This window comes from Haliotis rufescens, unplaced genomic scaffold (assembly GCF_023055435.1).
Source record: "Haliotis rufescens isolate VD_foot unplaced genomic scaffold, xgHalRufe1.0.p SCAF_9, whole genome shotgun sequence".
Lineage (NCBI taxonomy): Eukaryota > Metazoa > Mollusca > Gastropoda > Lepetellida > Haliotidae > Haliotis > Haliotis rufescens.
The window spans coordinates 48,030,152-48,153,708 of NW_025964383.1; the positions used below are offsets into that span (position 1 = coordinate 48,030,152).

The 123,557-nt window shown below is 41.2% G+C and overlaps 3 protein-coding genes and 1 long non-coding RNA gene across 4 annotated transcripts in view; all 4 read right to left on the minus strand.

Annotated features, from left to right (window-relative positions):
• Positions 1-3,567: 3,567 nt before the first annotated feature.
• LOC125377389 (dentin sialophosphoprotein-like) lies at positions 3,568-35,516 on the minus strand. Its single transcript, XM_048390457.1, has 14 exons — positions 35,210-35,516; positions 33,346-33,492; positions 31,315-31,428; positions 31,084-31,218; positions 23,821-23,934; positions 23,392-23,640; positions 22,659-22,886; positions 22,376-22,489; positions 21,107-21,355; positions 20,374-20,601; positions 17,269-17,517; positions 15,559-15,693; positions 14,698-14,937; positions 3,568-3,641 (listed from the first exon to the last, which is right to left on the minus strand). The coding sequence occupies exons 1-14, from the start codon at positions 35,514-35,516 to the stop codon at positions 3,568-3,570; spliced, it is 2,583 nt and encodes an 860-aa protein (XP_048246414.1).
• A 273-nt stretch (positions 35,517-35,789) lies between these two features.
• On the minus strand, positions 35,790-64,014 carry LOC124117523 (cell death abnormality protein 1-like). Its single transcript, XM_046479452.2, has 5 exons — positions 63,980-64,014; positions 63,783-63,841; positions 60,800-61,789; positions 57,693-57,819; positions 35,790-36,614 (listed from the first exon to the last, which is right to left on the minus strand). Exons 2-5 carry the CDS (start codon positions 63,832-63,834, stop codon positions 36,053-36,055), a joined length of 1,731 nt encoding a protein of 576 aa, XP_046335408.2. The 5' UTR covers positions 63,835-63,841; positions 63,980-64,014; the 3' UTR covers positions 35,790-36,052.
• A 12,878-nt stretch (positions 64,015-76,892) lies between these two features.
• LOC124122610 (ankyrin repeat domain-containing protein 50-like) lies at positions 76,893-112,519 on the minus strand. The gene is made up of 6 exons (XM_048390541.1): positions 112,479-112,519; positions 110,470-111,078; positions 110,005-110,113; positions 109,613-109,668; positions 98,446-98,490; positions 76,893-81,655 (listed from the first exon to the last, which is right to left on the minus strand). The coding sequence occupies exons 1-6, from the start codon at positions 112,513-112,515 to the stop codon at positions 80,625-80,627; spliced, it is 1,887 nt and encodes a 628-aa protein (XP_048246498.1). The 5' UTR covers positions 112,516-112,519; the 3' UTR covers positions 76,893-80,624.
• A 2,215-nt stretch (positions 112,520-114,734) lies between these two features.
• Positions 114,735-123,557, minus strand: part of LOC125377409 — a 42,128-nt gene continuing 33,305 nt past the window's right edge. Inside the window, exons 2-3 of the long non-coding RNA XR_007219565.1 lie at positions 115,205-115,280; positions 114,735-114,952 (exon numbers count right to left, since the gene is read on the minus strand). This is a non-coding gene — a long non-coding RNA (uncharacterized LOC125377409). The remainder of the gene's footprint in view (positions 114,953-115,204; positions 115,281-123,557) is intronic.

Below are 123,557 nucleotides of genomic sequence, written 5' to 3' on the forward strand. Positions count from 1 at the left end.
TAATCGATCCCAACACCCTCGATCTTCCCTCAATCGCTTATATTTACCAATGATGATTGGAGGGCGTGGACTGATAAATGTGGAGGCTCTTCATGATAGAATTGTTTTGTGCACTTTTGCACACATTTATTTGTCTGATGATCCTCTTGTGAAGCATGTCAATATTTATGATGAAAACAAGGCATTCCACAGTTTTCTATAACGAGCCAATTATTTGGGACAATCTCAATGTCAGTGTTGATGGTTCTGTACGGATGGACGGTACAGAAACGAATGTCAACCAAGCGAAGTGCCTTATCAAATCGGTCCAAGGAGAGGCTATCTGAACGACCTCTTTCCTTTGCGCTGGATGAGGTCGGCTGGCCTGAAAAGTGGAACAGAAGGCTTTCTGTTTGCTGCTCAGGACCAGTCCCTTCCCACTCGCCAATGTGTGATTTTACATCAAAATGTAAATATGAAATGTAGATTATGTAATGAATCTAATGAGACTGTCCAACACATTGTCAGTGAATGCCAAGCTTTGGCACAGACACAGTATCTTAAGCGACATGATGGAGTGGCTCGATCATTTTATTACCGTCTTCATCATGCTTGTGGTTTTGACACAGCGGTCCATCCATGATACGACCTGGAATATTTAGAGGGCGTCATGGAAAATGATGAAAACAAAATTCTTTGGAATAGGCTCATTTACAGCCTCAGACGTATTCAGGCCAACAAACCTGATCTTGTCCATTTTTTGATAAAGCAAATGAAATCATTTATATACTCAACAACAAAAGTCCCTGTGACAGCAATATTTTAGTGTATTTTTCAAACAAGTAGAATTTGGTTTTCAATATTGTAGTGTATGAATGGAATCAAGTCACAAAAACGCAACTGCTACAAAAAAGTATGCATTCCATGCAAAAGTTGACTTTTATGCAAGCCCCATGCATTTCACTACCCAAGAATGGGTATAAAAACATGTGCGTTAACGGGATTCCATATCCATTGTTTACCATGGTGCTGACAACAACCACTCAGAAAACCAACAAAATTACGCAATTATTCAACATTACGAAATGCCACGCCTGTCCGAAAATGAGCGTCTGCGAGCCATTGATATGCTTGAAGCAGGATCGAGTCAACGTGATGTTGCAAGACAATTTAACGTCCACAGAAACACCATTTGATGTTTATGGCGACGTTGGCAACATACGAATGCAGTCAGAGACCATTCTCGGAGTGGCAGGCCACGCGTAACCAATAATCGACAAGACAACTGGATTCGAACAACACACCTACGAAATCGATTCCAGCCAGCAAGTGACTGCAAGAAGCATCCCTGGCCTTTGACGAATATCTTCATAAACCGTACGTCGCCGCCTCAGATGTGCAGGAGTTGTCGCCAGAAGACCCGCCAGACGTCCCATTTTTACATGAAACCACCGTCAAGCACGTCTACAGTGGTGCAAGCAGCGTCTACGCTGGACGGCCATGCAGTGGGGACAAGTTCTACTCACTGACGAGTCTCGTTTTCACCTCAGCCACAGCGATGGATGGATTCGAGTGTACCGACGTCGAGGTGAACGTTACGTCAATCATTGTGTCATGGAAGATCCGTTCGGGGGCGGCAGCGTTATGGTATGGGGTGGGATTACAGCAAGACAGAGGACCCGTTTGATAGTGGTAGAGGGAAATCTCAATGGACAGCGCTACCGCGACGAGATCTTCGGCCCTGTTGTTCTACCGTTTTTGCGTCGTCATGGCCCAGGCATTACCTTTCATGATGACAACGCACGGCCTCCTATTGCTCGACTTGTTTAGGAATCTCTTCAACAAAACAACGTGAATGTCATCCCCTGGCCGACACGCTCCCCTGATCTCTCACCAATCGAGCACATGTGGGATGAGATGGATCCGCGCCTTCGACGTCAACCACGTGTTCCACAGACACTCCAGGAGCTCGGAAACATGCTCCAGAAGATATGGACAAATATCCCACAGGACTTTGTGCAACGCCTGGTCCATTACATAAGACGAAGATGTGTTGCTTGCATCGCAACCAGAGGTGGACACACACGCTATTGATTTGTAAATTGACATTTTGGCATGTTCATGTTATGTTTTGAAGTCAGTATGGCAAATTAAACCATTTGAACACTTACAGGAGTCTTTTATCTGTTGCAAACCGACAATGTTTCAGATTTAGTAAAGAACATAACTTTGAATTAAGTCTTATTCAATGTCACAGGAACTTTTGTTGTTCAGTATATTATTTGAATTTCAGTATTATATTATTTCTGTCCCCTTTGACACTGTTGTGATTGACAAGATTCAGGAAAAACATGGCAAATATGCTGACCTCGCTTTCGAAATGTCACGCTTGCATCCCAAGTACCAAGTTGTCCGACTCACCATTGTTTCTTGGTGCCTTAGGTTTGGTACCTCCTAATCAGTTGACTCACAATGGGAGAGTACCCAGGTTTGCTACCAGGAATACAGCCCTTTTGACAATCTGGGTAATGCAGAAGGCTGCACTGTTGGGGATTCTTCACATTCTCCGAAAGGTTCTGGGAGGGTTTGACTAAGCATAGCTTCCTGAGAGAAGTCCCATTCGCGGTACATTTGTTTTTCGAGTGGATGCTCATGGCGCTACATAGTTAAGTCATCATATAATGAACACAATCCTAGTGAGGCCGCAGTAGTTATGGAACAGGTGTGTTTTATGTTCAGTCTTGAAAGATGGAAGGGTGGGTGACAGTCTCCTGTTCAATTGGCATGTAGCTCCACAGGGTAGCAGACTTGTGAAGACCTGTAGAATAGGTTGGGCAGCTGCTGATTTCTTGTAAGTCCTCCTACCAAACGATTTCAGTCTGGTTGCAGGGATTTTAAACAGAAGTTTGTTGTCAACGGAGGGATTTGACAGATGCATGTTTGTCTAAGAGCTCAGAGTGATAATCAGGTGCTGTAGCCGTATGGCACTGGTAAGTGAGAGAGATAAGTTTGTACTCTATTTAGCTGTATTTTGCACAGACTGAAGTTTACTGAGGAGATCTTTTAAGATGTTGACATAAAGGAGGCTATTTCCTTAATGAAGTCTTGATATTAAGAAAGATTTCACAAGGAGAATGGGTTGCTTCTGCAGTCAGCAGATGTCTGATATTGACAATATCAGGAAGGTTGTACCTGCGTATTTTGCTAATTCTGTATAGTAAATTCCAGCTCAAGGTAAACAAGTAATTTCGCCAACATTACTCTTGTCTTGCATGATGGCCGTACCTAGCCCGAGGCTGGCTATCATTAAGTTTTAGCCAATCCTCAGTCATCCATGATTTCCTCTATACGAGAGTTTTCAGCTTTTGTTTCAGATGGCTGGCAACTATCGGCAGCGTAGGAATGATAATTGTATGATTTGTGCTAGACTTCCTAAGTAAACTGTAAGTACCCATCCTTGCGGAACACAACACAATATTTTGTAAATTGCATAAGCAATAACCACGGACTGACGTCTAACAGACAAATACGAAGAAAACCAACTCACAGCAGTGCCATCAATGCCCATCTTAGATGGTAAGCACTTGATTAGTTTTTCATGGTCTGTTGTGTCAAACGCAGCTGATAAATCGAGGACAACAATATGCCAACACTGCCACCATCTACAGCACATAGTTAATCATTGAGAATCCTGAGAAGTGCAGTCTCTGTAGTATGTCAAGTTCGGTAAGCAGATTGGAATTTATCCAAAATCTGATTGGAGTTTAAATGTTGTGCTTAACTGAGTTTTACTCATTTTCAAGTTTTTTTTAGGGGAAGGGTAGACTGGTAACGATAGTTAATGCGATAGTTAGCTACCTTATATCTGTTCAAACCTGCCTTCTTAATCTGAGTTTTAATGACAGCTTATTTGAAGCAGGTAGGAACAGTAACAGTTGAGAGGCTTTGATTGATGATGTAGACAATGGTTTGGGGCAAACTGTCTAAATTTTCAAACATGAGTTTTGTAGGGATCGGATCTATGTTGCAATAACTTAATTTTGAGTCTATTACCACTTCACGAATTTCCTGCTCTGAGAACAATTGAAAATCACTCAACTAACAGGAAATGGTGTGAGACGTATCGGCCAGCGTAGGCCTATGGGTTTCCACATCAACACTTTCATCAAGATCTTGTCTGATTTTCTGAATGATGAAAGTTTTTGTATATGGAATATTGCCCAGTGATTTGGGTAAAAGTGGTCAACATTATTTTTTTCATTTGACTCAGTAGAGTAGAACCTACAAAGTATGTTGCAAACTAATTTCTGGTTTGACGATGTTTTATCTGAACAATCGATGACTGTTGCGAATTCTTCCATGCGGGATGGCACTTTGTGCATAAACTTGCAGCAGTATCACTTTCACTGAAACTTAAAAGAAGGTGCGCTGTCTGATCCAGTGAATGCATGAAAGAGGGCCATGGCTTTGCACGTTAGTGTGCGTAGGTTTGTAGCAATAGTGTTCACAGTGATCATTCTGGTTGTCTTTCCTGTTTTGAAAGAGATCCAGATTTCTGCAGCTGTATTGGGAGCCTTGATTGGATGGAAATTACTCAGAAGAATTACGACAACATAGACCCATTGGCGTCGTCACAGTACGTGAAACATGGCTGACAGTAGGTGAGAAGAGAAAGTGGGAACGCTTGTTTCCAGAGAATGTAAATCTCATTAAGAAGCAAAGTTATCAGCAAAAATGTATTTTGTATGGATTATCGATTTATTTTGATTGGAGTCAAATAGAAAGCTGATCCGCCATAGAGCTAGATAAATGACTTCACTCATAGTTTCATTCACGGTGTGTGTCTCAGAGCTGGATCCAGTATTTGACCAACAGTTGTTGAACAAGGCTCAAGAAAATCGGTCAGTCAATATCAAAGGTTATTGTAGGCAATTTGTCTGTGGCTGACTGGCAATAATATTATTTGATATGTATTCCATTAACATATAGCTTTACCAGATCATGATGTGTGTGTTTTGGCAGTTATACAGTTGCCAAGTTGTGATGGACGACATGTCAGACATCCACAGCGTGTTCACAACGTGCTTAGTTGTGCCTTCCAAGCAGTGTCGGCAAGTGAATTGGATTAGAGGCTAATTTCTAATTAAAACAGGTTTGACGGGATTAGTATTTCAAAATTATGTGTGTTTACATTTGAATCTGTGAGTTAAATCTCGTTTATTTCTTGTTTTTAATAGGAAAACAAGAAGAATAAGCTGCCGTCTTCGACTTGCAACAGTAGCCGTTGTGGCTATGGGCGAGATACAGTTTTCGTTCGTTGACATCTTGTTGAGGTGCCGTATCAGCAATAACCCCCTTTTCATATCAGTCCTATGCCGTGGCACTATCAATATACAATAGGCTCTCGTGAATCGACAACTGTCAACAAACTCCTCACATCGGAGCTCTCTGTACCGGCATAGTAACAACTGAGGGAGGAAACTAATTTAGGAGGGCTTTATTCTGCCGCAACAACCATCAGAACTATACTTACAATGTGTACAATGCGTTATGTTAATGTGCGGTGGTGAGGGGCGGTCGGATAGCCTAGTAGTGAAAGCGTTTGCTCGTCACGTCAAAGACCCGGGTTCGATTCCCGACATGGGTACAATGTATGAAGGCCATTCCTGGTGTCCCCCGCCGTGATGTTGCTGGAATACTTCTAAAAGCGGCGTAAAACCATACTCACTCACTCTTGTGTGGTGTCTCTATTGATTCGTCCACTAACAATTATCTTCAACACGTTACAGCTTGCCTCAAAATATAAACTGGGCAACTATGTAAGAAATAATGCTGGTTAAGCAATGAGTAAGCCACCAGGCTACATTAGAAATACAAATCACTGGATTGTCTGGTCCAGACTCGATTATTTACAGACCGCCGTCATATAGCTGTAATATTGCTGAGTGCGGCATTTAACAACAAACCTACCAACCAATCATAGCCAAAATGAATAGCGAGAACACGTTGATGCGAGACATGTCTTTATTAAAATGGCAAACAAATTTAATTTACAATCAAACAATTTTTAGTACAGACATATTAACAACAACATGAACAATATTGATTTCAATTCATAACCTGTCTGATGTCACTGGCCACGTTTTTGACTTCATTGCAATTACTTGCGAACACCGGTATCGTTACTATTTGACAGTGATGCATAAACACATGCTCTTGATATAGTCGGAAACATAAACACATGCTCTTGATATAGTCGGAAACATAAACACCTGCTCTTGATATAGTCGGAAACATAAACACCTGCTCTTGATATAGTCGGAAACATAAACACATGCTCTTGATATAGTCGGAAACATAAACACATGCTCATCATATAGTCGGAAACATAAACACATGCTCATGATATAGTCGGAAACATAAACACATGCTCTTGATATAGTCGGAAACATAAACACATGCTCTTGATATAGTCGGAAACATAAACACATGCTCATGATATAGTCGGAAACATAAACACATGCTCTTGATATAGTCGGAAACATAAACACATGCTCTTGATATAGTCGGAAACATAAACACATGCTCATGATATAGTCGGAAACATAAACACATGCTCATGATATAGTCGGAAACATAAACACATGCTCATGATATAGTCGGAAAAATAGACACATGCTCTTGATATAGTCGGAAACATAAACACATGCTCTTGATATAGTCGGAATCATAAACACATGCTCATGATATAGTCGGAATCATAAACACATTCTCATGATATAGTCGGAATCATAAACACATGCTCATGATATAGTCGGAATCATAAACACATGCTCATGATATAGTCGGAATCATAAACATATGCTCATCATATAGTCGGAATCATAAACACATGCTCATGATATAGTCGGAATCATAAACACATGCTCATGATGTAGTCGGAAACATAAACACATGCTCATGATATAGTCGGAAACATAAACACATGCTCATGATATAGTCGGAAACATAAACACATGCTCTTGATATAGTCGGAATCATAAACACATGCTCATGATATAGTCGGAATCATAAACACATGCTCATGATATAGTCGGAATCATAAACACATGCTCATGATATAGTCGGAATCATAAACACATGCTCATGATATAGTCGGAATCATAAACACATGCTCATCATATAGTCGGAAACATAAACACATGCTCATGATATAGTCGGAAACATAAACACATGCTCATGATATAGTCGGAAACATAAACACATGCTCATGATATAGTCGGAAACATAAACACATGCTCATGATATAGTCGGAAACATAAACACATGCTCATGATATAGTCGGAAACATCAACACCTGCTCATGATATAGTCGGAATCATAAACACATGCTCATGATATAGTCGGAAACATAAACATATGCTCATGATATAGTCGGAATCATAAACACATGCTCATGATATAGTCGGAAACATAAACATATGCTCATGATATAGTCGGAATCATAAACACATGCTCATGATATAGTCGGAAACATAAACATATGCTCATGATATAGTCGGAATCATAAACACATGCTCATGATATAGTCGGAATCATAAACACATGCTCATGATATAGTCGGAATCATAAACACATGCTCATGATATAGTCGGAATCATAAACACATGCTCATGATATAGTCGGAATCATAAACACATTCTCATGATATAGTCGGAAACATAAACACATGCTCATGATATAGTCGGAATCATAAACACATGCTCATGATATAGTCGGAATCATAAACACATGCTCATGATATAGTCGGAATCATAAACACATGCTCATGATATAGTCGGAATCATAAACACATGCTCATGAAATAGTCGGAATCATAAACACATGCTCATGATATAGTCGGAATCATAAACACATGCTCATGATATAGTCAGAAACATAAACATATGCTCATGATATAGTCGGAATCATAAACACATGCTCATGATATAGTCGGAATCATAAACACATGCTGATGATATAGTCGGAATCATAAACACATGCTCATGATATAGTCGGAATCATAAACACATGCTCATGATATAGTCGGAATCATAAACACATGCTCATGATATAGTCAGAAACATAAACATATGCTCATGATATAGTCGGAATCATAAACACATGCTCATGATATAGTCAGAAACATAAACATATGCTCATGATATAGTCGGAATCATAAACACATGCTCATGATATAGTCAGAAACATAAACATATGCTCATGATATAGTCAGAAACATAAACACATGCTCATGATATAGTCGGAATCATAAACACATGCTCATGATATAGTCGGAATCATAAACATATGCTCATGATATAGTCGGAATCATAAACACATGCTCATGATATAGTCGGAATCATAAACACATGCTCATGATATAGTCGGAATCATAAACATATGCTCATGATATAGTCGGAATCATAAACATATGCTCATGATATAGTCGGAATCATAAACACATGCTCATGATATAGTCGGAATCATAAACACATGCTCATGATATAGTCGGAATCATAAACACATGCTCATGATATAGTCGGAATCATAAACACATGCTCATGATATAGTCGGAATCATAAACACATGCTCATGATATAGTCGGAATCATAAACATATGCTCATGATATAGTCGGAATCATAAACACATGCTCATGATATAGTCGGAATCATAAACACATGCTCATGATATAGTCGGAATCATAAACACATGCTCATGATATAGTCGGAATCATAAACACATTCTCATGATATAGTCGGAAACATAAACACATGCTCATGATATAGTCGGAATCATAAACACATGCTCATGATATAGTCGGAATCATAAACACATGCTCATGATATAGTCGGAATCATAAACACATGCTCATGATATAGTCGGAATCATAAACACATGATCATGATATAGTCGGAATCATAAACACATGCTCATGATATAGTCGGAATCATAAACACATGCTCATGATATAGTCGGAATCATAAACACATGCTCATGATATAGTCAGAAACATAAACACATGCTCATGATATAGTCGGAATCATAAACACATGCTCATGATATAGTCAGAAACATAAACATATGCTCATGATATAGTCGGAATCATAAACACATGCTCATGATATAGTCGGAATAATAAACACATGCTCATGATATAGTCGGAAACATAAACACATGCTCATGATATAGTCGGAATCATAAACACATGCTCATGATATAGTCGGAATCATAAACACATGCTCATGATATAGTCGGAAACATAAACACATGCTCATGATATAGTCGGAATCATAAACGCATGCTCATGATATAGTCGGAAACATAAACATATGCTCATGATATAGTCGGAATCATAAACACATGCTCATGATATAGTCGGAAACATAAACATATGCTCATGATATAGTCGGAATCATAAACGCATGCTCATGATATAGTCGGAAACATAAACACATGCTCATGATATAGTCGGAATCATAAACACATGCTCATGATATAGTCGGAATCATAAACACATGCTCATGATATAGTCGGAATCATAAACACATGCTCATGATATAGTCGGAATCATAAACACATGCTCATCATATAGTCGGAATCATAAACACATGCTCATGATATAGTCGGAATCATAAACACATGCTCATGATATAGTCGGAATCATAAACATATGCTCATCATATAGTCGGAAGCATAAACACATGCTCATGATATAGTCGGAATCATAAACATATGCTCATCATATAGTCGGAATCATAAACACATGCTCATGATATAGTCGGAATCATAAACACATGCTCATGATATAGTCGGAAGCATAAACACATGCTCATCATATAGTCGGAATCGTAAACACATGCTCATCATATAGTCGGAAGCATAAACACATGCTCATGATATAGTCGGAATCATAAACACATGCTCATCATATAGTCGGAATCATAAACACATGCTCATGATATAGTCGGAAGCATAAACACATGCTCATGATATAGTCGGAAGCATAAACACATGCTCATCATATAGTCGGAATCGTAAACACATGCTCATCATATAGTCGGAATCATAAACACATGCTCATCATATAGTCGGAATCATAAACACATGCTCATGATATAGTCGGAAGCATAAACACATGCTCATCATATAGTCGGAATCATAAACACATGCTCATGATATAGTCGGAAGCATAAACACATGCTCATGATATAGTCGGAAGCATAAACACATGCTCATCATATAGTCGGAATCGTAAACACATGCTCATCATATAGTCGGAATCATAAACACATGCTCATCATATAGTCGGAATCATAAACACATGCTCATCATATAGTCGGAATCATAAACACATGCTCATGATATAGTCGGAATCATAAACACATGCTCATCATATAGTCGGAATCATAAACACATGCTCATGATATAGTCGGAAGCATAAACACATGCTCATGATATAGTCGGAAGCATAAGCACATGCTCATCATATAGTCGGAATCGTAAACACATGCTCATCATATAGTCGGAATCATAAACACATGCTCATGATATAGTCGGAATCGTAAACACATGCTCATCATATAGTCGGAATCATAAACACATGCTCATGATATAGTCGGAATCATAAACACATGCTCATCATATAGTCGGAAACATAAACACATGCTCATGATATAGTCGGAAACATAAACACATGCTCATGATATAGTCGGAAACATAAACACATGCTCATGATATAGTCGGAAACATAAACACATGCTCATGATATAGTCGGAAACATAAACACATGCTCATGATATAGTCGGAAACATAAACATATGCTCATGATATAGTCGGAATCATAAACACATGCTCATGATATAGTCGGAAACATAAACATATGCTCATGATATAGTCGGAATCATAAACGCATGCTCATGATATAGTCGGAAACATAAACACATGCTCATGATATAGTCGGAATCATAAACACATGCTCATGATATAGTCGGAATCATAAACACATGCTCATGATATAGTCGGAATCATAAACACATGCTCATGATATAGTCGGAATCATAAACACATGCTCATGATATAGTCGGAATCATAAACAGATGCTCATGATATAGTCGGAATCATAAACACATGCTCATGATATAGTCGGAATCATAAACATATGCTCATCATATAGTCGGAAGCATAAACACATGCTCATGATATAGTCGGAATCATAAACATATGCTCATCATATAGTCGGAATCATAAACACATGCTCATGATATAGTCGGAATCATAAACACATGCTCATGATATAGTCGGAAGCATAAACACATGCTCATCATATAGTCGGAATCGTAAACACATGCTCATCATATAGTCGGAAGCATAAACACATGCTCATGATATAGTCGGAATCATAAACACATGCTCATCATATAGTCGGAATCATAAACACATGCTCATGATATAGTCGGAAGCATAAACACATGCTCATGATATAGTCGGAAGCATAAACACATGCTCATCATATAGTCGGAATCGTAAACACATGCTCATCATATAGTCGGAATCATAAACACATGCTCATCATATAGTCGGAATCATAAACACATGCTCATGATATAGTCGGAAGCATAAACACATGCTCATCATATAGTCGGAATCATAAACACATGCTCATGATATAGTCGGAAGCATAAACACATGCTCATGATATAGTCGGAAGCATAAACACATGCTCATCATATAGTCGGAATCGTAAACACATGCTCATCATATAGTCGGAATCATAAACACATGCTCATCATATAGTCGGAATCATAAACACATGCTCATGATATAGTCGGAATCATAAACACATGCTCATCATATAGTCGGAATCATAAACACATGCTCATGATATAGTCGGAAGCATAAACACATGCTCATGATATAGTCGGAAGCATAAGCACATGCTCATCATATAGTCGGAATCGTAAACACATGCTCATCATATAGTCGGAATCATAAACACATGCTCATGATATAGTCGGAATCGTAAACACATGCTCATCATATAGTCGGAATCATAAACACATGCTCATGATATAGTCGGAATCATAAACACATGCTCATCATATAGTCGGAAACATAAACACATGCTCATGATATAGTCGGAAACATAAACACATGCTCATGATATAGTCGGAAACATAAACACATGCTCATGATATAGTCGGAAACATAAACACATGCTCATGATATAATCGGAAACATAAACACATGCTCATGATATAGTCGGAATCATAAACACATGCTCATCATATAGTCGGAATCATAAACACATGCTCATCATATAGTCGGAATCATAAACACATGCTCATGATATAGTCGGAAGCATAAACACATGCTCATGATATAGTCGGAATCATAAACACATGCTCATCATATAGTCGGAATCGTAAACACATGCTCATCATATAGTCGGAAGCATAAACACATGCTCATGATATAGTCGGAAGCATAAACACATGCTCATCATATAGTCGGAATCATAAACACATGCTCATGATATAGTCGGAATCATAAACACATGCTCATCATATAGTCGGAATCGTAAACACATGCTCATCATATAGTCGGAATCATAAACACATGCTCATGATATAGTCGGAATCGTACAATCGACTCTGCTGGTGGCAGAGATTTCTATTGAATACGGAAAGGCTTTTGTCGCTTTTAAAAACACGGACTTTCTGCAGTAAATAGGCGCAGTTGCAGAATCAGGCTAACTGCTGTGACGAACCGGCACGTATGCACTGTCTCCATCCTATTATTTCGGTAAACGTTCTGACACATAAGTAAGAATAAGAATTTATGGATGAACAACTTCTTTATTATATTTAAGTGCGACGTTTCGGTATAGGTTCTAACACCGTTATCAAGCAAGTGGTATACAGAGTGTGGTTGGCAAGTATATATACAAGTAGGAGGCAATGTTTATACAGTAGAGTAGATATTGTTATACTGGAGTAGAGAAGCCTGCTATGTACACACAAGGGTAGTGATGACAATCATCGGTGAAGTCAGTGACAGAAACAAAGGATGAAACCAGTAAACAACGGGATTATGGCTGATTGGGGTCTTTGATGAGTTGATGGTACGCCGGGGGTATGTAATAGCCTTGGTCACGGTTGATCAAAGAAGTTTCAGACACATGTCAAGCATTTTAGTTTTTAGATAAAGGTAAAACTAAATAACTAAAAACAATGCTATGACAGGCGACTTAGGGGATCGGGTGGTCAGGCTCGCTGACTTGGTTGATGCATGTCATCTATCCCAATTGCGTGGATAGATGCTCATGATGTCAATCACCGGATTGTCTTGTCCAGACTCGATTATTAACAGCTGGATATATAGCTGGAATATTGAGTACGGCGTTAAACATCAATCAAACAAACAAACAATGTTATAATCATGTGCAGAAACAGAAAAAGTCGGCTTACGTTGCGCTTAATAACAATCACTGGCGTGTCTGGTCTAGACTCGATTATGTACAGGTTGCCGTCATATAGCTGCAATGCTGCACAGTACAGCGTGAAACAAGCATACAGTCCACGTGCGACGTTGCGCTTAATAACAATCACTGGCTTGTCTGGTCCAGACTCGATTATCTACAGGCTGCCGTCATATAGCTGCAATGCTGCACAGTACGGCGTTAAACAACAAGCATACAGTCCACGTGCGACGTTGCGCGTAAAAACAGTCACTGGCTTGTCTGGTCCAGACTCGATTATGTACAGGTTGCCGTCATATAGCTGCAATGCTGCACAGTACGGCGTTAAACAACAAGCATATAGTCCACGTGCGACGTTGCGCTTAATAACAATCACTGGCTTGTCTGGTCCAGACTCGATTATGTACAAGTTGCCGTCATATAGCTGTAATGCTTCATAGTCCGGCGTTAAACAACAAACATACAGACAAACAATGTCATAATCATGTACGGCGTTAAAACCGAAAAGGTCGTCTTGGAACGTTGCGCATAATAACATTCACAGGTTGATTATGTACAGGTTGCCGTCATATAGCTGCAATGTTGCATAGTCCGGCGTTAAACAAGAAACATACAGTCCACGTTGCGCTTAATAACAATCACTGGCTTGTGTGGTCCAGGCTCGATTATATACAGGCCGCCGTCATGTAGCTGCAATATTGCGTGCGGCGTTAAACACTGATCATGAACACAAAGTATGAACAGCAAGTATCCAGTGGCGCTCACTTCTATAAGAAATACCCCCCCCCCCCCCCCCCCCCCCCGTCTCGCATGAGGTGTGTGTAGGAGTGGTTGTCTGTGACTGAACTGTCCGATGTTCCATCTACTGCTTCAATGTCACGATCTTTTGCCTCAATGTAATAAATTCTGGTTTCAATTTCCCTAATTTCCACTTGCTTAATGTCACCATCACTATCTTCAATGTCACCATCAGTAGCTTTAATGTCACCATCACTATCTTCAATGTCACCATCACTAGCTTCAATGTCATTAACAGTAGCTTTAATGTCACCATCACTAGCTTCAATGTCACCATCACTATCTTCAATGTCACCATCACAAGCTTTAATGTCACCATCACTAGCTTCAATGTCACCATCACTAGCTTCAATGTCACCATCACTAGCTTCAATGTCACCATCACTAGCTTCAATGTCACCATCAGTGGCTTTAATGTCACCAACACTAGCTTCAATGTCACCATCATTAGCTCTAATGTCACCATCACTAGCTTCAATGTTACCATCAGTAGCTTTAATGTCACCATCACTAGCTTCAATGTCACCATCAGTGGCTTTAATGTCACCAACACTAGCTTCAATGTCACCATCATTAGCTCTAATGTCACCATCACTAGCTTCAATGTTACCATCAGTAGCTTTAATGTCACCATCACTAGCTTCAATGTCACCATCACTAGCTTCAATGTCACCATCAGTAGCTTTAATGTCACCAACACTAGCTTCAATGTCACCATCACTAGCTTCAATGTCACCATCACTAGCTTCAATGTCACCATCACTTGCTTCAATGTCACCATCACTAGCTTTAATGTCACCATCACTAGCTTCAATGTCACCATCACTAGCTTTAATGTCACCAACACTAGCTTCAATGTCACCATCACTAACTTCAATGTCACCATCACTAGATTCAATGTCACCATCACTAGCTTCAATGTTACCATCAGTAGCTTTAATGTCACCAACACTAGCTTCAATGTCACCATCATTAGCTTCAATGTCACCATTACTAGCTTCAATGTCACCATCAGTAGCTTTAATGTCACCATCACTAGCTTCAATGTCACCATCACTAGCTTCAATGTCACCATCAGTAGCTTTAATGTCACCAACACTAGCTTCAATGTCACCATCACTAGCGTCAATGTCACCATCACTAGCTTCAATGTCACCATCAGTAGCTTTTATGTCACCATCACTAGCTTCAATGTCACCATCACAAGCTTCAATGTCACAGTCACTAGCTTCAATGTCACCAACACTAGCTTCAATGTCACCATCACTATCTTCAATGTCACAGTCACTAGCTTCAATGTCACCATCACTTTCTTCAATGTCAACATCACTATCTTCAATGTCACCATCACTAGCTTCAATGTCACCATCACTAACTTCAATATCACCATCACTAGCTTCAATGTCACCATCACAAGCTTCAATGTCACCATCACTAGCTTCAATGTCACCATCACTAGCTTCAATGTCACCATCAGTAGCTTTAATGTCACCAACATTAGCTTTAATGTCACCATCACTAGCTTCAATGTCACCATCACTATCTTCAATGTCACCATCACTAGCTTTAATGTCACCATCAGTAGCTTTAATGTCACCACACTAGTTTTAATGTCACCATCACTAGCTTCAATGTCACCATCACTAGCTTCAATGTCACCATCACTAGCTTCAATGTCACCATCACTAGCTTCAATGTCACCATCAGTGGCTTTAATGTCACCAACACTAGCTTCAATGTCACCATCATTAGCTTCAATGTCACCATCACTAGCTTCAATGTTACCATCAGTAGCTTTAATGTCACCATCACTAGCTTCAATGTCACCATCACTAGCTTCAATGTCACCATCAGTAGCTTTAATGTCACCAACACTAGCTTCAATGTCACCATCACTAGCTTCAATGTCACCATCACTAGCTTCAATGTCACCATCACTAGCTTCAATGTCACCATCACTAGCTTTAATGTCACCATCACTAGCTTCAATGTCACCATCACTAGCTTTAATGTCACCAACACTAGCTTCAATGTCACCATCACTAGCTTCAATGTCACCATCACTAGCTTCAATGTCACCATCACTAGCTTCAATGTCACCATCAGTAGCTTTAATGTCACCAACACTAGCTTCAATGTCACCATCATTAGCTTCAATGTCACCATCACTAGCTTCAATGTCACCATCAGTAGCTTTAATGTCACCATCACTAGCTTCAATGTCACCATCACTAGCTTCAATGTCACCATCAGTAGCTTTAATGTCACCAACACTAGCTTCAATGTCACCATCACTAGCGTCAATGTCACCATCACTAGCTTCAATGTCACCATCAGTAGCTTTAATGTCACCATCACTAGCTTCAATGTCACCATCACAAGCTTCAATGTCACCATCACTAGCTTCAATGTCACCATCACTATCTTCAATGTCACCATCACTATCTTCAATGTCACAGTCACTAGCTTCAATGTCACCATCACTATCTTCAATGTCACCATCACTAGCTTCAATGTCACCATCACAAGCTTCAATGTCACCATCACTAGCTTCAATGTCACCATCACTAGCTTCAATGTCATTATCACTAGCTTCAATGTCACCATCAATATCTTCAATGTCACCATCACTAGCTTTAATGTCACCATCACTAGCTTCAATGTCACCATCACTATCTTCAATGTCACCATCACTAGCTTTAATGTCAACGTCACTAGCTTTAATGTCAACGTCACTAGCTTCAATGTCAGCGTCGGTAGCTTCAAAGTCACCATCACTAGCTTCAATGTCACCATCACTAACTTTAATGTCACATTCACTAGCTTTAATGTCACCATCAAAAGGTTCAATGTCGACGTCACTAGTTTCAATGGCACCAGCACTCTAGCATCAATGTGACCAGCACTTCTATCATTGTCATCATCACTAGCATCAATGTCATCATCACTACATCACTGTCATCATCACTACCATCAATGTCACAAGCACCACCATCAATGTCATAACTAGCTTCAATGTCACCGTCACTAGCTTCTACGTCACAGTCACTAGCTTCTACGTCACAGTCACTAGCTTCAATGTCACCATCACTAGCTTCTACGTCACAGTCACTAGCGTCTACGTTACAGTCACTAGCTTCAATGTCACCGTCACTAGCTTCAATGTCACCGTCACTAGCTTCTACGTCACCGTCACTATCTTCAATGTCACCATCACTAGCTTCAATGTCACCATCACAAGCTTCAATGTCACCATCACTAGCTTCAACGTCACCGTCACTAGCTTCTACGTCACAGTCACTATCTTCAATGTCACCATCACTAGCTTCAATGTCACCATCACAAGCTTCAATGTCACCATCACTAGCTTCAATGTCACCATCACTAGCTTCAATTTCACCATCACTATCTTCAATGTCACAGTCACTAGCTTCAATGTCATTATCACTAGCTTCAATGTCACCATCACTATCTTCAATGTCACCATCACTAGCTTCAATGTCACCAACACTAGCTTCAATGTCACCATCATTAGCTCTAATGTCACCATCACTAGCTTCAATGTTACCATCAGTAGCTTTAATGTCACCATCACTAGCTTCAATGTTACCATCACTAGCTTCAATGTCACCATCAGTAGCTTTAATGTCACCAACACTAGCTTCAATGTCACCATCACTAGCTTCAATGTCACCATCACTAGCTTCAATGTCACCATCACTAGCTTCAATGTCACCATCACTAGCTTTAATGTCACCATCACTAGCTTCAATGTCACCATCACTAGCTTTAATGTCACCAACACTAGCTTCAATGTCAACATCACTAACTTCAATGTCACCATCACTAGATTCAATGTCACCATCACTAGCTTCAATGTTACCATCAGTAGCTTTAATGTCACCAACACTAGCTTCAATGTCACCATCATTAGCTTCAATGTCACCATTACTAGCTTCAATGTCACCATCAGTAGCTTTAATGTCACCATCACTAGCTTCAATGTCACCATCACTAGCTTCAATGTCAACATCAGTAGCTTTAATGTCACCAACACTAGCTTCAATGTCACCATCACTAGCGTCAATGTCACCATCACTAGCTTCAATGTCACCATCAGTAGCTTTTATGTCACCATCACTAGCTTCAATGTCACCATCACAAGCTTCAATGTCACAGTCACTAGCTTCAATGTCACCAACACTAGCTTCAATGTCACCATCACTATCTTCAATGTCACAGTCACTAGCTTCAATGTCACCATCACTTTCTTCAATGTCACCATCACTATCTTCAATGTCACAGTCACTAGCTTCAATGTCACCATCACTAACTTCAATATCACCATCACTAGCTTCAATGTCACCATCACAAGCTTCAATGTCACCATCACTAGCTTCAATGTCACCATCACTAGCTTCAATGTCACCATCACAAGCTTCAATGTCACAGTCACTAGCTTCAATGTCACCAACACTAGCTTCAATGTCACCATCACAAGCTTCAATGTCACCATCACTAACTTCAATATCACCATCACTAGCTTCAATGTCACCATCACAAGCTTCAATGTCACCATCACTAGCTTCAATGTCACCATCACTAGCTTCAATGTCACCATCACTAGCTTTAATGTCACCAACAGTAGCTTTAATGTCACCATCACTAGCTTCAATGTCACCATCACTATCTTCAATGTCACCATCACTAGCTTTAATGTCACCATCAGTAGCTTTAATGTCACCACACTAGTTTCAATGTCACCATCACTAGCTTCAATGTCACCATCACTAACTTCAATGTCACCATCACTAGCTTCAATGTCACCATCACTAGCTTCAATGTCACCATCAGTGGCTTTAATGTCACCAACACTAGCTTCAATGTCACCATCATTAGCTTCAATGTCACCATCACTAGCTTCAATGTTACCATCAGTAGCTTTAATGTCACCATCACTAGCTTCAATGTCACCATCACTAGCTTCAATGTCACCATCAGTAGCTTTAATGTCACCAACACTAGCTTCAATGTCACCATCACTTGCTTCAATGTCACCATCACTAGCTTCAATGTCACCATCACTAGCTTCAATGTCACCATCACTAGCTTTAATGTCACCATCACTAGCTTCAATGTCACCATCACTAGCTTTAATGTCACCAACACTAGCTTCAATGTCACCATCACTAGCTTCAATGTCACCATCACTAGCTTCAATGTCACCATCACTAGCTTCAACGTCACCATCAGTAGCTTTAATGTCACCAACACTAGCTTCAATGTCACCATCATTAGCTTCAATGTCACCATCACTAGCTTCAATGTCACCATCAGTAGCTTTAATGTCACCATCACTAGCTTCAATGTCACCATCACTAGCTTCAATGTCACCATCAGTAGCTTTAATGTCACCAACACTAGCTTCAATGTCACCATCACTAGCGTCAATGTCACCATCACTAGCTTCAATGTCACCATCAGTAGCTTTAATGTCACCATCACTAGCTTCAATGTCACCATCACTATCTTCAATGTCACCATCACTATCTTCAATGTCACAGTCACTAGCTTCAATGTCACCATCACTATCTTCAATGTCACCATCACTAGCTTCAATGTCAGCATCACAAGCTTCAATGTCACCATCACTAGCTTCAATGTCACCATCACTAGCTTCAATGTCATTATCACTAGCTTCAATGTCACCATCAATATCTTCAATGTCACCATCACTAGCTTTAATGTCACCATCACTAGCTTCAATGTCACCATCACTATCTTCAATGTCACCATCACTAGCTTTAATGTCAACGTCACTAGCTTTAATGTCAACGTCACTAGCTTCAATGTCAGCGTCGGTAGCTTCAAAGTCACCATCACTAGCTTCAATGTCACCATCACTAACTTTAATGTCACATTCACTAGCTTTAATGTCACCATCAAAAGGTTCAATGTCGACGTCACTAGTTTCAATGGCACCAGCACTCTAGCATCAATGTGACCAGCACTTCTATCATTGTCATCATCACTAGCATCAATGTCATCATCACTACATCACTGTCATCATCACTACCATCAATGTCACAAGCACCACCATCAATGTCATAACTAGCTTCAATGTCACCGTCACTAGCTTCTACGTCACAGTCACTAGCTTCAATGTCACCATCACTAGCTTCTACGTCACAGTCACTAGCGTCTACGTTACAGTCACTAGCTTCAATGTCACCGTAACTAGCTTCAACGTCACCGTCACTAGCTTCTACGTCACAGTCACTATCTTCAATGTCACCATCACTAGCTTCAATGTCACCATCACAAGCTTCAATGTCACCATCACTAGCTTCAATGTCACCATCACTAGCTTCAATTTCACCATCACTATCTTCAATGTCACAGTCACTAGCTTCAATGTCATTATCACTAGCTTCAATGTCACCATCACTATCTTCAATGTCACCATCACTAGCTTTAATGTCACCATCACTAGCTTCAATGTCACCATCACTATCTTCAATGTCACCATCACTAGCTTTAATGTCAACGTCACTAGCTTTAATGTCAACGTCACTAGCTTCAATGTCAGCGTCGGTAGCTTCAATGTCACCATCACTAGCTTCAATGTCACCATCACTAACTTTAATGTCACATTCACTAGCTTTAATGTCACCATCAAAAGGTTCAATGTCGACGTCACTAGTTTCAATGGCACCAGCACTCTAGCATCAATGTGACCAGCACTTCTATCATTGTGATCATCACTAGCATCAATGTCATCATCACTACATCACTGTCATCATCACTACCATCAATGTCACAAGCACCACCATCAATGTCATAACTAGCTTCAATGTCACCGTCACTAGCTTCTACGTCACAGTCACTAGCTTCAATGTCACCATCACTAGCTTCTACGTCACAGTCACTAGCTTCTACGTTACAGTCACTAGCTTCAATGTCACCGTAACTAGCTTCAACGTCACCATCACTAGCTTCTACGTCACAGTCACTAGCTTCAATGTCACCATCACTAGGTTCTACGTCACAGTCACTAGCTTCAATGTCAACGTCACTAGCTTCAATGTCACCAGCACTAGCTTCTACGTCACAGTCACTAGCTTCTACGTCACAGTCACTAGCTTCAATGTCACCGTCACTAGCTTCAATGTCACCATCACTAGGTTCTACGTCACAGTCACTAGCTTCAATGTCACCATCACTAGCTTCAATGTCACCATCACTAGCTTCAATGTCACCATCACTAGCTTCAATGTCACCATCAGTAGCTTTAATGTCACCAACACTAGCTTCAATGTCACCATCACTTGCTTCAATGTCACCATCACTAGCTTCAATGTCACCATCACTAGCTTCAATGTCACCATCACTAGCTTTAATGTCACCATCACTAGCTTCAATGTCACCATCACTAGCTTTAATGTCACCAACACTAGCTTCAATGTCACCATCACTAGCTTCAATGTCACCATCACTAGCTTCAATGTCACCATCACTAGCTTCAATGTCACCATCAGTAGCTTTAATGTCACCAACACTAGCTTCAATGTCACCATCATTAGCTTCAATGTCACCATCACTAGCTTCAATGTCACCATCAGTAGCTTTAATGTCACCATCACTAGCTTCAATGTCACCATCACTAGCTTCAATGTCACCATCAGTAGCTTTAATGTCACCAACACTAGCTTCAATGTCACCATCACTAGCGTCAATGTCACCATCACTAGCTTCAATGTCACCATCAGTAGCTTTAATGTCACCATCACTAGCTTCAATGTCACCATCACTATCTTCAATGTCACCATCACTATCTTCAATGTCACAGTCACTAGCTTCAATGTCACCATCACTATCTTCAATGTCACCATCACTTGCTTCAATGTCAGCATCACAAGCTTCAATGTCACCATCACTAGCTTCAATGTCACCATCACTAGCTTCAATGTCATTATCACTAGCTTCAATGTCACCATCAATATCTTCAATGTCACCATCACTAGCTTTAATGTCACCATCACTAGCTTCAATGTCACCATCACTATCTTCAATGTCACCATCACTAGCTTTAATGTCAACGTCACTAGCTTTAATGTCAACGTCACTAGCTTCAATGTCAGCGTCGGTAGCTTCAAAGTCACCATCACTAGCTTCAATGTCACCATCACTAACTTTAATGTCACATTCACTAGCTTTAATGTCACCATCAAAAGGTTCAATGTCGACGTCACTAGTTTCAATGGCACCAGCACTCTAGCATCAATGTGACCAGCACTTCTATCATTGTCATCATCACTAGCATCAATGTCATCATCACTACATCACTGTCATCATCACTACCATCAATGTCACAAGCACCACCATCAATGTCATAACTAGCTTCAATGTCACCGTCACTAGCTTCTACGTCACAGTCACTAGCTTCAATGTCACCATCACTAGCTTCTACGTCACAGTCACTAGCGTCTACGTTACAGTCACTAGCTTCAATGTCACCGTAACTAGCTTCAACGTCACCGTCACTAGCTTCTACGTCACAGTCACTATCTTCAATGTCACCATCACTAGCTTCAATGTCACCATCACAAGCTTCAATGTCACCATCACTAGCTTCAATGTCACCATCACTAGCTTCAATTTCACCATCACTATCTTCAATGTCACAGTCACTAGCTTCAATGTCATTATCACTAGCTTCAATGTCACCATCACTATCTTCAATGTCACCATCACTAGCTTTAATGTCACCATCACTAGCTTCAATGTCACCATCACTATCTTCAATGTCACCATCACTAGCTTTAATGTCAACGTCACTAGCTTTAATGTCAACGTCACTAGCTTCAATGTCAGCGTCGGTAGCTTCAATGTCACCATCACTAGCTTCAATGTCACCATCACTAACTTTAATGTCACATTCACTAGCTTTAATGTCACCATCAAAAGGTTCAATGTCGACGTCACTAGTTTCAATGGCACCAGCACTCTAGCATCAATGTGACCAGCACTTCTATCATTGTGATCATCACTAGCATCAATGTCATCATCACTACATCACTGTCATCATCACTACCATCAATGTCACAAGCACCACCATCAATGTCATAACTAGCTTCAATGTCACCGTCACTAGCTTCTACGTCACAGTCACTAGCTTCAATGTCACCATCACTAGCTTCTACGTCACAGTCACTAGCTTCTACGTTACAGTCACTAGCTTCAATGTCACCGTAACTAGCTTCAACGTCACCATCACTAGCTTCTACGTCACAGTCACTAGCTTCAATGTCACCATCACTAGGTTCTACGTCACAGTCACTAGCTTCAATGTCAACGTCACTAGCTTCAATGTCACCAGCACTAGCTTCTACGTCACAGTCACTAGCTTCTACGTCACAGTCACTAGCTTCAATGTCACCGTCACTAGCTTCAATGTCACCATCACTAGGTTCTACGTCACAGTCACTAGCTTCAATGTCACCATCACTAGCTTCAATGTCACCATCACTAGCTTCTACGTCAAAGTCACTAGCTTCTACGTCACAGTCACTAGCTTCAATGTCACCATCACTAGCTTCTACGTCACAGTCACTAGCTTCTACGTCACCGTCACTAGCTTCAATGTCACCGTCACTAGCTTCAATGTCACCGTCACTAGCTTCAATGTCACCGTCACTAGCAACAATGTCACCATCAGTAGCTTCAATGACACCGTCACTAGCTTCAATGTCACCGTCATTTCCATCAATGTCACCGTCACTAGCTTCAATGTCAGCCACAAGCTTCTATTGCACCATCACTAGCTTCAACGTCATTATCACTAGATTCAATGTCACAATCACTAGCTTCAACGTCATTATCACTAGATTTAATGTTATCATCACTAACTTAATGTCACCAATACTCGCTTTTTGTCACCAGAACTGGCTTCAATGTCACCGTAACTAACATCAATATCAAATTCATTAGTTTCAATGTCCCCGTCACTAGCCTCAATGTCAATCACTTCTTTCAATATCACAATCACCAGCATCAATGTCACCTTCACTAACTTTAATGGTACCAATACTAGCTTCAATGTCACCAATAATAGCTTCAGTGTCACCTCCACAAGGTTCAATTTCAGAGTTGCTTGCATCACTGTCACCATCACGGGCATTAAGCAGTAGCATTAATATCACCGAAACTACCATCACTGTCACCAGCACTACCATCAATTTAATCAGCACTACCATAAATGTTACCAGCACTACCATCAATGTCATCATCACTACCATCAATGTCACCAGCACTGCCATCAATGTCACCAGCACTACCATCAATGTCACCAGCACTACCATCAATGTCATCATAACTACCATCAATGTCACCAGCACTACCATCAATGTCACCAGCACTACCATCAATGTCATCATCACTACCATCAATGTCACCAGCACTGCCATCAATGTCACCAGCACTGCCATCAATGTCACCAGCACTACCATCAATGTATTCAGCACTACCATCAATGTTACCAGCACTACCATCAATTTCACCAGTACTACCATCAATGTCATCATCACTAGCATCAATGTCACAGCCACTAGCATCAATGTCACCACCACTACCATCAATGTCACCAGCATTAGCCTTATATCACCGTCACTACCATCAATATCACCAGCACTACCATCAATGTATTCAGCACTACCATAAATGTTACCAACACTACCATCAATGTCACCAGCACTACCATCAATGTCATCATCACTACCATCAATGTCACCAGCACTACCATCAATGTCACCAGCGCTGCCATCAATGTCACCAGCACTACCATCAATGTCTTCAGCACTACCATCAATGTTACCAGCACTACCATCAATTTCACCAGTACTACCATCAATGTCATCATCACTACCATCAATGTCATCATCACCAGCATCAATGTCACCAGTACTACCATCAATGTCATCATCACTACCATCAATGTCACAGCCACTAGCATCAATGTCACCACCACTACCATCAATGTCACCAGCAGTAGCATTAATATCACCGTCACTACCATCAATGTCACCAGCACTACCATCAATGTATTCAGCACTACTATAAATGTCACCAGCACTACCATCAATGTCATCATCACTACCATCAATGTCACCAGCACTACCATCAATGTCATCATCACTACCATCAATGTCATCATCACTAGCATCAATGTCACAGCCACTAGCATCAATGTCACCACCACTACCATCAATGTCACCAGCAGTAGCATTAATATCATCGTCACTACCATCAATGTCACAAGCACTACCATCAATTTCACCAGTACTACCATCAATGTCATCATCACTAGCATCAATGTCACAGCCACTAGCATCAATGTCACCACCACTACCATCAATGTCACCAGCATTAGCCTTATATCACCGTCACTACCATCAATGTCACCAGCACTACCATCAATGTATTCAGCACTACCATAAATGTTACCAGCACTACCATCAATGTCACCAGCACTACCATCAATGTCATCATCACTACCATCAATGTCACCAGCACTACCATCAATGTCACCAGCACTGCCATCAATGTCACCAGCACTACCATCAATGTCTTCAGCACTACCATCAATGTTACCAGCACTACCATCAATTTCACCAGTACTACCATCAATGTCATCATCACTTCCATCAATGTCATCATCACTAGCATCAATGTCACCAGTACTACCATCAATGTCATCATCACTACCATCAATGTCACAGCCACTAGCATCAATGTCACCACCACTACCATCAATGTCACCAGCAGTAGCATCAATGTATTCAGCACTACCATAAATGTTACCAGCACTACCATCAATGTCACCAGCACTACCATCAATGTCATCATCACTACCATCAATGTCACCAGCACTTCCATCAATGTCATCATCACTACCATCAATGTCATCATCACTAGCATCAATGTCACAGCCACTAGCATCAATGTCACCACCACTACCATCAATGTCACCAGCAGTAGCATTAATATCATCGTCACTACCATCAATGTCACCAGCACTACCATCAATGTATTCAGCACTACCATAAATGTTACCAGCACTACCATCAATGTCACCACCACTACCATCAATGTCATCATCACTACCATCAATGTCACCAGCACTGCCATCAATGTCACCAGCACTGCCATCAATGTGACCAGTACTACCATCAATGTCATCATCACTACCATCAATGTCACCAACACTACCATAAATGTGACCAGCACTACCATCAATGTCACCAGCACTACCATCAATGTCACCAGCACTACCATCAATGTCATCATCACTACCATCAATGTCACCAGCACTACCATCAATGTCACCAGCACTACCATCAATGTCATCATCACTACCATCAATGTCACCAGCACTACCATCAATGTCACCAGCACTGCCATCAATGTCACCAGCACTACCATCAATGTCACCAGCACTACCATCAATGTCATCTTCACTACCATCAATGTCACCAGCACTACCATCAATGTCATCAGCACTGCCATCAATGTCACCATCACTACCATCAATGTATTCAGCACTACCATCAATGTTACCAGCACTACCATCAATTTCACCAGTACTACCATCAATGTCATCATCACTACCATCAATGTCATCATCACTAGCATCAATGTCACAGCCACTAGCATCAATGTCACCACCACTACCATCAATGTCACCAGCGGTAGCATTAATATCACCGTCACTACCATCAATGTCACCAGCACTACCATCAATGTATTCAGCACTACCATAAATGTTACCAGCACTACCATCAATGTCACTAGCACTACCATCAATGTCATCACTACCATCAATGTCACCAGCACTACCATCAATGTCACCAGCACTGCCATCAATGTCACCAGTACTACCATCAATGTCATCATCACTACCATCAATGTCACCAACACTACCATAAATGTTACCAGCACTACCATCAATGTCATCATCACTACCATCAATGTCACCAGCACTGCCATAAATGTTACCAGCACTACCATCAATGTCACCAGCACTACCATCAATGTCACCAGCACTACCATCAATGTCACCATCACTACCATCAATGTCACCAGCACTACCATCAATGTCACCAGCACTGCCATCAATGTCACCAGCACTACCATCAATGTATTCAGCACTACCATCAATGTTACCAGCACTACCATCAATTTCACCAGTACTACCATCAATGTCATCATCACTACCATCAATGTCATCATCACTAGCATCAATGTCACCACCACTAGCTTCAATGTCACCATCATTAGCTTTAATGTCACCATCACTAACAATAATGTCACCATCACCAGCTTCAATGTCACCAGCACTACCATCAATGTCATCATCACTACCATCAATGTCACCAGCACTACCATCAATGTTACCAGCACTACCATCAATGTCACCAGCACTACTATCAATGTCACAAGCACTACCATCAATGTCATCATCACTACCATCAATGTCACCAGCACAAACATCAATGTCACCAGCACTACCATCAATTTCACCAGCACCACCATCAATGTCATCATCACTACCATCAATGTCACCAGCACTACCATCAATGTCACCAGCACTACCATCAATGTCATCATCACTACCATCAATGTCACCAGCACTACCATCAATGTCACCAGCACTGCCATCAATGTCACCAGCACTACCATCAATGTATTCAGCACTACCATCAATGTTACCAGCACTACCATCAATTTCACCAGTACTACCATCAATGTCATCATCACTACCATCAATGTCATCATCACTAGCATCAATGTCACCACCACTAGCTTCAATGTCACCATCATTAGCTTTAATGTCACCATCACTTGCGTCAATGTCACCATCACCAGCTTCAATGTCACCAGCACTACCATCAATGTCATCATCACTACCATCAATGTCACCAGCACTACCATCAATGTTACCAGCACTACCATCAATGTCACAAGCACTACCATCAATGTCACAAGCACTACCATCAATGTCATCATCACTACCATCAATGTCACCAGCACAAACATCAATGTCACCAGCACTACCATCAATTTCACCAGCAGTAGCATCAATGTATTCAGCACTACCATAAATGTTACCAGCACTACCATCAATGTCACCAGCACTACCATCAATGTCACCAGCACTACCATCAATGTCATCATCACTACCATCAATGTCACCAGCACTTCCATCAATGTCATCATCACTACCATCAATGTCATCATCACTAGCATCAATGTCACAGCCACTAGCATCAATGTCACCACCACTACCATCAATGTCACCAGCAGTAGCATTAATATCATCGTCACTACCATCAATGTCACCAGCACTACCATCAATGTATTCAGCACTACCATAAATGTTACCAGCACTACCATCAATGTCACCACCACTACCATCAATGTCATCATCACTACCATCAATGTCACCAGCACTGCCATCAATGTCACCAGCACTGCCATCAATGTGACCAGTACTACCATCAATGTCATCATCACTACCATCAATGTCACCAACACTACCATAAATGTGACCAGCACTACCATCAATGTCACCAGCACTACCATCAATGTCACCAGCACTACCATCAATGTCATCATCACTACCATCAATGTCACCAGCACTACCATCAATGTCACCAGCACTACCATCAATGTCATCATCACTACCATCAATGTCACCAGCACTACCATCAATGTCACCAGCACTGCCATCAATGTCACCAGCACTACCATCAATGTCACCAGCACTACCATCAATGTCATCTTCACTACCATCAATGTCACCAGCACTACCATCAATGTCATCAGCACTGCCATCAATGTCACCATCACTACCATCAATGTATTCAGCACTACCATCAATGTTACCAGCACTACCATCAATTTCACCAGTACTACCATCAATGTCATCATCACTACCATCAATGTCATCATCACTAGCATCAATGTCACAGCCACTAGCATCAATGTCACCACCACTACCATCAATGTCACCAGCGGTAGCATTAATATCACCGTCACTACCATCAATGTCACCAGCACTACCATCAATGTATTCAGCACTACCATAAATGTTACCAGCACTACCATCAATGTCACCAGCACTAGCTTCAATGTCACCATCATTAGCTTTAATGTCACCATCACTAACAATAATGTCACCGTCACTTGCTTCAATGTGACAGTAACTAGCATGAATGTCACCATCGCTAGCTTCTATGTCACCGTCACAAGGTTCAATGTCACCGTCACTAGCTTTAATGTCAATCATTGCCTTCCATGTCACCGTCACTTGCGTCAATGTCACCATCAGTAGCTTTAATGTCAACGTCACTAGCTTCAATGTCACCATCGCTAACTTCAATGTCACCATCACTAGCTTTAATGGCACCAGCACTACCATCAATGTCACCAGCACTACCATCACTGTCACCAGCACTACCATCAATGTCATCACTACCATCAATGTCACCAGCACTACCATCAATGTCACCAGCACTGCCATCAATGTCACCAGTACTACCATCAATGTCATCATCACTACCATCAATGTCACCAACACTGCCATAAATGTTACCAGCACTACCATCAATGTCACCAGCACTACCATCAATGTCACCAGCACTACCATCAATGTCACCATCACTACCATCAATGTCACCAGCACTACCATCAATGTCACCAGCACTGCCATCAATGTCACCAGCACTACCATCAATGTATTCAGCACTACCATCAATGTTACCAGCACTACCATCAATTTCACCAGTACTACCATCAATGTCATCATCACTACCATCAATGTCATCATCACTAGCATCAATGTCACCACCACTAGCTTCAATGTCACCATCATTAGCTTTAATGTCACCATCACTAACAATAATGTCACCATCACCAGCTTCAATGTCACCAGCACTACCATCAATGTCATCATCACTACCATCAATGTCACCAGCACTACCATCAATGTTACCAGCACTACCATCAATGTCACCAGCACTACTATCAATGTCACAAGCACTACCATCAATGTCATCATCACTACCATCAATGTCACCAGCACAAACATCAATGTCACCAGCACTACCATCAATTTCACCAGCACCACCATCAATGTCATCATCACTACCATCAATGTCACCAGCACTACCATCAATGTCACCAGCACTACCATCAATGTCATCATCACTACCATCAATGTCACCAGCACTACCATCAATGTCACCAGCACTGCCATCAATGTCACCAGCACTACCATCAATGTATTCAGCACTACCATCAATGTTACCAGCACTACCATCAATTTCACCAGTACTACCATCAATGTCATCATCACTACCATCAATGTCATCATCACTAGCATCAATGTCACCACCACTAGCTTCAATGTCACCATCATTAGCTTTAATGTCACCATCACTTGCGTCAATGTCACCATCACCAGCTTCAATGTCACCAGCACTACCATCAATGTCATCATCACTACCATCAATGTCACCAGCACTACCATCAATGTTACCAGCACTACCATCAATGTCACAAGCACTACCATCAATGTCACAAGCACTACCATCAATGTCATCATCACTACCATCAATGTCACCAGCACAAACATCAATGTCACCAGCACTACCATCAATTTCACCAGCACCACCATCAATGTCACCAGAACTAGCATCAATGTCACCAGCACTACCATCAATGTCACCAGCACTACCATCAATGTCACAGTCACTAGCGTCAATGTCACCACCACTAGCTTCAATGTCACCAGCACTACCATCAATGTCACCAGCACTAGCTTCTACGTCACAGTCACTAGCTTCTACGTCACAGTCACTAGCTTCAATGTCACCGTCACTAGCTTCAATGTCACCATCACTAGGTTCTACGTCACAGTCACTAGCTTCAATGTCACCATCACTAGCTTCAATGTCACCATCACTAGCTTCTACGTCAAAGTCACTAGCTTCTACGTCACAGTCACTAGCTTCAATGTCACCATCACTAGCTTCTACGTCACAGTCACTAGCTTCTACGTCACCGTCACTAGCTTCAATGTCACCGTCACTAGCTTCAATGTCACCGTCACTAGCTTCAATGTCACCGTCACTAGCAACAATGTCACCATCAGTAGCTTCAATGACACCGTCACTAGCTTCAATGTCACCGTCATTTCCATCAATGTCACCGTCACTAGCTTCAATGTCAGCCACAAGCTTCTATTGCACCATCACTAGCTTCAACGTCATTATCACTAGATTCAATGTCACAATCACTAGCTTCAACGTCATTATCACTAGATTTAATGTTATCATCACTAACTTAATGTCACCAATACTCGCTTTTTGTCACCAGAACTGGCTTCAATGTCACCGTAACTAACATCAATATCAAATTCATTAGTTTCAATGTCCCCGTCACTAGCCTCAATGTCAATCACTTCTTTCAATATCACAATCACCAGCATCAATGTCACCTTCACTAACTTTAATGGTACCAATACTAGCTTCAATGTCACCAATAATAGCTTCAGTGTCACCTCCACAAGGTTCAATTTCAGAGTTGCTTGCATCACTGTCACCATCACGGGCATTAAGCAGTAGCATTAATATCACCGAAACTACCATCACTGTCACCAGCACTACCATCAATTTAATCAGCACTACCATAAATGTTACCAGCACTACCATCAATGTCATCATCACTACCATCAATGTCACCAGCACTGCCATCAATGTCACCAGCACTACCATCAATGTCACCAGCACTACCATCAATGTCATCATAACTACCATCAATGTCACCAGCACTACCATCAATGTCACCAGCACTACCATCAATGTCATCATCACTACCATCAATGTCACCAGCACTGCCATCAATGTCACCAGCACTGCCATCAATGTCACCAGCACTACCATCAATGTATTCAGCACTACCATCAATGTTACCAGCACTACCATCAATTTCACCAGTACTACCATCAATGTCATCATCACTAGCATCAATGTCACAGCCACTAGCATCAATGTCACCACCACTACCATCAATGTCACCAGCATTAGCCTTATATCACCGTCACTACCATCAATGTCACCAGCACTACCATCAATGTATTCAGCACTACCATAAATGTTACCAACACTACCATCAATGTCACCAGCACTACCATCAATGTCATCATCACTACCATCAATGTCACCAGCACTACCATCAATGTCACCAGCGCTGCCATCAATGTCACCAGCACTACCATCAATGTCTTCAGCACTACCATCAATGTTACCAGCACTACCATCAATTTCACCAGTACTACCATCAATGTCATCATCACTACCATCAATGTCATCATCACCAGCATCAATGTCACCAGTACTACCATCAATGTCATCATCACTACCATCAATGTCACAGCCACTAGCATCAATGTCACCACCACTACCATCAATGTCACCAGCAGTAGCATTAATATCACCGTCACTACCATCAATGTCACCAGCACTACCATCAATGTATTCAGCACTACCATAAATGTTACCAGCACTACCATCAATGTCATCATCACTACCATCAATGTCACCAGCACAAACATCAATGTCACCAGCACTACCATCAATTTCACCAGCACCACCATCAATGTCACCAGAACTAGCATCAATGTCACCAGCACTACCATCAATGTCACCAGCACTACCATCAATGTCACAGTCACTAGCGTCAATGTCACCACCACTAGCTTCAATGTCACCAGAACTAGCATCAATGTCACCAGCACTACCATCAATGTCACCAGCACCACCATCAATGTCACCAGAACTAGCATCAATGTCACCAGCACTACCATCAATGTCACCAGCACTACCATCAATGTCACAGTCACTAGCGTCAATGTCACCACCACTAGCTTCAATGTCACCAGCACTACCATCAATGTCACCAGCACTACCATCAATTTCACCAGCACTACCATCAATGTCACCAGAACTAGCATCAATGTCACCAGAACTAGCATCAATGTCACAGTCACTAGCGTCAATGTCACCACCACTAGCTTCAATGTCACCATCATTAGCTTTAATGTCACCATCACTAACAATAATGTCACCGTCACTTGCTTCAATGTGACAGTAACTAGCATGAATGTCACCATCGCTAGCTTCTATGTCACCGTCACAAGGTTCAATGTCACCGTCACTAGCTTTAATGTCAATCATTGCCTTCCATGTCACCGTCACTTGCGTCAATGTCACCATCAGTAGCTTTAATGTCAACGTCACTAGCTTCAATGTCACCATCGCTAACTTCAATGTCACCATCACTAGCTTTAATGGCACCAGCACTACCATCAATGTCACCAGCACTACCATCACTGTCACCAGCACTACCATCAATGTCATCACTACCATCAATGTCACCAGCACTACCATCAATGTCACCAGCACTGCCATCAATGTCACCAGTACTACCATCAATGTCATCATCACTACCATCAATGTCACCAACACTACCATAAATGTTACCAGCACTACCATCAATGTCATCATCACTACCATCAATGTCACCAACACTGCCATAAATGTTACCAGCACTACCATCAATGTCACCAGCACTACCATCAATGTCACCAGCACTACCATCAATGTCACCATCACTACCATCAATGTCACCAGCACTACCATCAATGTCACCAGCACTGCCATCAATGTCACCAGCACTACCATCAATGTATTCAGCACTACCATCAATGTTACCAGCACTACCATCAATTTCACCAGTACTACCATCAATGTCATCATCACTACCATCAATGTCATCATCACTAGCATCAATGTCACCACCACTAGCTTCAATGTCACCATCATTAGCTTTAATGTCACCATCACTAACAATAATGTCACCATCACCAGCTTCAATGTCACCAGCACTACCATCAATGTCATCATCACTACCATCAATGTCACCAGCACTACCATCAATGTTACCAGCACTACCATCAATGTCACCAGCACTACTATCAATGTCACAAGCACTACCATCAATGTCATCATCACTACCATCAATGTCACCAGCACAAACATCAATGTCACCAGCACTACCATCAATTTCACCAGCACCACCATCAATGTCATCATCACTACCATCAATGTCACCAGCACTACCATCAATGTCACCAGCACTACCATCAATGTCATCATCACTACCATCAATGTCACCAGCACTACCATCAATGTCACCAGCACTGCCATCAATGTCACCAGCACTACCATCAATGTATTCAGCACTACCATCAATGTTACCAGCACTACCATCAATTTCACCAGTACTACCATCAATGTCATCATCACTACCATCAATGTCATCATCACTAGCATCAATGTCACCACCACTAGCTTCAATGTCACCATCATTAGCTTTAATGTCACCATCACTTGCGTCAATGTCACCATCACCAGCTTCAATGTCACCAGCACTACCATCAATGTCATCATCACTACCATCAATGTCACCAGCACTACCATCAATGTTACCAGCACTACCATCAATGTCACAAGCACTACCATCAATGTCACAAGCACTACCATCAATGTCATCATCACTACCATCAATGTCACCAGCACAAACATCAATGTCACCAGCACTACCATCAATTTCACCAGCACCACCATCAATGTCACCAGAACTAGCATCAATGTCACCAGCACTACCATCAATGTCACCAGCACTACCATCAATGTCACAGTCACTAGCGTCAATGTCACCACCACTAGCTTCAATGTCACCAGCACTACCATCAATGTCACCAGCACTACCATCAATGTCACCAGCACTACCATCAATGTCACCAGAACTAGCATCAATGTCACAGTCACTAGCGTCAATGTCACCACCACTAGCTTCAATGTCACCATCATTAGCTTTAATGTCACCATCACTAACAATAATGTCACCGTCACTTGCTTCAATGTGACAGTAACTAGCATGAATGTCACCATCGCTAGCTTCTATGTCACCGTCACAAGGTTCAATGTCACCGTCACTAGCTTTAATGTCAATCATTGCCTTCCATGTCACCGTCACTTGCGTCAATGTCACCATCAGTAGCTTTAATGTCAACGTCACTAGCTTCAATGTCACCATCGCTAACTTCAATGTCACCATCACTAGCTTTAATGGCACCAGCACTACCATCAATGTCACCAGCACTACCATCACTGTCACCAGCACTACCATCAATGTCACCAGCACTACCATCAATGTCACCAGAACTAGCATCAATTTCACCAGCACTACCATCAATGTCACCAGCACTACCATCAATGTCACCAGCACTACCATCAATGTCACCAGCACTACCATCAATGTCACCAGAACTAGCATCAATTTCACCAGCACTACCATCAATTTCACCAGCACTACCATCAATGTCATCATTTCTACCATCAATGTCATCATCACTAGCATCAATGTCACAGTCACTAGCTTCAATGTCACCATCACAAGCTTCAATGTCCCCATCACTAGCAATAATGTCACGGTCACTAGCATTAATGTCACCGTCACTTGCTTCAATGTGACAGTAACTAGCATGAATGTCACCATCACTAGCTTCTATGTCACAGTCACAAGTTTCAATATAATGTCACCGTCACTAGCTTTAATGTCACTTTCGAATTTTAGTCCTCAAGTGGTGATATATATGAGGCGACTGTTCTCGGATCAGCAACGAAGATGTCCCGCATGATATGTGTGTAGGAGTGGTTGTCTGTTACAGAACTACCTGTTGTTCCTTCACTGGCTTCAACGTCATCATCACTGGCTTCAACGTCATCATCTCTGGCTTTAACGTCATCAACTCTGGCTTCAATGTCATCAACTCTGGCTTCAATGTCATCAACTCTGGCTTCAACGTCATCATCTCTGGCTTCAATGTCATCAACTCTGGCTTCAATGTCATTATCACTGGCTTCAATGTCATCAACTCTGGCTTCAATGTCATCATCACTGGCTTCAATGTCATCAACTCTGGCTTCAATGTCGGCATTTCTGTCTGCACTCGAAAAGTAATCTGCTAAAACAAGCATTTCAGCACCACTAGTACGTTTGTGGTTCTCATTCGGCATCCCGTCGCCCAAATCTTCTCTGATGTCCCAGTACTGATGCAATACCTGGTAGTCCGTATAAGCGCCGCCCTGCTCCGATACATTATTGTGTGCAACAATGTCTGTTTTGCTTGCCCTGTAAGAACAGAAGAGATAAACAGAACAAGATGGAAAACAAACACATTTAGTGATAATTTATTTTGTATGTCAGTTTGTCTGTGGTTTAATGCCCCATTCGGCAATATTCCAATGCCGCGAACATATTTTCCTTATGTTGCTCTAATGTAGTACACGGAAACATCCACCCGTACACTGTAGACGTTTGTCCGTTCCACTGACCTTTTTGAAAACTTTTTAAACTATATCATATCGAATATTAAATAGAAACTCCATGAACATTTTAACGGTAATGTGGACGATCGACAAACAGTGCTGATTTCAATAAAATATATTCTGAGAGTATATTGATTTATTTTTCCCTTTTCCGTGTTATCAGCTTAATAATAACACTCCCAAATTAATTCTAGGAATCCATTTTCGGTGTCGGTCAAAGGTATTTACAAAATTCAACATGCTAGTTTCAAGGGTAAGGAAAAAAAGAAGAAGATATTTTCGAAAACTCAAAATTAATTTAAAACCATGCTGCCCTTGATAAGCAACTTTTCCTTTTTCTCAAATTTCCCTTTTTCGTTTTGCAACAACACAAGGCGCAATGAACAAATATTATGACGCGTAGTTTAAATAATGTGTAATTACTTTAAACCATATGTTACTGTTTTTAAAATATTTGGCGCTTGGGTGAACAATTGTGCACCATAGACAAGTAAAGATTCTTTCCTTAAAAGTCATAACAAAGCTGTAACTAGAAGTATCAATATATATATTTCAACTAAATATTAACGGTTTTAAATCATGCCAAATTGGTCACAAATCTCATGTCGTGGTTTAAAAGTTTAAAGAAGGGAAATGGGTGCAAATATACTAAACATAAATAATTGCACATCGTTATCCTACATTTATTCAACTAGAACAAATATTGACAAGCATACTTGCCTGCATACAGTGGATTATCTGATTGTTTTAACAGGGTAGTTTTGTTAAAGTATCTTTGCAAGGCGTCATCTCAGTTTCATGCAGGGCGTCAATTTAACATGATATTATATCATCATTCACGCAGATGTGTCCCCTCATCTTATTAGGGAGAAAACAGAGAGGTATTGTACCCGCACATGCGTCGCAATGATGACAAGTGGCTGTGTTTTCTTAAATATGCTCTCTCCACAAATGAGAATGATAACTGAAAAATTGGAGACACACTTTGGTTGGTTTGTTGTTTAACGCCTCACTCAGCAATTTTCCAGCTATATGGCGGCGATCTGTAAATAATCGAGTCTGGACCAGACAATCCAGTGATTGATATCATGAGCATCAACCAACGCAATTGGGATTGATGACCGTGCATCAACCAAGTCAGCGAGCCTGACCACCCGATCCCGTTAGTCGCCTTTTACGACAAGCATAGTCGCCTTTTATGACAAGCATGGGTTGCTGAAGACCTATTCTACCCCGGATCTTCACGGGTCAGACACACTTTGGAATATTTCTCGACAGATTATTGTAGTTGTCATGAAATGAGAGATATAACGTCAGTATGTTAACTGAGGAAGAAATCTGCCAAAACTATGCATCATTACTATCAACGTTTGACTTGACTATAAAACCTTAAAGACATGCATGACCATTTCATTTTTGAACAGTATTTAAAAGCTCCTTCAAACCCATTCAAAGAGCGACATATTGCTGAGTCCAGCAAATGTACCTCCAAATCCCGGTTTCAAAGAATATCCGTAGTCCTTATTACTATCAAGTAAAGAAATTCTTTATAGAAACAGAACTAATTTGACAAGTAGAATTAACATCATGTGGAGTCTCAAAATCTTCAAAGAATTACCTAGAATTTTGGCAATCTGAAAAAGGACCAAGTTCAAATCTGTCAAATCTTTTATATGTTATATTATATTCCAGCAATATCGCGGCGGAGACACCAGAAATGGGCTTCACCCATTGTACCTACATTATGTGGGGAATCGAACCCGGGCCTTCAATGTGGCGTGGAAACGCTTTAGATAACCATTAATTGAGAGAATGAAGCTTCAGTATGGAGCAATACATTGACTTATTAATCTTACCTGTCAAATATAAGGTTGAGACTTAAGTTAAACGAAGCAATATGAAACCCTTTAAGTTTAAAATGTGTCACTGATTCATCTTAGACATACCTTCCATAGAGACAATAAAAAAAATTTGACAGAAAAAATATTTATCATTAGAAGATTGAGATGGTATTCCGATTTATCAGATGCAAGACATGACTGACGATCCGGTTAAAGGCAGTTATTTTCATCATGAGGCGGTATTGTTATAGTGCGCCATTTGCTCTATTATTCCTAAGAGGAAATGTTGATATTTGATAAATATTTGGGCCATTTGCTGTTTTCTATAATTCAAACTGTTATACAGCTTTGCCTTAGTCAACAATCAGTGTCACTGTTGTAATAACAATAAGTCAGGGAAATTCAACACAAAGTCAGGCCTGTCACTCAAAGGGGCATCTGCGGTAGGAACTTCCGCACTCTAGTGGGCTACTAAATATCTATTAAACAATTCCAAGACTTTTCAACAAACGCGTAGGTCTTTCACATCTTCATAAAATGATACGGAGGAATGTCCACGATTTATCCAACGCAGTCCAACACAGAAATTGTAGATGTTCTCGTTCTGAGCTATATTCTAGATCTCTGGACGAGAACGAAATACGTTTGTCGTGATGATATGAGCAGTGTAATTGGACAAAAACATAATATGTGTTACGGCACCAATCGTTATCCTGTAGTGTACGGGATATCTGCAGTTTATAAATCGCATTTCTCACAATATATACGGCAATCGGTGATTTCAACAGTGTTTTTCTTCGTTGTGTTCGTCTTGCCTACATCTGGAATCTGGATGACAACGATCGTGTAAAAAAACCCTCGTATTGGTCAAAAATATTTTCAAAGTAGTTTTTTGTCGTTCCCGTGACATTTTTTCATTGCCAAATAGCAATGTATTCTGGCAAAGTCACACTTGTCCGATGAAGCTCCTCATGCCTAAGTAACTCGATCCGTGAAACTTGGCGGGTCCCAGTGACCCAGATCCCGGTTGATTGGCATGCCAAGTGTCATTTCCATAAGGCCATCCATATTTTTTGTTCGTGTTTTTCCCCTCAAGCCTAAACTAGCCAGAGAGCGGGCGGACGAAATAAAATATAACACTTATCAAAAAATGTCTTTCAATAATTGTGTAAGTTATTTTATGACATTTAAAAAAAACCTTTAAACACTTGGTACTAGAATCTAGTCTATGAATTAATGTATGATGTAGATCGATTCGCTTTGCTTCGGAAGCGATTTTTTAATAAACAACGGAACAAAGATAAAGTTGACTTGGTTCTTTTGTGACGGTGCAATGGTAGATCTAGTAGAATTTCTTTTATTAGATCGGTGCGCAATTTTCCACAGCGGCAGCAATATTAAGACACGAAAACATTATATTATTTCACGTCGGAATGGAAATAAAAATATTAAAATACGGACAGCCTCACAGACTTCGAAGCGATGTTCAAATAAATATGTGTTCACATTAATTCTGTCATGTGAGAAAGTGGATTTCAAGATTATTTTCATCAAGCTTATTCAGATCGCTGGCTGCACAGATCATCCTCTCTTGTAAACTACTTCGGCACGAACACACGTTTTGTATCGAAGCTCAAAGCAACAATGTTTCTCTCAGATACATTTTTTTCTCCATCCATGACGAGCATATGTCATAATGTGCCTTAACAATCCTCCCGGTCATTTGAATTCAACAATGTAATACACACGGCCTCATTCACGGCGTCATCACAAGATTCCTTCCAAATACCCACCACGTGGATCAACGTTACAACCTTGGGATGAATTAATAAATTATTTGGCACTTTTAGAAAAGCTTTTTTCGTGAATATCATTATTAAAAAATATCCTGCACGTGGTACCTTTGGATTGCACTGCGGATTTCTTTCATAACTTTCTAAAAAACTTTGTTTTCCCCGTTCTGACCACGCGATCTCCCAGCAACCACGCCCCATGAGCGCATCGATTTGCTGCTTACAACTGTCAAGAACTTTGCAATTTCGCTTGTCTTCAATATGAGCAACAAAACATTTTCATGTGAAGCCGAATTTGACGAAGAGTTGTCCGAGAAAATCAGGGAGACTTCGGTCATTTCGATTGTGACATTGGTGACTTTATCGTGGAGAAAGTTCCAATTCACGATGACATCATTCCGATTCACAACTCGAATCGACAAGATGGCGCCTCTCTTCCCGCCCTTGCAAGTGAAACAGAAACTTTGACAAATTCAGTGCCGATTCTTGGGAGTAGTGAATCAGTGTCACAGCGAGATTTCATTGTGGAACCAGATACAGCCGAATATGTATGTTCCCACTTCTTTTGTCAACCATGCGTGACACGGCACAGGCAATCGCAGTTAGGTAATGGTGCGGCCACCATGTTGCAGAAACTCGTCGATTCGAACACATTGCTTCTGGACTGAGCTAAATAAACAAAGTGTTTGGAGAGATCGCAGATACTTGGACTTGAAGAAACGGATATTAAACGTTGCAGCAGATGAAGGATTGGTGTGGACAAAACGGGAAAGGGATCCCAGATTGTATCTTAAAACTTGTGCACGAAGTGTATCCAAATACTCCGAACAAAAAATAGTGTGGATCTAATGATCAAATTCAATTTTGTGTGTGAAAATTCTGTGAAGGAAAAGGAAATTCATAATTAAAGTTGTCTTAGAGTTTTCGTTTATTGTAAGTACAATATTATCTGGATACGCCTTATGTAGGTCAAAACATCAAGTACATTTCGTTACTTATTTACCAGTTGCTTATGTGCATTGTTATGTTGATACACGTTCATATTCATCTATTGTAGTCAAGCTGAGAAATATTGGCCTAACTTCTGGCGCTTCAAATTAGGCCCCTTCCTAAACACTGGTTGAAAAATCTGTGTAATAATTTTATAAGTTTTATAAATATAATCTGATTAGTGTGTGGCACAGATCTAACTGTTGAATGCAAATTACCAAAACTAAACAAATATTTGTAATTTTCACACTGAACTGAAAGAATCGTGTCGTCAATTTCGTGTTTAAGTATCGTTACTGTTACATTAACCGAAACCGATGTTCTGCTGCCTTCCTGCCGTAAAAAATATACAACACAATGCACTTTGCCCACAATTACATTGAATCTGTTATATGAACACATGACCAAGTGCTTTGCTATTTATAGCGCAACCGTAAATAAGCTCCGCCCACAGTAATTGATGCAGACGCAAAACACGATCGATTTGATTTTTTATGATAAAACTACAGAAAATGTATTGACTTATATCCAGATGTGGAGTCATTTGTTGTATCCATGGTTTGTCATTCAAGTTGATACGAAGTTTGACGGTCAATGGTGATCTTATTCCCGTATGGTTTTCAAAAAGCTTCTCCCGACACTCGGTTGTGTTTACATTGTCAGTCATTGTTCGAAATTGAAACACCCCCACCTTGCGGGCTATTTATAGTCAGGGTGGGGCTTTAAGCAAATGACCGCCTTAATTAGCATAGCATAGGGCTAAATCCCCTTATGCTTCTTTGTTTAAATACATCCAAGTCTCCTTCCAACATACATATATAAGGTTAACTATGCCTACATTGTTAAATACAGGATCAACACATGAAAAGAACTTATGTGCGAATTCGATGTTGAGTACAACTACTAAACAATAAAGATACAGTTGAACAATCTGAGGAAACTGTGTATTCCACCTCGTCAATATTTGGGGTAATATTAGAGAAAGGCAGAGCTATCCAAATCACTCTGTAATTACTTGTAATATACTTTGGAACGCACAAGTTGCTCTACGTCATCTGTATTTACATTATTCTTACTTCTACTTTAAGGACAAGTTAGCTTGAGACGATCTCACAAAAACAATAAATGCCTTCATCTCAATCCTCCTCTGTCTCAGATTTCATCAACAGCCACATTGTCAGAATTGTAAGGACAAGGAATCTCCCTTGAAATTTCAGGCAAATGAAGAGAGGAACCATAAAGAGAAGTGCCAGCCAAATAATACCTGGAAACATTCTTAGAAGAACCCTGCTTAGCCAATGCAGGAGTAACGTCACATGTCGGAAAAATACCGGGATTTCCTTTTTCAATATTTTCAGTACTTTGCGAAGTGCTAGGCTCTAGACAATAGGATTAGTCAACATCTTCCCCCTGCCAAATCATTCACAATGAGCAAGTCTTTACCTTACTTACTTACTTTGGAGATTTAACGTGCGCTTTCCGACTGATGCGTATTTCGCACACGGGCCCGGCCAGGCCATTTAATGTGGTTCCGAAAGGGGCGAAAGTGGTCTGTGCAACCCAAGAGGGGGGGGGGGGGGGTTAGGGGTTGCTTATATAGAATTTGGGAATTTTGAGATTTGGAATAGATGCCGATGGGATTGGGGAGGAGAACTAAGGGAGCTGGGTATGGTGGATGTTTGTTTGTTTATGTGATTTTGATTTGGTAGGTTATTGTGTTTTTAGATGCGTTTTATTAGTTCCGTTTTTATTAAGAATACGCCTAAGGCCTTGAAGTTTTCTAGTTTATTTTGTGGGTTTATTATTGCTTCTAGAGTTAGAGCCTTGTTTAGATTGAGGGTGGTTTGTATTGCGGTTCGATGTGTTAGGTAGTGTGTGCAGTGGATGAGTGTGTGTTCTGGGGTTTCTTGTTGTTTGCAGTATGGGCAGTTACCTGTAGTGTGTTTTTTAAAATTTTTTAGGTTGGTGTGTCCTGTCTGGAGTTTAGTGATTACTCTGTCGATTTTTTTGGATGGATGGAGAATTTTTGGTTTGGTTAGTGGTTTGCTGAGCACTTTTTTGATTTGGCTATTTGAGTTTAGATATAGGTTATGCCATTTTTTTGTGATATTTTGCTTGTTTACACTTTTAATTTCTGATTTTGAGATGGGTAAGTTTAAGCTTATTTCTGGGACTTTGAGGGATAGTTTAGCTGCCTTATCGGCGTTTCATTACCGTATATTCCTATGTGGGCGGGTATCCACAATAAGGTTATTTGTTTGCCTGCCTTAGTTAGGTCGTTAGAGCTTTTAAGTATTTGATTTATTAATTTAGGTCGGTTTTTGGTATTTTTGTTTTGGAGGGCTTGCAGTCCACTTAGGGAGTCGGTAAGTATTAGGATTTTTTGGGGTGTTTTTTGGATTCTTGATTATGGAGGGCTGAGGCCATGCCCATAAGTTCTGCCGTGAATATTGATTGGTTGTTTGGGAGTCGGAAGGATTGTGTGGTTTTAGTTGGTTGTGTGGTATGGACTCCGAAACCTGTGTGTTTGGAGGTCGGATCTGAGGATCCGTCCGAGTAAATGTGACACCAATTTGGCCAATTTCCGTGTATGTATGCTAGTGTGGTAGTTTTAGCTATGTTTGAGTCGGTTTGTTTATTTATTTGGCTAGCTAGTGTTGTGTCTATTTTGGGTCTTTTAAGTTTAGGGGTGAAGATATATGATTGTTTGCAGTTTTGTTTAAGATTTTAAATTTGGTGTTCATTTAGGTAGTTTGTTATTCTTTGGGATATTGGGGTAAGTAAGGGGTGTTTACGAGCTAGAGCTTGTTTTCGGGGGCTGATGTTTTGGTAAATTAAGTTTTGGATGAGAGGGTTTGATTGGGACGCGGCCCAGAAATTTAAGCTTAGCTGTTCCCTGCGTAGACTTAGTGGCATTTCTCCTGTTAAGGCCTGAAGTGAGGTGTAGGAGGTGCCATGTTGGGTGCGTGTAATTAGTTTGAGAGCCTGAAATTGTATTGAGTCAAGTTTTTTAGATAGAGAGTTGTTTAGGGTGTTGTATATGGCGCAGCTGTAGTCTAGTTTTGATCTAATTAGTGATATGTAGAGAGAGAGGAGGGTATCTTTGGATGCTCCCCAGTTAGAGCCAGTTAGGCATCTTAGGGTGTTTAGGTCTTTACTGCATTTAGTTGTTAGGTTTTGGATGTGAGCATCCCAAGTGAGATGTTCATCGAAAATAAGTCCTAAGAATTTGGTTTGTTTTTGAAATTTGATTGTTTGATTGTTTAGCTGGAGGATTGGGGAGGCGGGTTTCATGTTTTTATGTTTGAATACTATTCCTGTTGTTTTTTCTGAGTTAAGGGAGAAGCCCCATTTGTCAGCCCATTGTTGTATTTTATTAAGAGATTTTTGGAGTAAATTTTGGACCATGTTCATGCTTTTAGTGCGGATCCAGATGGCACCACCATCCGCGAATTTTGATGTGTTTACTTTAGGGGATAGGCCCTCGAATAGATCGTTTATCATTATATTGAAGAGGGTGGGGCTGAGGATACTGCCCTGTGGAGTACCATTTTCTAGGGGACATTGGTCCGATAGAGTTTGGTCTATACCCACGGTTATTGTACGATTGTTTAGGAAGTCCTGGATGTAGTTTATTATCTGACCTTTGAGTCCTATTTTTTTAAGTTTTTGTATTAGCCCATCGTGCCATACCATGTCGAAAGCTTCTAAGAAGATGCCTGTGGTATATTGTTTATTTAGTTGTCCTGTCTTAATATCTTGTTCTAGTCGGGCGAGGTTATCTAGGGTTGAGCGGCCAGGAGTGAAACCGCTTTGATCTGGGTTTATGATGTTATTTTGGGTTAAGTAATGTTGTAATCTATTTTTAGCCATTGATTCCATTACTTTACATAAGTTTGAAGTTAGGGATATTGGTCTATATGAGTTAGCTTGATTAGCTGGTTTATTAGGTTTAGGGATTGGTATGACTAGGGCCTGTTTCCAGGGAGTAGGAACCTGTCCGTTTAGGTAGATGAGATTGTATAGTTTGAGTAGTGCCTGGAGTAGTTTTAGGGGGAGTTTTTTAAATATTTGGTAAGAAGTTAGGTCTAATCCTGGGGCTGTGCCCTTTTTCCTGTTTTGGATTACGTAGAGGAGCTCCTCCATTGTGTAGGGTTTATTTATTTCTAGATTGTTATTATTTGGTTCTTTTGTGGGTTTGTTTTCTGTTTTAAGTTTATCTTGGAATTTTTTACTGAAGTTGGTGTTACTGCTAACGGCCGAAAAGTGGTTGGCGAGATTATTTGCTTTTTTGGGCGGGGTTGGTTGAGTTGCCAATGTTAGTTTTTTTTTATGTCGTTTTAAGCCTCTGATGGCGTGGATTTTGCGCCAGACCATTCTGGCATCTGTACGGTTATTTATACCTTCGCAGAATTTTTTCAAGTCTCTACTTTTGGCTATTTGGACTAGTTTTTGAACCTGGTGGTTTAGTTCGTGGGCTATGTTTAAATATTTGTAGTCGCGTTTTGCTTTATTGAAGGCTGATTTACGTTTTCGTCTAGTCTGTTCTATTTCCTCATTCCACCATGGTACCGTCGGTTTGCCTGTCTTAGATGTTTTGAAGGGGATGGAGGTTTTGGCTGCGTTTATTATATAGTCTGTTAGGTTTTTACAATAGGTTTCTGGATCTTTATTTTCTATTTCGTTTAAGTTAGCTTCGTTGCAGATATCTTGGAATTGGTCCCAGTTAGCTTTATTGTAATGGAATTTTGGTTCTTGGTTTTCTGTTTGGATTGGTTCGTTTGTATTTCCTATGGTTATGTTTATGGGGAAGTGGTCACTACCTAGTGGGACGTCGTGCACTTCCCATTGAGTACTTTGGGCTAGATCTGCGGTGCATATGGTTAGGTCGATAGCCGACATTTTTTGGTTTATCTTATCGTACCTCGTGGGTTGGTTGCTATTAAGGAGTACTAGGTCGTTTGTTTCTATCCATTCGGAGATTAATTTGCCATGATTATCTATTTTATCATTTATGCTCCATGAAGGATGGTGAGCGTTAAGTCTCCTACGAATATAATAGATTTATCGCTTATTTGGAGTAGTTTGTTTAGATCCTCAGGTTGGACTTTTTGTTCCGGCCAGTGGTAAATATTTATGATGTTTATGTTTCGGTTATTTAATGTGATTTTAATGCCCTTGGCTTCTAGGTTTGGCGTGTCTATTTTTATTTCTTCGTAATTTATATCTTCCCTGATAAATATGATTAGTCCTCCTGCGGCTCTTCTTGTTTTCGGTTTAGCTCTGTCAGTTCTAACTGAGTTGTAGTTAGGTAGGGTTTGTTTTCTGTTTTAAGTTTATCTTGGAATTTTTTACTGAAGTTGGTGTTACTGCTAACGGCCGAAAAGTGGTTGGCGAGATTATTTGCTTTTTTGGGCGGGGTTGGTTGAGTTGCCAATGTTAGTTTTTTTTTATGTCGTTTTAAGCCTCTGATGGCGTGGATTTTGCGCCAGACCATTCTGGCATCTGTACGGTTATTTATACCTTCGCAGAATTTTTTCAAGTCTCTACTTTTGGCTATTTGGACTAGTTTTTGAACCTGGTGGTTTAGTTCGTGGGCTATGTTTAAATATTTGTAGTCGCGTTTTGCTTTATTGAAGGCTGATTTACGTTTTCGTCTAGTCTGTTCTATTTCCTCATTCCACCATGGTACCGTCGGTTTGCCTGTCTTAGATGTTTTGAAGGGGATGGAGGTTTTGGCTGCGTTTATTATATAGTCTGTTAGGTTTTTACAATAGGTTTCTGGATCTTTATTTTCTATTTCGTTTAAGTTAGCTTCGTTGCAGATATCTTGGAATTGGTCCCAGTTAGCTTTATTGTAATGGAATTTTGGTTCTTGGTTTTCTGTTTGGATTGGTTCGTTTGTATTTCCTATGGTTATGTTTATGGGGAAGTGGTCACTACCTAGTGGGACGTCGTGCACTTCCCATTGAGTACTTTGGGCTAGATCTGCGGTGCATATGGTTAGGTCGATAGCCGACATTTTTTGGTTTATCTTATCGTACCTCGTGGGTTGGTTGCTATTAAGGAGTACTAGGTCGTTTGTTTCTATCCATTCGGAGATTAATTTGCCATGATTATCTATTTTATCATTTATGCTCCATGAAGGATGGTGAGCGTTAAGTCTCCTACGAATATAATAGATTTATCGCTTATTTGGAGTAGTTTGTTTAGATCCTCAGGTTGGACTTTTTGTTCCGGCCAGTGGTAAATATTTATGATGTTTATGTTTCGGTTATTTAATGTGATTTTAATGCCCTTGGCTTCTAGGTTTGGCGTGTCTATTTTTATTTCTTCGTAATTTATATCTTCCCTGATAAATATGATTAGTCCTCCTGCGGCTCTTCTTGTTTTCGGTTTAGCTCTGTCAGTTCTAACTGAGTTGTAGTTAGGTAGTGTGAATTTGGATTTTTTTGAGAATTTGGTTTCCTGTATACAAGCAATGTGAGGGCCTTTATTTAGTTTAAATTTATTTTTTAGTTCATGGCCGTGGGAGGTGAGTCCGTTGGCGTTCCACTGAAAAATATTTAGTCCTTCGAATATTGGGTTCGGGTGATTGGTGATTTATTTTTTATTTTTTATTTTATTCGGTGAGTTCTTTTAGATGGAGGTTAAAGAAGAAGAAGGGAAGATCGGTTAGTTTTAGATTGAAAGCTACTTTGTAGAAGGATTTCATGCTAGCTTCTGGTGAGTTTTGACTATGCATGTATGCTAGGAGTAGGGTGAGGTTATTTAGGTTTTGGGTGTTGGCTGGTTGGGAAGTTTGGTTTGTTTTAGTTGGAGTAGTGTCTATTGTTTCCTCAGTAGTGGAGAAATCTTCGTCATCGGTTAGATTAGGTTTAGCTGATTGAGTTTCCATGGGGGAGGCATGTGATGTGGAGGATTGTGAAAGTGTTTGTGGGGTGGGTGTATCTGATGATTTCTTAGTGTTTGTGTTTTGTTGTGCTTGCTTGTGGGAGAGTGTTGTTACCATATGGGCTATACCTTTAACAGAGATGGTTTATATTACCCTCACCTTAACCAAGCCAGATACCACATCTGTCATCTAATTCACAAAATGGAGTGGCGCAAGGGTAAAACCGGTGTACTCCCGGATCCCCAACATTGGAAAACTTAGAACAACATAGGGATTAATGGATTAACACCTGTGGGTATGTCCCACTGTCTTTTTAGGGGTGACCGACGCTCTGTGGACACACTACGATTTCAATGAATAGGAGTATGAACAAACATGCACTCATGGATTTTTTAATTTATATCGTATTTGATTTCACATGATTTCCATATCACAGCACATGAACATGATTGAATTTCACAATTAATATTCTTATATCACAACAGTTTATAATGTCTCAACATCAAATTTAAAATACAACTCGACAATTTATAATAAACCAACATGACATAACATTTCATGATCATCACAAACGTACAAAATGGGCCACAGCATCTGCAAATTCAATTGCTGACTTTCTTCCCTCACGTAGTTGTCTCTTTTCTGCACCAAGTCTTGTCTCAAGATGTCGATTCTTAGATCTCCTGGGTCTACGCATACCCCCATCTACAAACTGCAGGATATAGGCCTCGGTGTTGGCTTGTTCTGTCTTAAAAAAGTCAATAATTATGTAGATGTTGGGGTGGCGACTGCCGATGATGGAGGTGAGGTTGAAGTGCCAGCCCTTTACGTGGTTGGTCGTTCTTGGGCCGACGATGTCGTGGTGATTCCAGGTGCTTCATCCATGATCGCCCTCCACCAAAAATTCACATAGTTAGTAAATCGGAGAACTCTGGCATCATGGAGCTGGGAGTTGTTGAGTGCGTTGATCCAAACATCATCTATGGGGGTGAGAGAAACCAGCGGTAAGGCAGCAGCTCTTCTGACCAGTAGTTTAACACTTTCATTACTCAGTCTGCAGTCCAAACCTCTGAGCACTTCGCAAAATACATTGGCCAAAATGAAAAAAACACCCCTTCAATGTACAATTGACAAAAACATTACTTAGTGCATTCTGTGCTGCAGATTCAAAGTCGGTGAAAACAGTTTGTGGATTTAGATCAATGTTCAAAGTTGCACATTTCTGCTTAAGGGATTGAAATAACCTAACATACCTAGACTGCTTCTTATCACATAACAAGGCAAATACTAAGAGAAACATCTTCCCTGACACAAAAGCATGTATTGTATAGATTTGGGTGAATAGTCCTGGACTCGTGTCAAATTGCCGTCACAGAAGATTGTGTCGGCTCTGGCAAAATGCTGAAGGTTGCTGTCGGTTGTTGGCGGAATGGAGAAGGAAGTCAGACTGCGAAATTGTCTTGGTGTAGGCATCTGTCAGGTTGATGTCGGATCGTTGTTTAGGCAGATGAGGGATGTTTTTGGCCCTGGATCTGTAGAGGGATGATCCACAACTGTAGAGAGTTGGTATCTTGGGAAGTAGGTTAGTGGTTGTCTCGTCAGAGCGAAGTCCTTAAAAAAGAAATATGTACATAAATATTTTGTAGTATATATATATATATATATATATATATATATATATATATATATATATATATAATGACAAATATAAATACATAATTTCGTTACTTCAGACGGTCCCCTACAGACAAGTATGATGGTCCATTTTAATTGATGTTGAAATGTATTTGAAAATGTTTGTAAGCTGTAAGAAATTAACAAATGCAATTGAACATAACATACCTGCAAACTCCTCTCTGTAGATTGCAGCGATCGTTTTGGATTGCTCTATGACTTTAGTCTTCAGATCAACCAAGAACTTGTTCACGAGGATTCTGTCGTTGTCTGGCAAGTGATTGTGTTGATTCTTAAACTTCACCAAAATACCGTCTTTGGTGTTGATACCAGCTCTACACCCTGCGCTACAACTCTCCCAATAGACCCGACCATCTCTTCTTAACTTATGACCACCATACACTAAGTTTTCACCACCATGCTTGTTCTTAATGTAACTAATATCCACTAATATCAACTTGTGCGTTTGCCATGATTGCAATGAACGTCCATGTATATGTCCTGCATCTATAGAGATTACTACACGAGTGTCTGTCAGATACCATTTATCTTACAACGAGTTGTTTCAAAACGTATCTAACGAGCGAAAGTGAGTTAGATACGTTTTGAAACAACTCGTTGTAAGATAAATGGTATCTGACAGACACGAGTGTAGTAAACTGTTTCTTACATACCCTAAAATAGCATCAATTTAGGGTCAAATCGATGCGTATTTCGTCTATTCTCTTCTCTGCAGCGCATTAATATATAACACAACGTTATGAATGAATGACGTCACTCGGCCAACTGTTTACAGCTCATACCTAGTGTGACCCTCCACTAAAAGTTTCAGCCATATCTGTGCATAATCAAGGCCATAATGATAATGCAAACTAGATAACATCAAAGAATATTTATTAAACATTCTAAAACCCTGAAGTTGCAACGCAAATGTAGATGAATCTACGTCTCGCAAGTGAAACAAATATAAAAGTGTGACGTCATATTAGTCTCGTTCTGGACATGTGCTGGTGCCGCTCATTCAATTTGAATGGAGTCATCGTCATCGGAGGATTGTTTGGATTTCTTTGCACATGGAGGATCTGCACTTGTGTAAAAGTTAATGTTAAATGTGCCCCCATAGACTGGAGCCGAAAATATTGAGGAGAGTTTGTCATTGAGTGTAACCCGTGTGCTGGAATGTGACATTGCGGAGGTGAGGTTCACTGTCGAAGGGGGACTACTCTTAGTCGCCACAGCCTGCTTGTGTTCCCGCAGCCCGACACCGCCGCTAAGGATGTTACTGATGTTTCGGTGTTGTGAGGATGAAATGTGACTGTAGTTGTTGACACTCTGCATGTTACGATGACCGGAAATTTGCATAATATGCGTGGGAGGAATATTTTCATCAGAAAGTTTTTGGACAAGGAATTTTCTTGCTGAATGGTTAGTGAGTTTCCTGTTTTTGAAGCCGGCATTTTGGGACATTCGTCTCATGATAGAACTGAGTTTATTTACACCAACTGGCTGCCGCTTAAACCAGGGGAATGTGCTTGATGGTTCCTTGGTATTGGTAGCAATATAGAAAGGTGTGTCTGGACCGGTGTACCCTGCAGGACGCAAGCTTGAATACAGCTTGTAGATGGATACTGGGCAACGCTCATCATTTGTCGCCCAAGCTTTGGGGTGAATGTTTCGGAAAGCCAATGGATTATCCCCTTGACATGTTTTAGACTGCCTCTCTGTGAATTCAAGAAATTCCCTACCTTCGGAGTCAGCTTTAAGTGCAACATCGCCCCATTTCATGTCATTGTGGGGTTTGACACTACGGATCCCAAAATGAGTGGTGTTGTTCCACCACATGGTGTTTAGAATGGATTCAGGATCGCGAGGACCAAGTTGGTTTGTTTCATAGAGTTTGTTAATATCATCGTCAGTGAGGGATTCAGCACGGCGAGGTAAGTTACCCATACCTTCACCCTTTAGAACTTTTTGTTTTGTTTTGATGACAGTGTTAAGCTTGTCGAATTCGCGATCATTAATCAGCGATGAACGGTAGTGCTTTGATTTAAGATGTCTGTCAAAACTTGACAACATTCCGCGAACTGTAGATGGTTCGTAATTGCTACCATCTTCCTTCCTGAGACTGATAAAAAATGTACATAAAATGTCACAAAGTTCTGCTTGTGGGATGGATTCGATAGGGCGTGTGTCGCCATTTGCATTCATGAACCCCTGCAGACGTGTCATGTTGTACGTTGTTTTACGAAGTGTGTTTTGGTTCTGATTGTCATGAACGAATTTCTCAATATCCGAATGATCATACAGTTGCTCAGGGGCTGGGGATGGATCTTTGTCTGTAGAATCATCATGTTCATGAGTGAAAAAGTCATCCTTCATCAGATCATCAATCAAATCACTAGGCAAATCGATCTCACCGTGGACAGGCACTGACGTTACCGTGTCAGGTAATTTGGCAAGCCGATACCTTGAAACTTGTCGCATCTCTTCAGTATAAGTGCGAATGTTGTACATCTTGTATGTCCCAAGGGGAGCCACAATGGATATAACCCGCCCTTTGTCTTTACCGTCGATCTTCACATAATCGTTTACACAGATACTCGTATTACTGACTGTTGCAGCCATTTTGAAGTCGTGACTACAGGCCTAGCGGCAGCAATTACAATATCAGACGATAAACGGTATAAGAAAAGAAAAATAGATAAATGTTTTTATTTATTCTATGTTTGTTTTATTGCATAAATACTTGCTTTCCATACAATCGCGAAAATAACAAGTAGGTAACAGGTAGGTATCAACGGGCTTGGCATGAGTAACAGGTCTGCATTCGACTGAAGCAAGAGAAACTTATCAATGAATTACTATAAGGAAAGTAGTCCGTCATCATCTGACCTCAGGTCATCACCATGGAGTAGCCAATCACGGGCCTGGAATTCGATCTCACACATATGTTTGATACCAGTTATCTCAAATGGGTTTCTCACCCACGGGTGTGTAAGAAACACTGTTTATTAATTGGTGATCACTACGCTCACGCATAAGTGTAAATTAGTGAACACGGTTCAATCTGGCAGGTGGGTGAACGTAACTCACCCACCAGCACCCCTACCAATAGTGTACCCAAACTAACCCCTCTATTGTTCTACGCCTGACTGGGTTTGTTGTTTTAAGAAATGTTGGGAAACCGGGGGCACCCCAGGTAAAACCACTTAAACTCTCTAACAAAACCTCAGAGTTTGCTGATGACTCCTCAGCAAGTTGCAAAATACCATCCAAAAGCAGAGATGGAAAAGCGCCAGTAGTTCACGGCAGAACTAATGGGCATGGCCTCAGCCCTCCATAATCAAGAATCCAAAAACCACAAAAAAATCGTAATACTTACCGACTCCCTAAGTGGACTGCAAGCCCTCCAAAACAAAAATACCAAATACCGACCTAAATTAATAAATCAAATACTTGAAAGCTCCAACGACCTAACTAAGGCAGGCAAACAAATAACCTTCTTGTGGATACCCGCCCACGTAAGAATATACGGTAATGAAAACGCCGATAAAGCAGCTAAACTATCCCTCAAAATCCCAGAAATAAGCTTAAACTTACCCATCTCAAAATCAACCGATATCTAAACTCAAATAGCCAAATCAAAAAAGTGCTCAGCAAACCACTAACCAAACAAAAATTCTCCATCCATCCAAAAAAATCGACAGAGTAATCACTAAACTCCAGACAGGACACACCAACCTAAATAATCACCTAAAAAAAATTAAAAAAACACACTACAGGTAACTGCCCACACTGCAAACAACCAGAAACCCCAGAACACGCACTCATCCACTGCACACACTACCTAACACTTCGAACCGCATTACAAACCACCCTCAATCTAAACAAGGCTCTCACTCTAAAAGCAATACTAAACCCACAAAATAAACTAGAAAACTTCAAGGCCTTAGGCGTATTCTTAATAAAAACGGAACTAATAAAACGCATCTAAAAACACAATAACCCACCAAATCAAAATCACATAAACAAACAAACATCCACCATACCCAGCTCCCTTAGTTCTCCTCCCCAACCCCATCGGCATCTATTCCAAATCTCAAAATTCCCAAATTCTATATAAGCAACCCCTAAACCCCCCTCTTGGGTTGCACAGACCACTTTCGCCCCTTTCGGAAACACATTAAATGGCCTGGCCGGGCCCGTGTGCGAAATACGCATCAGTCGGAAAGCGCACGTTAAATCTAGAAAGTAAGTAAGTAAGTAAGCGCCAGTATCCCTCAAAACAGCAATGGGCTTAACATTGGAACTGTCACCATTAGCTGACTAAATTAATTTACAAACAAAAGGTCAGTATTCTTCTCTCATAACAACAGACTTCGATGACTGGTCTGCAACGGCAAACTCCTCATCGTCGGAACCAGAAAACGGCTATAACCTGACATTCACAAAGACACAAGGGAAGGAATGAAAGTTTTTAAAAGGAGAGCTTTTTACACTCAGAAATTATATGCCATGGCTAACATTTACAAATAGGCTGCAACGGAAATATAAAAGTATCTCTAGAACCAACCGGAGTAGAACTTTCTGTCAACAAATTCAGAACAAAACTAGAACTAGATGTAGGAGGGATCAGCTCTCCTTTCCGGAAAACCTTGACTGCCTTAAACTAACTCATCAGCCATAGTAGCAGCCTTGTGTAACTGATCCACTTTCTGTTCATCAAATTCATGTCTGAATGTCTGTTGACACACACTGCCTAAAATCATTCAGCAAATTAAACTGCTTCAAACTATTAAAATTACAATTGGCCTCCTTTGAAGTGCACCACCCAGAATGATCTCTTTTCTTAGCAGAACTAAACTTTTGCCTATTAGCTTTAGGAACCATTCCGGAAGTCCTCATGACTGCAGCCGTAGCAACCTGATAATAAGAACTCCTTTCAAACTGTGAGGCAGAATAAACTTCCTGAGCTTTACCCTGAAATACACTTTGCAACAAGTGGTCCACTGATTCTCAGGGCATTTCAAACTGTTAGCCACCTTTTCAAAATGTAAGAAAAACTTTTCAACATAACGTTCATACATCTGTCTAAACTGGATGGCAACAAAATCTTTGCACATTTGAAAATTTGATTTTAAAGTAGTTGCACTGGTTCAAACCCAAATAGACACAAACACATAGCCCAAACCCATCGTTGTTGTACCTGTAATTTTTACCGACAATTCATACGTGTTTTTGAGAAAATGCGAAAAATGTAAAACCGAGCGTTGTCATTGTTGTTAGAAATGCCAAAGGTGTATAAAAACTGCACAGTAGCAATGTCAAACATCCACATTGTAAACAAACCACATTTGAAATGCCAAGATTAACAACAGAACATTTTTGTGCAAGCAGTTGGGAAGGTCCAGATGGGGATCTTTGACTGTTCCCGTATTGCCGTTATAAAAAAAACCTTAGTGAAACGTCTCAGACAGACTGGAAGGACATCCGACAGGCCCAGGACAGGGAGACCACGGGTCACTACGCCACATGAAGACCGGTACCTGTAGACGTTGCACCTCCGCAACCGCATCCTCACAGTGACGTCATCGGCAGTGATGATTTGGGTCGGCGGATGAGCACACACCGTGACCAGAAGACTTCGGGGCAGCAGGTATCAGGTACTTACCGTTCAGAGGACAGATGTTGACCGCTGAACATCAACGCAGACGAATACGATGGGCAAATACAGTGCGACGATGGCAGAGTCCGGATTGGGAACGCGTGGTCTTTACGGACGAAAGCAGGCTTGTTTAGAGTTGATGGCAGAGTGCGTGTTAACCGTCGCAGAGGTGAACTGACAGATGATTACCGCGTTCAAGAAGTCGTTCCTTACGGTTGAGATAGCGTTATAGCGTGGGGTTCAGAGACCAGACAACGCCTCTCGTCGTCATCTATGGGAGCCTCAATGTGTAATGGTATAGAGATGACATCCTCTGTCCAGTAGTGCTGCCCTACCTCTGGTAAACCCCGAGAGGTTGTTCAATACTTTGTGAAATTGTTGCTTTATTAAATATACTATACCTCAAACTTTTGTTATTTTAAGTTTATTAATTACAGTCACTTCAATCTAGTGCAGAGATTCTTTTGCCTTGTGAACGATCAACAGATCAATCACTTGTTGAGGTATTGAGAGAGCAATCTTTCTGTTATTCAAGTTGTTTCAGCTCAATTTCTTTATCAGCCTCCAATCTCAAGTTTTCTTTCTCAGCTTTGGGGGCACAGGTGGCCCAGTCGTCTAAGGCGCCGCAATTTGCTGTGCAGAATTGCGTCCCTTGGGCACGCCAGAGACCTATGATTGTGGTTCGAATCCCGGTTCGTCCCGATTATGTTTCTAGGTTTGTCAGCACCATACCCGTGCTCATGGGTTTCAGCGAAGTTGTAAACGTCTAAGACCTGCATCACTTCGGGCTTTCCTCCCACATGAAGCTGACGCGATATGACTGGAATACTGTTAAAAGTGGCCTTAAACCTCACTCACTTTCTCGGCTTTGATTTCCTCAAGTAAAAATTATCTTTTTTCTTTTTCTTTCTCTTCTTCAGCTTCAAGTCCCATTTCTTTATCAATTTCTACAGCCACCTTTCCTCTTTCAAATTCTAATTTCTTCAAATCCACAACATCAGTTTTTCTTCAATCATCTGGAGAAGACGCTTAGCTTGGACCACTGGACATTACCAACACTCCTGCAGAGTCGTCCAAAGAATATGTGGCAGAAGAATAAAACCTAACTTTGGTCGGCTCTTCTTAGAGTGAGACAAGGCCCCCATTTCATTCACAAAGAGGAAATTGAAGAAAATGAGAGAAAAAAGTGAGACAATTGAAGACAAAAAGGCAATAACTGCTGAACATTCTCATTTATATCACAACGTCACAATGACATCAAACATCTTCCCCGAGGTAACACACTGAGAGTCAAGCCAATTGAAACAGGAAAGAAAGGTGAAAAGTAGATGTGACGTTTAGACAGATGAAAATACTGAAACAACTGACAACACCTGAGATCAACACTGAAACCAAGAGAGAAAGAAAATTCCAGGCTCAACGTGCCAAAGGGCTATGTGCAAAAGAACAAACAAAATGCGTCTGAGAATGTGATCACATCACAAAACAAAACTCGGAGAGCTGCCACGGAAGTCAAAATCAGCAAGAAAAAGTGAAACCAGAGACTGATTATCAGACCAGATCTAGTCGACTATTAATGAGTCTTGGCAAATTGAGCTTATTAATGTCTCCTAGCAGAAAACCACCATGATTACTAATTGCTAGTGAAATATAGTTTTAGTTCAATGTTAAGTTATCTTTTTTGTGTGTTCTAGTTAAACAGTATTGAAACACAATTACATTGGAAGATGATGGATTTTAAACGACTTCAGTCTATTATCTCGTTATTTTACAACTTCTAAGAAAACTCTCATCTGAATCTTTTCTTTCTCCAAGAAGAAGGAGTGATTAGCAAATACTTGTTTGCCGTCTGTCAAATACTCTTGATTCGTATTTGAAATGCCCGCTATATAATAAACTATTGGTGAAACTGGTCTCCATAAATACATGCAAACCACGCAAACCACGCAAAACTGACTTACTCATATATAACATTTTCAACCCGACACACAGACGACTTTCTTGACAATGCAGCTACACTTACCTTTGTATACACGGGCCATTGCGGAAACAGACGCAGCACACGGAACTTGCAACCAGAACGAAAAGGACGACTGCACACACAACCGACGTCAGTGTAGTTGTGCTGATGCGATACCGTGTCCGAAGAGCTGACAAACAAAACACTTCATTAGTCTTGGGACAACTGCCACATGAACAATAGTGAGTGAGTGAGTTGGGTTTAACACCGCTTTGCACGGTATTCTAGTTATATCACGGCCACCAGCTTGAGGTGGGAGGAAAGTTCGAAGTGATGCAGGTCCCAAACGTCTATCATTTTTGGCAAGGGTATGGCGCTGACAAACCTAGAAACATAATCAGGGATCATAGGTTTCTGGCGTGTCCAAGGGACGCAACCCTGCACAGCGAATTGCGGTGCTGTAGATGTCCGGGCCACCCATGCTCCCACATGGACGTTAAAATGGAAACAACTGCCACATGGACATTTAGTCTGTCGTCAACTAACCCATGAGCATGAGTCTAGGGACAACAGTCACACGAACATGAGTCTGGAAACAACTGTCACATAAACATTAGTCTGGGGACACCTGCCACATGGACATTTAGTCTGGAGACAACTGCCACATGGACATTAGTCTGGAGACAACTGCCACATGGACATTTAGTCTTGAGACAACTGCCACATGGACATTTAGTCTTGAGACAACTGCCACATGGACATTAGTCTGGAGACAACTGCCACATGGACATTTTGTCTGGGGACACCTGCCACATGGACATTTAGTCCGGAGACAACTGCAACATGGACATTTAGTCTGTCGTCAACTAAACCATGAGGATGAGTCTAGGGACAACAGTCACATTAACATGAGTCTGGAGACAACTGCTACATAAACATTAGTCTGGGGACACCTGCCATATAAACATTTAGTCTGGAGACAACTGCCACATGGACATTTAGTCTGTCGTCAACTAAACCAAGAGCATGAGTCTAGGGACAACAGTCACAGGAACATGAGTCTGGAGACAACTGCCACGTAAACATTTAGTCTGGGGACCCCTGCCTCATGGACATTTAGTCTGGAGACAACTGCCACATGGACATTTAGTCTGGAGACAACTGCCACATGGACATTTAGTCTGGAGACAACTGCCACATGGACATTTAGTCTGGAGACAACTGCCACATGGACACTTAGTCTGGAGACAACTACCACATGGACATTAAGTCTGGAGACAACTGCCACATGGACATTTAGTCTGGAGACAACTGCCACATGGAGATTTAGTCTGGAGACAACTAACCCATGAGCATGAGTCTAGGGACAACAGTCACACGAACATGAGCCTGGAGACAACTGCCACATAAACATTAGTCTTGGGACAAGTGTTAGATGAACATTTAGTCTGGAGACAAATGTCACATGGACATTTAGTCTGGAGACAACTGCCAAATGGACATTTAGTCTGGAGACAACTGCCACATGGACATTTAGTCTAGAGACAAGTGTTACATGGCCAGTTAGTCTGGAGACAACTGCCACATGGACATTTAGTCTGGGGACAACTGCCACATGGACATTTAATCTGGAGACAACTGCCACATGGACACTTAGTCTGGAGACAACTACCACATGGACATTAAGTCTGGAGACAACTGCCACATTGACTTTTAGTCTGGAAACAACTGCCACATGGACATTTAGTCTGGAGACAACTGCCACATGGATATTTAGTCTGGGGATAACTGCCACATGGACATTTAGTCTGTGGACAACTCCCACGTGGACATTTAGTCTGGGGACAACTGCCACATGGACATTTAGTCTGTGGACAACTGCCACATGGACATTTAGTCTGGGGACAACTGTCACATGGACATTTAGTCTGTGGAATACTGCTACATGAATATAAGTCTTGACAACTGCCATATGAACATTAGTCTGGGGACAAGTGTTAGATGAACATTTAGTCTGGAGACAACTGTCACATGGACATTTAGTCTGGAGACAACTGCCAAATGGCCATTTAGTCTGGAGACAACTGCCACATGGACATTTAGTCTGGAGACAACTGCCACATGGACATATAGTCTAGAGACAAGTGTTACATGGCCATTTAGTCTGGAGACAACTGCCACATGGCCATTTAGTCTGGAGACAACTGCCACATGGACATTTAGTCTGGAGACAACTGCCACATGGACACTTAGTCTGGAGACAACTACCACATGGACATTAAGTCTGGAGACAACTGCCACATGGAGATTTAGTCTGGAGACAACTAACCCATGAGCATGAGTCTAGGGACAACAGTCACACGAACATGAGCCTGGAGACAACTGCCACATTAACCTTTAGTCTGGGGACACCTGCAACATGGACATTTAGTCTGGAGACAACTGCCACATGGACTTTTAGTCTGGAAACAACTGCCACATGGACATTTAGTCTGGAGACAACTGCCACATGGATATTTAGTCTGGGGATAACTGCCACATGGACATTTAGTCTGTGGACAACTGCCACATGGACATTTAGTCTGGGGACAACTGCCACATGGACATTTAGTCTGTGGACAACTGCCCGATGGACATTTAGTCTGGGGACAACTGTCACATGGACATTTAGTCTGTGGACAACTGCCACATGGACATTTAGTCTGTGGACAACTGCCACATGGACATTTAGTCTGTGGACAACTGTCACATGGACATTTAGTCTGTGGAATACTGCTACATGAATATAAGTCTTGACAACTGCCATATGAACATAAGCCTCGGGGCAACTGCAACATCAAAACAATACTTTTGTTGTGAAATAGCTTCAAATCTGGCAAGTGTACACTGATGCTGGTTTATAATTTCTTACCATCTCGAGAACACCTGGGTATCTCACTAATTGATGGTGATTCGTAAGCACATGCCAATGTTATGGTCAGAATGGTTCAATAGGAGGTTTCTTATAGTTTATGGACAAACATGAATTCTGTTACAAATGTGTATGCTTTATCAAAACTAAAGATGCAGAGTAAAACGCGAAACATAAAATTGAAAGTTCTATGTTCCATTTTGAATTAATAATAGCCAATATCAGCCATTATACATTGTATGTATACACATCAACTCACTGGAGTTACGATAGCCTGTCGAGCATCCTGGTGGGGAGCAAGGCTTTGTACAGTTGACCTGACGTCCTTCCTGGGTGACATTGCAGTGCCTCACACAGATACCAGTGTGCTGATCACAGACACCACGTGGACATAACGTACAGGTCTCATTGCAGTGTTCCCCATACAACCCGTCACGACACCCAGCTACACAGGAGCCGTTGTTAGAGTCACATGTCTGGTTGACGCAGCTCTCAGGACATGGTTCACAGGCAGGACCGAAATGGTGACGTTCACAGCCTTCAGCACAAGAGCCTGCAGCATGACACCTTTGATGTCGGCATCCAGGATTACAAGGAGAAGAACACGTCGGCCCGAACCTGCCATCCACACAACCATGGAGACACTCGGCACTGTGTTTGTCACATTCACCTGTACAATTGTCTGACGTCATACCAGGAAATGGAAGACACTTGTGGACTGACTTAGGGCGGCATGTTTTACTGCAAGTCTCGGCACAGAAATCCCCGTAGAAGCCAGGAACACATTCACAGCTGGACTCACAGGATCCTGCACAGTTCTCACACGACTTCTCGCAGTTCTCTCCATAATGTGTTGGGTCGCACTCGTCACATACTCCTGTCATCCTGCTGCAGGTTCTGCAGTGACTGGGGCACGTCTTGCATGCAGCTCCGTAGAAGGAATCTCTACATCCAGCAAAACAAACCCCACCCAGCTGGCAGTAGTCCCCATCACATCCACCTGGGCACAGCGTACATTCGACTACGTGGTCACAGGGTCTGTCACAACTTATGCCTTGATATCCTGGTACACAGCCAGCAGTGCACTTGCCGATGCCTCTATCCTCAACTAGTGTACAGGTCTTGTATCTGCATGTGATGCTGCATTGCGACTTGCATTTATGTCCAAAATGTCCCTTGTCACAATCTTGTAAGCAGATGCCCACCGTGTCGCAGTCTGAACAATGCTGACCCTCGTTACATTCCGCATCTGTCAAATACAAGCATAGAGTATTAATCTGCTGAAAGTGGCAGTATCGCTTATCTCAAAATAACACGTGATGAATCAGCAGCCCTACATCCAAACATACATAATTCCTTTCCCTTATCCTATGTTGATAAATGCAGTGCTACCTTACTCCCATTGCACCCTAATTGTAAAGGCTATTTTATCTTAAGGGGTACACTGTGCAGAGTTACGTCACTTAGACGAACCAGGATCCCTTAATCTCAAATTCGCCCTGCTCATGGCCCTTGGTTTGACACCAAATTGTCAAACGTCTGAGACCTCTATTTCTTCCGGCTTTTCTGCACTCAAGACGTTCAAGACAGCGTTAAACGTTAAACAAATTCATTCACTGAGATAATACAAAATCAGGTTTCTTAAAGTCTGGAGCTGCAAACACCGCCAGTTTTACAACCTTGACGTTTCTTGAGCAATCTGTAAATGTCTGATTAATCATGCAGGTAACAAGCTTCTCATTACGTAGATGCTATTTAACACATAGTATTCAGATGAATAGTAAGCCACTGACATGTTTTTCCTGAACCTGAATGTTACAATATTTGATGACTTTGAACTAGTTCTGACCGCTTATATGAATAGAGAGACACTGACGTCCAATTTTTGCAATCACAGCAGGAATAATTCTTTTCACCAACTGTCTTTACCCTACTGCCATGAACTTTCATAGTCTACTTCCCACAAGTCATTTTATGACCTACTAACCTTACAATCTACCCATGTTTTTTATTTTATCCCAAACTTACTGAAAAGTTATTTAATTGAACCAAAATGTCCTGATGTTGGTGTCATGTTTCATGATGTGAGCTCTGATGCTTGACCATCATCCACAATCTAATCAGGTCCAGATCTCATCGGACATACGGTATGGTGAGTGAGTGAGTGAGTGAGTGAGTGAGTGAGTTGGGTTTAACGCCGCTTTTAACAGTATTACAGTTGTATCGCGGCGTGTCAGCTTAATGTGGGAGGAACACCCGAAGTGATGCAGGTCTCAGACGTTTACCAAAGTTAACCGTAGAAACCAACGAGCACGGATATGGTGCTGACAAACTTAGAAACATAATAAGGGCGAACCGGGATTCGAACCCACAATCATAGGTTTCTGGCGTGCTCAAAGGACACGACAGTTAACGAAATTCTAACCTTGTTTTCAAGGTCATCTTCAAATGTTTTCTTTTGTTTTGTTTGTCTGTTTGTTGTTTGACACCACACTGAGCAATATTCCAGTTATATGGCAGTGGTCTGTAAATATGCAAGTCTAGACCAGACAATCAAGTGATTGACATCATGAGCATCGATTTACGCAATTGGGAAACGATAACTAACATCAACCAAGTCAGCGAGCCTGACAACCTGACCCCGTTCGTCTCCTCTTACGGCAGGCATGGGATTTAATCGTTTCGTTAGAAAATCTTGGATGGTTATTTTCTGGCATTGATATTTTATGTTTCTTGAAACCAATTCTATCCCGGAACTTCATTGGTCTCGAAGGCTTTCAAGACCTTCAACATCAACATCGGAAGATCGATTATATGTCGGAAATACTCACAAAAGGTACATCGAAGGTACAGCAGATTAAAAAAACCAACGGATTATGCGAATTCAAAGAGAAACCAGTTTTGTTTCAGGAGAAATGTTGAAAATTGACGACTCCGATAAGGACCGGCGGCCGAACGGACTTATAAGGTATCCATCATGATAACGTCACTTTGTATTTGCCATCGCTGTTACATATCCTCACATGGCCTTACATATTCGAACAATGGTTTTGAAGTACCTTTTGACCGGAAAATAACCTAAAACTTTATATTTTTCATCAAACACCATTATAGTGTATTAATTAACACACTGAGAGAGACTAAATGTTTGGTTGAAAATCTAATTCAAGTGAGCACATGTCGTGGAGTGTTGTCCGTCGGTGCGGCTGTCCGTCGTTAACGTTTACATTCGTCCTTCTTACCTTGTGTGGAATCAGCCATACAGACCATGACCATGACAAACAACAATGCCATCGTGCACCTGAAAACCAAATATCCGCAAATGAATCTAATACATACTCATATTGACTAATATATAACATCTACGATTATTACAACCGAGCCAGCCAATTAAACAGGTAAAAGCAGCTCCTTCAATGTCGACATGAAATACACTTACTTTAACTTGGCCCCTGTATCCCTGTGCAATGTCCGGGCGCCTCTATTCCATGTGTATCGCCTGTTCTCGTTTTAATAGCTTGATCCTCTGATTCATGCTTACATTTTTAGTTTCTTCTTCCGACTTTCTGTGACTGGCGCGGCGTGTGTGAGGCCGGGTGACCTCATTAGATCACCTTGCTTAACATGCAAGTTATTTAAGAATTGACCTCTGGAGTCTGTGGGTCTACGTGGAATATTAACGTGAGAGAGTGAGTGAAATGGGCTTAATGTGGGAGGAACGCCCGAAGTGATGCAGGTCTCAGACGTATACCACTTCGGTGAAACCCACGAGCACGGGTATGGTTCTGACAAACCTAGAACCAAAATCGGGGCGAACCGGGATCATAGGTTTCTGGCGTGCCCAAGGGACGCAACTCCGCATAGCGAATCGCGGCGCCTTAGACGACTGGGCCACCCGTGCCCCAAGTCAACCAAGTCAGCGAGCCTGACCACCCCATCCCGTTATTCGCCTCTTACGGCAAGTATAGTCGCCTTTTAAGGCAAGCATGGGTTGCTGAAGACCTATTCTAACCCGGAATCGTCAGGGAATTCTACCCCGGACCGTCACGGTTCCGTACTCATAGGGACCACGATCTATCTTCGTATGTAGCAAACGAATATAGCCCGATTGTATTATGCTTTTAGTACCTCTACGCGTTACTTATATAATATAGAGTTTAAAACGAATTTGAGTCGTGTGACTATTTTGTTCGTTCATTTAAGTGTTTATAAATGCCAAATTTTCATGAGAGTCCTTCAGTTCTATCTCAGGGTAGTAAAAGTGAGTGACGAAGGAAGTTGACTGAAAAAAGTAGTTCCGGTGTGAGAAAGGTCACGGTTCCCAACCAAATTGAACAGAACGTGGTCAGCCTTGTAGGATGCACCTCTGACGTACAGATTTAGTATCTCATCATCTGATTCTTCACCTAGTGAGTAATACTAGTATAAGGTTCTTAAGCGTTTTTCGATAACTCAATTAAATACGAACGTATGACACTGATGACCAACCGTATTGTTTGGTTCGCAACGCAAGGTATCTGCAGGCATATGCACGTGTCGCCTGAAAAGTGTTAATCTCATAACTCAAAACTAATAAAAAGAAACGTTACCAACGATATTTCTAGGATAAAATATGACCAACACAATTTGAAGCAGCAATAACAATTGTATTGTAGAAATTCATCATTCAGAACAGTAAAATGCGAATTTACTGATTCAACAACAAAGCCTTGACCTCCAACAGGGACATTTCTTGACAAGGGGTCATTCGTCCAGTATTCGATCAACAACATTGGTTACAACTTTAAGGTGACGACGGCCCAGACCGGTCAATACGGGATATGACCTCTATGAGCGGCAATGCATCTTCGAATGCGGCGTCGAACTGAGTGGACAAGCGTCCTCACATCGACTGCAGGTATCCGATTCCATTCCTCACGGAAGGCAACGATCAACGCTTGTCTTGTGAAGGGAGGATGTTGACGTTTCCGAAGACAACGCCCCAGCTGGTCCCAGAGATGTTCTACGGGTGACATATCTGGTGATCGAGCTGGCCACGGCAGGACAGTCACGTTGTTGGCGTTGTGGAAGTCTCTAGTAATACGGGCTTTATGGGATGTGGCGTTATTTTGTTGGAACACCATCCGTTGTTGACGCTGGATGAAAGGAAGAACCACTGGCCGTAAGATATTGTCAATGTAGCGTTGTGCTGACAGATTGCCTTCGATGATGACAAGTTCCGTCTTCTCGTCCCCGCAAGGTTCCACCTCCTGGACACAACAAGGAGCCGTACGTTCACCACGTGGTCGATAAACTCGCGTCCGCCCATCAGGTTTGAAGAGTTGGAACCTGCTCTCGTCACGAAACAGCACTCTCCGCCATTCCCTTTGTTGCCATCGCTGAGTTTGCCTGCACCTCGTCAATCTGGCACGTCGATGTTGACGGGTCAAGGTCATGCCATAATGTCGTAGTCGTCTGGTCACTGTTTGTCTGATGACCGGATGTCCTAAGCTGTTGGCAGCTGATGACGTCCTTAGATGAAGTACCTGTAAAAAGCGGTCATCGTGCGGGGTCGAGACCTTTGGTCTGCCACTCCGTGGTCTGTCTGCGGTTCTGCTAGTCTGTCGGAGACGTGCGACCAGTCTGGAAATGGTCTTCTTGGAGCAGTTCATGTTAATGGCAACCGCTCTCTGTGTCGCTCCCATCTGCAGCATACCTATGGCTCTCTCCCGCTGGACAGCGGTCAGTCTTGGCATGTTCGTTGATGTTAATCATCGCAACCAATGATAGGGAACAGATCCGTGCGTAATTTATACCCGGAAATTGCACGATAATTTGGGAAAGAATGTTTTAATAAATTGCTGAAAAACACCAATATCTCCCAAAATCCACAAAGCACGTGCAAAGAACGACAGAGAACATGAAGGTTGTATTCGTGAGATGTGTTCTTTACTGTTTTTGAACAGATTGGCATCTTTGTTTCAAAGTGGAAAATCAGTTAATGTTGGTAACGTTTCTTTTGGCCCTCAGTTTATATTATTTGAAGGGTTTAGTTATCATAGTTAAATCTCAAGTTTTTGTGAACATAGGACAACAATGTATGTATATGCATTTGTGTATAATCATGTCGGCATTTGAAATGCCTCATGCATAGTTTATTACGTTTCTGATGAGAGGAATTTCTCTCAAATACCTTCAACATTTGCAGTCTACGTTACAGATAGAAAGTATGGTATTACTCGTTCGCTGTAGTTTAACAAACGGTTTCAGCATCATATACCCGACATACAAGCATTCATATAGAGGTTTATCATACAGTCTATTATACACAGAAGCACAAAAAAGTATGACGCCGATGACCAAACCTGCAGTTTGGCTATATTTGCAGGCACATCGGGGCTAAAAGGGCCTGATCTGACAACACACATTAGGGAAACAGTTATGGCTATTGTTTCTACATCAGCATCACCACATGTATTTGGTGTAAACCATTAGATTCCGATATACACCATGCTAATATAAATTCATGTAGATTCCTTCCGGGTATCTTGTTTTCCTTCTCCTCTTATTCTGGCTGAGGAGTCAGTACTTCCCTTAGTAACGAAACAGTGTGTGAGAGGAATCCTGTTTATCATAAGCTGTTGTACATTTACAAATCAGTTCAGTTATTTAAGGAAGTTGATATGTAACATACTGCATACTTCCCTACATGTCTCTCGGAGAAGGAAGATTATAGAAAAAATATTTCTTTTGAAACTGTTATTTGACAAGTGTTTGATTTATTACTTTCAGTTCATGCTGGTTTTATATTCATTTTCTATTTCCTGTAAATCCACATTTACGATTTCATTTAACGTTTCTATTTCGAAAAGCCGGTGTAGCATCACATTAAAGTACTCGAAAATGTCCTGTTGTCAATTGAAGTATGTTGAAAGGGGTTCAACATGCAATGTGCGCAGTGGTTTATGGATTGAACACTTTTGACCTGATGAACAATATGTTGTGAACTTTCTGTTGATGTATGACACCACTGTGATAAAAAAATGACATTAATGAATGTAATGCCAGGAGTGGATAGTAGCCCAATGACGTTTATTATACAAACAGAATGGTTCAGAGACTAATAGCTTTATGATCCATGTTGTACAGTTACCCACTTCTGCTGTATCATATTTTGACCGAGTAAATGTTGGTATGATTAATGGTTAATGAAGTGCTTCAGAGAAATTTCCAGTGACTGTTGAACATTAATCCTTCACAAACATGGAAAAATACTTTCATCGTTTCAATACAGAATATGGAATTGTGACTATTGCTCGCCATTGATTTGTCAATTATATTTACAGAAAGTAAGTTTCTCTATGAAACGTTGTTGATATCGCGAGCGTTGAACATTTGGGAAGGTCAAAACTCGTTAACATCTCTCTTAGCGTGGTGAAGCATCCACTTCACATTTCAGTGATATTTACGCACATATAAAAGATACATACGAAACATATGCTACTACAGGCGATACAACACAGTTCAGGTGTAATTGCTGTGCTCGCAGTTACACAGTTACACAGCATACAGGAACACACATGTCTAACGCTGAGTGCTCTCCTCGTTATAAAGCGTGGGCTAGGGAAACCATGGCATGCAGCACACGTTGCTACTCGCAAACACGGCTAAATCTGGACCAACATAAACTGCACGCGTGCACACTTCCTTTGTGAATGTTTGAAGTTATGCCATCGGTGAAATGAATTTAATGACTATTTGCCGGTGGCGGACAATGGTCTTGCATGTTGATGACAGTTTTATTGTTTAGTCCTATCCCATGTTCACCACAATCGTTAAATGTTGTGTTGTGGGAAACAAGTGGGAAACAAGTGCAGTTGTTAAGATATCAGCAATGTTCTTAAACACTCAACTATCAGGAGGTGTGTATATCCATGTGAAGCTGTTGTAGTTGTTTTCCCAGTGTCCGTCATGAGTTGTTTGTAAACTGCATTTCAGTACCAGATATATTTATACGACAATAGCAATATGTGGATTTGTAAGGACAGATCATGATTGAAAAGAACTCAATTGTTCCTCGCCCGCTGCTGACGTGGGGTAACAATCAAATGTGAGACTTCATTATGAGTGAGTGAGTGAGTGAGTGAGTTGGGTTTAACGCCGCTTTTTACAGTATTCCAGTTATATCGCGGCGTGTCAGCTTAATTTAGGGTGGAAAGCCCGAAGTGATGCAGGTCTCAGACGTTTACCACTTCGGTGAAACCCACGAGCACGGATATGGTGCTGACAAACCTAGAAACATAACTGGGGCGAACCGGGATTTGAACCAACAATTATAGGTTTCTGGCATGACGAAGGGACGCAACTCTGCACAGCGAATCGCGTCGCCTTAGACGACTGGGCCACCCGTGCCCCCGACTACATTATGAGGCTGTGAGAAATACCTTTAATCAGGAACTTGAGTATAACAGCGTCCCTCTGTACTTCTGTACAGTATAATATGCCACAGGTTAACCCGTCAATACGCGATCCTCTCTGCATTTGAAGTTAGTAAAAGCCATCAATTGCTAATGTGAATTGGGTGATGATTCACTGTTCAAAAGTGAAATGTGTTTTATGACGTAAGCGAACTATTCACATGGATCGTGAAGCTCTGTATAGGCTTGTGTCTGATGCAGTTGTCAGGCGGTCAGGAAGGTTATCTGTAGAATAGGCTGTAAATAGATTGGCGCAAATTGTACTCAGGTTATTGAGTATGGACACAGCTCGAGCATTTGTCTGAGGCACGGAATTCGCTGTGCAGAGTTGTGTCCCTTAAACGTGCCAGAATCCTAAAAATAACCATATGAACTCTTTTATTGATATCAACAGATGTACTTTTAGTGGAAATGGGTAGCCACCTGGAAAGGTAGGAATAGGTTATGTGTGTGTTTGTCGCCGATATTGTTCATAATTCTTGCAACAGTCGTGTTTATAGTGAACATCATTGTGTGAAGTGCATTTGTTGACTGACTCCACCTTCTTTTCTCTTCAACTTGGGAAATAATCTGTGAACGGACCCCTGCTGGTAAAGGTAGTTAAGGGTTATTTCTTTAGTGTTTATCGGTATAATTCATGGAGCTGAATTCCTATTTTAATCTGGTTACACTTTTATCAAGGACACATCCCCTGTGCATGGACAGCCCCATTTCCTTTCAATCTTGTGAGGAATAAAGTTGATAGAGTTAACCCTTATCGTGACATAATGTACAGTGTCGACGTTAACGCTCATCTAAGCTCATGGTAAGAGAAATACATAATGCATTTGGTCAAGAAAGGTATTTTCAAACTTCGTCTGACGGCACGTGTTCTTCACTCAGGACACAATGGTCAGTTTAACAATTTATATAAACCAAAGCTCCGAGATTTTACAGACCACACAAACGATGCCATACCCAGTAGGACTACCCTGGTCACACACTGTCATGTGAGTGAGTGAGTATTGTCTTACGCCGCTTTTAAGCAATATCCCAGCAATATCACGGCGGGACACACCAGAAATGGGCTTCACACATTGTACCCATGCTGGGAATCGAACCCGGGTCTTCAGCGTGACGAGTGAACGCTTTAATAATCTCAGGTCAAGATCCGCACGTGCTTCTGCTACCGCGAGGGCACCGCGCCTCACCCATGACACTCAGTTTTCTCCCTGCAGGCGAGAAAGTAAGACTCCCACCCTCCCTCCCAGGGCTTGTTATTTTTTTATGATTTCATGTTGTACAGTTTAGTTAGGGAGGAATTTTTACATTGTTTTTATTCTTTATGTGTGGGTTCGAACCCCGGACGGGACTCGAACCCCAAAAAGTACGAGAATCTGTACTTTACTCAGAAAGTGTTATCCCAAATATAACATTTGTTACATTTGACCACTTTCTAAATGGCATTGTGTAGTCAAAGAATTTATTGTCAATTAAATATTGACCTATTCCCCTACATGGTTGTTTGTCTTTCCTTGATAAGAGTGAAGTATATTGTACTACCACTGTGAAGTGCCATTGTAATTGCTGTGCAGTAATTTGCACTGATTTGTTAACCTGGTGAATAAGTAATGCATTTGTTGGTTGATAGTTGGTTTCACACGAAATCCTTTTACGTAGAGATTTCTGGGTTAACGTATTGTTTCAATTTGGGAATCGACACGTAACAACAGTCTGGTCACGCACTGGCATGCATACAGTGTACACTAGTTACAAGGAATCTCGGTCCACGTTTTCAAATTACATATGTGGCAGTATGAAGATGTTAGATTGGTCTCAGACTGTCATGTATACGGTACACACGCGCGACCACCGTGGTCTGCAGTGACATCCCACGTCTATATATATAGTGTGATGATATTACACTGGTCACACACTGTCATGTATACGGTATACACGCTCAACAACCGTGGTCTGCAGTGACATCCCACGTCTATATATATAGTGTGATGATATTACACTGGTCACACACTGTCATGTATACGGTACACACACTCGACCACCGGGGTCTGCAGTGACATCCCACGTCTATATATATAGTGTGATGATATTACACTGGTCACACACTGTCATGTATACGGTACACACACTCGACCACCGTGGTCTGCAGTGACATCCCACGTCTATATATTGTGTGTGATGATATTACACTGGTCACACACTGTCATGTATACGGTACACACACTCGACCACCGTGGTCTGCAGTGACATCCCACGTCTATATATAAAGTGTATTGCTATTACACTGGTCACACACTGTCATGTATACGGTACACACACTCGACCACCGTGGTCTGCAGTGACATCCCACGTCAATATATATAGTGTGATGCTATTACACTGGTCACACACTGTCATGTATACGGTACACACACTCGACCACCGTGGTCTGCAGTGACATCCCACGTCTATATATATAGTGTGATGATATTACACTGGTCACACACTGTCATGTATACGGTATACACGCTCAACCACCGTGGTCTGCAGTGTCATTCCACGTTTGTATATATAGTGTGATGATATTACACTGGTCACACACTGTCATGTATACGGTACACACACTCGACCACCGTGGTCTGCAGTGACATCCCACGTCTATATATATAGTGTGATGATATTACACTGGTCATACACTGTCATGTATACGGTATACACACTCGACCACCGTGGTCTGCAGTGTCATCCCACATTTGTATATTGTGTGTGATGATATTACATTGGTCACACACTGTCATGTATATGGTATACACACTCGACCACCGTGGTCTGCAGTGACATCCCACATTTGTATATTGTGTGTGATGATATTACACTGGTCTCACACTGTCATGTATACGGTATACACACTCGACCACCGTGGTCTGCAGTGTCATCCAACGTTTGTATATATAGTGTGATGATATTACACTGGTCACACACTGTCATGTATACTGTATACACAATCGATCACCGTGGTCTGCAGTGTCATCCCACGTTTGTATATATAGTGTGATGATATTACACTGGTCACACACTGTCAAGTATACGGTATACACACTCGACCACCGGGGTCTGCAGTGTCATCCCACGTCTATATATAAAGTGTGATGATATTACACTGGTCACACACTGTCATGTATACGGTACACACACTCGACCACCGTGGTCTGCAGTGACATCCCACGTCTATATATATAGTGTGATGATATTACACTGGTCACACACTGTCATGTATACGGTACACACACTCGACCACCGTGGTCTGCAGTGACATCCCACGTCTATATATATAGTGTGATGATATTACACTGGTCACACACTGTCATGTATACGGTATACACACTCGACCACCGTGGTCTGCAGTGTCATTCCACATTTGTATATTGTGTGTGATGATATTACATTGGTCACACAGTCATGTATATGGTATACACACTCGACCACCGTGGTCTGCAGTGACATCCCACATTTGTATATTGTGTGTGATGATATCACACTGGTCACACACTGTCATGTATACGGTATACACACTCGACCACCGTGGTCTGTATTGTCATCCTACGTTTGTATATATAGTGTGATGATATTACACTGGTCACACACTGTCATGTATACGGTATACACGCTCGACCACCGTGGTCTGTATTGTCATCCAACGTTTGTATATATAGTGTGATGATATTACACTGGTCACACACTGTCATGTATACGGTATACACGCTCGACCACCGTGGTCTGTATTGTCATCCAACGTTTGTATATATAGTGTGATGATATTACACTGGTCACACACTGTCATGTATACGGTATACACGCTCGACCACCGTGGTCTGTATTGTCATCCTACGTTTGTATATATAGTGTGATGATATTACACTGGTCACACACTGTCATGTATACGGTATACACACTCGACCACCGTGGTCTGTATTGTCATCCTACGTTTGTATATATAGTGTGATGATATTACACTGGTCACACACTGTCATGTATACGGTATACACACTCGACCACCGTGGTCTGTATTGTCATCCTACGTTTGTATATATAGTGTGATGATATTACACTGGTCACACACTGTCATGTATACGGTATGGTCTGCAGTGTCAGTAGTGTCCTCATTCCCCATGTCACCCCGTGTGTAGCATCCATTCATTCATACAATCATACAGTTGAGTCAAACACCAGACTGTGTGGTTGTCGTCGCCGCTAGTACAGTCATACCAACACTGCCCCAGTGTGTAAACCATTGCCAACTGTGATGCTTGTCCTTCGGGTTCAGGTATGCTAGACAGACCTCCAATATTGCAGTGAGTACATGCCGCGTGCGGCTAACCCCGGTGACCTTTAGTCATACCAACAATGTCAGAGTAGTATGTGTATAAGCGGTACAAGATACGGTACAAGGGAGACTATTCACAGCGCATAGTCGGGGGCTGGAGTCATATCAACATCATCATGGGAGTGAGGAGGTAGAGGCTCAGTTTCAGGACATCGTGGCAGTGAGGAGGTAGAGGCTCAGTGTCAGGACATCGTGGCAGTGAGGAGGTAGAGGCTCAGTGTCAGGACATCGTAGCAGTGAGGAGGTAGAGGCTCAGTGTCAGGACATCGTAGCAGTGAGGGGTTAGAGGCTCAGTGTCAGGATATCGTGGCAGTGAGGAGGTAGAGGCTCAGTGTCAGGACATCGAAGCAGTGAGGAGGTAGAGGCTCAGTGTCAGGACATCGTGGCAGTGAGGAGGTAGAGGCTCAGTGTCAGGACATTGTAGCAGTGAGGAGGTAGAGGCTCAGTGTCAGGACATCGTGGCAGTGAGGAGGTAGAGGCTCAGTGTCAGGACATCGAAGCAGTGAGGGGTTAGAGGCTCAGTGTCAGGACATCGTGGCAGTGAGGAGGTAGAGGCTCAGTGTCAGGACATCGTAGCAGTGAGGGGTTAGAGGCTCAGTGTCAGGACATCACAGCAGTGAGGAGGTAGAGGCTCAGTGTCAGGACATCGTAGCAGTGAGGGGTTAGAGGGTCAGTGTCAGGACATCGTAGCAGTGGGGGGTTAGAGGCTCAGTGTCAGGACATCGTTACAGTGAGGAGGTAGAGGCTCAGTGTCAGGACATCGTGGCAGTGAGGAGGTAGAGGCTCAGTGTCAGGACATCACAGCAGTGAGGAGATAGAGGCTCAGTGTCAGGACATCACAGCAGTGAGGAGGTAGAGGCTCAGTGTCAGGACATCACAGCAGTGAGGAGGTAGGGGCTCAGTGTCAGGACATTGTAGCAGTGAGGAGGTAGAGGCTCAGTGTCAGGACATCGTAGCAGTGAGGGGTTAGAGGCTCAGTGTCAGGACATTGTAGCAGTGAGGGGTTAGAGGCTCAGTGTCAGGACATCGTACCAGTGAGGAGGTAGAGGCTCAGTGTCAGGACATCACAGCAGTGAGGAGGTAGAGGCTCAGTGTCATGACATCACAGCAGTGAGGAGGTAGAGGCTCAGTATCAGGACATCGTGGCAGTGAGGAGGTAGAGGCTCAGTGTCAGGACATCACAGCAGTGAGGAGGTAGAGGCTCAGTGTCAGGACATGGTAGCAGTGAGGAGGTAGAGGCTCAGTGTCAGGACATCGTAGCAGTGAGGAGGTAGAGGCTCAGTGTCAGGACATCGTAGCAGTGAGGAGGTAGAGGCTCGGTGTCAGGACATGGTAGCAGTGAGGAGGTAGAGGCTCAGTGTCAGGACATCATAGCAGTGAGGAGGTAGAGGCTCAGTGTCAGGACATGGTAGCATTGAGGAGGTAGTGGCTCAGTGTCAGGACATCACAGCAGTGAGGAGGTAGAGGCTCAGTGTCAGGACATCACAGCAGTGAGGAGGTAGAGGCTCAGTGTCAGGGCATGGTAGCAGTGAGGAGGTAGAGGCTCAGTGTCAGGACATCACAGCAGTGAGGAGGTAGAGGCTCAGTGTCAGGGCATGGTAGCAGTGAGGAGGTAGAGGCTCAGTGTCAGGACATCACAGCAGTGAGGAGGTAGAGGCTCAGTGTCAGGACATCGTAGCAGTGAGGAGGTGGAGGCTCAGTGTCAGGACATCACAGCAGTGAGGAGGTAGAGGCTCAGTGTCAGGACATGTTAGCAGTGAGGAGGTAGAGGCTCGGTGTCCGGACATGGTAGCAGTGAGGAGGTAGTGGCTCAGTGTCAGGACATCACAGCAGTGAGGAGGTAGAGGCTCAGTGTCAGGACATGGTAGCAGTGAGGAGGTAGAGGCTCAGTGTCAGGACATCACAGCAGTGAGGAGGTAGAGGCTCAGTGTCAGGACATCACAGCAGTGAGGAGGTAGAGGCTCGGTGTCAGGACATCGTAGCAGTGAGGAGGTAGAGGCTCGGTGTCAGGATATGGTAGCAGTGAGGAGGTAGAGGGTCAGTGTCAGGACATTGTAGCAGTTAGGAGGTAGAGGCTCAGTGTCAGGACACTGTAGCAGTTAGGAGGTAGAGGCTCAGTGTCAGGACATCACAGCAGTGAGGAGGTAGAGACTCAGTGTCAGGACATGGTAGCAGTGAGGAGGTAGAGGCTCAGTGTCAGGACATCACAGCAGTGAGGAGGTAGAGGCTCAGTGTCAGGACATCACAGCAGTGAGGAGGTAGAGGCTCAGTGTCCGGACATGGTAGCAGTGAGGAGGTAGAGGCTCAGTGTCAGGACATGGTAGCAGTGAGGAGGTAGAGGGTCAGTGTCAGGACATTGTAGCAGTTAGGAGGTAGAGGCTCAGTGTCAGGACAAGCACAGTACAAGGGAGACTACTGCTTCAGTCACACTTCACTGTGAAATACAACCACATTGACAACACACACATATATATTATGCACATGCGAGGGGTCATGTTAGTTATATGACCACTCCTGAAAAACATTGTTTGCATTGTATAAAATGACGGAGTTTTTATGCTTCACGGAGCATTGCGTAGGGAAGTGGATATTACATAAGAAATGAACGACGAGTGGGAGTTGTTTATCGAACAACGATCACGAATCGTTTATTTCTTATATAAGATATCAACATTTTGAACGTCCATTTTTAAGGGTGTTGATAAACTGTACAAGCTTTAAAAACATTTACCCGTATTTAAATATTGATGACTTCCCGAATACAAACCACACTATCTTATATAGTGCAATATTACAACTACATATAGACAAACATATAGATATATGACATAGATAAACAACAATGTTTTTATAGACTTTATGAGGCAGCATTATCTTGCTGTACTCCCATGGCCGACTGTTTCTCCACAGCTCTCCCCTACAGAACATGTCTAGCATTAGATGGATCGATGTCTACGACAGGACCAGAACCAGAACCAGAACCAGCCGGTACCGCTAGCATGTTGATCCATCTTTGGTTCACATTTGAAACAACATCCCCCAGGCTGTTGTCATTCATCTGGTGCTGCTGCCCCGCCTGTGTCAATGCAAATGGTGGTAACACACGATATTGACTTTGTGAATTGACTTGGTACACCACCCCTCGTTCAGGGCGTGTCGCTCTTTCTCCTACTACCAGGTATGGGTTTTGTTAATGAATTTGTTATGAAAAATCATGTATCAGATAAATGACAAAATAAGACGTTATTATCAATAACATTTACACAACTGAACACGCGTGAGTATGGTGTTACGCCTTATATGTCTCATATATGTCAGTTTGCTGATTTCTTTTACACATTTACACATTTCATTCAATTTCTAACATTTAATTGTTTGCAGCACTACTCCCATTTACATTATCCGAAAGTCAAACTCACTCCTTCCTGTTTGATCAATGACAACTGTCTTTGATGACATTTTGTCTATGATTCACGGCTCCACATCTCCATATGGACAATAAACTGAAATGATGACTCAATTAATATCTGTACTTGTTTTATTCATTCTACAGCAATACCGAAATAGAATACAACCAACTTAAATACAAGCATTACAACATCTCGCAAATTCATATTGAATCATTTGTTAAAATATGCAGTGAGTGAGTGAGTTAAAATTAAAGTCACATCAATATTTCATCCATAAATTGACTTTCAAAGGTTATTTAATAATAAAGAAATGTAAACTATAAGAACCTGTCAACAAAGGACATTAAAATAAATAGACGTTTCACAGATTATGATTTAAAACTAGTATTGAACCATAAAAATACATCGCTAGACAGAGCAATACGTTATTAAAGCGAGCTATGGTAGGGACCATACTAGGGGCCATGGAGACTTGCTTCCTGCATGGATCCCAGCAGGATTTACATCATCCCTTCAGGAGTTGGCGACTATTGACAATTTAGCCGAATTAAAAGAACATATAATTACATATATGTTATATTATAACCTAGGCAGTAAAAAATATACTCTGAATGACGTGGACTTATGTACCATCTCCGGGGCCAATCCTTTTACACTACTTCAATCCCCTTTGCGGTATAGCCACTAACAATCTTACTTATCAAATTTATTCTACCAATATTAAAATATCATTTATCAATAACAAAACACAGAAAGCATGCAGTGAATTTGGGCAAATAAGTATGAGTGTCATACATGGATGTAACAGAAAATTGCATCTGTGAAGGCATCACATGTTCTGTAAGTCATGGTAGTCAATAACAACCAGAGGATGCAGAGGACCTTGGTGCGTTAGACAAATGATGATATTGCTTAGAAAGTACTTGAGCAATTCAAGTTATTCATAATGTTAAGAATTCTTTTTAAAACGTAACATGTGATAGGCTGCATAATAATAATTCCTTCTCAAACACAGCCGATCGATAAATATACCCACAAAGAAAAGGTTATGGAATTATCAGAAGTCAATGTGTTCTTAATGGTTTGTTGGCGAGTAACCTAACTCGTCTGACACATATCCACATTGAACACTCATCTCGTTCTATAAGTATAAGAAATGATGAAATCATGTTAACAAATAAATAAATTAATAGGGAATGGACTCGAGCTATATGTTTTATCACAGATTGTCTAAGTGAAATTAATATAAATTACCCTACTGGTTTCCAATCGGGCTGAACGACGATGATACAATGGAAGCAGGTCAAAACGGACTCAAATCAGAATGGCCTCAAAAAGTCGAGTCAAAACGGCCACAGAAGTACATAATGATTGCTTGACTTATGGTGGATGGGGTAAAAGTCATGAGGGTTCCTGAAGACAGACACGTTGTCTGCCTTCAGGCGGCTGGGTATAATGACAAGGAACAACATATAAGTGGACGTTGATAATTATTAAGGCCATTTTGACATTATCACCTGTGGCCGTTATGATTCTTTTAAGGCCATTTTGACTTTATGTTAGTGGCCATCTTGACTTTCAAGTTTTTAGGCTGTTCTGACAACCTGCAACCTGTTATAACATACCAAGTACTTTAAATAATATACCTGTGGTATCCTAGTGATTTTATATTTACATCTTCCGGTTGCGATCTGTGAATGTCTCTCGCTAGAAACTAATTTTGCATTTGATCACAACCCAGACAGGGAAATGTGCGGAATAATGTCACATCAAATGACAAATATTTACTGTATATTTCAGTAGATCGACCTTGCAACTGTCTGTAGTTTAGTTGTTCACGCACCAGAATGCTTTAACGAATCTGTTTTTTTCAAGTACGGCAGGAAGAGACTTTTTAATCTCCTTTCCCTAGGTTCATGGGAAGTATGTTTGATACATACAAATGTTGATAAATGTTGTTTCGGTTAATATAGTGAAAAAGGAAGTCCCAGGGTTTCTATGGAATTTAAAACCCGAATCCGGTAGTAAAATATATGGTATAAAATTATCTTCTTTGTTTAGAATAATGTTTCATTAATTATTCGTGTTTAAACATCTCCAGCCTTGATTATTTCCATTTCTTAATACTGCCTGAACATCTGTGGTATAAGGGAGACAACTCCTCCACACTATTCACTTTTCTTAATACCATAAGTGACTGCAAGGTTATTTTCCCGCGCTCATTTTGCCATCTACAATCAATTCAAGCAACTTACAATGTTCCACACTAAAGCTAGACACATGGGTAGTAGAGAAAAATCAGATCCACCAACCGCCTCCGTGTGAAGAGATATTTTCAGTGTCTGTGTACATGTGTACTCTATGGATGATCCAGATTAATGGATGCCATGAGTTGTCTGTATTGACGTCTATCACGACGGACCCACGGCCAATGCAGAGGATACCATGAAAACCTACCACTTGGTAATAACTTGTTGCCTCTGGTTCTTCACAACTAGAGGCCTTTCCGATGCCACAGGTTCATTGTTGTAAAATATAGAATAATAATGATAATTTAACAGAAGCCTTGCTACTATATAATCTCAAAGTTAATAAAAGTAAACACAGCTTGATTTTAGACATTCAGTGTACGTCTTATGTGTAGTGGTACTGAAATCATCAAGTCCCCAAAGGCGAGCAATAATCTGTCTTTGTTGGTAGATATCACAATTATGACTTTATATTAACACTAATATGGGTTATTTATTTACTACAGCAATCGTTATTTAAGTATGCGATTGTGATGTCCACTGATATGTGATGGTAATGACACATAAATATATCATACAGTAAGAAAGTAGTTCTGTACTGGGAATAATATTTTCTGCTTATTTTCTGTTGTCCATTTGGCCCTCTTGTTGTAAAATGACCTTTATGTCAAAGACGTGTGCCCATTGAGAGGATGACTGTGTTGTCTCCTCAAATATCAGTGGGTGATGCATCTATAGCAAGGCATGTGTCACAATCTGGATGACTGGGCCAGGTACACAAAGGCATTGCCAGATTGTTGGAATTTCCTCCGAAACAGAAACTACATCAGGCAAGCTGCAGGCTGTGCTCTAGCATCTAGGCTTTGTGTTCCTACCTATTCGTGTTAGTAGCATTTCTCATGAAATAAAATTTGCATCTGAAATCCCCGAATGACTCTCCACGTCTGTGCACAAAGGATTTCTCTAAACGGTTTCCCCACTGTTCAGTGTTTGACTTTCTTGATCTGTGTCACTCTGTACTACTCAAGTTCATTCAGAGAGAGCTACATACCCCAATAACAAAAACAACAGAGCCCAGTACCTGCTGTGAAGCCCACTCACTCAAAATGCATGCCTTGAGGAAAAGGGGATTTCTCCTTTCCAAGTGAAATGGGTACAACTAAGTCATTGACAGGCAGTATGATGTTTTTCCCCTGATGAATGATATGCAGAAGGAACACGATGATATGCCCACAACTATGACACAGAGGATTTTGCTGAGGACTCTGAGGCTACTGTCATTCGAATGCATTTGAAGAATATGGGACTATCACAGACTCAATGCTTTATCTCTTAGCTAGGCTGGTAGCACGAGGGATACCTTGGGAATATTGCTTTTACTGTTATTGGGTGAAGAATAATCTATTCAGAACTGTATGTTTTTTCATAAGAATGTTTCAAGTTTTTTTCGTTTGACCTCCGCCATCAACATGTGACTGAAGTATGGAACATCAAAACAACATTCCAATTGACCAGTGGACCATTATCAAGCTCTCTTCCCATGTAGTTGGTATGTTTAACAGTTTCAACAATTCAAAAAAGTGAACTCTCAGCTGTCCTTCTCCTTTCACCTACTGCGGCCACCATGCGACACAAGAAGGTTGCACACGTCACCTCCCTTTGTTGCCAGCATGGTTGCTGTTTCATTTTGTTTGTTCCTGGCATTGATATTCACAGCATGCAGAAAGAGTACATGCTCCACCATATCAATATGCTCTCCCTCACAGGCCAGATGAAGGATGGTGTTATTCTCATCATCCAATAGTGATGCATCAGCTCCTTCGCTCTCTAGTAAATGGAATATTTCATTATGTTCAAGCCTTGCTGCCATCATCAGTGGTGTCCTCCTGCATTGACCTTGAATGTTTATGTCCACCCTGTCCAAATCGAGGACACGGCTAACAATCTTCACATGTCCCCCCAGACAGGCCACATGGAGGACGTTGTCACCGGCATCATCAACCAGTGTCAGATCAGCTTCTTTATCAACCAGCAGGTCAAAGACCTTTCCATGTCCCTTGTATGCTGCTGCCATCAATGGAGTCCTGCCAGACTGTCCTCTTCCATTGATGTCTACATCGTCATGTGAGATGATGTACTTCACAATCTTCCCATTCCCACCCAAACAGGCCAGTAGAAGGATGTTGTTTCCATCCTTGTCAATCCCTGATGGAAGGCCCCCTCTACTCACAAGAAAGTCAAAGATTCGGCTTTTCCCCTCCCGAGCTGCGCACATCAACGGGGTTCTCCCATCCCGCCCCTTACTGTTGATGTCCACCATGTTCTTTGAGACAACATGTTTCACCATTGCCACATGCCCTCCATAACAGGCCCAGTGAAGGATATTGTTACTGGCATCATCCACAACTTTCAGATAAGCTTCTTTTTTCACAAGCAAGTCGAGCACTTCTCTGTGTCCCCTCCTTGCTGCCCACATCACTGGTGTCATCCCACCACAGCCTTTCTTGTTGATGTCCTCCGCCGGGCTCTGTTCTAGGATGTCTTTGACTGCCTTTAGATTCCCCTCCCTGCACGCAACAATGAGGTCAGTGTCCGGAGTCTGGAGGTCAGTGTCCGGAGTCTGGAGGTCAGACTTTGCTGTAACACAAAGGATCACAGCTGGTCATGTGTACGACATCTTACAAATAAGGAACATGTTATTCTACAGGTATATCATGCAAGTTGTACATTATATTTAAACAAATACAAACAATTAAAGAATCTCAGTAGCATGAGCACCAAGTACCAAGTCAACAATATTCAAGGTATGATCAAGTCTCGGGCAGATAACACTCCATGCTATCTGAATATGATGACATGAATGGAGTCGGCTGTTATGACAAACAGGGCTCCACTGACCTGGAATACCAACTTTGTCAGAATATTACAGGAACAGAACTGCATCTTTAAAAATACTGTGGTTTGTTTGTTTGTTGGTTTGCTGTTTAACGCCGCACTCAGCAACATTCCTGCTATATGACGGCGGTCTGTAAATAATCGAGTCTGAACCAGAAAATCAAGTGACTGACATCATGAGCATCGATCAATGCAATTGGGATCGATGACATGCATCAACCAAGTCAGCGAGCCTGACCACCCTATCCCGTTAGTCGCCTTTTATGACAAGCATAGTTGCCTTTTATAGCAAGCATGGGTTGCTGAAGACCTATTCTACCCCGGAATGTTCACGGGTCTAAAAATACTGTGCCAACAATAATGTGCAAAACAAGTAGGGTATAGCGGCGGCGATCATCGACGTCTTGTGTTTGTTGTTATGGGGCCCCACAACAGACTGAGGCACATGCAGCGTTTGGGCAACAATATTCTGACGTGTGCCCACCTGCAACATGCCTATCTTTGAGCGTTTGGTTCCAAGAAAACAATATGCTCACAACCTGAGTTTGAGTGACAATGGTAAATCTGGCATGTCAACCCTTACACATGCTGTCCGAGGTTAGTGCTTCATGACTGTCACAATGTTGTGTTTGGGAGCTTGATTTCTTGGGGAATGTTCTTGCCACATAAATCACTTACTTTCATCGTCAGATATTGTTCTGAGTGTATTTTCCTCTGGTTTCACCTCAAAACAAAATATCCCCAACTTTTTTTTGCATAGTATAGTTATAGAAGTTCACCTTTATTAGATAACAGAAACCTTGAGGTCTGAAATAGCTGTTCTGTCATAAAACTATACTACCTCACAGACAGTGTCCAAGGTCTCTGAACATATTGGCAAAACAGATTTGTAATAATGATTTCAAAGTCATATTAGAAAGTCATGTCAACAAACACTCAAAAACACAAACAGCAGGGATTTGTTCCGCAAACTTGTAACATGTCACATACATCAACAAGACCTGACAGTAGTGAACTTGATGAACAGGTATTGTTTCTCGCTCACACAGACAGATTTACCAATAGTACTTTATGGCATTGTGGCATACATGTAACCATACAAAGCAGTCAGCCACATAATTCTTTTATGTTTGATGCCGAGGAGAGGTAGAATGTGACTGAGCCACTTTGAACAGTATTCCAGTAACATCATGGCGTATCATCTTAATGTGGGAGGAAAGCCTGAAGTGATGCAGGAGTAGTATAGGTAATGGGGGTTCTGCCGCAACTCCACTGGAGCAGGATTCATATACCTATACTGCTACTACAGGAGGAATTTTTTATGCCAAAATGATGATGCGATTTAATGATAGTCATAAGATTAAGTTAAATTGGCTCTAGCTCACCAATACCTGGGGCCAATCATTGCTTCTATTAGTGATGTGATTCAGCGAAAGTCGTTTTAAAAGAAATATCAATATTAATTAATAATGGATAAAATTTACTATAGCCCATGAGGATATTGGAAAGGTGTAGGAGCAATAAAAAAATTAGCCACCGCGGCTAAGGTATCTAAAGATGTGGCCAAGGATTGGTTAAAGAAACAAGCGATGTGGCAAATATATTTACCAGCACCGCGTTATATACCGAGGAAGAAGTTTGATATTTTTACAACGAATGAAGTTCATCAGGCTGACCTCTTGTTTCTTCCCCACGATAAGGTAAAACGCAAAACGTATAAATACGCTTTAACTGTAGTGGATGTGGCTAGTCGATACAAAGAGGCTGAGCCATTAACATCGAAAGAATCAACAGAGGTAGCTAATGCACTGAGTCGCATATATAAACGCGGACCGCTAAAATGGCCTAAGCTATTTCAAGTAGATCCCGGTCGCGAGTTTATGGGATCGGTAACTAAACTGTTAACAAAGAACGATGTCGAAATCGTCCGTGGTGAAAGAGAGGCCCACCGCAGTCAAGCTATCGTCGAAAGATTTAACAGGACATTAGCGGAACGTTTGTTTGGCTATCAGTATGGGATCGAAATGAAATCCGAGCGATTGAGATCAACCGAATGGGTGACACGATTATCAGCCGTTGTATCAGCGCTGAATAATGAAGTGACGAGATTAATAGGGAAGAAACCATCCGATGCTATTAAAATGAAATCCGTGACTTCCGAATCTTCAGCACCGAGGAGAGGCAAAGAACGAAAACTTCCGGATAGAGTAAGGGTAAGATATTTATACCAGGCCGGTGAACTCGAAGGAGGGCTACGTCGCGCAACCGATCCCATATGGTCCCTTAAGACGTATAACATTAGTCGATTGGTTACGAAAGAAGGAGAGCCTATTCTTTATTATCTTCAAGATGGACCGGGTAGGGCATTTGTACGAGAAGAGTTGTTCATAGTTCCCGACGGTACGGTATTACCACCATAACCATAAGCATAGGTATTTACACCATCATTATCAATCCATCTCTTTGTATCTAAGGGGGATAATGATGTCTTGTTCATTCTTAATCTATATATCCTATGATCGTAACTTCTTAAAGAGTTCATCTCGTGTTTGAACGTTCTACCGTTAAATAATGATTCTTTATACTGTTCGTGTTTGATATGCTTTTTTACAACATACTTCTTAACACCCTTAGCTTTTCTTATCTCTCCATTATCGGACTTCTTTATAGAATACATCTTAGGTCTTAATCCCACATACTCCGCTATAGGGGTCCCAGCACATTCATCCTTCATCTTACCTAACACCTTTTTATTTACAACGCTGTGCAGTGGATTATCTTTTGGGTAATCGCTCGTGTCGTACATATCTATTTTTTCTGCCATATCTTTATACACATCCTCGGTTTGTATTTCCATCAACAAAGAATCTGTGTCGGTATATAACACCTTGCACCTATCGCCGTATTGCTTCTTAAGTTCGTTGTAATAAAAGTCATACATTAAGTGTTTTGACAAGTCGAGAATACTCATACCGACGTACACCGGTCTGTTGAATTTTATATTACTCTTCTGCATATGCAACGCGGCTAAGTCGTTATCGAATATCTTGCTTCTGTTAAAAGCCGGACTGGCTATAAGTTTCCTGAGTCTTTCTTCCTCATTAGATCTGACTAATTTAACATCAACACGCTTCCTTAGATTCTCCATAGTTTTACCAAATACCGAGTTATTCATGAGCTTATATAGATTCTTTTCGAAATCGCTGGTAGCTATCTTTCTTAAATCTGTGTTCAGCCTTATATAGGGCTCCATCCAAGGGCTTTGATCAAACTTTAGAACTCTGTGTATTTTCTTAAGTTTCATACTTAACGATAGATACAACTGGAGATTTCTGTAGTGAACTATATATTTTGTTTTATCCATCAAATTTGGTACGAGTTTTTCTACGTTAGCTAACCTACTATTACCCATCAAGGAGCGTTGATATTCCGACATCCAATCTTTATTAACCATTAATCTTTCGGGAGCTAGCGGATAACTGTTATGGTCTTTATGTAACGAACTTGGATATTCCAAGTCAACTTCTAGTATGTACCCTTTATTCACTTCGATATTATGGATATTATTCACATTGATATCATTGACCCATTCAAAACCACCCGTGGGTAAAGGTTGACTCATAGCCCATCCGTACAAATTGTTGGCGTCGAGATATAATATGTGGGTGTCGGGTTTACTAGGATCGTATCCTTCCACTAATTTATTATTAGCCTTAGAATACCTTTTAGCTGCCATCGATATACCACCTCTTAATCCTTTCTCAATAAACAAGTGCATATCGTAATCTGTGAGTAGTTTTAGTTCTACGCCGGTCTTCTTCAACAATGCATCCCACGATAGTCCGGGACTGGAATAGTACCATGCCGGGTCCAAGCCGTATTGTTTGAAACACGTCTTTCTAAATATCTCGAATATATCGGCGAGTAACAGTACATCGGTTTTTAAGTACAGATCGTGATAATCACCTAAATTCTTACAACCTAATTTATCCCACACCGTCAGAGCGTGTTCATAATCGGCATCTGTTATTCTAGATTCTGTTAAGTTACTATAGAATGATTCGAGGGGTGGTAATTCAGTTTCTTCAAATCTAGACCAATCATCCATATATTCGTAAGGATATACACCTTTTCTCAGCAACAAATGACGTGTTATCTTATCGGTATATTTATTTGTTATCGCAAAGTCATCGGGATTGTTCGCATTAGCTAAATTGTCCAGGGAAGATAACAGAAACTGTACGGAGTCTATGAATCTAAGCCCATTACTTTGCTTTGTTCTAGATTTCCCATCCTTGTCCCTATAATGTATAGGTTTAGTCAACGAGAACGATATGTATTTTTCCATATTATTAGGAATGCACGTTAAACCGCCGTCGGTCTTCGAGATAGCTTGCATAATGAGATGTGAATCGTATCCCCTAAGGTTATGAAACACAACGGGGATGGGTATTGTTTGAGCATTCATTTTTAGTTTCAAGTTACACTCGTTATGAGCGGCTCCCCGATAATTACCCGTGACGTGACAATGATCTCTTACAGAATCCCCATCCAGGGGTTTATTACAAACGTGACAACTCGTTGACTTCTTATGGGCCCTCCAATCATCCCTCGTCATACGCATGGGTATCTTACACGATAATTTTTCCCTGATTATTCTCTCTTCATTTTGTAGATATTCTAGGAACTTTCCCGCTGCATCGGGTCCTCTGTAAATCACCGGCGGGTTTGTTTTCCCATCATACCTTACAACTATATATCCAAACCCACAAGGAATATGTTCTTGAGTTTTGTACGTAAAACTATTATCTTGATTATTATCTTGATTATTTTCTATGGGTTTGATAAGCGCTTCGAAGTCGGCGTAAATTACGTACGGTACTGGCATTTGATTACAATAATGTTCAAATTTTAATATATTTTTTCCCTCTTTAGGCATATCGATCCTGATAGCATTCTGTCCAACACCTCTACAGTCTTCTTTATGCGCTTCTAATAGATCTTGTCTGCTGTACCCATGCAGGCATCTTTCGCAGAAATATTTCTTTTCTTTATGTTTTGTTTGATCGTATAATAGCCTGTTTAAACTCTTTATCCACGTATAATGATATTTACCATCTTTTTCGATCAGAAATGAATTGATTCTGGGGATATTTTCCGGAGCGGAGCTTATCCTGTGTACAACAATTCCTTTAGAATGTCCGAAAACATTTATAGCTAAATTATTTTGCTTTTCCACCTTATCAATTTGTGATATTGGTGTAGGTTCGTCTATACCATCGAAGTTGAGTCCATCGTTTTTAGGATAGCTAGAAGGTCTATTTGCAATTTTAGAATCTACGGGGAACAATGCAGATCTTATCATCATTCTTAAACAGTCATCGGATTTATTTTTTACGTTAATTATGGCTTTTTTCTTCTTATAATACGGAGGTAAATCTATATAAGATCCACCTTTGAAGGGCATATAATTTGCTATATCTAAATATAAACTATCGATTTTATCCACACCCCAACCCGAACCTCTATTAGTCCAACGTTCTAAAGTTTCCTGTATTCTCTGAATTGATGTATCTAATGATGCGTTTATAGTATCGGATTCGGTTATAACTTCTTGATTGCTACGGAAATATGGTTCGGTATATTCGGTGCTATCGTCTGTGTTACTTTTACTCAATGTCATTTTAATCGTCAGCTGGTATTTTATACTATGTAAATCATCTAATTCCTCATTAATTTTACTCGATATGATGGGCTTAATATCGTTAACATCCATGTTGGAATTAATATCCATCTTCCAACCTCTTAGATATTTACCAACGCCGGCGGATGTGGGTACAAATATTAATTCTTGTTGTTGATTATCATTATCATTATTATTAGGTTGAATATCATTATCAATAGGTTGATTATTATCTAGTAAAGCGATCAATTCAGCTCTTCTCATTCGAGAATAACCTCTCAGCCCACCGTTTCTCGCTCGAACTTTGAGTTCTCTAACAGTCTGGGGTCTGTTGTATTCCAAACCGAGTAAATCCATCAATTCACTTTGCTTTGCCATAGCTTTTAATTCTCTGACAAAAACCATTGTGGTTGAATGGTATATGCAAAATGAGACAAATGTCTAATTGGTTGTTTTCATATATCTAAATACATATTCTCCCCAACCTATTCCTCTCATTGATGTAATCTCTCTTCCTAGCATAAATAATCTGGTTCCTGACCCTATCAGCACCGTGTTCCTTACATAAACAATAACGACCTTTGACCCCTATCCCGCATACAGAACACGTATAGTTGATGTTTCCGCGCCTGATGTAATAGTTGTGTATCCCGCAGTAAAAAAAATCAACACAGCGTCGGTTACAAAGGGTAGTCTTTCCCATGAGTGTAAACTTGCAGTTATTCATGGTATATACATCTATCATATCATTTGTCTAAATGCAAATCACAGCTACACTGCGAGATATTGATTATGCATAGCCACAGCTGTCACTCCGACTTATGCATGGTATAGCTGAAAATCAATACAGAAGTCAATCCCAACATGATAAATGTGATCTCTCGGTTCTTTTGTTCCTCTGACGGTGTATAAAACTGACTCATTGTTGGTCTCGGTATTGGGTCTAGTTTTTTCCCATAAACGAGGAAGTATTCGTGCATGGCAGATTCAACATCCTTAAACGTTTGAATTGAATGTCCTTCCTTAATCAGTTGTTCATGAATAAAGTCTAATCTCTTCATTCTCTGCTGTGTATATTGTAACTGGGCTGCTTGGTATTGTTCTAAAGCTTTATTATGTCTTTTCTGCTCCGAACCTCTCATACTAGAAAATAAAAAATTACTCCCCGAAAAAGCTAGAGCATTAACAATAGCTCCACCGACCATCATCGCAATTGATGCCATGTTTATATAAATATAAATATTCAAATGTTTAATTACTTCATTATGTCTTCCGGGATAAGTCCTTGTTTGATGAGCATATCCTTCGTTGCCATAGCTAATCCAATATCCAGAACCATCATTGGTATGTCATATCCATTAAAATCTAGCTTGGGAGGTGTGGCTTTAGTAATCATTTTAACCATACGGGCATAGCCAATGGCCAAGCCGGTGACCACCGCTGAATGATACGTCGCGTTTACCAACATTTTACCGTCTGTAGCTGGAGTAGTCATGCTTCTTATAGCATTATATGAGGACTAACCTCTAATTGAACTTGTTGTTGCGGCGGGGGTGACGTTTTCTCTTCTCCGGACTTATAAAAGAACCATACAACCGCTATACCAGCAACTCCTACTAGTGCCCATGTTTTAATCGGATTTGAATTATTTATTAATTTTGCTTTGCGCGCCAGCCCACCCTTTCTTCCTGCGGCTATTTTCAAAGGATTCTTAGTAACTCTGGGTTGTTTTAGTATTTTCTCATTCACATCCTCATTCACTTGTTGTTCCGCAATCTGTTGTTGCGTTTCCACAATCTGTGGTTCCTCGTTCACAATCTGTGGTGTCACCTGTGTCTCCATTTATATTATTAAGTGGGCACGTATGTTTAAATTGACAATACCTAGCCGTTATTAAAGGTGTGGTGAACGGAGCTAAGAACATTCCGTATCTATGATAAAACTCACAGCTCACTGCGCTTATAGCGTGTTCGATGAATGGGTCTTTCTCGAGAGATTCGCATAAATACAGGCGATGTTCTGCTGGGATGGGGAGAAACGTACTAGCTACGGCTGTGTATAGTTGTAATATAGAAGACCCTATCGTTTTAGTCATGGTAGCTCCCAGTCTAGATTCGTAACGCACGTACAGTTTTTTAATTTCTTCGTCGGTCATGTTATCAATTTTTTCGATGGTATAATTTTCTCCCAAATATTGGGAACATTTTCCACCGGCTACCAAAGCGGCAAGTCTTTCTCTATGTTTATCTAAAGATTTATCTGTAACATTTTGATCTGCATCAGATTCTTTGAGCATTTGTTCGATGAGTTCGTCGCATTCCATAATGTAATACCTAAGGAGATATTTAAGTCTAACATAATATAATATGACATATCCAATACATCCCGTAATAATGAACTGTTGTGAAAGAATGAGGATTTCGAACCACATTTTTATGTAATATTAACCGCTAATGTTCAATTTGCTACATTTTGCTATAATTTTGCTACATTTTGCTACAATTTGCTAAGCAATTGCATAAGCAGCTGGTTGATCGGTTTTTAATACGAGTTTACAGTGCTTCGTTGCCGCTAACACTTTTCTGACTTTATCTCGTTCGCCCTTGGTATAAATGACATCATTTTCGCGTAAACATTCCTCGAATGAATCTCGATCTTTGCAATGAAACAGTGCTACCCATTTGGTCTGCTCTCTGAGATCTTTCAGGACAGAGTTATATTTTTGAGTAAGTACCCAAACGCTATGTTGAGTATGCCGACCGGAGAATGCTAAATACGAAAGCATATCTTTCTTTTTTGTGAGTTCTTTACTTGCGCTGCAGTCGTCTATTACGAAAAGGGTCGATTCTCCTTTGTATTTTTCGTGACATACTCGGAGGCAGTCTTGTAAACGATCGCCCGGATCGACTCTGTGAACCCCGTCGTCATTCATTACCCAATCTCTCGATAAGTATGTTTTATTAACGCTTATAGTCGGGCACAGAATAATGATATGATCGAAAACGTCCCGATATTGACTTTGTAAAATATCTAGAATAAAAGCTGTTTTTCCGCAGCCCGTTTGCCCGCATATGATAACGCAGTGCGGATCTTTAGGTAAAAGATTATCAATAGATTGCTTGCACGAATCTCCCATTCTGTATATTAAGTTGCGCATCCATAATCAAGTACAAATATATGTTTAATTTACCAGCCGTTTCCTGAAGCTTCGTTATCTGTATGGTGGCACCCTCGCTAGCATTTTCTATTCTCCTCCCACTGCCGTGTAATTGGTCATCGTCCGTTGTTCGCATGTCGAGCCATAGCGCGTACTTCGTGGTGAGGTATTCACCCATCGATACACTCCCGAGAGACAGATCTTTCACGACTGCGTTAACTTCCGGAGAACGTTTTATAGAAGGAAGTTTTTTAATCTCATCCCACTGGTGATACGCTAGCATTCCTTGGCTATATAGTTGATTAGGAACGCCCTCGATAGTCAATTCTACTTTTGTAATCTTGGGATTGTAGAACTTCTCGGTATTTCTTTTAAATGCATCGGAGGGGTCCTCGAACAACATTAAAATACCCTTCAGCGACCTCGTGGGGACGTTTAGATTGATATTCCACATCGTATCTTTTTTGTCCCTCGTGATCTTTCGGTGTCGCAGCATGCGATCGTACAAAATGGCTAAACTTCCCGTATACTGGTTACGAATTTGTCTGGCTAATTCGGGATCCGTTATCATATCGTACTCCAGCGAGATATTGTCAATAGAATAGCTAGCATCATCATTAGCAGATCTGATTACTCTACCATAGTCATTAAAAGTGAGTTCGTATTCTAACCTATCACCTAGGGATGCTTGATAAAAGGGCATGTGGGAATCTAGTAATTCAAAGTCTAGGGGAACATAGAATCTGTTACCTAATGCGTCGGCAACAGCCTTATATTTTTCGTTGGTATCAACACCATTTTCAGCGCCCACACGCAGTCTCAATGTGTTCTTATTACAAATACCTTGGTACTGTAAGTTTTCCCGCTCTTTATCCGTTCTCCAGAGATCCATGTAGCAATAGTATACATCGCTATCGACGATACTCAAAACCTCATTACCGCTAATTTTAATGGCGATTTTCTTAACGATAGCACGACCTATGTTCTGAACGGGCTCCCTGTTAACGTCTGTAGAAGTCAAACTAATCGTAAATGCTAGTCGGACAGTTCCCGGAACTAACACATCGTGTGCGCCGAGATTAGGAAAGCGAACCAGAAGCGTTTGATTCTGATCTATGGTACTAGGGTTATTAGTTATAGTTACAGACTGACGAATTGCCTTGACCCCTAATGGATCTCGAAGTCTACGTTGTGGGTTTAACTTGCGTCCGTATTGCGAAGACATTGTTTATATTGAAATTATGTACCCTATGTTTAATATAAAAATGGCTAATTTTGAACATAATGAATTAGATCTAAGTACATTTGATGACTTTGATAACCCAAACGAAGAGGGTACTGATGAAACCAACTTTGGTGGCACGAATCTTAACGATGAAATTTTACAATCAACCGTCAATGATTATTACGATGCCTTAAAAGATGATAAAAATTATGTTATCCCAATAGGTCGTGAGTATTCAAAGTTTAAGCTAGATAGTAAAGGAATATTACGACTGCGTGACTCTCAGCATATTGATCTTATGCATTATAGTACTCGTAAGCCCCTAGCCTTGTCTACTATAGCTGGTAAACATAGTCGCGAGTTTGTTCGTGATAAATTAGGTTTTGTAGAATACGGACGAGCAAAACTTCCCGCGAAGACTACTAAGGTTCTTCGAACCGTGCGTACTGAACTCGGTAATACAGATGATTTGGAAGAAGCCTCTAACGTGGCCTCGAACGGACTCGGAGAAATCTTAGATACCTATTACGATAATTCCACGGTCAGTGTATCACCATATTCAGAGTTCAGTATTAGGGAATTACGAGGTCTTGACAAGGCAATGCGAACAATGCGGGGAGAACTCATCAATAATATAGCTAAGATATCCGAAATCGACAAGCATATAGCTAAAGAGAAAACAAAACTCGAACAGGCGGGCGATGAGTTCAGTAGACGCCGCGTAGCGGAAAGATTACGTAACTTAGAAGACGAAAGATCGGCCCGCCTCGAAGCTGCTTCCAGTAATAGAAAGGAACTTCGTTCGCAAATCAGTCGTATTCGAGAAACTATCGATCAAGTCCTCAACGATGACACTACACTGGCCGATAAAATTAAAACATTGTTCAGAGAACAGGGAATAACCATTGCCAGTATTTTAACCGCATTGGGATTTATTATATCGACTTTGACTCTCTCGTTAACAGGTGGTAGTACAGGTGGAGGTTCACCTCCTAGCGATAAAAATGGTATTAAAGAGTGGATAAAAAAGCATTTAAAAGCATTAGGTTCAGCACTGGGAAAGCTCGCTGAGAAAGCCGCGGCCGCACTTCCCGGTATAATAGGGAGTGTTGTTTCCTGGCTATTGAATTTATTAGCTAAGACCACCACTTAGCTTAGTCAAAACTTGTGGGGGCTGATCGTAGCAATTGCAGGGCTGTTGTACGTATTCGCTAAGAACTATTTAACCACCAAATCATGAGTAAGCCAACCGAGACTCCACCCACTACGAGCGCTGTTTTTTCATCGATATGTTGTTGATTTTTAGCCTCAATATGCGGTGGTACTTGTGCATTAGTAGATGGTTGAGCGATAGTTGGTGTTTGTGGCTTGACTATTCCCTTTTCGCCCGTGATCGTTTGCGTTATTAATTCGACGTTAATATCTGAATTTATACCTGGTTTTTGTTGATCGGTAGCGATAACAATTTTATTATTATAGCCTATCACTTGACCGATCTTAAGTTCCATATTACTCGGAGACATGTATAGTCCCGGCGCATAAACGAAGTCCACTTTGGATTGAGCGTACTGTAATGCATCTTGAAAACGCTTTATAGACGATGGTATGTCAACTGGTGAATTAATGGCGTCCTCCACGTTTGCGACAAACTGTTTTTGTGCATCGAGCGCCGTCCCAGTACCGATAATGGATGTTCGTGTTTGCGATTGTGCACCGAGAATTGCCCATACATAAGTTCTTATCGATTCATTAAATCTTACAAATCCTGGGTTAGTAAAATTATTTTCCGTTTTATCATTAAGAAATTCATTCCAAGCGTTTGCGGTATCGTTTATTTGTATAAATTTTGTAACAATATAAGCCAAACCACCCTTAAAACTCATAAGGGAACCTCTCCAATCGTTACTCGAAAGTTCCCAGCCATGATTAAGATTATGCAATCTTACAAAAAGATTGTCTTTCTGTAAGAATTTAAATGGATTGAATGGTTGATGAGTTTTTTTAACTAAATCATCGCTGACTTCTTTAACAGTTCTTTGTCCGCTGTACGGAACACCTAGACCATGGTTTGCTCCTTTAATGCGCCAATCTTTACTCGTAGAAACATTAAATTCATTACAAATACGCTCATACGCGGACCTATCATAATTATTATTTGTGGAATTCCACGCTCGATCCTGCGGTAATGGAGCACTAATTTCTTTAAGTATACGTCTAATCTGATAATACACATGAAATAATAAAACAGACTTATTTAGCATAAATCCTGGGGCATTAACAGATACGCCACATCCCGTTGTGGCACACCATATGGCAAAGTTTAACTGATTCTGCCAAAATTGCATTGGATTGTGAAACCAATCGTGCACCATTTTATCGCTAGTTGCCGTGACCCTGTATTTTTCAAAGATATCGGGGAATTTAACGAAAAATTCAGCACCAGAGGCAGTTACTATAATCGATTGATTAGTAATGTATCTCGATTTCATATTTAAGTTATGATATAGTATCATTGTATATTTAATATGTATGTTACACTACCTGGAATAACAAATGGTCAGTCTATTGAACTGCTTCATACTATCGATAACTGGGATGGACAACTCGAAGTCGCACTATGCGATGTAACGTATTACCCGCTGTGGACCAATATAAGTACTGCGAGAGATAATAATGAGATATTTATATTAGATGACCAAGATAGAATTAATAGAATTATTTCTATACCTGATGGGTATTACAGCATAAGCTCACTCAATTATTATTTTAAGGATGATTATAAATTTGAAAATACTGGTAAAATTAGTATCACACAAAATGAGGCGACTGGGAAAGTGAAAGTCATCAATGGATACAGAAAAATAATTATTAGTGATAACTTAGGATACACAATTGGATTGGGAAAGGGAGTAACATTATCACGCGGCTCATCAGTGGCTGGAAATTATGAATTACCCTATTTAGTTCCCTATAAAGAGTTGTTCATTCATCTTGATCAAATAAGCACGACGGATAATATTCAACAAGAAAGTCCTTCAACTCTTCTCAGAAGTGTTCCAGTGAAAAATGAAAAATATAATAGCGGTAAAACGGAATCTTTCTCGTTATTACAATATAAAAAATTGCAGCGGGGTATTATTTCAGACCTTAAAATTTCTGTATTAGATGTAAAACACCAACCAGTACATATAGGATACTTAAGTGTAACACTCCATATTATATAATGGTTGATTCCATATTTAAGTTATGATATAGTATCATAATATATTTAATATGTATGTTACACTCCCGGGAATAACAAATGGCCAGTCTATTGAACTGCTTCATACTATCGATAACTCGGATGGACAACTCGAAGTCGCTCTATGCGACGTAACATATTACCCACTGTGGACCAATATAAGTGCTGCGAGAGGTAATAATAAGATATGGATATTAGATGAACAAAATATTATTGAAAAATTCATTATTATACCTGATGGGTATTACAGCGTATGCTCACTCAATGATGAAATTTTTAAGTCTAATAGAATTAGTCTAACACAAAATGAGTCCAATGGAATGTTGAAATTTGACACTGGAGAAAAAGGTGTACGGATTGTAGGGAACTTATCAGCTACACTTGGATTTACACGTGGAATTTTATCAATATTCAAGGCAACATTTGATGGAGAGACATTGTCCGATTTAGTTCCCTATAAAGAGTTGTGTATCCATCTTGATCAAATCAGTACGACAAATAATATTCAACTAGAAAGTCCTTCAACTCTTCTCAGAAGTGTTCCAGTGAAAAATGAAAAATATAATAGCGGTAGAACGGAATCTTTCTCGTTATTACAATATAAAAAATTGCAGCGGGGTATTATTTCAGACCTTAAAATTTCTGTATTAGATGTAAAACACCAACCAGTACATATAGGATACTTAAGTGTAACACTCCATATTAAAAATAATGGTTGATGCATCAGGCCCTGGAACAGTAAGACAATGTAATACAATTGCGCTTTCCGATCTCGGAGACACAGAAGGATTTGATAAACCCGGTTACAATGGTAAGTTATACGCTTTACACTTACACGATAATGTATACAAGTGGAAAGAAGTCACATTCACGGGTAATCTAGGAGATTTAAGCGATGTCGATGTTAGTAGACTCCTTAAAAACACTTCGTACAATATTACTCGCAACGATGATAATAAATGGACTATGGTCGAAGCAAACATCGAGTGGCTACTGAATATCGTCATTATCCCACCTTATGTGATGATGGGTAAGGGACATAATTTAACTAAGATAATAAATAGTGGCATCGTACTCGCGGCTTATATCCCGTCAAAACGAAAAAGTGTGTTGGTCACTCCCCTGCCAGAAAACCCAGGTCATATGTTATATAGTCGTCCGTCCTTAAAAAACATTAGTTTAAATTTGGTTACTGAATTCGAAGATATTAAAGTTAACCTGAGTGCAATACCTAATATTTCTACGCTTATTATTGAAGTCTTGTTCGGAGATGTACCGGTAGATGCCTTCGAAATATTACCAGGTCTATCGATTAAATGGTTCAAGAATCACGAGCGTCAACGTTGCAGTATTATTCATATCGGAGCATCGCCCGTTGCAACCCTCGAGGGGGTCCAAATTATTAAAAGTGGTAGTATTTCTCTTTCTAAGATATTCTTGCCGTATAATATACATTTAATAAGGTTGATGTATAGTCTCAAAACATTTAAGCAAGACCAATTAAAGACTATTATATGATCGTTATATACACTATGAGTTTATATCTGGCGCTCGATGAAGCATTTGAAAAGAAGGAAACTGTTGATGGATTTCGATTACATCAAATAAGCGACATAAAACATCGAATAGAGAAGGATAGGGAGTTGAGACTTGGATTGTATAAAAGGTATCGCAGAGCCGTGAATGCTCTGGACGGAGTTCACACCGCTCTTATAGTATCTGGCATGGGACTCGGTGTAGCGGGTATCGGTTTACTATCAACTATAATCGCCGCGCCTATCGTGCTCGGCATGGAAATAACCGCTGGAGTATCGGGACTGGCAGGAATAGCGATAAAATTCATTTCTCGTAGGTTACAAAAGAAAGCATTAAAACACGATAGTATTCGGATACTCGCCGAAGCAAAGTTGAACAGCATTGAGGATCATATTTCGACAGCAATGGCCGATAGTAAGATATCCGAGGATGAGTTTCGTTTAGTGCTGTCGGAGCTTAACAAATACAACGAAATGAAGCAGGAGATTCGATCAAAATCTCGTAAGACCAGTGGTATTAGCGAAGACGAGAAAAAAAAGTTCATAGAAGAGGGGGGGCAACAAGCTCGTCACTTATTCCGTGCCAAAACCAAAGAACTGGTTGGAGATTAAAAATAGATTGCTTACTATCATGTGATTACATTTAGACAAATGCTAACGTAAATATATAATAATGGAGAAAGCTATTCAATGGAAAGAATTACCACAAGGTTTTTATTATATCAGTGATGTCAAACCAACCAAATACGGTTATCAATTGTTTCTTATCAATTTACAAAAAGAGTGTAGTTATATAGTCTGGTCTCCTAGTAAAATGAACGAAGAACTTAATAAAAATGTTGAATATCGCTTTATCGATAAAAATAATAAAGAATATTTTTATTACCATTTAGACTCATCTAAAGCAATGATTGGCCCCAGGTATTGGTGAGCTAGGGCCAATCTTATGACTATCATTAAATCGCATCATCATTTTGGCATAAAAAATTCCTCCTGTAGTAGCAGTATAGGTATATGAATCCTGCTCCAGTGGAGTTGCGGCAGAACCCCCATTACCTATACTACTGCAGGTCTCAGACTTTTACCACCCTGGTAAAACCCACGAGCATGGGTATGGTGCTTCCAAATCTAGAAACATAATCAGGTCGAACCGAGATTTGAACCATTTGAGATATTTTTTGTACTCTTCTTTATGGAGGAATAAAAGGGTTATATACTCTCCATACATTATAGTTAATTGATGAATCTATCTATCGGGTCAAACAGAATGGCAGTATTTACCAACTTCATAGAGATAGGCATTCAAGATTGGAAGGGATTGAGAGATTTGAGATAATGAGCTGTTTAGAATTCAGTGTGATTGGCTCAATTTTCTATTGTTTTAATACCAATGTTTTTAATGCTGAAAAATACAAACAAAAACATAAAAAGTTAAAATAGTGGGACAGAACTATAGCTCACCTGGGGATGTAATCAACAGTTAAAAAGGCATTGAAAACATGTAAATAATAGCTTATAATAAAATCTCATTGTAACAAAATGTGTCATCATTTGAAGAAACGTACATGGCAAAATACAACTCCCTCTCTCAATATCAGAGAACACATTTACACTCTTTATAGAGCCAAAGATATGTTTCTTTCATTCAAGTGAGCTAAAAGGAAAACAACTACTTGCTACTGAGTTCGTACCTCCTACACCTTCAAGCAGTTGTATCCCCTCCGCTTTATTCGAGTCTGAAAATGAGACAATTAGCGAAGACAAAAGTAATCAAAGAAGACTGAGTACGAGGATGTGGTGTCTGTTTGTTGAAATGGTTACAGTATCAGGCCCGCCAGGTGCTGGTTACCTGACAATTCAGTTCGTTAATGCCCGGTCAAAGCCAAAAGATACATGACATAACAGCTCTACAGACTGACCAGTCTACACAACAGAGCGCTTGTTAAGACAGACAACATTAACTTGGGCTGGCTTAAACTATCAACGATCGGAATTATTGGAATTATCGTTGATAGGAAGAAATGTTAATGATTATCGACATGAAAATTGTGTCATTGATAAAATCATACATGAGTTATTTTGTTATTGTGAATCTGTTTCTGTTACATCTTAAATGTCCAGAAAGTAATCCATGCATAAATATGCCATCACTCACCAGTGCGGTGAAATATGTTGATTTCTTTACGACTTCTATTTTTTGCGTATTTGCTCAAAGTTACCTTTCTGATATTTAACGAAACGATATCTATGATCTGTACCTATAGAAAGCTGTAACAGTAACTTGTTTTTGTTGTAGAGTGGGTTGTAAAAGAATGTTGCTCTTTCAATTTGTTAAAAAAGTGTATGGCGCAATGATGTAAAGAACAAAGCATAATTGTTTGGAAGAATTTGAATTTGTTTTAGTTCTTTGTTTTTTTTATTAAAAAACTGCCGTACAACTATGAGGTATACCTTCTGTCAAATCAAACACCAGTACTCCTTAAACATGCTAAATCTCAAATAAAAGAAAAGAGTTTCACTTACAAGCTTCACAATATGGGATAAATAATTGATACATATCAATAAATAAATAAATAAATCACAGCTTATCTTGCCTTCAAGTATTCCTTCCTCTGGGGCGTGGCAACTAAAGTAGTCATAAATCACACTGGTCACGAACAAGTGTAGTAAAATCCTAGATATTTTTTACATATTAGTATACTAACCCTGCATTACTCCTTAATGCATATTACAGTATGAACCTTCTACTGCAGGAAGTGAGGTCAATGGCGTTTAGTGGTTGTGACCTATTGGGCCACTACTAACGGACAGAACTATGTGTGCCTTGCACATCCTCCAATGCGACGTCTCGCAGGTAGTGACTGGCAGACTCCATGATGGCACAATGGGAGCAGTTGCTGTGTAGCGCTATGGTCTCATGTTGGTTGTTGGAGGTTGGGGGGTCCCATCCCGTGACCTCCTAGACCTGGAAAATGATGGCTCGTAGCCAAAAGGGCAACCCTGTTGCGGTTGACTTACGCTTGTCTACGGCATTACATGGAAGACGGATGTAACAATGGTGTGCTCTTACTGGCAAAAGATGGAGCTCTTGTTCGTCTTCCGCGTCCCAGTCAAGCTGGGAGCTGGGAGTTTGGAGCTGGGAGTTTGGAGCTGGGAGTTTGGAGCTGGGAACTTGCAGCTGGTGGTAGGCCATGAAGTCACAGCACAGTCTGATGAAATCCTCCATGGGGCACTTATTGCATTTTCCTTGCTCAAGAAAATCTACATGACATAGTTGTAACCATTTTCCTTAATAAAAAATGTTACCAGACAAAAAACTTCGTTTTTGTATGATATACGACCACCCTTACGGGGCCTCACCCCCAACGGCGCCTCACGCCAGGGGGAGCAACACTCACCCAAATCACTTTCCATATGTCAAATGCTGACGGAATGTGGGGAGGTGGGTGGCCGTGCCCCAAGGAGGATTTCATCAGAGAATTCATAACCTCTACAGGTTTGTAAAATTCTCTTTCAGATTAAATCCTCCTTGGGGCACTTATTGCATCAAGACAGACTCCCAAAGATAATGTAGGAAGTGACATCCGTCAGCAACAGCCGTAAATAAATACATCGTATTTGATTATTCAACAGAATAAAATATTGAGTTCAATAAATGGAACCAACCTTATCGTGAGGCACCACAGTCGAAAGGCGGGGGCTAGAGACAGGTCGTGGTCCACCATATATTATGATAAAGCCTGTTTTTGCGGCTTGTCATAAGTTGAGAACTCGAAACACCTCCCACTATTGAAACTATCCACAATATGATAGATTGTTTGCTCGCAGGTGAGCCAGCCTTCCTTCCGCCGTAACAGCAAAATAGTTGGTTATCCTTACGGACACCCATAGTTCTGCTGATATAGGCCTTGAGGGTTGTGCGGACATCCAAGACATGGGCATGTCTTGCAGTGGACCCCGACGAGGAAGGCTGTGAAAGAGCAGGTAGCTCAATAGGAGCTGTTCACGTGGAAGCGTGTGCGACCCTAGGACGGTAAGAGTCCGGTAGTCGAAAACTGACTCTGTCCCAGTGGAAGACAGTTATTTCGGGATCGGACGTTACCACCACAAGGAACGCCGTCTCCCAGCTCAACAGCTGAAGAGAGAGAGACGACAGATCCCGAAAGGAAGGACCGGACAGCCAATTGAGAACAATTGACAAGTCCTAAGGGGGACTGATCCGCCGGACTGGCGGTCGGATCCTGTCCACACCTGCTAAAAAGCGCTGCACTAATGGGTGTGCACCCAAAAGTGCCCCGTCGATAAGGACGTGAAAAGCTGCGATAGCTGTAGGGTACCCTCGGACTGTTGATGCGGCAAGGCCGTCATCTAGTCGCGATGGGGGAACTCAAGCATGGCTACGAGATCTGCAGAAAAAAGATCTGCAATCCCTCTATGGACACACCAGGGCGTATAGCAGGCCTATCTATCCTCGTACTGAACGTTTGTCGAATCCCTCCGCGAAGCCAGTATTGTGTCTGCAACTCGTGCAGGAATACCGCTCTTTTGGAGGCGATTCCTGACAGTTGCCAAGCCACCCATTGAATCCTGGGATTCGGGTGGAGGGCCCCATTCTGGGATAGGAGGTCCGGTCGTAAAGGTAATATAACAGGAGGCTGAGCCAGAAACCTGAGTATTACTGGAAACCAACTCTGCGCCGACTAAAGAGGTGCCAGGAGCACTATTAGTCACGCAAACTGAGTGCCTAGCTGAGACAGGACCTTGGAAATCAGAGGTACTGGGGGGAATGCCCACAGAACTGTCCGTCAAATCTAGCTGGAAGGCATCCGGTGCCACCAACCTCGGTTAGTGGACCCGGGAGAAGAACGTTGGTGTCTGGTGATTCACCCCAGACGCAAAGAGATCCACCTGTAACGGCCTGTATAACAGGGAGAAAATCCCGAATATCCCCGGGTCGAGCCTCCACTCATGAGGAGCGAGGATCCGGCAAGACAGAGCGTCCACACGGACGTTGTCCAGCCCCGGGAGATAAACAGGTAGCACCCTGATATCGTGAGAGTGGCACTATAGTAGGAACTGCCACGTCTTTCGTCGCAGCGACGGAGACGCCGTTCCCACCTGCTTCCGGATGTAAGTCATCGCCGTTTGGTTGTCCATCTCAAGACGAACCACTTGGCCACGAAGCAGATCCGGGGACCGTTAGAACACCAACCTGACCGCTCTCAGTTCTAGCACATTGATATGCAGTTTGATCTCCTGCTGGGACCATAGTCCCGAGGCAGTGTGATCATTCAGAACGCCTCCCCAGCCGGAGAGTGACGCGTCTGATGGAACTGTGAGAGACGGAACGAGTGTCGAGGGGGTGCCCCCGGGACAGATTCCCGACCTCGGTCCACCACTGGTGGTGTGTAATGAGCCACTACGGAGTCTCGAGTACAGTCTCGAGATCTTCCGAGTTCGCCAAAAGTCGACGGAGTGCTTGTTGAATGGGACTCATTCTCAAACGCGCCCACCAGACCACACGGAGCTGTTGGCATGCATTATGATATTGCTCCTCGAAGCATATGTAAGCAGCCTTCAACTCCGCACGGCACGCGGTAAAGGGGGGGGCAACCGCCGGCCCTGCTTGACCTTAGTCAAGTTGGGGGTTTCCCGGCATGGGCGCAGCCACCGGAGGCAGTACCTGGGCAATCCTGTCCCGCATGTGCCTCTGCACCCGGCCCTAGGCCGAGTCCCGGTGCCGAGGTGCGGGAGTTTCAAGGGAACCTACCTGGCACTGGGCTAGGTATCCACTAGTGGAAGCCTCGGCCTCGGAAGAGGCGTCTGGCTCCGCTAGAAAAAATTGTGCGTCGGTAGTGCACGGGCCGGCGACCCCTCCGCTGGGGAGCGACCTCGAGCCAGAGCCGAAGCTCAGTCTCGGATCGTCCCCGAGACAAAGGGAACCAACCTGGCTCCGGGCTAGGTATCCACTAGTGGAAGCCTCGGCCTCAGGTGAGGTGAGGTGAAATTGGGTTTAACGTCGCGTCCAAGATTATTGCACTTATATAGCGACGTGCATGTACGTGGGTGTGTTTGTGTGGCTGCTTGTACTAGCCCGGACTGATGCCGATTTATAGTGCTAGCTCACTGAGATACCATGCCGCAGTTTAACATGAATACCCCACTCAGACACAGTATACTGACTCCGAGCCGACCAGTCCTTGTTTTAGCCCCTTAATGCCGAGCGCCAGACAGGGTTACAACAAGTACCATCTTTTAACGTCTTTTGGTATGACGCGGCCGGGGATCGAACCCTGGACCCTCCGCTCTCCGGGCGGACACTCTACCACTAGACCACGGAGGCGGTCCCTCGCCCTCAGGAGAGTCGTCTGGCTCCGTGTGCGTCGGTAGTGCACGGGCCGGTGCCCGCCACCACTACGCTGGGGAGCGACCTTGAGCCGGAGCCGAAGCCGAAGCTCGGTCTCGGATCGTCCCCCCTGGCTCCGGGCTACGAATCCGTAAAAAAGGTAAGTGTAGTTTATAAATTAACACACCACCTTGGGTTTTTGTAAAGGATGTAGACCTTGCCCCACAATTTGTTTACAAGAGACGTAACTTAAAAATACAGATAAATTTGATTTAAACCACTATAGTTCATATCATTCCTTCTCTCTTCCGGGCGATAAAGCTACTGGAGGTGCTTCTATTTCAGTGCGGCGGGGCGTTGTTCACAGTCCTGTTCCGCTTGACACAAATCTGCAAGCAGTTGCAGTTAGACTTACACTGCATATTGCCTTCACACTTTGCTCCTTATACATTCCTCCTAGGGCATTATCCATTATGGGGAAGTTCAATAATTAATCAAAAGGGTAAAGTGATCGAGGATTTCGTTTCCAATAATGATCTATGCATCTTTAAAGATGACTCAGACACTTACTTACACCCTGCTACTGGTACATATTCATCATTAGATCTGTCTCTGACGGATTCAGTTTTGTTGAGTGAATTCTCAGTGATCATTTCCCCACCGTGCTCAAACCCATTAATCCAACCAATGATCCACCATCACCTCCATGGAATTTTATGAAGGCTGATTGGTTTTACAACCTGCACCTTTTCATAATGTTATTGACCCAATCCTGCTGTTCTCAGAACAACTTAATGGAATTGCTGATAACTCAATTCTTAAGTCCTCTGTCAACCCACGTGTTCGTAAACCATGGTTTGATGATAATGGCAAACAAGCACAGAAATGTCGAAAGAAGGCAGAGAAATATTTCAGCAGACATGCTACTGTCCATAACCTAAACACGATCAAAATTTTAAATGCAAAGGCTAGACAGCCTAGAATGAAAGGCTAGAATTATGTCTCTAAAATAAATTCGCGCACCCCTATGTCCAAGGTATGGAACATGTTTAAAAAGATCAAAGGCAAGGGATCAAATTCTACAGTTAGCCATTTGAAGGATGGTGCTACTTTGTTAACTGATAAATCTGCCATTGCCAATAGACTTGGGGAAACTTTATCTCAACATTCTTCATCTAATTACGTTCCTGAATTTAAAAAATATCAGCTCCAACAGGAAAAGAAAAAAGTAAATTTTACATCTGATATGGCGAAGATTACTACATGAGCTATATACTGCCTTAGGGCAAGCTCATGATACAGCAGCAGGCGCTGATAATATTCATTATCAGCTGCTGAAACACTTGCTCGAATCATGTCTTGAAACTATGTTGAATATATTCGATGATATTTGGACATCAGGGACGTTTCCAAATTCATGGCATAATCCATCATTAGCTGTATTTGTAAAACTATATGGAACGCATGGTAAATAATCGATAAGTGTGGTACGTGGAAACAAATGATCTTCTTAGCAATATACAATGTGGTTTTCGGAAAAACAGAAGTACTTTCGATCATTTAGTGCGTTTAGAATCGTTCATTACAAATTCCATTGTAAATAGACAACATGCTGTATCGATCTGTTTCGACTCTCAGTTTTTAACAGACAGGCAATTTCAAGTCCGAGTGGGTACACCCTGTCTGATCACTATAATCAGGATCAGGGTGTCCCACAAGGTAGCATTTTGTCTGTCACTTTATTCAGTATAAAAATTAACAGTTTGTCAAAAGTTTTAAATGATTCATTGGTTATACCTACTTGGGTTGTCAGTCCAGATTTGAAGAGGTCATTTTAAGACGATGATGTATTGGCCATTCACTTCATACTCATGAATATATACTGAACCTAATTAAAAACTTCACAATCCTAAAATTTGAACATTTTGACCAGTTATCATTGTTGGCCCTTATTGTGTATTTAAACAGTAATGGCCACGTACTGTCTTCAGATAACACCCGTTTTTGTGCAGGTGAATCGATCAAAATCATGTGCACAGCACTATAGTGGCAAAAGGTTTTTTTCACGTGCAACTGGTCACGTGGCCATAATACCGCACGTCTTTTCAGCCATACTTGTTAGCAGTCATTAACAAGAAAACAAAAGTCAAAAACAAAATGGCCATTTGTCATGCCACGCCTTTCAAATGTGCAACGTGAACGTGCCATCGGCATGTTGCAGACGGGAACGTCTGTAGCTGAAGTCGCAAGGACGATGGGTTGTAGTCGACGGACTGTTTATGATTTACAGACGCGTCTACAGCAAACGGGTACCACCACTGATCGCCCTCGGCCAGGTCGACCACGTGAGACGTCACATGCAGAGGATCGTCAGATTGTCTTACGTCACCTCCATAACCGATTTTTGACGGCTACATCAACCAGAAATTAACTGTTTAGGGGTAGACTGAGTGTGCAAACTGTTCGAAGCCGTCTGAGAACTGCTCACCGTCAAGCACGACGGCCATACTGCAGGCCGATTCTGACTCAGTTAAACAGACGTCAACATCAATTGTGTGCACAGCGACACTTACGATGGACTCAGAGAAATTGGAATCAAGTCGTCTTCAGTGATGAATCCCAAATTAATCTTCGATTTGCTGATGGTAGGGCGAGGGTGTGGAGGCGCCGTCATGAATGTTATGCCCAGTGTTGTGTACAGGAAGTTGACAGATTTCGAGGCGGAAGTGTCATGGTGTGGGGTGCTTTCTGTGGCAATCCACATTCTAGGCTTCTTGTCATCCGTGGCAACCTCAACGCTGCTGCTTACCGCAACCAGGTACTGGCACCAGAACTTCTGCCTTTTATGGCAGCACATAGACCCGCTTTGATCTTCCAACACGACAATGCCAGACCCCACACAGCAATTTTGACAAGGTGAGGTGAGGTGAAATTGGGTTTAACGTCGCGTCCAAGATTATTGCACTTATATAGCGACGTGCATGCACGTGTATGTGTGTGTGTGGCTGCTTGTACTAGTCCGGACTGATGCCGATTTATAGTGCTAGCTCACTGAGATACCATGCCGCAGTTTAACATGAATACCCCACTCAGACACAGTATACTGACTCCGAGCCGACCAGTCCTTGTTTTAGCCCCTTAATGCCGAGCGCCAGACAGGGTAACAACAAGTACAATCTTTTAACGTCTTTTTGTATGACGCGGCCCGGGATCGAACCCTGGACCTTCCGCTCTCCGGGCGGACGCTCTACCACAAGACCACGGAGGCGGTCCAATTTTGACAAGGAATTTCCTTCAGAATGCGGGAGTCAACATCATGGACAGGCCGTCAAGGTCTCCTGACCTCAATCCCATGGAACAAGTCTGGGATGCTCTTGGCAGAAGTCTGCGCACCCTCCTAGAAGCAACCACAGAATTTGCAAGATCTTGGCACCATTTTGCAGCAACAATGGCGTCGTCCTCCCAATCATGTGTTCACAAGCATCACAAGGTCCATGCGGAGGCGTTGCGTGGCAGTTGGCAACGCACATGGTGGCCATACACGCTACTGAACTTGTGTGCCATCAGATTCTCGTGCTTGAGTACCCTAGGTGCTTGGAACAAATTATGGTCACCACCGTTAATTAAAATCCTTCTTTGGACATTAATGATTAAAAATAACCTTCTCTGATACATTTGTCCGTTGTATATCATATATGGGATTACTTTTAAAAATGTGAAGTTTTTACTTTGACTCAGTATATTTTAAAAGGTGAGGATCCTCCGTCCTGCATCCCTTGTGATGAAAGAATCACGGCCAAGCATGTTCTGCTAGACTGTGTTGATTTTTCCATCACAAGGGATAAGTATTTCAAAGTTTCATCTATGAAGGACCTTTTTACACCGGTAAGTACTTATTTTATTCTTGGTGTTTTAAAGGAAATTGAATTAATTCATAAATTTTGATTGCTATATTTTGTAAATAAATAAATAACTTTTATAATTGGAAGTATGAATCAATAACTGAGATTGTTAGTGGCTATATCCTCGAAGGGGGTTAAAGTAGTGTAAAATTATTGTCCCCCTGAGAGGGTATGTAAGACCACGTCTTTCAAAGAATGTTTATTTCTGCCACTTTTTTAATCATAGTATAAATGTTCGTTTAATCTAGCTAAATTTGTCATTAATCGCCAACAGCTGAAGGGATTATGTAAAGTCCATGGACCCTAGCAAGGTGATCTACCTTCAGCTGCTGGCGGATCTGTAGCCGTTTTTTTATATTGTACTGTTTCATTTAGTGATATCTTTTTATAGTTGTATGCTAGTTTTAAACATTAATCTGTGATATTCTAGTAATTTTACTGTCAATCGATGACAGGTTTTATTTAGTTTAAATATATGTATTAATAATGTATAACTTCTCGTTACGATATGGCTGAAATATTGCCGATGTGACGTAAAGCATTAACTCACTCACTCACTCACACGGGCTGTAGCGATTCCGGGATTTTCGTCATGCACCTATCTGCCAGGACGGAGTTGAGTGCCACAAGGTAGGTGAAGATAGAGCAGGAACTCGGCCAGGAATTGCTGCAATGCAGTAGTTGGATTCCGAAGGATTGCCTATTGTCGTCATAGAGTTTTCTGGTGCTTGGGCTTGAGTCATCGTGATGGCCTTTGCCGCTCTGGCTGAGTAACCTTTGGCGTTCAGGTTCTCTGCGAATAGACCAGACGTGAAAACATAGCTTGTCTGGTTCGGGGTGTGGCTGCCTGCTGTTTGGATGATATCAGCAGGTTTGGCCCATCTGGAGTGTCAGCGGGTCGGTGTCGGCTAATTTAAGCCCTCACCGCCGATCAGGGCACGACCAAAGTAAGATCAAGACTCTGCGTTGATCTGATCTTCTGGACGACCCTGGGAAGGAGTACAGGTAGTGGAAAAGCGTACGCTTTTAGTCCTTCTACATAAGCCAGTCTGTACAAATACACTGCGCGGATCCCATTAGTTGACCTGATTATGGTCGAAGATATTTACAGTCAGACTTCTTGACACGTTACATGTAATTCGTCTTGCTCAGTAAACTGCATAACCCTGTATGCTCAGTCGACCAGATTCAAGCTCCACACACGGTCAATCCCCTGTGAACCCTGTGGTGGACAGACAAGTAGTGTGTCCAAGTTCTGAGCAGAAACTGTGACGTTGCTGGTGTAGGGGCAAGTTGATCCCCATGATAAGAGTGACGACTGGTCTGGTCGTGTGAACGAAGATCCAGTTGGGTACCCGGAAGCATATGACAATTCTTTTGATCATGAATACCGAATCAGTCATGAAGTTGTGATCGTCAACTTCGGTGCAGATAATATCTACCAGACGCCATAGAAAGGGAAATCTTTGAGAGTATGTCTGCTCTCTCCAAGGAGAATGAAAGCACATAGCCACAAGGAGATCGTGGTAAAGCTACAGGTTAGGTGAAGCGGAGTTCGGAGAGTATCGGGAGGTAACCTCTCGATCGACTATCGGTAGGAGAGAGTGTGTCTGTACAGGCGTCTGTAGAGGTGCACACCGGAGAGGCGCAAGGATAGGTGCAAACAGAGACACTAGAGGTGGCGTTGTTAGCTATATATGCACAGGGCTTGTTGCATGGCCTTCAAGTACTAATAGCACTGGCGGACTAGGGCGTCCATCAAAGGCGGCTGTTGGAAGCTGTAGACCAACTTCGTCTGTCCGGTGGACTGGATAGGCGCCATTTAATAGGAGAACGCCTCGGCGGGTGTCATGGTAGTGGCTGCCGCCATAACGATAGATGTGGGGATCCCACACTGACATATTACGCGGGCACTTGGAAAAGGGTGCCATTTTGTATGCAATAAAGCCGTGTAAAATCACAATGCATTCCCGCCCGATTATGTATGCTATAATTTTCCCACTATGTGGGTTTAGGAAACGAATATTATGACAAACATGAGACAACATACAATGACAAAACAATGTACTTGCAAAGGTATGACAATGGTGAGGTACCATGCAAGAAGAATACAGATCGTAAGCCAGTTCATAACTCATGGCCACGTAAAATATTTATGGCTATTTGAAACAACAAGACACCTGGGTTTACAAATGTTTTCTTTTTTTTATGAAAAGGTGTAAAAAGGTTATGCACATGTTAAAACATACAAAGAACAAGCAGGAATGTGCATTCAGGAGTAATGCAGGATACATGTAAGTAAACAATTAATTCTATTTAACAAATTTCCGCCTCTGTTTCGCAGTATTTTCATATATCTTCTGCAGTATTCCTGCATCTGTTAACCACACGTTAATGTGCAACCACTGAAAGTCACCAGTTTAGTTCAATGCAGATTAAAAAAAAATTTTTTTAGACTCAACCTACCTGCGTTATTCTTTATTGAATAAAGAATGAATAAAAATGTGCTGTCAAAATGGAATTACATTAGAATACCAAAAATAACTATCAATATGCATAACATGTTTGTGTGTAAGTGCTTGTGTTGAAACTGTAAAGTTATTGGTCTACCTGCACTGTTTCTTCTCTCTTTCTTCCTCTTACATACCCTTGGCCATGCTGAAAATCTGAAAGGAAATGTTTCAGCGCTCTGACTTGGCATTATCTTGCTTGCTCACTTTTGAGCACTTTATGTTACAATATAGCATAATGCATTGCCAGTCTGTGCCTTCCATATAAATTGTGAATTATACAAGGGCTTCAGATGTTTTGCGAAACATAGGGTACAGAGATAACAGGCATTTCAGTTACTCAAACTCCTTATAGTAACATGTATCTTTTGTGATATGCCAAACTTATTGAGTTTTTTTTCACAGCATGATGCATCAAACACATTAGCCTCCGTGCTTAAGCGTACATTGATTCGTTCAGAAATATGTAAAAGTTATAATGTTACGACTTACAGCATATGTATGACCAAAGTAGTGATGTTGATCACCAACAGGGCGATGCACAGACCACGTATGCCAGTCACAATCATCTTCACATCGGAGTTCAGTATGGAGTTCCTTCCTGAATAACAAAGATGATAAGATATAGAAATATAATGTGCAACATTGTTAGATGATCAGGTCTTGGACAAATGATAAAACCCATCACATACTACAAACATAATATGCTACTTATGGTTATATTTATGTGACAAAGAAATTATGGCTGACAGCTTCTGTATTATACAGTGATAGTGATGTTTCCTTGACTGTCATGCTTGACAACAGTAGAGGGATCCATACCCAAACGTCGCTATCACAGTATAATAAAGAAGTTGTTATCCATTATTTGTTTGTCTACATTGTCGTCCGTCAACTTCTAAGAAATGCCTTTTGACTAATTTCTATGCCATGCTATATACATAATATACCACTAACGTTGAGGTTCTGCTGTGGACTGACTGCTGCAAACCTTGCATCCAGACCTGCACGTGTAAAACTGTTCCTCCTCTGTTGTGAGACATGAAGGGCACAGATGTTGACACTCGTTGCCGAAATGTCCGACTTTACATTGTTGACATTGGCCAGTGTCCCTGTCACATGACTGATGGTTGGACTGACAGGACACATTACAGTGGGCACCATGACGACCATCTATACACGTTGCTAAACAACTTCCCAAAACATTGCAGGCAAAGCCGTCACATTTGTGCAAGCAGGAATGTTCACACTTGGCACCATACAAATCAGCCCTACAGAGAGTACAGTTCTCGCAATGAGACTGGTCACACGTCAGACATCCTTCGGGGCATGGTATTTTACAACGAATCCCACAGTAACCATCTACACAGCCATCACGACAGACAGTCCTCCCAGAGTGTAGTTCTACGTCACATGAGGAGTTGAGACATGTCTCCTGGCAAGGATGCTGACAGTACTCGTCTGTGTAGCCAGCTATACATCCTTCAGTGCATATTTCACGAGCATCACACTTCTGCCGTAAGCAGTTCTGGCAGGACGTAGATCCATACAGGGGGGCCATGTAAACTAAAAAAGAAGAAGTTGTGAATGTTATCATATAAGTAAACAAGTTCCAACGAGGCAAACCAGTAACTTAAAACATGAGCAAACCTCTCTGCTATGTTATATGGCAGTGTAATTTATTGTTAAATAATGAGTGTAACTGTATTGCATTGTTTCTGTTGAGATTCAGTTCATTGCATTGTATTTGGACAATGATTAGTTGTCAGGAATGTAGTACGATTTAATATAAGCAGTGGCGTGAATGTTATTTACAAAAGCCTAATGACGGCACTTATCATTATTTTTTCCTACTCAAAATTTCTCGTTATTTCAATTATTTTCTCGAAATAACGAGTTTTTTTCTTGTTTTTTTTGGAATACTCTCTAGGTATTTCAAGTTTATCTGAACAATTCCAAATTTAGATTAATTTCTCGTTGCTTAGATTTTCTCGTTATTTTGATTATTTCCTTGTTAAATAATGAGGAAATAATCAAAGCAACGAGAAAAAAAATCGAAATTTCGATTACTTGAAATAAACTTGAAATGACGAGATAATAATCAAACATTAAGAAAATATTCAAAGTAATGTGAAAATACCCGTAATTATGAGAAAATAATTGAAATAACGAGAAATTTCGATTTAAAAATAAAGAAGTAATGCGACCAAAGTGGCATCATTAGGCTTTCGTAGTAATTATGTTCAGAATATCGAAATATCTGTGAACCTTCGGAATAGCATGGATGAATGTCAAGTGTCATAGAAATGTGGAATAATCTGTGTTGTTCAAGTGACACTGGAGTGATCTGGCACTGTGTAGAAAGTGTTGGAAGCTTGTTAGAATTTATAAGTGTAGCGGACACCATCGCACATTTCATCTGACATTACATGAAGACCAGCTTTCGTGTGAAGCTGACTTTTCACCCTGGTGTTCAACCTAGGCCTATCTTGCAGGCTTGACCACTGTTGCGACCAGGTGATAATTATTCTTGTCATTGCCATTTCCACTGCTCTCACATATTATTCTGTCATTGAATCTTGTTGTCTCTCTGTTGTGTGCTGGTATTGTAAATTGCTGTGCAGTGATTTGTATGGATTTGTAAATCAGGTTAATTTTGTGAAACAATTGTTCATCGTATACCAATTGTCGGCTGTTTCACACTAAAGTCTTTTACGTACAGATTTCTGGGTTAACAAATTGTTCAACAGCTATCAAAGTACAAAGAAACAAAGTCAACTTAATCCCATATACAGGCCAAAGCAATCCCAACGTTGATCAACTTTTTATGACCCAGGATCCACACTGGGGTATGGAAGAGTAAAACATTATAAAATCTGATCTTACCGATACTTAAGCTAATGCACATATTCTACAATTAGTAATCAGCAATTATATGGACGTATAGAGAGGTTATTACAACATACCTACGATGAAATAACTGTACCATAGAACATTTTCCATATTTGTAGATCTGAAAAAAGTAGGGTTTTTTGTTCATTTTTATAACATTTCTATATCTTGTACTTGAAATCATAAACAAATATATAATCTAGCGTGTGTGATGTCACTGAATGAAAAACCATCAAAATCAGGTATATTTACTCAGATTCAAAGAGGTTACCTCTTTTCCGGGGTCAAGGCTTATCTGAGTTCCTTTTAGAGAATTACATATAAGTTGCGAGGAATTGGGGATATGTTATTATCCCACACTCTGATTATCGTTATGTGGAAATTGTGTCATGTTTTGTCAACTGTTAGAGATTCCACTATACAGACACATTATGAGTCAATCCTTGTTTAAATAGTCTCCTGTTATGTCCAATATACTTGCTACTTGCCGTATGTTATAAATATGGATCAGATTGTGACGACACTAGAACAAAGAAATGTCCAGCCATTTGAAGAATGCATGCAGAAAGGGATTAGTTTATCGCTTACTTCTGGTCACTAATTCATTCCGGATTCATTTCCCTTAATTCGTCTGGTTGTTGGTTACTCACTGTTGGAGTAGTCAATCCTGTAAACAATGTTAGCTAAGATATTGTTAGGGAAGAATAGAAATAGATACTTGCATATGTTTGATGGAGACATACAAGCGCATTTATCCACCCCAAAAAGGCAACACATGACATGAATTTTGTCAAAATATCTACTGAAATATGTAACAGTACTATCTATAACAGGCTGCCATCATGCATGGAGACACTCAAACGTATATTATTGAAACAGAACAATGTAACCTCTACAACAGTTCAGAGCATTTTGTTGAGATATTTAACATTTAAGAAAGTATATTGTATATTCAAAGGGATAGTGATGCCACACTTACTATTCTTGTGGCAATACCATAGAACAAGAGCCCTGAAAACATACGAAAGCAAATATATTACTGCCAAAGACAGTGAAGACAATATACACAGCATTGCTGCTTTGATTAAATCTTAACATTAATTCAACGATAAATGAATAAGTTTAGTCCTGAATTTTTATCTTTCAGAGTATGAGAATAAAAGATATGTCATGTAATATCATTTTCAATTATCTTAGAATTAGAGATAAAACAATCCACTTTCATGTGAATGTTACAATTAGTGCGTCATGCTTCGAAACCATTTACAAACTTTAGCATAATTTGTTTGGAGTAGCTTCAATTCCTTCTTTGGAACAATAGAACACCTGGTTTTTTTTTGCTAAACAACATGACTTACAAGACAAGTGCAGCAGCTACCGATATCCCCAAAGCGATGCTTAGGACCAAGATAGTCTGTGTGCACTCCTCACATGGACTGGAAACTAATAACCAAGTGTGTGTTTACGAAACAATCTGTCATGTGTTATGTACATCGAATCAACTAAACCAAACAAACAATAAAAATATAACCATTATTTGGAGTTATTTTCATCGTCGTTCCTGTCGACGCATTTTATAACAAGTTCAACTTAGGGCTATCAAATCAATGTAGGTGCACACAAAGAAGCCATTCGTTGATTTATAATCTGAGTTGATATGATAAACCTTTAGCTAGATTGTGTAGTGTTTCAAGCACAGATGAGCAACGTATTGCGTCAAGAGACGTATATTGCATAGAGTAGCATGTTATCTTACGGTGTGTATTTTGTACTGCCATGGCCACGATGTAATGACAATTGTGAAGCATTGAAATAGTGTTTTACACCACATAGTAGTTTACATATAGTTACCTCTGCAGTCTTTACTATTGTTCAAGGGGATAGTTTCGTCACTATTGTTCAAGAGGATAGTTTCGTTACAGTAATCCCCTGTGTAGAGTTCTAGACAGCCTTGAGTGCAGTGTCCGTTGTGTTGATTACAGATGTTCTTGACACAGGTCGTGCGGCAAGGCTGATCACACTGGTCACCGTGCCAACCAGGAACACATCCTTCGGAGCACTCTCCGTCAGTCTTCTGACAATGCTTTACTTTAGTTGTCTCTGTCAGAGCACAATGACAGGAACAGTTTCTGTCACAATCTGGACCGAACTGTCCCGACAGGCAGGCAGCGGTAACGAGGACAACTGCAATAAAAACAGATTCGCACACACAGTCCAACAAGTAGTTTATAAGTGTAGCGGACACCATTGCACATTTCATCTGACATAACATGAAGACCAGCTTTCGTGTGAAGCTGACTTTTCACCCTGGTGTTCAACCTAGGCCTGACAATGCTTTACTTTAGTTGTCTCTGTCAGAGCACAATGACAGGAACAGTTTCTGTCACAATCTGGACCGAACTGTCCCGACAGGCAGGCAGTGGTAACGAGGACAACTGCAATAAAAACAGATTCGCACACACAGTCCAACAAGTAGTTTAGAATGTGGTCTTGTTTCACGAGAATAGATGCTCCCATAAAGACTGTGTTGCTGATCTTGCAGTTATTACTGTAAATAATGACATTGATGTGATAGGTAGATTATATAGTAAAGGAGTGAGTGAGTGAGTATGGTTTTACGCCGCTTGTAGCAATATTCCAGCAATATCACGGCGGGGGACACCAGAAATGGGCTTCACACATTGTACCCATGTCGGGAATCGAACACGGGTCTTCGGCGTGACGAGTGAACGCTTTAACCACTAGGCTACCCGACCGCCCTTAGTAAAGGAGTAATGAAACTTTGCGTTGTTATACTTACTGTTTATCGCAAAGATTGTCACAAGCGTGCAATACATGGTAGCAGCATTTCTCAGAGTCTTCTATGTTCGGCTCAACTGCAGTGAAAACACATTATTGGCATTTTGCATTTGATCAGAATATGATTTGATAATGATCTATGATATGACCAGAGTCCACAATTACAATGCATGGACTCGGAACGAAGGTAAACAAACAGACAAATACATTTATGTGAAGTAGAATACTGTACACGCAATATAAATGTAAGTTCAGAATATCCAAGAACTCAACAAAGAAAGACACCGAGAGGTTTAATGGTACCACTTTAGACAGACATACCTAACTCTTCCATACAGTTTAGTGTAGTAGGAAACATACCTATTCAACAGGCTTAACATAACGTCCAACACATCACATATACATGTACCCTGAGAAAGTTAAGCTCTCCCTGCAAGTCGTCTTGTAGATGACTAAAACAATATGCCATAAGGTTAACATTATTTTTCAGGGCAGTATCATTTGCAGAAGCCCGATGTCTGCCATTAAGTGCCCGACGAACAAGAGCAGTTGAACCAAGGGTTCCTGAAAAATGTTAGTGTTATTATAGCCAAAATGGATAGAATTTCAATAGCTGATCCCATTATGAACAAAACAACAAACATCAGCATAAGTGTAGTGGCTGTATCAAAAACCTCACACAGAGGTCATTGATTTACAAATAGCAAGGTCATAGAACAATAATGGATGACTTCACAAATAAGAATCGTATTGTGATTCAGCTTTGTCGCTGAAGGTCAGTTTTCAGGTGCAGATTTAGTGATTACATCGTTATTGATAGTATAGTTATAAATGGTGCCACCTGAAAGGTAGCTCAAACCATGACGGGAAAACGGTGTGGATTGTTGGACTTGAGGAACCTTGAAAAGATTAGTGAAACCGAAGCCAACTGATCTGCATAGCAAGTTTCGACAAGACATATTCAACGGTTGTTCAGCTCCGGAAATGAGCACTACCTTAATCTTTAGTGAAGTAAAGTCCAACTTATCCTCATGAAAACCAAAAACAGAATAAAAAAAAATAAAACACCAAATCATCAAAAGACACGAGTTCACCATGAGACTGATCTGTAAAGCAAGTTTCAACAAGACTGGGGGATAACGATGATATTACATTTTAATTCCCGAAACAGTCTTATACTCCTATCATGTGGTGATCTGTCTTATACTCCTATCATGTGGTGATCTGTCCTATACTCCTATCATGTGGTGATCTGTCTTATACTCCTATCATGTGGTGATCTGTCTTATACTCCTATCATGTGGTGATCTGTCCTATACTCCTATCATGTGGTGATCTGTCTTATACTCCTATCATGTGGTGATCTGTCTTATACTCCTATCATGTGGTGATCTGTCCTATACTCCTATCATGTGGTGATCTGTCTTATACTCCTATCATGTGGTGATCTGTCCTATACTCCTATCATGTGGTGATCTGTCTTATACTCCTATCATGTGGTGATCTGTCCTATACTCCTATCATGTGGTGATCTGTCTTATACTCCTATCATGTGGTGATCTGTCCTATACTCCTATCATGTGGTGATCTGTCTTATACTCCTATCATGTGGTGATCTGTCCTATACTCCTATCATGTGGTGATCTGTCCTATACTCCTATCATGTGGTGATCTGTCCTATACTCCTATCATGTGGTGATCTGTCTTATACTCCTATCATGTGGTGATCTGTCTTATACTCCTATCATGTGGTGATCTGTCCTATACTCCTATCATGTGGTGATCTGTCCTATACTCCTATCATGTGGTGATCTGTCTTATACTCCTATCATGTGGTGATCTGTCCTATACTCCTATCATGTGGTGATCTGTCTTATACTCCTATCATGTGGTGATCTGTCCTATACTCCTATCATGTGGTGATCTGTCCTATACTCCTATCATGTGGTGATCTGTCTTATACTCCTATCATGTGGTGATCTGTCTTATACTCCTATCATGTGGTGATCTGTCCTATACTCCTATCATGTGGTGATCTGTCTTATACTCCTATCATGTGGTGATCTGTCTTATACTCCTATCATGTGGTGATCTGTCCTATACTCCTATCATGTGGTGATCTGTCTTATACTCCTATCATGTGGTGATCTGTCCTATACTCCTATCATGTGGTGATCTGTCCTATACTCCTATCATGTGGTGATCTGTCTTATACTCCTATCATGTGGTGATCTGTCTTATACTCCTATCATGTGGTGATCTGTCTTATACTCCTATCATGTGGTGATCTGTCCTATACTCCTATCATGTGGTGATCTGTCTTATACTCCTATCATGTGGTGATCTGTCTTATACTCCTATCATGTGGTGATCTGTCCTATACTCCTATCATGTGGTGATCTGTCTTATACTCCTATCATGTGGTGATCTGTCTTATACTCCTATCATGTGGTGATCTGTCCTATACTCCTATCATGTGGTGATCTGTCCTATACTCCTATCATGTGGTGATCTGTCCTATACTCCTATCATGTGGTGATCTGTCCTATACTCCTATCATGTGGTGATCTGTCCTATACTCCTATCATGTGGTGATCTGTCCTATACTCCTATCATGTGGTGATCTGTCTTATACTCCTATCATGTGGTGATCTGTCTATACTCCTATCATGTGGTGATCTGTCTTATACTCCTATCATGTGGTGATCTGTCTTATACTCCTATCATGTGGTGATCTGTCCTATACTCCTATCATGTGGTGATCTGTCCTATACTCCTATCATGTGGTGATCTGTCCTATACTCCTATCATGTGGTGATCTGTCCTATACTCCTATCATGTGGTGATCTGTCCTATACTCCTATCATGTGGTGATCTGTCCTATACTCCTATCATGTGGTGATCTGTCCTTATACTCCTATCATGTGGTGATCTGTCCTATACTCCTATCATGTGGTGATCTGTCCTATACTCCTATCATGTGGTGATCTGTCTTATACTCCTATCATGTGGTGATCTGTCTTATACTCCTATCATGTGGTGATCTGTCCTATACTCCTATCATGTGGTGATCTGTCTTATACTCCTATCATGTGGTGATCTGTCTTATACTCCTATCATGTGGTGATCTGTCCTATACTCCTATCATGTGGTGATCTGTCTTATACTCCTATCATGTGGTGATCTGTCCTATACTCCTATCATGTGGTGATCTGTCTTATACTCCTATCATGTGGTGATCTGTCCTTATACTCCTATCATGTGGTGATCTGTCTTATACTCCTATCATGTGGTGATCTGTCTTATACTCCTATCATGTGGTGATCTGTCTTATACTCCTATCATGTGGTGATCTGTCCTATACTCCTATCATGTGGTGATCTGTCTTATACTCCTATCATGTGGTGATCTGTCCTATACTCCTATCATGTGGTGATCTGTCTTATACTCCTATCATGTGGTGATCTGTCCTATACTCCTATCATGTGGTGATCTGTCTTATACTCCTATCATGTGGTGATCTGTCTTATACTCCTATCATGTGGTGATCTGTCTTATACTCCTATCATGTGGTGATCTGTCCTATACTCCTATCATGTGGTGATCTGTCTATACTCCTATCATGTGGTGATCTGTCCTATACTCCTATCATGTGGTGATCTGTCCTATACTCCTATCATGTGGTGATCTGTCTTATACTCCTATCATGTGGTGATCTGTCCTATACTCCTATCATGTGGTGATCTGTCCTATACTCCTATCATGTGGTGATCTGTCTTATACTCCTATCATGTGGTGATCTGTCCTATACTCCTATCATGTGGTGATCTGTCCTATACTCCTATCATGTGGTGATCTGTCTTATACTCCTATCATGTGGTGATCTGTCCTATACTCCTATCATGTGGTGATCTGTCTTATACTCCTATCATGTGGTGATCTGTCTTATACTCCTATCATGTGGTGATCTGTCCTTATACTCCTATCATGTGGTGATCTGTCCTATACTCCTATCATGTGGTGATCTGTCTTATACTCCTATCATGTGGTGATCTGTCCTATACTCCTATCATGTGGTGATCTGTCCTATACTCCTATCATGTGGTGATCTGTCCTTATACTCCTATCATGTGGTGATCTGTCCTATACTCCTATCATGTGGTGATCTGTCTTATACTCCTATCATGTGGTGATCTGTCTTATACTCCTATCATGTGGTGATCTGTCCTTATACTCCTATCATGTGGTGATCTGTCCTATACTCCTATCATGTGGTGATCTGTCCTATACTCCTATCATGTGGTGATCTGTCCTATACTCCTATCATGTGGTGATCTGTCCTATACTCCTATCATGTGGTGATCTGTCTTATACTCCTATCATGTGGTGATCTGTCCTATACTCCTATCATGTGGTGATCTGTCTATACTCCTATCATGTGGTGATCTGTCCTTATACTCCTATCATGTGGTGATCTGTCCTATACTCCTATCATGTGGTGATCTGTCCTATACTCCTATCATGTGGTGATCTGTCTTATACTCCTATCATGTGGTGATCTGTCCTATACTCCTATCATGTGGTGATCTGTCTTATACTCCTATCATGTGGTGATCTGTCTTATACTCCTATCATGTGGTGATCTGTCTTATACTCCTATCATGTGGTGATCTGTCCTATACTCCTATCATGTGGTGATCTGTCTATACTCCTATCATGTGGTGATCTGTCCTATACTCCTATCATGTGGTGATCTGTCTTATACTCCTATCATGTGGTGATCTGTCTTATACTCCTATCATGTGGTGATCTGTCTTATACTCCTATCATGTGGTGATCTGTCCTATACTCCTATCATGTGGTGATCTGTCTTATACTCCTATCATGTGGTGATCTGTCCTATACTCCTATCATGTGGTGATCTGTCTTATACTCCTATCATGTGGTGATCTGTCCTATACTCCTATCATGTGGTGATCTGTCTTATACTCCTATCATGTGGTGATCTGTCCTATACTCCTATCATGTGGTGATCTGTCCTATACTCCTATCATGTGGTGATCTGTCCTATACTCCTATCATGTGGTGATCTGTCCTATACTCCTATCATGTGGTGATCTGTCCTATACTCCTATCATGTGGTGATCTGTCCTATACTCCTATCATGTGGTGATCTGTCTTATACTCCTATCATGTGGTGATCTGTCCTATACTCCTATCATGTGGTGATCTGTCCTATACTCCTATCATGTGGTGATCTGTCCTATACTCCTATCATGTGGTGATCTGTCCTATACTCCTATCATGTGGTGATCTGTCTTATACTCCTATCATGTGGTGATCTGTCCTATACTCCTATCATGTGGTGATCTGTCTTATACTCCTATCATGTGGTGATCTGTCTATACTCCTATCATGTGGTGATCTGTCCTATACTCCTATCATGTGGTGATCTGTCCTATACTCCTATCATGTGGTGATCTGTCCTATACTCCTATCATGTGGTGATCTGTCCTTATACTCCTATCATGTGGTGATCTGTCCTATACTCCTATCATGTGGTGATCTGTCCTATACTCCTATCATGTGGTGATCTGTCCTATACTCCTATCATGTGGTGATCTGTCTTATACTCCTATCATGTGGTGATCTGTCCTATACTCCTATCATGTGGTGATCTGTCTTATACTCCTATCATGTGGTGATCTGTCCTATACTCCTATCATGTGGTGATCTGTCTCTATACTCCTATCATGTGGTGATCTGTCCTATACTCCTATCATGTGGTGATCTGTCTTATACTCCTATCATGTGGTGATCTGTCCTATACTCCTATCATGTGGTGATCTGTCTTATACTCCTATCATGTGGTGATCTGTCCTATACTCCTATCATGTGGTGATCTGTCCTATACTCCTATCATGTGGTGATCTGTCTTATACTCCTATCATGTGGTGATCTGTCCTATACTCCTATCATGTGGTGATCTGTCCTTATACTCCTATCATGTGGTGATCTGTCCTATACTCCTATCATGTGGTGATCTGTCTATACTCCTATCATGTGGTGATCTGTCCTATACTCCTATCATGTGGTGATCTGTCCTATACTCCTATCATGTGGTGATCTGTCTTATACTCCTATCATGTGGTGATCTGTCCTATACTCCTATCATGTGGTGATCTGTCTATACTCCTATCATGTGGTGATCTGTCCTATACTCCTATCATGTGGTGATCTGTCTTATACTCCTATCATGTGGTGATCTGTCCTATACTCCTATCATGTGGTGATCTGTCCTATACTCCTATCATGTGGTGATCTGTCTTATACTCCTATCATGTGGTGATCTGTCCTATACTCCTATCATGTGGTGATCTGTCTTATACTCCTATCATGTGGTGATCTGTCCTATACTCCTATCATGTGGTGATCTGTCTTATACTCCTATCATGTGGTGATCTGTCCTATACTCCTATCATGTGGTGATCTGTCTTATACTCCTATCATGTGGTGATCTGTCCTATACTCCTATCATGTGGTGATCTGTCCTATACTCCTATCATGTGGTGATCTGTCCTTATACTCCTATCATGTGGTGATCTGTCCTATACTCCTATCATGTGGTGATCTGTCCTATACTCCTATCATGTGGTGATCTGTCTTATACTCCTATCATGTGGTGATCTGTCCTATACTCCTATCATGTGGTGATCTGTCCTATACTCCTATCATGTGGTGATCTGTCTTATACTCCTATCATGTGGTGATCTGTCCTATACTCCTATCATGTGGTGATCTGTCCTATACTCCTATCATGTGGTGATCTGTCCTATACTCCTATCATGTGGTGATCTGTCCTATACTCCTATCATGTGGTGATCTGTCCTTATACTCCTATCATGTGGTGATCTGTCCTATACTCCTATCATGTGGTGATCTGTCCTTATACTCCTATCATGTGGTGATCTGTCCTATACTCCTATCATGTGGTGATCTGTCCTTATACTCCTATCATGTGGTGATCTGTCTTATACTCCTATCATGTGGTGATCTGTCCTATACTCCTATCATGTGGTGATCTGTCCTATACTCCTATCATGTGGTGATCTGTCCTATACTCCTATCATGTGGTGATCTGTCCTATACTCCTATCATGTGGTGATCTGTCCTATACTCCTATCATGTGGTGATCTGTCTTATACTCCTATCATGTGGTGATCTGTCCTATACTCCTATCATGTGGTGATCTGTCTTATACTCCTATCATGTGGTGATCTGTCCTATACTCCTATCATGTGGTGATCTGTCCTATACTCCTATCATGTGGTGATCTGTCCTATACTCCTATCATGTGGTGATCTGTCCTTATACTCCTATCATGTGGTGATCTGTCCTTATACTCCTATCATGTGGTGATCTGTCCTATACTCCTATCATGTGGTGATCTGTCTTATACTCCTATCATGTGGTGATCTGTCTTATACTCCTATCATGTGGTGATCTGTCCTATACTCCTATCATGTGGTGATCTGTCCTTATACTCCTATCATGTGGTGATCTGTCTTATACTCCTATCATGTGGTGATCTGTCCTATACTCCTATCATGTGGTGATCTGTCCTATACTCCTATCATGTGGTGATCTGTCTTATACTCCTATCATGTGGTGATCTGTCCTTATACTCCTATCATGTGGTGATCTGTCCTATACTCCTATCATGTGGTGATCTGTCTTATACTCCTATCATGTGGTGATCTGTCCTATACTCCTATCATGTGGTGATCTGTCTTATACTCCTATCATGTGGTGATCTGTCCTATACTCCTATCATGTGGTGATCTGTCTTATACTCCTATCATGTGGTGATCTGTCCTATACTCCTATCATGTGGTGATCTGTCTTATACTCCTATCATGTGGTGATCTGTCTTATACTCCTATCATGTGGTGATCTGTCCTATACTCCTATCATGTGGTGATCTGTCTTATACTCCTATCATGTGGTGATCTGTCCTATACTCCTATCATGTGGTGATCTGTCCTTATACTCCTATCATGTGGTGATCTGTCCTATACTCCTATCATGTGGTGATCTGTCTATACTCCTATCATGTGGTGATCTGTCCTATACTCCTATCATGTGGTGATCTGTCTATACTCCTATCATGTGGTGATCTGTCCTATACTCCTATCATGTGGTGATCTGTCTTATACTCCTATCATGTGGTGATCTGTCCTATACTCCTATCATGTGGTGATCTGTCCTATACTCCTATCATGTGGTGATCTGTCTTATACTCCTATCATGTGGTGATCTGTCCTATACTCCTATCATGTGGTGATCTGTCTTAT

Bases quoted from the DNA above. Each gene is read 5' to 3' on its own strand.
- LOC124117523 (XM_046479452.2), bottom strand. From the start codon at position 63,834: ATGGCATTGTTGTTTGTCATGGTCATGGTCTGTATGGCTGATTCCACA. The intron at 61,790-63,782 runs GTAAGAAGGACG...TGTATTTGACAG, and splicing joins TATGGCTGATTCCACACAAG to ATGCGGAATGTAACGAGGGT. The intron at 36,615-57,692 runs GTAAGTGTAGCT...CTGTTCTTACAG, and splicing joins AATGGCCCGTGTATACAAAG to GGCAAGCAAAACAGACATTG.
- LOC124122610 (XM_048390541.1), bottom strand. From the start codon at position 112,515: ATGGAAAATGTTCTATGGTACAGTTATTTCATCGTAG. The intron at 111,079-112,478 runs GTATGTTGTAAT...CTTCTTTTTTAG, and splicing joins GTACAGTTATTTCATCGTAG to TTTACATGGCCCCCCTGTAT. The intron at 81,656-98,445 runs GTACGAACTCAG...TTTGTGTTACAG, and splicing joins ACTGCTTGAAGGTGTAGGAG to CAAAGTCTGACCTCCAGACT.
- LOC125377389 (XM_048390457.1), bottom strand. From the start codon at position 35,516: ATGGTGACATTGAAGCTAGTGACGTTGACATTAAAGCTACTGATGGTG. The intron at 31,429-33,345 runs GTAGTGCTGGTG...GTGACATTGAAG, and splicing joins TAGTTCTGGTGACATTGATG to CTAGTGACGGTGACGTAGAA. The intron at 3,642-14,697 runs GTGACATTGAAG...TATGTGCTGTAG, and splicing joins TGACATTAAAGCCACTGATG to ATGGTGGCAGTGTTGGCATA.